The 129,770-nt window shown below is 40.8% G+C and overlaps 3 protein-coding genes and 1 pseudogene across 6 annotated transcripts; 1 reads left to right on the top strand and 3 right to left on the bottom strand.

The window, feature by feature from the left end:
• Window positions 1–16,937: 16,937 nt before the first annotated feature.
• Window positions 16,938–97,855, top strand: LOC311253431 (fibronectin type III domain-containing protein 4-like). Of its 2 annotated transcripts, XM_084347393.1 has the most exons (10): window positions 16,938–16,949; window positions 38,027–38,084; window positions 38,196–38,253; window positions 40,239–40,367; window positions 85,347–85,462; window positions 91,364–91,465; window positions 93,868–93,970; window positions 94,932–95,021; window positions 95,116–95,282; window positions 97,213–97,855. In XM_084347393.1, exons 5-10 carry the CDS (start codon window positions 85,403–85,405, stop codon window positions 97,252–97,254), a joined length of 564 nt encoding a protein of 187 aa, XP_084203519.1. In that variant the 5' UTR covers window positions 16,938–16,949; window positions 38,027–38,084; window positions 38,196–38,253; window positions 40,239–40,367; window positions 85,347–85,402; the 3' UTR covers window positions 97,255–97,855. The 2 variants fall into 2 exon arrangements, with proteins under 2 accessions (XP_084203519.1, XP_084203518.1); XM_084347392.1 differs by lacking the exons at window positions 16,938–16,949; window positions 38,027–38,084; window positions 38,196–38,253; window positions 40,239–40,367 and adding an exon at window positions 71,054–71,853.
• Window positions 18,048–18,833, bottom strand: LOC311253263 (leucine-rich repeat-containing protein 3-like; the record flags this gene model as incomplete). Its single annotated transcript, XM_084347103.1, has 1 exon — window positions 18,048–18,833. One exon carries the CDS (start codon window positions 18,831–18,833, stop codon window positions 18,048–18,050), a length of 786 nt encoding a protein of 261 aa, XP_084203229.1.
• LOC311253429 (poly(rC)-binding protein 3-like) lies at window positions 28,797–41,808 on the bottom strand (annotated as a pseudogene). The gene is made up of 12 exons (XR_014624943.1): window positions 41,734–41,808; window positions 41,582–41,605; window positions 41,451–41,483; window positions 41,237–41,353; window positions 40,584–40,715; window positions 40,233–40,361; window positions 38,532–38,606; window positions 35,691–35,732; window positions 33,519–33,656; window positions 33,013–33,071; window positions 32,323–32,492; window positions 28,797–31,809 (listed from the first exon to the last, which is right to left on the bottom strand). The product of XR_014624943.1 is annotated as a poly(rC)-binding protein 3-like (transcript).
• Window positions 97,856–107,849: 9,994 nt separating the features above from the next.
• On the bottom strand, window positions 107,850–128,669 carry LOC311253525 (glycerol-3-phosphate dehydrogenase, mitochondrial-like). Of its 2 annotated transcripts, XM_084347555.1 has the most exons (18): window positions 128,587–128,669; window positions 124,517–124,626; window positions 123,039–123,047; window positions 121,008–121,179; window positions 120,585–120,709; window positions 120,399–120,496; window positions 119,467–119,630; window positions 117,212–117,376; window positions 116,947–117,091; window positions 116,168–116,361; window positions 115,867–116,001; window positions 115,609–115,784; window positions 114,514–114,645; window positions 114,270–114,428; window positions 113,498–113,610; window positions 113,316–113,394; window positions 113,115–113,213; window positions 107,850–109,865 (listed from the first exon to the last, which is right to left on the bottom strand). In XM_084347555.1, exons 2-18 carry the CDS (start codon window positions 124,616–124,618, stop codon window positions 109,740–109,742), a joined length of 2,193 nt encoding a protein of 730 aa, XP_084203681.1. In that variant the 5' UTR covers window positions 124,619–124,626; window positions 128,587–128,669; the 3' UTR covers window positions 107,850–109,739. The 2 variants fall into 2 exon arrangements, with proteins under 2 accessions (XP_084203681.1, XP_084203682.1); XM_084347556.1 differs by lacking the exon at window positions 123,039–123,047.
• Between the last annotated feature and the right edge of the window lie 1,101 nt (window positions 128,670–129,770).

Genomic DNA, 129,770 nt, shown 5'->3' with positions numbered 1-129,770 from the left:
ACTCATTCATTTTTCTTTATCTGACTCTGCCTCATCACACACACACACACACACACACACACACACACACACTACAAGTGCTTCATATCTTTGAGGATTCACGCTGAACCTCTGTCAGCGTGTTCATCCACCAACCCCTGTGCAACACGATGATAGTGAACGATTCCCTCCTCCTCTCTAAACTCAAACACTGCAGCTTCCTTTCAGGACTGCATCACAAATTGAACGGCCGCTCGCCGCGAATCTCTCGACTTACTCTGTCGCAATGTGCCGTCACTGCTCGTCTTTCCTTTTTTCAGTTCTTAATTGCCTCACTCGCATATTAAAGCAGGCCGAACGTGCTCAGAGAATGAACAACGCTCATTCGCTCGTCTTTTGATGGTGCATCCTTAGTCTGAGGCCTGACTCATTGGCATGCACTCCAAGTGCACTTTCGGAGAACAGACGGTCATCATGAGACATCACGCGCTCCATGAATATCCTCAAAACAGGAGTTTGTATTCATTGCAGGGTTTTTATTGTTCTTCCGCTCAGGTGTCATCTGTTCAACCCATTGTTGCTCTTCCTCAGAGACAATTTTGAAAATGGATGTCCTCAGAAAGCCGTGCCACATCTGTGCACGCATGTTTGACGGGGGAAAAGTTGTTGTTGTCACTGCAATTTATGTGAACAAATCTAAAAAATGTATCTTGTTACCTCAAAGGACAAAACGTAGTCAATGTGGACGAGCCTGTGCTGAATATGAAAGTGGTCGTTAGCCGTTAAATCCAATTAAAGCAGACACATTTTCATGAGATCTTAATTGGATCAGGTGTGCCAGAGCAGAGCTGCTGCAGAAACAGTCTGCTAGCATTGAAGACTTCACCAGGATAAACACCACATTAGCCTAAGTACTTTAATAAACTGGTCCCACAGAGTCACCTTAACCACCAAGTGATGACAGGACTACCAGCTTTGAGCTGAAAAAGACATCTACAAAGGGGTTTAGGTCGGTTTTCAAACTCCTGTTCAGTCATCAATGCCCTCGCTAACAGCTAATTATAACTGGTATTAGTCATATATAGGAATGAAGTAAGTTGTTGGTTATCTGTTTGAGTATGAATTGAGCCTTGGTAGGCAGACGAAATGGAGGCATAATTTCTCCCTGCTCCTCATTTGCCAGAGTCCGACATCATACTGATTTAGGTGACGTCATGAAGGAACCAAACAACCGGACTTCCCAAAAACTGATTGACTGTACTGGTGGGTGTGTGGAGGTAAGTCATATTTGTAATCATTACAACATATTTAGGGTGATCGCCACATGTGTAGCAGGTGAAGTGCCTCTTTCATGGTGTACGTGCTGAAAAAACAAAATGATACATATACCCCAGCTCAATTACATTAATTTACTTGAAATGTATTCCACCTGCTGAGAGGAGAAGATGAAATTAAATTCCTAGAGGATACAGATCTAGGTGTGCAGTCAGCATACCAGCGCCTCAGTTAGAGTAATATCCCCAGCTATACGTACTGTATATATTCAGCATTTTACTGATGAAGCATTTTACTGATAAAAACAGCATCACGACTGTACCTATATTGCACTTAAATATTGTCCTTCCTCATTTAGAAAGTAATACATGTAAGTTATCCCTTAATGAAATTGTACTGAAAGAAAGTATGTGAGTGACAGACAGGTCAACACTTAAGGGCACCTCAGTATAAATATCCTCCTCATTTGCTGTCTCTTCTGCAGGTGTTTGAACCTTGAACAGTGATCCGTGAAGGTGCTGCGTCACGCATCAGCTCTGACCGATAAAGGTAAAGTGTGTGTGTATGTGTGCGAGTGGGTAAGCATTGTAAGAAGTCAGTGTGACAGAGACATATTTGTTTCTTTATAAACTGGGAGCAGGACTGGAACTGAGAGCAGAATCTCAAATGAACAGTAATGTAAACAGAGATTTAGTTTCTGCTTTCACTAATATAGTAGTAAAATCTTAGGTTCGGCATTACACTGGCATTGATGTCATTTACAGAAAGCTTCAACTTGATGTTCATTGTCCCAAATAAGAAATAATGTTTCAGGCTTCTCCACAACTGAACAGATGTTCCCCTGTTTAAAGCATATCTTTTATGTAATAAGTGGACTGATTATGTGCATGTATGCTACTGAATTAACTTTATATGATGTGATAGCTGCTTAAGTACTACTCAACTGCTGCTTTTGAAGGTTTACCCAATTCCAGCCACGAAGGGACTTGAACCCTCAGTCTTCTGATCCGAAGTCAGACGCCTTGTCCATTAGGCCACGTGGTCACCACTTGTCTGGTTTTCTCCTTTTTTTTGCCAAACATCTTAATGGTTGTATCATTATTCTTGTTAAGAACTCATCATCAACCATGAACCTGCGGTCCCGTGTCAACATTGATCTGGCATCAGTGTAGGGGAAGTTGTTGCGCATCTCCTAGCTTCCTCAGCAGCAGAGGTGTCTCCACAGTGTTGACACCGTAAGCCAGCTAAATGGAAACTAATGGCCAGTATGGGGGTCGAACCCATGACCTTGGCGTTATTAGCACCACGCTCTAACCAACTGAGCTAACCGGCCATGCTATGAGCTAAATTGGTCAACATTCTTTGAAAATCCGTCCCCGACAAAAGCAAAGATGAGGGCTCCATTTTGGACTTTGTGTTTGGTGTGACCGCATTGCAGGTTAGCTTCTGTGGACTACAGTCAGTGGCGCAAAAAGTGGGTATGCACTATATGCGGCGCATAGGGGCGCCGCGCTAGAGGGGGCGCCAAAGCGATGGGGGGAAAAAAAATTTGAGTCGGCATTTTATGTATTTAACAGCTGTTTGTGCATGTGTAAATCAATGATATGATCAGTAACAGAGAGGCATGTCATTAGGCGCCCCTCCGCTCCCTCACCTCCCCTCCTCACGCCCCCTCCCACACACAACACACTATAGCCGTTCCAGTGCGCGCCCCCTCGAGCACGCGCTGGAGCGCGTTTTTTTTTTTTTTTTCTCCCCATTTTGAATCGTGTTGTTTACATGACAGACGGGGGGCAGAGATGGAGAGGCAGAAGAGAATGCTCTAGGGGGCACAAAACAGAAAGAGGGAGAAGGATAAAGATTTTGAGGGAATGAAAAAAAGTTTTTCTAAGTGGTTGAAAGACAGTGGGTAAGTTATGTCAGTGTATCAAGAGGAGGCTTGTAAATATTCAGGTTAGCTAAAGCTACTACTAGTAAAACGACAGGTTACTGTTGTCTTGTTGCAACTGTGTACTGATTACAGATCATGTCAAGAAAAATAAAGGAACATGTTTGTAGTGATGCTCCTGTCAATGCTCCTATTTAGTAAAGTGTAATAAAACCTTTACCAAAACTTTATCAGTACACCTGTTCAACATGCATTAACGTGAACATGTAGAGCACGATATTTTAATCTGCTCCGTCTCCGCATTCACAGTCGCAGCACGGGGCAGAGCAGCTAACGTTAAACAAGCTAAAAAGAAAGCTGTCTGTGTGTCATCTAATCGTTAATCCTATAGTTTGTCACAAATCTAATACCTTGCAAACTCTCGTATACCGCTGCTGACTGAGACAAGCAGCCCCTCCCTCTAACGTGCAGGCTCACAGCAGGAGGACAGCAGAGACAGGAGAGGAGGAAGGATCTGATACTGAAACACGTTCTTTATTCTTTCAAAACGTTACTTAGTATTTAGATGCCAGGAATATGATTTCATTTAGTGACAGATAGAGATTTGTTTCTTATGAGATATTATTGAGTTAATTTAAAAACATTTGGAAATGTATGAAAGGTATGAATAATGATGGGAAGGAGGAGGAGGAGGAGGAAGAGGAGGAGGAGGACGAGGAGGAGGAGCAGGCATCTGATTGCAAAAAAAAAATTCAGGCGAGAATAAAAACATTCTACTTCAGTGTGTTCCAACTTAGATTACTCAATGGTAGTAGCACTTACAGTGATTATTTCAGTTTGGGGAAAAACTTCAGAGTGTTACCTTTCAAAAGAGTAAGCTGAAGCTTATCAAAACATACCTTCGTTCGAGTATGAGCAATGATCGCCTGACCCAATTAGCAGTGATCTCAATTGAAAACAGTGTGGCACGGTCTATTTCATTTGATGCCATTCTTGATAAATGGGCGAGTGCAAGGGCACGCCATGTAACAATGTAGTGGTAACACTGAAACATATAAAAACTGTTGTTTAGATGCCATAATGTCATATTTGCAATACAGACCCACTGCTACATGTTATTACATTGTTTTTTGTTGTTGCTGATCACCTGCTGAAATATGAAAAATAAAAGTGTGTGAAACATTGAAGAAAATAGAAAAAAAGGGTGGTGGTGGTGGTGGGGGGGGGGGGGGGGGGGGGGGGCGCCTATAATATGTCTGCATACCCCTCAGAAAGTAGGTAGTTGCGCCCCTGACTACAGTTAGCTTGAATGGCAGACCTCATGCTTTGCATGTGAGAGGAAGTTGAGCTCATTTTTTAAGGTCTCCACAGCTCCTTTGTGTGCAAAACAAAATGTTTGCTACTGTCACTTTTCAAGGTGATACTTCAGCAAGCAGCCTTGGTTGAATCGGGAATCATCTGCCTTGTTGGATGAAGTTGGAACGGAGATTCCAACCACGAAGGGACTCGAACCCTCAATCTTCTGATCCGAAGTCAGACGCCTTGTCCATTAGGCCACGTGGTCACCTGTTGTCTGCTACTCTCCTTCTTTTTTTCGCCCAACATCTTAATGGTTGTCACATAATTCATGTCAAGAACTCATCATCAACCATGAACCTGCGGTCCCGTGTCAACATTGATCTGGCATCAGTGTAGGGGAAGTTGTTGCGCACCTCCTAGCTTCCTCAGCAGCAGAGGTGTCTCCACAGTGTTGACACCGTAAGCCAGCTAAATGGAAACTAATGGCCAGTATGGGGGTCGAACCCATGACCTTGGCGTTATTAGCACCACGCTCTAACCAACTGAGCTAACCGGCCACACTTTGCAGCAACTTGGTCAACATTTTTTGAAAATCCGTCCCCGACAAAAGCAAAGATGAGGGCTCCATTTTGGACTTTGTGTTTGGTGTGACCGCATTGCAGGTTAGCTTCTGTGGAGGGCAGTTAGCTTAAATGGTAGACCTCATGCTTTGCATGTGAGAGGAAGTGGAGCTCATTTTTGAAGGTCTCCACAGCTCCTTTGTGTGCAAAACGAAAAGCTCTATACTGTCACTTTACAAGGTGATACTTTAGCAAGCGGCCTTGGTTGAATTGGGCATCATCTGCCTTGTTGGATGAAGTCGGAATGGAGATTCCAACCACGAAGGGACTCGAACGCTCAATCTTCTGATCCGAAGTCAGACGCCTTGTCCATTAGGCCACGTAGTCACCACTTGTTTGGTATTCTTCTTTTTTTCACCCAACATCTTAATGGTTGTCACATAATTCATGTCAAGAACTCATCATCAACCTGGGGTCACGTGTCAACATTGATCTGGCATCAGTGTAGGGGAAGTAGTTGTGCACCTGCTAGCTTCGTCACCAGCAGAGGTGTCTCCACAGTGTTGACACCGTAAGCCAGCTAAATGGAAACTAATGGCCAGTATGGGGGTCGAACCCATGACCTTGGCGTTATTAGCACCACGCTCTAACCAACTGAGCTAACCGGCCACACTTTGCAGTCACTTGGTCAACATTTTTTGAAAATCCGTCCCCGACAAAAGCAAAGATGAGGGCTCCATTTTGGACTTTGTGTTTGGTGTGACTGCATTGCAGGTTAGCTTCTGTGGAGGGCAGTTAGCTTAAATGGTAGACCTCATGCTTTGCATGTGAGAGGAAGTGGAACTCATTTTTGAAGGTCTCCACAGCTCCTTTGTGTGCAAAACAAAATGTTTGCTACTGTCACTTTTCAAGGTGATACTTCAGCAAGCAGCCTTGGTTGAATCGGGAATCATCTGCCTTCTTGGATGAAGTCGGAACGGAGATTCCAACCACGAAGGGACTCGAACCCTCAATCTTCTGATCCGAAGTCAGACGCCTTGTCCATTAGGCCACGTGGTCACCTGTTGTCTGCTACTCTCCTTCTTTTTTTCGCCCAACATCTTAATGGTTGTCACATAATTCATGTCAAGAACTCATCATCAACCATGAACCTGCGGTCCCGTGTCAACATTGATCTGGCATCAGTGTAGGGGAAGTTGTTGCGCACCTCCTAGCTTCCTCAGCAGCAGAGGTGTCTCCACAGTGTTGACACCGTAAGACAGCTAAATGGAAACTAATGGCCAGTATGGGGGTCGAACCCATGACCTTGGCGTTATTAGCACCACGCTCTAACCAACTGAGCTAACCGGCCACACTTTGCAGCAACTTGGTCAACATTTTTTGAAAATCCGTCCCCGACAAAAGCAAAGATGAGGGCTCCATTTTGGACTTTGTGTTTGGTGTGACTGCATTGCAGGTTAGCTTCTGTGGAGGGCAGTTAGCTTAAATGGTAGACCTCATGCTTTGCATGTGAGAGGAAGTGGAGCTCATTTTTGAAGGTCTCCACAGCTCCTTTGTGTGCAAAACAAAAAGCTCTATACTGTCACTTTACAAGGTGATACTTTAGCAAGCAGCCTTGGTTGAATTGGGCATCATCTGCCTTGTTGGATGAAGTCGGAATTGAGATTCCAACCACGAAAGGACTCGAACCCTCAATCTTCTGATCCGAAGTCAGACGCCTTGTCCATTAGGCCACGTGGTCACCTGTTGTCTGCTACTCTCCTTCTTTTTTTCGCCCAACATCTTAATGGTTGTCACATAATTCATGTCAAGAACTCATCATCAACCATGAACCTGCGGTCCCGTGTCAACATTGATCTGGCATCAGTGTAGGGGAAGTTGTTGCGCACCTCCTAGCTTCCTCAGCAGCAGAGGTGTCTCCACAGTGTTGACACCGTAAGCCAGCTAAATGGAAACTAATGGCCAGTATGGGGGTCGAACCCATGACCTTGGCGTTATTAGCACCACGCTCTAACCAACTGAGCTAACCGGCCACACTTTGCAGCAACTTGGTCAACATTTTTTGAAAATCCGTCCCCGACAAAAGCAAAGATGAGGGCTCCATTTTGGACTTTGTGTTTGGTGTGACTGCATTGCAGGTTAGCTTCTGTGGAGGGCAGTTAGCTTAAATGGTAGACCTCATGCTTTGCATGTGAGAGGAAGTGGAGCTCATTTTTGAAGGTCTCCACAGCTCCTTTGTGTGCAAAACAAAAAGCTCTATACTGTCACTTTACAAGGTGATACTTTAGCAAGCGGCCTTGGTTGAATTGGGCATCATCTGCCTTGTTGGATGAAGTCGGAATGGAGATTCCAACCACGAAGGGACTCGAACCCTCAATCTTCTGATCCGAAGTCAGACGCCTTGTCCATTAGGCCACGTGGTCACCTGTTGTCTGCTACTCTCCTTCTTCTTTTCGCCCAACATCTTAATGGTTGTCACATAATTCATGTCAAGAACTCATCATCAACCATGAACCTGCGGTCCCGTGTCAACATTGATCTGGCATCAGTGTAGGGGAAGTTGTTGCGCACCTCCTAGCTTCCTCAGCAGCAGAGGTGTCTCCACAGTGTTGACACCGTAAGCCAGCTAAATGGAAACTAATGGCCAGTATGGGGGTCGAACCCATGACCTTGGCGTTATTAGCACCACGCTCTAACCAACTGAGCTAACCGGCCATGCTGTGAGCTAATTTGGTCAACATTTTTTGAAAATCCGCCCCGACAAAAGCAAAGATGAGGGCTCCATTTTGGACTTTGTGTTTGGTGTGACCGCATTGCAGGTTAGCTTCTGTGGACTACAGTTAGCTTAAATGGCAGACCTCATGCTTTGCATGTGAGAGGAAGTGGAGCTCATTTTTGAAGGTCTCCACAGCTCCTTTGTGTGCAAAACAAAATGTTCGCTACTGTCACTTTTCAAGGTGATACTTCAGCGAGCAGCCTTGGTTGAATTGGGAATCATCTGCCTTGTTGGATGAAGTCGGAATGGAGATTCCAACCACGAAGGGACTCGAACCCTCAATCTTCTGATCCGAAGTCAGATGCCTTGTCCATTAGGCCACGTGGTCACCTGTTGTCTGCTACTGTCCTTCTTTTTTTCGCCCAACATCTTAATGGTTGTCACATAATTCATGTCAAGAACTCATCAACAACCATGAACCTGCGGTCCCGTGTCAACATTGATCTGGCATCAGTGTAGGGGAAGTTGTTGCGCACCTCCTAGCTTCCTCAGCAGCAGAGGTGTCTCCACAGTGTTGACACCGTAAGCCAGCTAAATGGAAACTAATGGCCAGTATGGGGGTCGAACCCATGACCTTGGCGTTATTAGCACCACGCTCTAACCAACTGAGCTAACCGGCCACACTTTGCAGCAACTTGGTCAACATTTTTTGAAAATCCGTCCCCGACAAAAGCAAAGATGAGGGCTCCATTTTGGACTTTGTGTTTGGTGTGACTGCATTGCAGGTTAGCTTCTGTGGAGGGCAGTTAGCTTAAATGGTAGACCTCATGCTTTGCATGTGAGAGGAAGTGGAGCTCATTTTTGAAGGTCTCCACAGCTCCTTTGTGTGCAAAACAAAAAGCTCTATACTGTCACTTTACAAGGTGATACTTTAGCAAGCGGCCTTGGTTGAATTGGGCATCATCTGCCTTGTTGGATGAAGTCGGAATGGAGATTCCAACCACGAAGGGACTCGAACCCTCAATCTTCTGATCCGAAGTCAGACGCCTTGTCCATTAGGCCACGTGGTCACCTGTTATCTGCTACTCTCCTTCTTTTTTTCGCCCAACATCTTAATGGTTGTCACATAATTCATGTCAAGAACTCATCATCAACCATGAACCTGCGGTCCCGTGTCAACATTGATCTGGCATCAGTGTAGGGGAAGTTGTTGCGCACCTCCTAGCTTCCTCAGCAGCAGAGGTGTCTCCACAGTGTTGACACCGTAAGCCAGCTAAATGGAAACTAATGGCCAGTATGGGGGTCGAACCCATGACCTTGGCGTTATTAGCACCACGCTCTAACCAACTGAGCTAACCGGCCATGCTGTGAGCTAATTTGGTCAACATTTTTTGAAAATCCGTCCCCGACAAAAGCAAAGATGAGGGCTCCATTTTGGACTTTGTGTTTGGTGTGACCGCATTGCAGGTTAGCTTCTGTGGACTACAGTTAGCTTAAATGGCAGACCTCATGCTTTGCATGTGAGAGGAAGTGGAGCTCATTTTTGAAGGTCTCCACAGCTCCTTTGTGTGCAAAACAAAATGTTCGCTACTGTCACTTTTCAAGGTGATACTTCAGCGAGCAGCCTTGGTTGAATTGGGCATCATCTGCCTTCTTGGATGAAGTCGGAACGGAGATTCCAACCACGAAGGGACTCGAACCCTCAATCTTCTGATCCGAAGTCAGACGCCTTGTCCATTAGGCCACGTGGTCACCTGTTGTCTGCTACTCTCCTTCTTTTTTTCGCCCAACATCTTAATGGTTGTCACATAATTCATGTCAAGAACTCATCATCAACCATGAACCTGCGGTCCCGTCTCAACATTGATCTGGCATCAGTGTAGGGGAAGTTGTTGCGCACCTCCTAGCTTCCTCAGCAGCAGAGGTGTCTCCACAGTGTTGACACCGTAAGCCAGCTAAATGGAAACTAATGGCCAGTATGGGGGTCGAACCCATGACCTTGGCGTTATTAGCACCACGCTCTAACCAACTGAGCTAACCGGCCATGCTGTGAGCTAATTTGGTCAACATTTTTTGAAAATCCGTCCCCGACAAAAGCAAAGATGAGGGCTCCATTTTGGACTTTGTGTTTGGTGTGACCGCATTGCAGGTTAGCTTCTGTGGACTACAGTTAGCTTAAATGGCAGACCTCATGCTTTGCATGTGAGAGGAAGTGGAGCTCATTTTTGAAGGTCTCCACAGCTCCTTTGTGTGCAAAACAAAATGTTCGCTACTGTCACTTTTCAAGGTGATACTTCAGCGCGCAGCCTTGGTTGAATTGGGAATCATCTGCCTTGTTGGATGAAGTCGGAATGGAGATTCCAACCACGAAGGGACTCGAACCCTCAATCTTCTGATCCGAAGTCAGACGCCTTGTCCATTAGGCCACGTGGTCACCTGTTGTCTGCTACTGTCCTTCTTTTTTTCGCCCAACATCTTAATGGTTGTCACATAATTCATGTCAAGAACTCATCAACAACCATGAACCTGCGGTCCCGTGTCAACATTGATCTGGCATCAGTATAGGGGAAGTTGTTGCACACCTCCTAGCTTCCTCAGCAGCAGAGGTGTCTCCACAGTGTTGACACCGTAAGCCAGCTAAATGGAAACTAATGGCCAGTATGGGGGTCGAACCCATGACCTTGGCGTTATTAGCACCACGCTCTAACCAACTGAGCTAACCGGCCACACTTTGCAGCAACTTGGTCAACATTTTTTGAAAATCCGTCCCCGACAAAAGCAAAGATGAGGGCGCCATTTTGGACTTTGTGTTTGGTGTGACCGCATTGCAGGTTAGCTTCTGTGGAGGGCAGTTAGCTTAAATGGTAGACCTCATGCTTTGCATGTGAGAGGAAGTGGAGCTCATTTTTGAAGGTCTCCACAGCTCCTTTGTGTGCAAAACGAAAAGCTCTATACTGTCACTTTACAAGGTGATACTTTAGCAAGCGGCCTTGGTTGAATTGGGCATCATCTGCCTTGTTGGATGAAGTCGGAATGGAGATTCCAACCACGAAGGGACTCGAACGCTCAATCTTCTGATCCGAAGTCAGACGCCTTGTCCATTAGGCCACGTAGTCACCACTTGTTTGGTATTCTTCTTTTTTTCACCCAACATCTTAATGGTTGTCACATAATTCATGTCAAGAACTCATCATCAACCTGGGGTCACGTGTCAACATTGATCTGGCATCAGTGTAGGGGAAGTAGTTGTGCACCTGCTAGCTTCGTCACCAGCAGAGGTGTCTCCACAGTGTTGACACCGTAAGCCAGCTAAATGGAAACTAATGGCCAGTATGGGGGTCGAACCCATGACCTTGGCGTTATTAGCACCACGCTCTAACCAACTGAGCTAACCGGCCACACTTTGCAGTCACTTGGTCAACATTTTTTGAAAATCCGTCCCCGACAAAAGCAAAGATCAGGGCTCCATTTTGGACTTTGTGTTTGGTGTGACTGCATTGCAGGTTAGCTTCTGTGGAGGGCAGTTAGCTTAAATGGTAGACCTCATGCTTTGCATGTGAGAGGAAGTGGAGCTCATTTTTGAAGGTCTCCACAGCTCCTTTGTGTGCAAAACAAAATGTTTGCTACTGTCACTTTTCAAGGTGATACTTCAGCAAGCAGCCTTGGTTGAATTGGGAATCATCTGCCTTGTTGGATGAAGTTGGAACGGAGATTCCAACCACGAAGGGACTCGAACCCTCAATCTTCTGATCCGAAGTCAGACGCCTTGTCCATTAGGCCACGTGGTCACCTGTTGTCTGCTACTCTCCTTCTTTTTTTCGCCCAACATCTTAATGGTTGTCACATAATTCATGTCAAGAACTCATCATCAACCATGAACCTGCGGTCCCGTGTCAACATTGATCTGGCATCAGTGTAGGGGAAGTTGTTGCGCACCTCCTAGCTTCCTCAGCAGCAGAGGTGTCTCCACAGTGTTGACACCGTAAGCCAGCTAAATGGAAACTAATGGCCAGTATGGGGGTCGAACCCATGACCTTGGCGTTATTAGCACCACGCTCTAACCAACTGAGCTAACCGGCCACACTTTGCAGCAACTTGGTCAACATTTTTTGAAAATCCGTCCCCGACAAAAGCAAAGATGAGGGCTCCATTTTGGACTTTGTGTTTGGTGTGACTGCATTGCAGGTTAGCTTCTGTGGAGGGCAGTTAGCTTAAATGGTAGACCTCATGCTTTGCATGTGAGAGGAAGTGGAGCTCATTTTTGAAGGTCTCCACAGCTCCTTTGTGTGCAAAACAAAAAGCTCTATACTGTCACTTTTCAAGGTGATACTTTAGCAAGCGGCCTTGGTTGAATTGGGCATCATCTGCCTTGTTGGATGAAGTCGGAATGGAGATTCCAACCACGAAGGGACTCGAACGCTCAATCTTCTGATCCGAAGTCAGACGCCTTGTCCATTAGGCCACGTAGTCACCACTTGTTTGGTATTCTTCTTTTTTTCACCCAACATCTTAATGGTTGTCACATAATTCATGTCAAGAACTCATCATCAACCTGGGGTCACGTGTCAACATTGATCTGGCATCAGTGTAGGGGAAGTAGTTGTGCACCTGCTAGCTTCGTCACCAGCAGAGGTGTCTCCACAGTGTTGACACCGTAAGCCAGCTAAATGGAAACTAATGGCCAGTATGGGGGTCGAACCCATGACCTTGGCGTTATTAGCACCACGCTCTAACCAACTGAGCTAACCGGCCACACTTTGCAGTCACTTGGTCAACATTTTTTGAAAATCCGCCCCGACAAAAGCAAAGATGAGGGCTCCATTTTGGACTTTGTGTTTGGTGTGACCGCATTGCAGGTTAGCTTCTGTGGAGGGCAGTTAGCTTAAATGGTAGACCTCATGCTTTGTGCCAACGTTACAAATTGTTCATGATAATTCTTCCGATTGTGTTTCATGTGACCTCTTTGCAGCTTACAACTCGAAATATCGAAATGGTCTCCAAACATTCCTCTTAAAAATATGTTCTTTAAGTTCTTACCAGTGTGAGTAGGCACAGGCCCTGAGAAACCAAGGCAGAGTAGAATACAGAGTCGAATACACTATTAGCCTTCTTAATGTTGCTCTAATCATGACAGGATTCATGTTTCCCTTCCACTTGTTCTGTCTCCGAGATTAACAAGCCAACACCACAGACACAAGACATGTTTTGGTGATTCATAAAGAGTTTTAGCACATCTGTTGAGGAGCCAAACAGAACCTCTGTCAGCTCAACATTACTTAACATAGGTCCCTGCAACAGAAATGATACGTTTTCAATTTAATTCATCACACTCAAGAATAAATTTACCTTAAAAAGAGGCCTAAACCTGACTGTGACAGGACAGAAACCAAAACTACTGTGCATACACATTTGCTTCTTGACGTTTTCCATTTTCATGAAGGTCACTGTTTATGGGTGATGACAGTGGATGGCCTCCAGGCAATCTGCAAACATTGTAGTAAATCTCCATAAAGAAATCCTGTTCTTCCTTTTAGTTTGACGCTGAAAAATACGTATCATAAATCAATGACACTACACTGGATTCAAGTAAATAAGAATACAACATTAATAAACCACCATATTTTCCAACACTCCGACTTTTCTAATTGCTTTGGGTTTAAAAAGTGAGCCCAATGCAGAATTGCCTTAAATCTGCATTCTCACTAACTTCCAGTAGGGGTTGACTCCACTCTTTGCAGAAATGAGTCAGATTGTACAAAAGTCTATGAGAAAATTATCCTACTTCTCATTTTATTTGTTACCTCAATAGACAGTTGACTAATGAGTTTATGGTCTCAATCGTTAAGTTTCCAGTTTTTCCAACACAGCGTGATGCTCAGTTTGTACTTTAAGGTCTGATTTAGAGTGAAAAAGATGAAATGCCAAAGCCGAGGCTTCAAAACGGTAGTCCTTAAACCAGTGGGTGACATCACAGTGGCAACGTACGCTTACACAGTCTTTAATCTTTAATATACATTAAGAGTTTTGCTCGATCAGCAATACGGGCACCCAATTATTCAACAGCCTGGTGAAATCTAATTTGTGGTCAATTTCTGGAGCAAGTCATTTACAATATGAGAATGTTCCCTCTACGGCTTCTACACCACATTACTAGAGCTATGATTTTGAAGTATGAGTCCAAGACCAACATCAGGGGCAGTGATGACTTAAATGTTGGGAACTTGAAGCAATCACACTTCACAAGGAAGCCGGTGTATTTGCAGTGTAGGTTTGAGGCAGAATAAGTCTAAATTGTGTATCAATATTTACGTGACTATACAGTACCCTCATACAACCCCACTTCAAAACTCTGAACTAACCCTTAAAAGACAGACAAAATCAGCTGCCACTGACTAGAAACTGTCTAGAGGCTTACCTCTTTTTAACTGTCTGAAATCAAGGACTCACTGTGTCAGAAATTACTCAGAAATTTGAGAGGGAGATGGTCTGAAGCACTGCCCAAGTGTAGAAGAAAGCACTTCTCCTGGTGCTTATGTAATGCTAATGAAGTGCCACTCATTACTCTGAACCTAAACTTAGAGAGAGACACACTGACCTCACCTCTATGCGGCTAATTAATAATATTCAATTCATTAGGATGTACGGCGCAGCCCTTGGGACTTGTAAGACAAAGTAATGTGGACAGTAATTAATGTTGTGACCGTCTGACAGGAGAGTTGGGTCGGACTACAAGGTCAGCATTAGACACCAAAATATGTTAAGTGCTAAATTCTGGCAGAAGACAGGCCATAATGTTGTGTCCTCATAGAAAGCTTGTGAACTTTTTAGAAATTGCAAAGAAAATGCTGAGCTTGTTCAGCTCCACATATTTGTGTGAGTAGACATTTTCTGTTTTGAACTTCAGCAAGAACTGCTTCAGGTCCAGGCTCAGTGACCTCCACCTACGTGCAGTGTTTCTGTTCCAACCTGCCAATGAGACTCAACAAAAATTAAATATCTTTCTCAGGAATTGCTTACTCTCATGTTTAATGTAATTAAAATTGGGCCCGGAGGGATAATATGACCTGAGGGATTTCAATATGTTGGATATTAACAGATCAGGATAATGGAAACACTGCCAATGTAACCACTGCCCTTAAACCAGACCTTCAATCCTGGATCTCTCAGTAGTATCAGTTACCTGCTGCTTGTTTGACATTCATAAAAAAAGTTTCTGATGTTTAAACTCTTTGATTTTCTGTTGGGATGAGATTATATAAGGTCACTCCGCACTGCTTTCATTTTATTTGTATCTGTGATCATAATTTTGGTCAATCAGCTAATTGATAACCAAATAATTGTGTACTTGTTAGGTAATTTAATTCATAACAAACATAATATCAAGTATTTCCCCCACGAGCATCTCAAATTTGTACTTAAGTAACTTTACTTAGTTACATTCTGCTTATTAATGATAATCTAGTAAGAGCCCGAGCAAGTTTACTGTTTGCTATCCCACAAACATCAATTATAAAAGTAATATAATTTGAATTTATTTTTATGTTCACTGTCAGAGTCACCGTTAAGATGAACTGGCTGCTCTGCCACTTGAAAAAAGTGTATGTCACTGATAATATAAATGTTAGTGTAGCAGATTCAATTGTGACTTATTGTGTACAGTCCCCCTTTGAAAAGTGTTTGGACATCCCTGATATAGATGGATACTGTAGTGAGAAACAGATCGGACACTGAAACGCCTCCACAAAGGCTCATTAGATTTATAGATTTGAACTGTTGGTGGCATGAAACTATTTCTGGGTTGCAAGACACGTATTAATACTCTGCCTCGCACAGATCTATGCAGCAGAAGATATATGGGCTCCATATTCGGAGCTGTGGGTATTTGTCAGTGTATTCTGGAGAGATAAATAACAGGATCTCATTGTGAGGAGTGGCTTGATAAAGGATGGCGTGAGTGGTTGAAAAGTTGTGGCGTATTTATTGACTATGACAGTGTCCTTAAAAAACACAGAGTTCGATGTATTCAATCTCTTTCTCCAACAAACATACACAGATTCATTATTTCCTGAAGGGGAAGAAGTAACAGGGTTCTGATGAATGTTAAGTTTTATTTGATTGTTCAAACAAGAGAGAAAGAAGTCAATAAAGCACCGTCTTAGGAAAAGAAGTAGTGAGACAGACACGAGGACAGGAGCTCAGCACAACTAGAAAACTGACTTGAACAAACATAAAGGTGCAGCAGTCAAGATTTTAATTAAAATACGACAATTTTATTAAAATTAAATCAATAACAGGGGCTGTCACTGACAAAACCACTTACCGAAGAGACTGCCCAAAAAGAAAAACAATAGCTTTTGCCATTTTAGCAAAGTGTTTGTATGAGTTATGACTTTTGTCAGTCTGGAGCAAACGAGGAAGTAGTGAGACATTGTTATAGATCCACAAAGTCCACAAAGGTAAAGGGTTGATGCGTGGCTCAAGGAGTTATTACCAAAACCATGACCTTTTCACAAACCTAACCAAGTAGTTTTGTTGCTTAACCTTCACTGAGTAGCAGTGATGCCGAACACTAACTAAAATGCGACCTTCTCAAGACGTTAATCACGTGTTAATTATTGTTGGCATTACAACAAAGATCTCTGGACTAGTGACGTTTGTTGTAATGCTTGTTGTAATGGACGCTGGGTCGCTGTGGCATCAGGCTCAGCAGGGTTTTCCAGATGTCCTTCTCCCCTGCAACCTTTTCCAGCTCCTCGGGGGGGATCCCAAGGTGTTCCCAGGCCAGATGAGATATATAAACCCTGTCTCTATGACTGAGCCCAGCCTCCCTACAGGCTTAATAAATCATGGCACACAGAGAGGAAAACATCAGATCTGAGTGATGAAGAGACTGTAACCTTCCTCCAGTTAATACATGAAATAAACATTTCAATCACATTTTCTACACCTTTCTTTTCACCATTTGACTCAAACTCTATCAAATACATCACCTCATTTCACCACCTTTTTCTGCCATCGCTCAATGGCAGCAGACTGGGAAAAAAAAGCGCCACCTGCTGTTTGAAATTTGGTAGAAATTTGCACTTTGTTTGGATGGAAGTGGCTCCATTTGCCCAAATTCATTTCAGGTGTTTGGCACGACAGGAAGTGAGAGGTTTTTGTACTGGGAGTTGACTAAAACGCTGCAGTTTGTTTTCACATGAACCGACCAAGTAGAAGAAGTTCAGCTCCAGTGAGTGCACAATGACAATTGATTGGATAATTGCAACAATACTTTATGAATGTGAATGTCTCCTTTACAATGCCTCATCCTAAAACTGCGTGTCGGAAATTCACAAAACTACTTTCTACTATCTAGAGAAAAAGATTACGCGAGTGCAATTTATATAAACCTCTGAGCTGAGACAGGGTCATCTAATCGAAGCGTTCTGTGACAGGAATTGATTATTTGCACTCTCAAAAGTGACACTTATTACCTTCTGAGGCAAAACAATAGGTGAGGTGACAATTGCTCAAGCGTGAAATGTTTTTCCTGGCGGCTGTTACACCTTAAATGTGAGGTGTGCCAGAGGAGTTCAATGCCAACAAGTCTGCACTACTGGCTTAGATCCTTTGTGGATTATTAAACATACAAACTCTTCACATTAAGAAGCATACACAAGAGAATTTAACAGATGATACATCTAAATATTACTTTAGCTTTTACCTCCCTCTCTCTGCTACCCTCCACAAGTCCCCAGTGAGGCTTTACTTTTCTGAAATACATCATAAAACTTTACGTTCTCACATAAACATCCTTAAAAGTGATATTTTTCTACAAGTCATCCCTCTCTAAAACTGCTGGGATTATTTTTCAGGTAGCTAGTTTTCCCCCGAACTCTGACTGACACTAATGTGGCTCTCCAGTTCGCCTCACTGGGTGGATGAATTCACCGTGAACTCTTAAAACACATCATAAAATGCAAAAGTGTTTGGAGTTTTGGTGAAGTTTCCCCTCGGAGCTTCTTTTATGCATTACACGCAACATTTTAGGGAGAAATAATGATCTGCCACCTTTTGTTATCATGGAAGGAGGGAAATCAAGACTGTTTTAAACCCTCTGGCTTCACATTCGAGGTTATTGTTAGTTTCATTTTGTAGCTTTAAAGAGTCTGGTGCTACTTTTTGCCCCGCACTTGATGGTGATTTTTAAGCCTCTTCCTTCTGTCTTTGTGCCTTCTGCAGTGTCTATCATAGTTTTATCACTTGCTGCAAAGCTTTCAATGTTCTTTATATGCTGTAAACATATTGATTAGTACACTTTCATTTAAATTCATTGGTACAGCTGCAACTAGAACACGCTGCTGGCCGTGTCGTAGTCCTTGCTAATGTGTGAAGAGCTGGGCAGGGACTTGAGGTACTCCATGTGCCTCCTGGCGTCCTCCTGGTTGTGTTTGATGTAGTAAATGATGTACGCAGTCACCATGGAGAACCAGCAGAACATGGCTACAAACATGGCCACATCTGTCGTCTTGTGGTGGAAATTGCAAAAGTTGATTCCTGAGTCCAGGACCTGGATGACCGGTTGTCCCACGTACTCCTCCTGCACGGACGTGTAGCAGCTCACCTCGTTCACCGTCTCGGGGTCGAGCCTCAGCTCCCTCAGCACCTCCTGCAAAGAGCACTCGCAGTGCCAGGGGTTGTGGGAGAGGCGGACACGGGCGTGGAGCTTGGCGAAGGTGTCCTTCGGGAGGCTGCTGAGGTGGTTGTTTGAAAGATCCATTGTCCGCAGGCTCTCGGAAATTCCTTGAAAGGCACCGACATCCATGCTCTCGATGGCATTGTGAGATAAGTCCAGTTCCCTGAGGCGGTGGAGGTCCGTGAAGGCCTCCTGTGGGATGTGTCTGATCCGGTTGGATGACAGCAACAGAACGACAGTGTCCTTCGGCAAGTTCGCTGGGATGCTCTCCAAGTTGCGCGAGGTACACTGCACCACCACACCGTTCCTGTCCGAGCAGTGACAGATCTTAGGGCAAGCATACGCAGCCATAATCACCGACAGAAGCCAGAATGTTCCCACGAATGACAGAGAAAGACAGGAAGGAGGTTTTATGGATGACCTTTGAGAGGCCCCCATTAGCGAGTGCTCAGACTGAAATCAGCCCCGCGTTGTGTTGCGTTGGTGGGGGTATTTTGCTTGAGGTACCTGTAAGACATTAAATACAATCCAGGAAGTCCAGTTTGAGAGAGGTCAGAGGCCGAAACACTGCACGGTGGTTTATGATCCTCAGGGACAAGGGTTTACAACCCTGGGAAGTTATCACAGGACTGTCCGCTTGAGTGCATTTCATTTGCTGACGCAGCGCCCTGCTGGATGACGTTGTATTATGTTCCAGCAAAAGTTGAGCCCAGTTCAACTTTCTTGGCAGATGACCCCGCTATGCTGGCATCACCGCTTCATCGCCGAGCTGGCCTCATTCACATGAACGAAGGGGCTGCTTTCCTTCACCCAGAGCTAAAGTCCTTGTGAACATGGGCACTTTCCAACATTCACTCGGACATTATCGTTTATCATTTACCTGGACGGTTAGGGAAAACAGAGTCCCGATCCAACACAAAAGGAGCAAATGTCCAAAGGTTTGCATACTAGCTAAATGAGATGTCAAAGTGCAGCGCAGCCGAGAAAGAGGAAGGCATATTTTTGACAGGCTGAATCATATCTGTGTGTCCAGGGTGGGAGGGCATGTGCTCATGAAAGAAACCTGCAATTGACAAAAGAGACAGTGATAAGAAGATGGAGGTGAGATAAAGAAAATGTCAAGTCCTTGCAGAGAGTTCACATGTTGGACTTCCTTTGTTTGAGAGTCTTAGGTTGGTTTTGCTTTTCAAAAACACTGTTAAAACTTCTGATGGTGTGAATCGGCAGAACTCTTCAAACTTTGCCATTGTTAATTTTCTGTTAACATCATCTCACAGCACATATTCAGTGAAATTCCTACACTTTTGTCTCTTTTCAGATGCCTTCCTCCTTTGAGAGGAAGCTAGTAAAGTTCAAGATTATCATAATAATAGCATGTTTCTACAGTACGGGTCCCTTCACTCAAAGTGCGTCCCTGTGAGAGAACGACAAGCCATTAAACAAGGTGTGAGCTCATCAACATGCAGCAGATGAACTTTGAAACAATGATTTGTGATTAAATAAAAACTCTGTACTCTGTACTCTATAAGATTTACAGTCGTGCATGTGAGAGCAGTGAAGGTCAGGACGCAAATTAAAGCGACGTCAGGACACAATGCGTTCGGCTGGATGATAATGATACAAAGAACAGCTGATAAGCAGCAAACAGCTTTTTGATCAGATGTTGAATGTCATGTTTTTGATGCCTCCAGGTGTCCTGGAATAAATGTTGATAAGCTAAATGTCTCACTACAACAGAGTAGAAATAATAAAGAAATATTACTAGAGTCGGATAGCCAATCACAATATATCAGAGAGGAGGAGATTTTATTGAAGAAAATGGGGTGTTGCATTAGTAAATCTACTTAATTTGACAATTAGGGAGATAAAACCACCTGGAGCTGAAACAGTCAGTCAATTCATCAATTAGTCTGTCACCAGAAGATTGAAACGCAACAATTTTGATTATGAATTGGTCGTTAAAGTTAATTTTTTAAGCAAAAATGCCTGAATTTAACTGTTTCAAGTCTCCTTTGTGCCTCTAAATATGAATATTTGCTTGTTTTTTAAACCTCGTGATGTTGTTGTGTTCTGGACTGTTAGTCGGACATAAAAATGTCACATTAGGCTCTTGGAAAACCACAATTTGGTCCATAGCCCAGACAATTAATTAACTAATTAATGTAGAAATTAACCAGCAGCTCCATTCTGGATTGAAATATGAATATTTCCTTGTTTTCTTAGTCTTTTTAATTATTGAATATTGTTATATTTTAGACTGTAGGTTGGACATGAAGATGTCACATTAGGCTCTTGGAAAACAAAACTAATCAATCTAGTTGATGATCATCAGCTTGATCATAATGATAGTTGTTGCCAAACTACTCTTAAAATAACTATAGCAAACCAATCTCCATTTGCCAATTTTGTTTATTTCCTTTATTTAATGGGCTACGTGCATGAAGATTCTCGGCTTTCACACCTGATGTATTGACTTGTTTCAAGATAAACTCCACCTTTGCAACAAAAAGAAGTATAAAAAGTGAGTTAGGGTTGTTATTCAGGAGTGCACCTACCTGACAGCTGCTTCACTCGGTCCGGCTCAGATCAGCATGCATTCACAGGGGGGGAGATCCTTTTGTTTGATGAGACATCCCGGAAATAAATAACCACAAATCATCCTTAACAAATAAACGTCCCCGGCAGCAGCAGCAGTGATATCCAGAGAATACAGCCTGTTCAGGAGTCCGGATCCAACTGTTAGATGGCAGTTTACAACGTCCTGTCAGCGCAGGGTTGCAGCAGCTGTGTGTCTGTGTGAGTGTGTGTGTGTTTGTGTGTGTGTGGATATGCGCAGCGGCGCAGCAGTGTGGTCGCGTCTCTCTTTCTTCTTCTCCCTCGATGAAATAAGATCCCTGCTAATGCTGTGAGTCACCAGGGTAACTTTATTAACAGTACACCATTTTCAGAGATAATCATCCAATCATATCAATAAAATGTATCATCTTCCCCTTTATATTATAGCCTAATTATACAGAGGACTTGATTGAAAACACTGTCTTAGCAATTAACTTAGTTGTATATGAATGTCTTTTAGGAAACAGAGCTAAATTACTCAGTAATTTTGATAATCAGTATGAGTTTGAGGTGTAATTTACTTGATTATCTCCATTTTCTGCCACTTTACACGAATTTCAGTGACATCGGCTACTTTGTCGGCTACTCTACTACATTTATTTGCTTGCTAACTTACTAATTAGCCTACTTTGCTGATTAAGATTTTGCAGCCGAATTATAAACTACTGTGATCAGCTTGGAAAATGATTCATTAAACTAACCATATTAAAAATATAACACTTTGACCAGCTACAACAGTAAAATGCTGCCTCCACATTGCAGCACTAGTATCAATAGTCCAATAACATCATATATTGTATTTTAACTGTTTGCCTGCATAATACATACTTTGACTTTTGATTCTTTGAGAAAATGTTGCTGATAATGTAAAATATATCGTTCTAAAGTGGTTTTCGGGAGGCTGATGTTAGCTATTGTTAGCTTGCTTGCTAACCCAGACAAATTGCGAGCTAGCTAATGTAGCAAAATGGAGTCTAAATGTTATCACAAGGAAAATATGCTAGATTCTAACTACAAGGATTTTCAGACAGTTCCACGTGTACCTTTGGAGGAGTAGTTCAACATTTTGTAAGTACTTTTATTCGTTTTATTGCTCAAAGTTAGATAAGTCGGTAAATATGAAGCTACCCCCAACTGTGGATTAGCGTAGTTTAGCATACAGACTGGAAGCAGGGGGAAACAGCTAGCAAGGCTCTGTCCAGAGGTTAAGTTGAAATCCACCTACCAGCACCTCTAAAGCTCACTAATTAGCATGTTTCATATGTCTTGAACAAAAGTATTAAATGACAATTTGCCGTTCAGCAGGAGGGTTATGTGCTATTTCTCGCCAGTATACAGTTGCCATGCAACCAGGGGAGACTTCAGGAAGGCACCGGTCCACATAACCTCCTGTAAAACGGCGTGTTGTTGTTTTTATGCTCCAGTTTTTTTATGGATTAAAAAGACAAGATGTAATGTGTTAATTAGTGAGGTTTAGAGGGGCTGGCAACTGTTTTTCTTACCTTTGGACTGAGCCAAGCTCGCTCTTTCTTTATTTATGCAAAGTGAGAAAACTTTGGGCCTTTATTAACTTTTGATGGACACTTAACTTCATTTCAGGTGTTTGCTAGAATAAATGATTGACTGATTTCTTTGAAAAAAATATTTGATTGGATTGAAAATGATTTTTTTCATTATGGCCTCATTGTGTGTTATACTGTTATCATCTACAGTATCTGTTCATTCCACTGCACCCACTGAGGTATCAAATTTAAATTTCATGCTCACTTGCACCTTTGAATGACATCTAAACCTCTTTTTTTTAATGTATTTTAGGATATCTGCTCTGCCTCCCGTCGCACATTTAATTAAATTTTTATTTTCATCTGCGTCTAAATTAGTTTGATGTACATTCAAGGAAAGTTAACTTTGATGTGTAAGTGCAAAAACACCACACCGATGAGCCCTCAGAGGCATTTAAGGGGAAGAAAAAGCTACAATTTAAAGAGCAGTATGTTAAACTGTATGCTGGTAGTCTTTTGGTACAAGATACTGCATATTAGGGTCCAGCCTCATCACTACAATCACTAAAATGACATAACTGAGGTAGAAAATTGGTGTCTGGAGGGTCTAAGTCCTCTCTAAGCATCCCTAAAAGTCCCTGAACCCCATTTTGGCAACCTACCGCCGCTTTATTCTCCTTGTGCTCCTGCCTGTGACTGATTGTTTGCCCTGCCTGCCTCTCTCTGTCATTCTTCATAAACATTGATTACAATTGTCCTGCCCTGATGGAGGACTTCAATGTGAAGCCCTTCATGCCCACACCGACAAAAAGACCTTTGAAGGCACTCCCAGCTGTATCGCTTTGACCTAAAGACCACCTGAATGCAGCCAGGGCTTTTTCAAAGCATCTGCATGATTAAATGTGCAGAGTTCAGCCCTGTCAATTTTGCTGAAAGGCAGAATCATTGATTGTATGGACTGCTGAAGCATTTCAGCGTGCACGAGTTTGCTTTATGGCGAGCGTATCCAAAATCACAAAGCGGACTCATAAATGACAAAACAGCCTCACGCTAGTGTTTCTCTTGCTCCTGGGTAATCGGGGCGATGGATTTACTTCACATTCGTTGGTGTTTAAACTACGTGAAACTTGCCAAGGCATTTGTTTAACACCCTCAGTCATCTTGTCAGACTCTTGGCAAGATTCCTGCGTGGTAAGCCATCTTAAATGAATTCATGCTCCTCACAATGATATGGACCTGAGCCAATTTAGGGAACCTTTGTCGGGTAAGCGTCACACACTGAGTGATTATGTCATAACATAATTCATATTTAGACATCATGTAATCAATACATTGCACTACAGTAGTATTTCTTTATAACAAAGCTTTAGTTTTGACACCATCCTGTCCCATCTGCGTGTCATACCGGGTTTATTATAAATGACATTGTGAAGTCACGCACTGGAAGCTGCCCTACAGTATATACTGACCTCTCCAAAGCCACGCTCAGTACATGTGATTATGCTTTCCCGCTGCAGAGACTGTCTGACTTTGGATTTTTTGCTCACGAGGTAGGACATGGCATGTTGTACCACTGCGACCCGCCTGTCCAAACTGCTTCCTGTGACTCCTCGGTACCTCAGGACGTGTGCAGCAACTTTTACATTTGCACCTCGTCTCCCTCATTGCTTTGACATCACTCTGTTGCATTATAGAGAAGGTTGTCTGTAAGCAGCTTACAGCAATGCTGAGTGATGGCGTGGACCCACGCCAACTTTAATGCCAAGCCAACGCAGGGGCAGAGAAGGCCTTTACATTTTGGACAGGCCCAGTCAGACAATCCCTTATTGAGCCCTTATTGGAGGTAAATTGACTTGAGAAGAGCTCATTCTGGTGCACAGTGTTTAGATCACTTGTTTTGCTGTTGTCCTCTTTTGTTTATCTGGGTTTCATCCCAAGATTTTGTCGTCCCTTGCCCCAGCGTATGGTTGGATACACTGGTGGACTCGAGGGGCGATCGGCCGACTCTGGTGCCCACACGGAAGAAAAAAAACCACAGTGAAAGATGTGAAGAAAACGTGATAAAGTGCCCTGTAGCATAACAAATTTCTGTGTGCTGTTGCCCCATGGCATACAGCTGGTGCCCCCCCACTTTTTGTTTACGCCCTACCCCTTTAAACATCCTGAGCTCACCACTGGTCGGATATACCACAGCAACAGATAAATAAAAGTAATTGCATCTTTTTCAAGTGCACCAGATTATCTGATCATTGGCTAATGTCGAATGTCGGGTCAGATGTCGTGTCAGATTTACTGTAAGCCTCTGAGGTGATTAAGAAGCTGGTTGTCACATCATTTTATTATACTGGTATTAATAACTGGCTCCGGAGGGAGTTATTTTGGGCAGTCCAGTTCATTTTCTGCACAGAGAATATTAGATGGCTGGCAGCTGGAGCACTTCCAGGGCTTGAATGGAAATTAAACTCTCCTGGTTGAATCATTAGTACAAAGATGAGCAGAGTCAGAGGTCTAAAGACTGTACGTAAAAAAACACAAGCCCAGTATCTCAAGGAAATACAACCGTATTGAGCATCCACAACTTGGAGACCACAATTAATGTCCCGTTACAGACCTGTAATAAATGTTGGCTTTTTTATGAACCATAACCTCAGTCTTCCCCTAAACTTAACCACAGATGCTGTATTAGCACAGTCTTTTAATGTAGTCTGAGGGTTTTTGCAGAATCTTCGATAGGGTCGCCAAAGACGCATTTAATCATTAAGCTCACAGTTCTGTTGCTTGCACCACTAACAACAAGTAAAAATGATGATTAGACTTTGAAGAGACATGATGAACCACTCAGCAGTTTAAACATCTTCACTTTCAGATTCTGGGTCAGTGTTAAATGTCGGGGGTTCGTCTTAAGGAGAGCTACTCAACTGTCGAGTTTGAGTTTGTCAATAGATTTACAGATATCTCTTTTATAATGTTGGCCTGTGGAGAAAAAGCTTTTCTGTTGTTGCAGTTGGACACTGGGGCTGACTGGCTGTGCCATCGCCATTCATGCCATATCTGAAAGGAGTAGTATTTTTAATTTGCAGCAGCTGAGGCTTATGGGGGATACACCTTCAACAGACAAACTCTGAACTGACATGTATTTATTCTTCCTTCGCGAGGCACTCCTTGACATTCTGCTATTTAATAGCATAATGAGAATAAATTTGTTATGACTGTGGCGTGGCAGGACTTGATATTCTCAGCCAGACTCGCAGCTGCAGGTGCAGCTCGTTAAACTCTGATACACGCTGCAAAGCTCTCCACTGGGCCTCTGCCAATGGTTCCCACCTATCAACTTTCCAGGCAGCGTCTTGGCTCTCAGCAGAAAATTCTTAATCTACCCTTGAATCCAGCGCTGAACCCAGGAAGCATTATCTGTTTCGCTAAAACTTTTGGCGTCCATAAAGCATACGTTTCCTGGCATCGTCTTGCGCTCTGTTTTAAGCCGTCCGTGTTCTCCGAAGATAAACTCAGTGGTATTCTGGCAATTACACGTTTTCACAGCTCTGCCACACGCCACATAATAAGACCGGCTTTCTGTCCTCGAGGATCTTCTCAGCCTCCGAACAAATCCAGACACGGAACATTTTATCCCCCAAAAGATCTCCTGAGATTGAGATGAAAAAAAAGTTGTACTTTTCACCTGTTTAATGCTCCTTTAACTCTGCGTTAAAGTCGTATTAGAGGAAGAGAAAGTGCCTCTTTTGATTAATCTGCTGTTTGTCTGTCTTTCATAAGCAATGTTCTTGTAGGTATAAAGTCTAACAGCGCATAAGATGCTGTATCACATGCTTTGAAGGGGAAAATAGGCTCAACATCCACTCTGGCAAAGCAATTTGCAGGTTCAAAGACGGGCCAGCTCATATCAAGATGTTGAAATGTTGAAATGAGTCTTTCACTGCAGAAGGGGGAGAGGGGCGAGGTAAAATGATTTGATAAAAGGCCACAGACAAATGATAGAATTGATTGAGGAATGTCTGGACCCGGTGGTCGTCCTGGCTGACCTTCAACTGTAGCTTTCTCAGAAAATGCATTTACAAGATTTGGGAAATGGGCTCAGGTCGTCTGAGTTAAAGGTTATGAGGTTTTTTTTGTCCATTCGGAGACTTGAAACTTCAAAAACTTGAACTTTTGCAAAGTGAGAAATTTCTTTTATTGGTCACCATCTTGTTAAATTGTTTTAGTGTGCTGTGGCAAAACCCTCAGTATTTATCAAAGTCAGGCTTAAAGAAGAAATACAGTCAGAATGGTGTGTACAACAGTATCAGACAGCCTTTACCAATATGACTCATCCATACATATATACAACTGTACAGTTTATTTCTGTTGCATTTTTTCTTAAAATGATTTGATGAATTATCCAACTGACTGTACTGCAGCTGTGAAATACAAGTGGTGAGAGAGCAACCTATGATAAGAATAGTCATCCTTAGTCATTCTCTAATTAGGACTAATTCAAATTAAATTAGCCTTAAAGGATAAGTACCGTTTTTTACAACCTGGACCTTATTTCCAGCAAAAGATATGGTCATTTACTCACCCAGATAACTTTGGTGTCATTCGGCGTCGTTCGGCGTCGTTCGGACGAAATTAGATCCGGTGTAGCGGCGATATATCCATATAATGGGAGTAACGGGGCATCGACACACAGCCTCTATATAACGCATTATCTGCCACGAAACTAGTTCATTTCACCAATATTTTGTTACGATATGCTAGCGCTATTAGCCTCTGAGTCCGGGCTCGTCTATTGTCAACATCCGGGGTCTGTAGGTTGAGCTACTACCTCTGACCTGGAAGATGTCGTCTCTGAGCTGCGCGCGCACCCGCGACAGCCGAGCTTGTTTACCTGTAGCTGCTACTGCTAGTTTGACCCCGGATGTTGATAACGGACGAGCCCGGACTCAGAGGCTAATAGCGCTAGCATTTCATAACAAAATATTAGTGAAATGAACTAGTTTCGTGGCAGATAATGTGTTATATAGAGGCTGTGTGTCGGTGCCCCGTTACTCGCATTATATGGATATATCGCCGCTACACTGGATCTAATTTCGTCCGAACGACGCCGAATGACACCAAAGTTATCTGGGTGAGTAAATGACCATATATTTTGCCAGAAATAAGGTCCAGGTTGTAAAAAACGGTACTTATCCTTTAATGGTCACAATGATAAGAAATTATAGTTATTCCTAATTTCACTGCGGAATAAGAGGTCCCCAAACCCTTGATTGATCACCAGTGCTCTAAACAATATGCATGTTCCAGCGCTTAATTGTATCACTGGTAATATTTAATTGACTTTTTCTAAAATCTGATTTGAATCTTTGTTACAGCAACAACTATTGCACAGCTATCATTTTAAAAGAAGGATAGATGAGATTCCCATTTAAACCCCATCATCTAATTACCATAATCACTTTGCCATACAATAATTAGCTGTATTCAATAACTATCTAACGTCCCCGGGGGGATTTTTTGCTCGACTTAGACTCTTGTCAGCTCATTGTTCATCAGGTTTAATGTGTGTACAGGGGAAAGTGTAGAGATGATCTGAAGGCAATCATTTTCAGCAAAGAGAGACCCGAGAAAAACAAGTCACAGAAAGAAAAAATGAAACTTTATTTTGTTTTTATACTTACCAACACTTTGAAATTAAAACCTATGTAATTACTCACAACTAATATAGATCTGCACATAGCAAATAAATCAATCAAAAATAGTTACGAAGTTCTATCACTTTTTTTCCCCAAACTGCAATTACACACAAACAAAAGCTGAAAAACAAAAAACAAAATAAAAATAAAACATGTCTAGTCATTCTTTTTTCCTGGTGTTGCTGCCACATTGAAAGTGGATCAAATTCAAAAAAAGCATTTTTCAACAAGCTCTACACAGCTCTCCTGTATCCATGCTAATAAGGAAATAACTGAATAAATAATTGCACATTGCACCCTATTATTGCATTAGTTGCAGTTTGTTTCAAAGTATACTCAGCCATATACACAAAATGTAAATACAGTTTTTCAAACACTGAGTAACACATGAATATTGATGTTATTAAAATCACACTGCCATCACTTACAACTCAAAAGTCCTGCTGCAAATTCATATTGAACAACAAGATCTTTGTCAAATGCTAACTGTGCTAACAAGCATTAGCAATCCGTGTTTTGTTTTTAATTCTTACATATGTGTACTATTTTTTTTAAGCATCGCAATGGTACACATGCACTGACAACAGTTAAAATACCCTTGAGGATGTTCTTTAATGGTGCAGTACTGTTGGGAAAGAAAGCCCTCTTAGGTATCAGCTAACTGTTCTAAAAAAAAAGCAAGTTTGCCAAAAAAAACGCAATTTCAGTTCATTTGACAAACATTCCCATTGAAGTACAAGCTATGACAACTCAAAAAATAAAAAGAAACACAAATTCATAATTTCAATGCTAGCACTACAACTCGAGTTCACATCAAAATGTAAGAATTATTGCAGAATAATCATTGACTATGCATGGTTCAGTATAGTGATACAGCATTTGGTCCATTTACATAATCACATTTATGTCATCAAAGCGCTTAAAGTTAAAGGAAAAGTTTGACGTTTTGGGGAAATGTCAGGCTTATGTGTTTTCTTGCCGAGAGTTGTGGTGCTGGGAATGATGTAGTAGCCAGGTTGACCACAGGTACAAAAGTTGGAAAAGTAGTTCTAGCCAAGGAAGCCATAATTAGCCATTGTTAGTGGTATTTTGACCAAAACACCAAGTCCACAGGTAGATGATGGACAGTACTGCGTGTAAGACTGATTTAATGACACAACAAATAAGACTGAAGTAGGAATAAACAGAACATTCTGCCGGAGCAGCCATTATGGATTATGGGTCAGGGTTGGTAAGGCGTGTCCGGTTGAAATTGCCGACTGGGAACTCATATATTCCGATTTCCCAGTTCAAATGGAACTCACCATTACATGAGTAGATAAATGCCACTGTAATGTCTGCAAAATAAATTTGAAACTACAACCAGAAGACGACTAGCTTAACTTTTTAACATTTAGCAGAAAGACTTTGTGGAAACTGCTGGCTAACATTAAACAAACTAAATAAAACATTTACTTAGCTTCAGGTGCCAGTAAACTGATTTCTTAATCATTTCCACCGTTTCCTGGCTTTATGCGAACTTCAGCTAACCAGCTGCTGGTGGTAGCTTCGAATTTACAGCAAAAACACAAGAGCAGAATCAATCTTCTTGTCTAACTCTCGGCAAGATAGTAAATACTTACTAACTGTATTTCCCAAGATGTCAAACTTTTCCTCTAAGCTCAGCATAGGCTAACAAAAGTCATGGTATGTATGAAAAAGCAGAATGTTGCTGTGGTGGACAGTAGATAACGTGATTCGACAATAACATTCAACAGCTGTTTGTATGTGTCAGAACTTTTATGAGCTCAGCTGAAGCTCGGAAATGAGATGACTCAAGCTGTCCAATAGTATTTAGAGCATCTTTATGAGCAGAATATGTGAGGGATCGTTAAAATACTGAATCATACCAAATATCATCCACACCTCCCTCTCAAATTAAATACAATACAACAAAACTAACTTAGCTTTAGTGTCATGATCAACAAAGAAAAAGTCATATGTGCATCAATACACCATAAATAATTACATGCTGGTTTTACTTAAAACCAGTGAAGCAGGAATTGTCATCCAACCTGTCCTTTTTTTTTAAATAAAAACAATTAAGTTGCTGACAGAGTCGTGACAATAAAAAGACATTCAAACCTAATGCGTCAAATCAACCGTATGACAACAAAAAGAACATGACAAGATGAACAATCTTGAAAAAGAGACTGAGTGGTCACGTCCGCCCAGGCCCCGTGGGTTCCCCCCAATGAACCCCTGAACATTCCTTGGCCCAAAAAATACCATTTGGCTTCGTCCAAACGTTTAGGCCTCTTTGCCGTGAAGAGTCGGCTTCTTTCCCTTGTTTTCGCTCCCTCAAAGTCCCACTTAAAAAAAACCCAAATTTATTTGCTAGCAGCCTAGCATCCAATTCCCGAGACAAGGGAAGGAAGCCGAAAGGTTTGGACGCAACACTTGGCTTTTAAGTCCAACTAATTCCTCCCACATCAGAGGCAGTCCAGAGTAAAGTGTTGAATAGTCTATTGCATGAGCGCCGCGTAGTCGACTAATGTGCTAAGTCACAAAAGTCTTTGTACAAAACAAATACAGTAGAATAATAAGTTAGTAAACAATCATTTAAAATTTTCAGTTAGTGTTTTAGCCACTGATTTTTCACTAATTCCCATTCATGCATCTATATACTAATAATCGGTGTTGATAGAAGGAGGCTATGTCGGAAAGTTTTTCATTTGGGCAGGGAGTAGGACTAGACGTGAATGGCCAAAAATGCTGAAAAAGTTTGCGGAAAAAGAACAGGAGCGCAAAGATATAATAATAACATTTGAAGGAACACGTACACTGAACAGGTATACTCAAATACACAACGATACAACATTGAACACATGCAATATAAGCAATAATGTAAGTATAGGAAATTAACATGAGAAGGGAGGCTCTAGGAGTGATACCATTGGCTTAAAAGGGTCATGTGATGCAGCAAAGAGTCATGGGTAGAGATTGGATTTGTAAGTAGACAAAGATGCAAATTAGGGACAAAAGCAGAACAGTCCAATTTTTTTTACTTTTCAAAATATATTATCAAAATTTGATAATTTGGCTACATCCCACCACACACTCTGCCGATAGCATCACTGAGCAGCTGTTATATGCAAATATCTACGTTCTACAAAAATGTTCAATCTTTTACTAGTACTTTTTTATACTTTAAATGATGTTCTATGACGCAGCACTGACAGAGAGAGAGTGAAAGCAAGATAGAGAGAAAAAGAAGAAAGAAAGATTAACACAAGTTGTTCCTAATAAACATTCAACATGCTTCAACAGTTCTCTAAAAAACCTAATCAACAGAGAATTTCTTTTTTGATTTTTTTAAATATTTAATCTGGCTCTCTGAAATAAAAATGAGCGCCCAACCCTCCCTGACTTATAAACAACTTTTGAACCAGGGCGGGAAGGTGGTCAGGGGTTTTTCGGAGAGCCAGAGCCAGAGTCCGAAGGGCTTCATCAGGGTTGTCTGCGGTAGTCAGTCATTGGAAAGGGCCAAACGGAGGAGCCAGTCAGGGATCTCAGGATGTGGTCATGGAAGATGGGTCATTCCACATGGCCGCCACGTCTCTGAACCTGAAGGAAGATCACAGGAAGGTAAGCAACAATTTGATCACAGGAAGTTAAGCAACAATTCGATCACAGGAAGGTAAGCAACAATTTGATCATAGGAAGGTAAGCAACAATTCGATCATAGGATGGTAAGCAACAATTTGATCATAGGAAGGTAAGCAACAATTCGATTATAGGAAGGTAAGCAACAATTTGATCGTAGGAAGGTAAGCAACAATTTTATCATAGTATGGTAAGCAACAATTTGATCATAGGAAGGTAAGCAACAATTTGTCTTGTTCACATGGCAGAAACCACGTTTAACCCCAAAACATGGGACAAACGTGATTTTTGTAATGTTTAACAAAAATAGTGGGATCAGTCTTCTCTAACTCTCGTAAAGAAAGGACATTTCCCAAAAGGTCGAACTACAAGGATAAAACTTAAAACCTATTTGGGCACTTTGCTCTTTCAAGACAAACATCGATGCCACAGTTCTCAGTAAAAATAAGACTTTAACAGCTGTTGAGTTCTGACCTTGCATTGATGAGGTACTGGGCCAGGCTGATGTTGGCGGGGGTCCCTGTGATGGTGATCTGGCGCTCCGATGACCCTTCCATGGCGTTAGCAATTTTGATCTGCGCCCCAGACATCTGACGGATCTCGTTGATTTTGGTTCCCTGGCGTCCGATTATGCAGCCTATTAGCTGGGAAGAAAATGGGGGCGGGACTTAGGATGGCCAGAACACATTTGTATCTGAGGCTATACTAGACATGGACCTATAATAATGCATGCGAGTACAGGTCAGTCGTCGTCAGCCTTTCAGCTATAACCTAAATACTTCTTGTTTGGTCCAACAAATCTTTTCCATTAAGGACATTCACTTTACAAAGCCAACTGGCTGCTGCAGAGAAGGAGATCTCCATAATACCCTAATACTCTAATCTCCCCGAAAATGGACAAGAAGGAGTACATAAATATGATCACAATGTCACATTCACCTTTATGGATTTTCTGAAAAGTGTTGTAGAGTATTGGCAGTGGCAGTGACACATTAGGAGAAACAAATGAGGGAATCTGCTGAATAAGTATGGCAGTATCTTTGCAATGTTATCTTTAAATAAAAGTAATGGACGCCCCATCAGCTTTTGAATGACAAATCTTCCATTCTGAATTAGAAGGAATCTCTGCCAAGACATTTTGCACATGGTGACAAATGTACTCACATCATTGGGAATGGTGAGTTCATGAGTACTGGCCTGGTTACTGGCATCCAGACCTGCTGCTAAACACAGGAAGCAGACAGAGAGAGAGAGAGAGAGGAGGGAAGGAAGAGGACATAAAATAGAGTTTGGCACATTGAGGGAGCAGAATTGATGAACTGTAGTCCTGGAGTTTTTTCTTTCTCTGTCTATTGACCGCTAGGATTTCTGTGTCAATGGAAAGTCTGGCTCAGCCCTGAGCAGAGCCTTCATACACTGTATAACTGTAACACACTGACAAAAAAAACAACCTGAGGTATCATTTAAAACAGGAAACTAAGGGAAAACCAAAGAACAAAAGAAAACCTCAACATCAACAAGAGCAGACCACCAGCAGGCCATGTCAATGGCAGTGCACCACAGAGACCATTAGGAGGAGAACGACGAGAAGAAGAAAAAGAGAAAGGACAGAGACAGGAAAAAGAAGAGAAAGAGAAAAAAAAGGAGGAAGAGAATGTGTTTGTCTCTACAGGTAAAAACGAGAGAAGGAGCTTTGGTCAAGAGGGTCATCGTGTAGGTGGGTACGTACCGGGGAAGGCAGGGGTGGTCTGTCCGAGGGGGGTAAAGGGGGTTTGCTGCATAGCCAACTGGTGGAGCTTGCTCAACTGCTGAGGGGGGGAGGAGGAGGACAGCAGAGCTATGAGGTCATCGTTAAAAAACACACTCGCACTCGCTCGCGCAGACACTCGCACGCGCACACACACACACACACAGGTCTGTCCGAAATGCTACAAGAGTAGAGAGAGGATCTGAGGACAACAACACAGACAGGTGAAGGACAAAGACCAAGAGAGAGAGAAGAAGAAAAAGCTCATAGAGGACTTGGCCTGAGATATGTGGCTTTTAACGAGCCTTGGGATTTTTATATCTATTGGGCTTTTTTTTTTCTCACCAAAGCATTTCATATTCAGTTTTATCTTTAGCTTGGTTTCAGACCTCTGAGTTGCCAGGCAACATCTCTGATTTTTCAAAGTCCTTGGTTGGAAATACAAACGAGCCTATCGGAGCTTTGTAGGCGGGATAAAGAACGGCGACGTCGTCTTCTTGTGCCAGAGCCTCAAAAACGCAGAGAATGGATGAGGTTGACATAAACGTAGAAGTCGTTTTAAAGTTGGCCTACAGAAATAACTTTTAAATTAAAGAGTATTTCTTTAATCGACATGATGAAGGTTATGTTTTTTCTCAAATGAAAGCTCGGTCAAATAAAAGACAGGTCTCAAATAATGGCCTGGCTGTAGATTTAGGGTTGATTCCAGAAATTCGACAATATAATAACGCTATTTTCAACAATTTGTTATTCTGGATCACTCATCTTTCGTGTTATTGTCCAATTTCAGTCCTCGCAGTTGTATGTGTCTTAATGTCTCTGCCAAACTGTATTTTGTACTAAAATAAAGAGCCAATAGATGGCAGTAGACAGATTTGGAGTACCTTACCAGAACTGTGGAAGTCACTGAATTTTGGACGTGAAAGAAGCTAATAGCAACCTATATTTACATTTCTTGTTAGGTAGAGGCCTCTAGTGGCTGTAGTTATTATTACAGCAGCAAAGATGACGTCAGGGAAAAACATATAAAGATCGAAAAAGACCGCTGTTTGTGTCTAGTGTGATCAACAGAAGTCAACTGTGAGTTATTTTAACTTTCAAACGTAATTAAGTTACATCACGTACATAACGTAAGTAACCTTTTATAAGGTACGCAGTTATTTTAACCCAAACCACAATGTTTTCCTAGTAGTTTTCTTTCCTTAACCTGGGAAGTGCACGATGAAGTACGCCTGAAGTACGATCGAGTACGCCTGTTTCTGGTACACTTCAATAATCACATTGTTTTGGGAACAGCGTTATATGTTGTTTTGGGAGTCACTGGCAGTTCACTTATTTAGTCATTCAGGTGAATGTTGAAGTAAAACCATTCCTCAAAATGAAAAACACAACATCAGCATGATGTTAAATTGAATAATGAAGTGAAAGCAAAATGTCAATGTAGTCGATGGATGGTGACATCCACAGTGACTTTGTTTTTTTTTGTTAGAATTACTGCAATTGCAAACACAGACTTTTTTAATTCAAGAAATGTCTTGTTCATCCTCTGGCTGTTATTTCCCCAACAACATTGTAAATTAAATGCTTTCTGGCAAATGACATTTAAGCTTTGAAAGTCAGATCCCCCGAGAACACACCAATAAAGATGAGTTTTCAAAAACGTTCCCAGCTCAGAAAGTAAAGCTTTCAAAGTAACACAATGTCGACTGCAATCGAGTACCTATCAAGCAAGATCCAGGTCCCAAGTTTATTTTATTGATTTATCATACTGAAGCAAAATGAAACCCCCAGCTTCTCAGAAAAAGAAGGAAATCACCCTAAAACCTTTTATATTTCCAGCCAATTTCTGGTACCATCTTCAGGCCAAGCCCCATGAGGTTTAATGCCAAACAAAGGGCAGGGAGGCAAGAGTCAGAAAAGTTAGAAGATATAGGAATTACATATCAGAAAACAAACTGTATTAATATTAACAATTAATATTAATATGGGTGGAAAGAGAGTGAAGAGCCTGCGACTCAAAGAGAGAAAGTTTGGAAGCAGTGAGACAGAGCGATGGGGAGTGCAGTGCGGACTGCCTCCAGGGGTTAGCACTCACATCTGGATGTGGGATGGCGTACTGTCCTTGAATGGTATAAGCCTGCAAACATGAGAAGAAGAGCTTATTGTTATCACGTCACTGGAGCGTGGCCACAAAATCAAACATGATATAACAAATCAATTTTTGAATTAAAGTAAAGCTGCTCACTCAAGATCTAGCTTAAGAAAAATGACATTTCTATCAACCTAAGCACTCTATAGACTCATACGTTTTATCTTCTCAGCTATATTTGTAGCAATATTACAAGACAGTCATGCACTATAGACTCCCTGTCATGTTCTCCAACTATTCATCAATCAGATCCAGTTGAACTAAATCAATAAGGGACAGCTCAGACAGTGGGGAGGTGAAGGGAAGGGTGTGGAGAAAACCAGAGGAGCGGCCCTGAGAGGAGTAACGTGACTTGACCTATTGGATGTGTGGTTTATACGGGCCACGGAGGTCAGAACTGAGCTAAATCTCATTTCATCTGCCCAGACAGCAGCCGGAGTGGTTCTGTAACCAGAATGAATAACATGTCAAGTCTCCGCATGAGGTCAGGTCAGAAACTGTCAGGTGGAAAACTAATAAAAGAGAGATTTAGGTATTTTGTTGCTTTCATTCGTGACTTAAAATCAACCAGACTCCAAAGGAAATATGTTATTTTCAGTTATTTTGTCAACTTTCAGGTTATTTGATGAGAATGTCACTCTATTCTTTGTAAATGGATAAATTAAATTAATCAGTCAGCTGATCAACATAGAGGTTAATCTAATAATCTAAATTATTGGTTAATAATTTTGTCATTTATCAACCAAAATGCCAAGATTTTGTTGAAGTTTACTGATTTTTCGGTGTCATATCTTTTATTTATTTATTTATTTATTTATTTATTTATTTCGGCATGTTATTAGACAGTCATCATCACACATCATCTTAGTTAAAATCAGGTAGTACACATGGCCGAAAGGGAAAGCGGGAGAAGCAGATGCTTATCTAGTCCCGCCCCCGTTACCCACAGAATACATTATTTCCACAAATTATATTTCTTTTGTATTTTGACGTACATGTTACAGCAGCATGCAGTGAACAGAGCTGCAGTCCAGCTCTAGACAGTACCAATTGATTCTCCTTGTGTCTCGATTAACAGAGTCAGTTGAATTCTTCACAAAAGTGGATATTTGTACTTTTCATTGTCAGCTATTGTTTGGGTACAGTTGGTACTTGTTTAGTCTTCCCTGTAGTCTCAACATAGCGTTTGCTGATTCCTGCCTCTGACCTTTACCAGACTCTCTTCTTGGTTCAGTTTATAACGATCAATAATCATATTTACATACTTTTTTTTGAAAACACTCAGATTTGCAGATTTTTTGAGTTCCTCATCAAGATTATTCCATTGTCTGACACCCATGACCGACATGGTAAAAGACTTTAATGTAGTTCGTACCTTTCTCTTTCTGAAAACAAAGTTCCCTCTTAGATTGTGTCCCTCATGTCTATGTAGGAATAGTGTTTGTAAGTTGTGAGGGAGGCTTTTGTTGGCAGCCTTGTACATCATTTGTACTGTTCGGTAGTTTATTAAATCAGGTAATTTGAGTAATTTTGATTTGATATATAATTGATTGGTGTGTTCCCTGTAGTTGGCAAAATGTAGAATTCTCAAAGCCTTTTTTTGAAGCATTAGCAGGGGATGTGTGTTACCTTTATACGTGTGTCCCCAGACCTCTGCACAGTATTGTAGGTGTGGAGAGACTAGTGCACAGTACAACAGATATAGTGCTTTTTGATTAAGTAGTTTTTGCGCTTTCCAAAGTATGGACACACTCCTGGCAAGTTTGCTTTTTAAGTGTTTAATGTGGGTTTTCCAATTTAACCTGTCATCGATAGTCATATCTGATCATAAACTGAATATTTTTACCTTTTAGACAAATTTAAGTTGTATTTTTCCAATTTTAAAGCTTCTAAAATTAATATGTAAGGGCAAAACTGGATGTTAAAGGTTAAACATAAGCAGGTTGAAGAGCATTTTACCTGCCCTCTGACAATTTGTAGGCTAAAACATTGATTACTTGATAAAATAATCTTCAGATTAGTTGATAATGAAAATAATAATATGAAGCCACACTAAAGTCAAATATGAGAGTCATCTCCAGTCATTCACATCCAGTCCACTAGTTGCCCCTACTGAGTTTTCCTTCCTTTGCAGATCACCTGGATCAGCTGACGGTCTACACACCTGCTTCCCATTAGCCTTCACAGTCTAGCTGCTCTGTTCACCTGCTCTTTCTGTTTTGAACATCTTGCTGGAAAAGTAAATTTACCTCAACTTGACATGATGCTATGTCTGCTTTCAGAGTCTAACAGATGTGTTAGCCCAGCTCTGCTCCTGAAATCAGGGTTGTTTCTGTCCAGGTAGGTTAGTTAGCAGTTTAGTATCAAGAGGTGTGTTTTCTGTAATCACACTTAAGTGTCTTTGATTCATTTCGTAAGTAAAGTCATGTTTTTATTGCTCTGTCTCTTTAGGACTGGCAAAGAGGAACAAACGGACGTTTTCACTGCCTCTGATCTCATCAATTAAAAGGTAAGTTGGCCGATTTCCCAAAAAACTTGGCAGCTATGGTCCGAATTCTCTGCTAACAATGAATTTATCCCAGTTCTGGTTCGGGTGGCTGCAGGTGATGGATGACAGTGAGGGCACAGTAAACAGCAGTGATGGTTTCATGCTCGTCAGGGGTGAGGGGGTGAGTGGGGAAGGGGGGAAAAGTGAGTAAAACCTGGTGCGACACTAACAGGCAGTGGCTGGTGCTGCAGTAAGAGGCTGAGGTTGGCTGTGGACGCCCCCAGTGGGTCTGCTCTTACCTGGCCACCTGAAAAAATGACAGGGGTGGAGGCAGGCTTGGGGCGGTAGGGGATGGTGGCACCTTTCGGTGGGGACTGAGGAGAGCAAAGGAGGAGGAGGAGAGAGTGGGGGGAAAGAAGAAGAAGGGTGAGATGTGGAGAGAGTGTTAGAGCAGAGAGACAGAAACAGGAAGAGAGAAAAGAAAGAAAAAGAAGTTGCATAAAGTGAGACCGAGAGGGACAGTGCCTTAGGGAAGACAACCTGTGACACTCACACAAAAGTGCTCTTCACTGCGTGTTCATGCTGACAGAAAATGTCCAAAATCGTGGTTCAGTGCACAACTAAACTTAGATTTACCTGGAACATCACTTTCAACTGGATAATGATGACTCAACATACTGTGTGTGTTTAAATATCTGTTCAAGTCCAGATTCTAGAGACTTACAGTCATGTCACATATGTCCTAGTATCCATGGCTGGTGCCACCATGAAGGCCCAATGGAGAACTGGCTGTGCAGATAATTAATTATTAACATTAATGCAAGAAAGAGAGAGACAAAGTGTGTAGCCCTTTGACCCAAAGCATTCAGATGTGTGTGTTGAGGATTGAGCTGAAGGACCTACAAGCCAGAACCGCTAGTTTCTGCTAAATTAGTTGGGAAGACAAATGTGTTTGCAGCAATATAACGAAGGGTAGCTCTCCAGATTAGCACAACAAGACATCAAAACACACAGAACAAAAAGATGCATCGGTTATGAAATTATATTAGCAATTGATGGCACAGACATTGATCGTGTTAAATGGCATTTTATACATCAGTTTAAATGTTGTGGCTGTGTTTGTAGGGGTGTAACGGGACTCAAACGTCATGGTTTGGTGTGTAAGATAATATTTGTTTCAACTACATTGAAAAAACAAACGTTCAACAGTGGTTCATCGTCTATAATTCTTACTGAAGTTGCCATGAACTCAAAATCAATTTTTAAATGTTTTTTAAGCAGACTTTAAGCAATTCCTTTAAATGGTAGCCGACTGCCTTAACAAACGATTATCGGTTAATCAAATGAAGTTATGAGAATAAAAACCTAAATAACACAAAATAATGACTTACTCAACAAAAACCAACCCATTTTAGGCTATTAAATGTAAAGATATCGGCTTGTATCAAGTGAACGTATACAAGTTGTCCAATAAACGATGTTTGTACAAAATGTTTATGGACAAAGTATTTTCTAGTTCACTCTCTGTTGTCGTCCGGTTGCTGTGCCCCAACTCCAGACAGATACCTTTACTTGATGCTAAAGCAACCGCTTACTATCAAGACCAAGACTTTGCGGTTTCAGAACCGTTACACCCCTAACGTTCAAAGATATAATCCTTAAGATTTCCATAACATCAAACCCTGTTTTTGCTCGATGCCGTTTTAATTCTTAGCTTCAGATTGACTTCATACACTCGAGGGATTCACAGGAAATGATGCAGCATTTCACCCAGTGAGGGTTTGGACAGAGGGTGAATAAAGGTGCTGCAAGAATGGACAGTGAGAAAAATAATGTGTTTTTTGAACATTAAAGCAGGTTGATATTTCACCAGAACTGAAATCTTAAGGATTATAACTGTAAAACAAACTTCTTTAGCTTCAATTTCAATAACAGAGTATCTTCAGTGTAAACACATTTCCTTCATTTCTTAATTTTCCCCCTCCCTTCCCTTTTTGTACCTCAAGCATCACCACACATATCTGTTTGACACACTGGATGATGGCTTCTGGGGCTCCTGAGATCGTCACTGCTCGCTCGGTGGAGTTGGGGAGCATGTCACCTGCGACCTGGACCTGAGCTCCTGTGGACTGAAGGTAAGAAACACACGTAAAGAAACATAAAAGCAGCAAAATCAAAACTACATAAACCATAATTATGGTATTTAGAAAGCAATAACGGGAACTAATGACATATTCTCGTCGTTCAAATCCTTCCAAAACTTGAGCATTTCCTCTAAGTCTGGTAATATCTTGATTCATAAAGAGATTATCAGTATGGAGGAAGACTTCATACAGTTCATTGTACTCTACCTCTCTCATTTCTTTGATTTTGGAGCCTCCTTTGCCGATGAGGGAGCCACACTGGCTGGCCGGGACGACGAGCCTCAGGGTTACTGGGGGTTTACTGGTGGCCGGACTGTTGCTCATAGAGTTGATTATATCCTGAGGGGAGGGAAGAGCAGGTTTGATCAGATGAAGGCAGGATGTCTCTGGGTTTGGATCAACAACTCAGCAAAATATAACAAAGGTCTTGTCGTTCTTAGACATGTAAATGCAGAAATGTTACATGCATATATATATATTTATCTACCCGAGCACAGGTTTATCTGTAGTGTTGTGGAGACGCTTTGGCTTCGTGGTCTGGCACCCAAATCAAAACACAGTACTGGCCCACTTTCAAAGGGTGCTGCAAGGTTAGATCAGCACATTTCTGTCCTACATAACAGGGCCAAGCCTGCTTTGTATTCAAGTCGCAAACGAGTCAGGACAGACACTAAAGCACAATGGAGGAATGTAACTAAGTACATTTACTGAGGGTACTTGTGTTTCCTTTTCATGCCTCTACATTTAAAAACATATTTTACAAAATATTGCACCTTTGATAACAAAAAAACGGTATCAGTATTGCCCCATACTTCCTCCACTTGTGCATCAGAGTAGTGTTTACATGCTGAGTGTTATACCTCTTCAAACTTGTAGGCGATCATGGCAAAGGCCTTAAAAATAGCATCTGTCGGCCCGGTGATGGTGACTATCCGCTCAGGGCAGTTCCCCTCTGAGATGTTGATTCGGGCACCGCTCTGTTCGGCACAAACAATGAATGCTCGTGAGACAAAAACACATGAGGAGTGTTGGAGATGATTATAGTATTTGCAGAAAGTTTTTTTTTTTACATACATCTTCACGCATCTTCTTCACAGTTTCTCCTTTCTGAAAGCAAAGCAAAGAAAAGTTATTGAGATGCTTTGTATTCCCCACAGGCGTTATGGTGCTTTACATGGTCTGCTTGTTGTGTTTGTGATAAATACCTTTCCTATGATGCTCCCGACCTCCTGCAGAAACACAAACAAACAGTGTTAAGTGTATTTTGTGCCACAGGGGCCCATTTTCTCCTGACAGCTAATTGGAAATAAAAGCAGTGTTACAGAACAGGAAATTGAATTCAGTGTTGTTTTGGTACCTTGCCGTGCATCAGCAGCCTGATGGTGAGGGTCACATTCAGTCCACCTTCTGATTGGACCTTGATGGGCTCCATGTCGGGATTGGATGTGAAGGAAGGGGCGTGGTCACGTGAGAGAGGAGTTCAAGGGCCAACGCGAGTGTGATGGTGGAGTCAGCCAACCGGTCACCTGCCGGACAAAAGAGATTTGGTACATTTCAGTGCTTTATTCAGGTGGTTTAATCTGGATACTCTGCTACCAGGTGACAAAAAGCAGGATGCAACCCTTATACAGTGAAAACAACCTCGTGATCACATCTCTCTGGGTAAAATTGATTAGTTATACTCTGTACGCAGTCAGTCTAATCCCCCAGTCCACTAGATGGCGGTAAAACTTCATGAAACAACACGGCTGAAATAAAAACTACCACTCAAAAACATTCACTTGCGACTTGCGATTTAAGTTGTCCTTTTCCTTATGACAACCACAAACCACAAAACACCAACACTGTTTTCGATTTAGCAAACTACAGAATACGTTCAAATTTGTAGATTTCATACGTATCCTATTAATATTTGTATAGTAAGTGTCACATCACGTTCACATTACATGTATATGAGCTGGTTTTCGTATTCAGAAGTCGAGTGAATGGTGGCAAGAAGGCTGCCAAGCCAGAGACCACTGTTCATGACTGGGTTTCAACATTTGTAAGCGTGAAACCGCTGAATGTCGTGACATTTTCCAGCCATGTTTGTGCCAACAGAGGCAGATAGATTGAAGCCAAAACTTGATCTTTTCAAAGTTTCAAAGGTTCATTGAGTCATTTTGCATCACCAGGGTTGTAGAAAAAAAACTATTTTATAGGAGTAAAGAAGCTGTTCTGTAATCTGGTGGTATGACACTGGGTACTTCTGTATCTTTAGCCAGATTGCAGCAGGTTAAGTAACCAACCAAGTGTTTTTTGTACCAAAACCTAACCAGAATATAAACACAGCATTGTTACAAAATAAAATTGAGCCTAAGAGACATAAAGTTGGAACAACATCAGTTGGGTTGTGTGGCCAGCCAGAAGCAGATGGGTTACCACGAGGGAGAAGTCTGTCATGGGAGTAAAGTAAAAAAAATAAAAATTACAAAATAGAATAATGGTGGTTTGAAGCTGTTTTTCAAAATGTCCTCATGTCTAAAAAGACAGTGTAGGCAGACTATTTGATTATCAGGAAATATTTTAAACCTGATTAGATGTTTATAGTCACGTGTTGATCCATAACTGGTCAAGTTTTATGTGTTTAGGACGCCTGAAGATCTTCATGTTTTACAAAATGACAAATAAAATGAAATAAACAAGGATTCTGGATTATTCTGGATTTCGGGCCTCTGAAAGCTCCAGTTCACTGTAGAGTTTGTGCTCAAAATCAGTTTACATAAAAGAAACGATGAGGCTGCTTATATATCTATATGTTTTATCATTGAGGCCCATGAAAGTCTCCTTAAGAAAAACACTGAACATTACTGGCGCTGTCTTAAAGAGGGAAATTTAATATTCCAGCTTTGTTTCTTATGTTACATATTCCTCAACTAGGAATTTTCGCCGATATCCCGATATTTTGCGACTCATTTTGGACCATTTCCGATGCCAATACTACTACATTTGTATATTTTTTTCCACCTAATTACAGTGCAGAACATAAAGTCTGTCTTGTAATGCCGACTCTTATTGTGAAAGCCCACCAGCAGATGCAGACACACAATGCTTTTCAAAATGTGCACTGGACAAGAAACGGTTCATATGACGTCATTTCATCGGCCTGTTAGTATATCGTAAGAAATGTTAATGTCAGGCTGATGCCGATATTTTGTTTTAAAGCCTTTATTGGTCGACACTGTTGACGTGCTGATAATGTGCGTCCTTATCCTCAACTGCTACCACAGAGCAAACCTGGGTCTGGTAGGATTTCACTACAGTAAATGTGTAGAAAGAACAACAAAAGGGGATTAATTGGTTCCCAGCATCTGGATTTGGCCCCTGGGGGGAAAATCAAAAGAAGATAGAAGCCATTGTGGGTCGTGAAGCTGCTCCAACAATCATGGTCACAAAAAAAGAGCTGTGGTCCACACAGCCTGCTGCTGTACACAACAGTTGGCAATAAAAGCCATTGAAATGTAGGTCAGCATATGTCTCTTCAGTCGGGAGATGAGCCATCGAACGTCGAGCGCCATATTTATTTTTATCGAGCCCATTTCAGCTGGAACGCGTCTAATTCTGGCTGACAAGTGATGTAATGAGTCAAGACTTCAGTTAGGAGAGCGGCCACGAGAGGGCGCCGCAGTCCAGACGGTGGATCGGCACTGCAGTGTGAGGGCTGGGTGGATTGTAATCTGGTGCTCAGAAGGCACATTTAAAACTTTTCTTTTTCTTAATTAAAGAATCACCCAGCTTTAGTTAATGACTCTAAATGAAGTGAAGACCAACAAAACTGAAATAATTATTACAAAATTTGAATAAATTATCTTCTATTAGAAGGGAAATTAATTTAGAGAGTGAGAATGCAGTTTTTTAAGTGGAAACAATGATTGTAGATGATGAAAGTAACATCTGAAATGATGGCAAATGAAGATATTAAGTAAAAGATGAATAGTTTAGGTGATTCACAGCCGGAAATTAATCATCTGGAGTCAGAAAATGTGAATTTAAAGGAATGAAGATGAGATTTTTCCTATTTTTGTCATTTAAATACAAGAAAAATAAAAATATTTATGATTTTTCTCCATTTTCCACAATTTTTGGCATGAAAATCCCCATAAACCTTCACATCTAATACTGCAGCTACAGTCTGAGTTTGATACAAATGATAAATCATTCAAAAGGAAACACCTACAGCGCTACATATGAGTCCAATCTTTTTTTTTTCTGACATTGCAGTCGTCGAAAAGACAATATGTGCAGAGAGCAGCTCCTGCAGCCGCTGACCTTGACTGAGGAGACAGATAAAGTCACAGTCTGCCAATCAGAGGCATTGTTGCTACGTGCAGACGGACTCTTCCTCCCTCGTGTATCGCTAATTAGCTGATGGAGAAAGCAGTTATGGAAAGAAATGAGAAAAGAAAGAAAATCCATGAGATAATTGGAGTGATGGCGCAAAAGGTGGAGACACTCTGGCAGGTTATCAGGCTGACGGATTGTCTCCTGAACTGTTCGACCTCGGTGTCACGGTGTCGAGGCTTCATCGCCGACACAAAGGGAGGAAAATTAAACAACTTGAGTCTCTCGAGCACATGTACACGTTGAGCAGATCGGCGGTCCGCGGTTTACCTGATAAAAGCCCTGCTGCTGGATGACATGACAGGAAAACACTTAAAAACATCCAGGAAATGCTTTTAAAACAAGATGCTAAAATACGAGTCAAGATCGGAAATATTCTCTTTTTTCTTGACATCTGTTTCAACAGATGTGGATATTATATATTTTGTGCTGCAACTGCTGCACAGAAAGAATGAAGTTATGTCTTATGTTACCGAAGTTTTACTCTCATGTTCATTTTACGAGATATACAGGAAAAGCATTCATTCATTGTTTTGTCTTTAAGAAGTGTACAAGGTGACGTCTTCTAGTGTCTCAATCCGTCTGACAAAGAGTCCTAAACCCAAATACATTCAGATGATCTTAATGTAAAACAAAGAAAAGCAGCAAATCGTCACATTGGGGATTGTTATTAGTCTGTCAGTCGATCGACGAATACGACTTGATTGGTCGGTAAAGTAGATGGACCAAAACGTTTAGGGCGGATGCACGTTGACCATATAGAAGCTTACGATAAAAGCTACGTAGCGTTAGCATCAACACAGACTGAAAGCAGATAAGTAGTTTAACCAGTGATTCCATAAAGAAAGTCTAAATCGTCTTATTGTGAGAACATATGCACTCGGTTTAAGGATTTAAGGATTTTAAGGATGCAATATCCAATTTTTTTCATTATTGATGGATTGTTTTTTCTAGAAAACGTAAGTAAAAATTCTGATCTTAGTTTTCCACAGCCCAGAATGACGTCTTTAAATGTTTTCTTTAGCCTTTGACTCAAAGATATTCTGTTTATTACGATAGAAGGTGATGAAAGCCACCAAAAATTCATGTTTAAGAGGCCGAGAACACGAAGATTTGGTATTTTTGTTTAAACAATTCTATGGATCGATAAATATTCTGAGCATTTTTTCATTTAGAGTAACATAACTTTGCTTCTCTATCATGTACAAACTGTTTTTTCGTATTTTAAGCTTTGAATTATTAATATTTCCAGTCTGGCATACAAGAACTTTTACTTTACATGGACATAAAGTGTGTTACAGTTTGATTTCGTACATTTTTCTGCTGTATCAGTGTGTGAAAATAGTTAAACAATATTTTTTCCATTCTTATAGGCACCTTCATACTTTATTAAACGAACAAAACGAGAAGTCAGACTTGAAGTTTAATTTGACTGACTTATTGTTTGAGCTCTAGTTGTTATGTTGTTCGTAGTTTTCCGATTTAGACCCACCGATACGTTAAAAATAACATTTTTCTGCACGAGTCCGACCGTAGGATCATCCAGCGGCTCCAGACCTCCTCTAATCTATGCTGCATGCGGAGCTGCGAGCTGAGGGATGTGTTGGTTGGAGGCCAGGGGAGGTTCGAGAGATAAGGACAGGGATTCTGCTGCCAGCTGTCTCTCCAATCTCCCAGAGGAGACCAGATTACATAAAAAGCCTTAATCCGGGTTTAAGACCCAAGCCAGCGGTGCAGGTCCTCTCCAGGGGCAGAGAAAAAAAACCCCTACAAGATTGACGACGGGATTCGAGCTAACGTTGATGAGAGATTTCACTGAGGAGACCTTTATTTCAAGATTTTGCTTTGAAACATTGACTTCCTGTCTCCACTCTTTCACAATAAAAAAAAAACACCATTCCCTGTGATTCAGACAGAAACTGTAGATTTAGGTCAACAGAATCGAGACTGTTGGACCCCAGAGATGAACGAGGTCAGCGTTAAAAGCTGAACAGTCGTCCTCCCCGACTGTATTTTGCTCATACATCCTGTAGCATAATAGAATTAGGTCAAGGCCCCGTGAATCATTTGCCCCGACGGGCGAAAACCTTCCAGCTATCAGCCACTTCTTTTTTTATTTTAAGGTCTGAATTTCTTCCTCCCAAAAGCTGCGTTTAAAAGCGACCAAACCTCCAACAAAACTCTCACATTTTTACCAGATTTGATGAGTGAGATCCTGCCCCGTGCATGCATCGATTTAGTAATTTCCCTCCCCTGTGTCTTTGTTAATCAGGCAGGAAGTTGGAGGGGGGAAATGAGAAGCACAGCGAGGGGATGGCAGGGAATTTTTCATGACATCTGACGGGGAAAGTGGGTCATGCTCGGTGTTGCAGCGCTGCTAGCCTCCTCCTCTATGGCGGCTATTGAATTAATCACGCTTTACGCTCGGCTGGACAACGCACTGCACAAAATGGCTACCCCCCCTCCTCCTCCTCGCCTCCCATCTCTCCCTGCGTCTGCTCAGCGCTCGCCACAGAAAAGACTTGAGCATCGCTCTTGAAGAACTTGAATCTAAGGTCCCTCTTTTTTTATATCTCTCTTTATGTATCTTAACAATGAGGAGATGCTGCTGTTATGTGGAGCCACTGGGGTGTAAGGGATGCAAAAACACTCAGAAATGGATGAAAAAGCAAAGTTAAGGGGAGATGTTCTGCTTGTGAAAATGCTTTTGTAGGAGAGGAAAGCTCTGAGAGGATATTGATCGTTAATGAAGACTTCAAACCAATAAATCTGGATTACAAGTAGAAGGCAGGGAGACTGATGTAGAGGCTCATCTTCTTCTGCCCTGCACAGCAAAGTGACCATCAGCGTGCTTCAAACCCTTTGACCTGGAGCAGGAAACAACTGCAGTGTGCAACTCAAAATATTCAGAAAAAGCATAGCTTTGAGACACCTTTCCTCCATCATTTGTCAAGTTTTGGCAGTTGGCAAAGTAAAATTTAAGTTTTAATCCCATTTTTGTAGATTTTCTAGTTATTTTTTTGTATTTTAAGAGTTAATTGATGGCCAAAGTAACTCTCTGGTGTCATCTTCTCTCTAATACCTTTGTAGGTGTGTAAATTCACATTTAGGGACATTTTTAAATATGTGTAGTGCTCAAGCTAGGCATAACACCTTTGGTATTCTGGACTGAAACACCAAACATGGGATACTTCTTGCAGAAAATTTCTACTCAATTCATTCAGTTTGAATCCATTTTTACATATTTCAGATGCAGAACACAAATTCAACACCTCATATATAGGTACAAAATGTTGGTTAATTCATTCAAAAGCTGTTGATGTTTATTTTTCAAGAGGGGAAATATGGATCAACCTCTGAATCCAACCTCTAATTGTACTTTTATTGAGTACTGGGAGTTTTGGGACATTTTTAAGTGCATTTAGTGCTCAAAGTTTGGGTATTTTGGACTAAAACAGCAAATATGAGATACTTAAGCCTTTTTTTTTTTTAAATCAACCAAGATTCAGTGAATCCATTAAATATTCATCCAGTAAACTTAGGCCATCATTTCACAGAACTATCCACTTAAACTCTTAAAAAAAGACATTAAAGTCAATTCTTGTGCATTTTCTGCAGCGTTTTTATGTCTAGAGACGTTCAAACAAGACATATACGTTTTGGTATTTTGGACTGAAACTGCAAATATGGGATCCTTAATGTAGATAATGACATTTTTAAAATGAACAAAGATTCAGTGATTACATCAGATTTACTTTAGAGTAAGGTAGCTGATAATAAGACAAAAACTACAAACTTAAAACCGAAGAAACAACTACAAAAAATGTAAAAGATTTATGAGAAGAGCACGGCCTGATATCTGATTTTTTTTTTAAGGGTGTTACTCATTTAAAAATGTTGGTTTTTATATCATTATTTTGCCGAACAAGCAGCACAGAGTCACATTGTCAATAAAACAGCTGACAGACAGAGAGAGAAAGAGAGAGACATCTGAAATCCTGTAAAGAAAATCATTAAATGGACGGCCGGCGCTCTAATCTAGGCCAAAGCTCCTGTCATCTGTTCCATCCTAATCCACATATCTACAGATATGTCATTATGACGTTTTGATATAAAACCCTTCATGACTGTACGAGCTGCGAGGCCGAGGATTCACCAAATGCATCTGCAGCCGAAGAGCAAAACTCTTCATTTATGGCAATATTGAACAATAAATTCTCTTTGTCTTTTGCAAAGTAGAAACTCACTACAGTTTGAATTTTAAGTGCTGGATTCTCTGTTTCTCGTGTGTGATGTTTTGCATTTCTACAAACACTCGAACAGTGATCAGACTTGCCCTTAAAAATAGTCCTAACGAATCCCAAACTAAGTCTATCTGCACCGTTCACATGCTGTTAAAGGAGACGTCGAAGTCTGAGGTCTTTGACCTTTTACAGCTAACTTTAAACGGCTGCATTCTCAATCTTTTAAAATTGTGCTGTAAAATTGAGCCTATTCTTTGAGAGATCAGGTCCCATTTGGCAAAAAAACAAACAAAACAAAAACTGGCTGTTACTCAGTGACTCAGGAAGTTGACAAGGACACGTTTTGGTTAAAAGCAGCACAAGGGAAGGTCACTTACAGGGCAAACTGTGTGCAAATATCAAATAACCGACTTTTAAAGAGATTAAAAAGGTAAAAATGGATGCAGAATCCATTTCTAAATGTTTTTGAGCCTTTTAAATCTCGATCTCGGTATGTTTCGCAATGTTTCCAACCCATGAAAACATCAGATTATTTATTTATTCTCATTGGAGTAAAGCCAAACCATATGGAGCCTCCTGTAAATCCTCATGCAAGTATTAGACAATGATTTGGTGCAGGAACAGAGGACTTCAAAATTGGACTGCAGATGTGTTCAGCCAATCAACTCAACCATAAGTAAAGGTTTATTTGTAATGTAGCCAATATGTCAGACCCACGGCCAGAGAGACCTCCTCACGTACGTGTTTGTGCTCCAATTACGGGCGAACAAAAGGGAAATTAGCGTGCATATAGGGCAGCAGAGGGGGAGCACAGAGGGTGACCTCGTTGATCCATATGTTTTCACGAGATCTGTTCAAAGCATCTCCGTTCCGCATGGACGAACTTCTCACTTTCAGGCCTCTTTCAACTCATGAAATTCAGTTAAGCGACCTCTCCGAGACAAAGTTTGTGACAGGGAATGCAACAGGAAGCAAAAGAATCACAAATAATTGCTCGCCCCTGTCAGGAATAGTAACTGTGGGCAGATCGAGTAGAAGAAATCGAGAGGAGTCCTGAGGATTTCGCCCTGGTATATGAGCAGCTCTTGTCTCGTCTGGCGCAGGCTTTTGTTGTATGTGGTGCGGTGCGGCGGAGCGGTGGAGGGGGGGCGTCTACCCCATCGGCCTTCCTATACGCCACTATGACAGTGCTCTCAAGAGCTGTCAGCCCACATCAGCAGCCCAGCATCCTGATAGCTCAGCCTAAATCACAATCAAAACTCTGGCCACCACATCCTCACCACAACCAGTCAAATCAGAGAACGCAAAGGGCAAAGAAGACCAACTATGACCAAGTAGCTTTAAAAGTACCTCAGAGTACTATGTGTTGGCTTAAAATAGTGCGAGTGTAGGGGGGTGGGGGGTTCCAGTGAGACTTTACAATGCAGGCACACCATGTTGTGCTGCGAATGCGGTGCTAAGAGCTGAGCGTTAAGTCGGCCATTTTAGATTTGCCACAATTTGTAATGTGAGATCACCGCTTGTCACAAAGTCATGGCTTCCATACGCCGAGGATTCGCCGTGCAGTCATGCAGAACAGGTCAAAAGCACGTCCCGTTTTCGTCGGTTTCCCCCTTTTTCGCCTTATTCTTGTCTTTCCTTCCAAATGCCGACTGCTCTATTTTGGTTTCATCACATACCGCCAGACTTTCACTGCCCAACGATGAGCTTTTTAGCCAAACAAAGGAGTTATTCATCGGCGTATTTCAACTCAAACAGCGCTTAGATTTGAGGTAACGACGAATGACATTTCTGGTTTATAAGGCCATTAGCAGCGCTAATATCAGTGTGACGATAATTGGAATAACGATCTTGTATCTATTCCACTTGCGGTATCAATCCTACAGTGAAAAAGATCAGCCCAGCTTCATAGTTAGCAAAGATCAACAGCAGTTCCTTCAGTTATCATTCATTTGTTTCATGTTCTCATTCGGGGGTAATCCTTCAACATTAAAACCGCTCATGCTTGAATCTAAGCCAAGACAATGAACACCCAAACAATGATAATCAAGAGACCCCTGTGAGCAAAATCGACTGACCATGAAATTGACAATTCTCTTGGGAAAACCAAAATATTTCCACTCTGCATGCAGAGAATAACTTCCGAAAATGTTAACTTGATCGACTTCGAATAACCAGATTAGATAACTAGAGTGTCTCAGCTCATTATCAGGATAGTGATCATTTCTCGACTGTGGCTAAGTCGTCAAGTTAATTAATTATTGAATAGTGTTACCCAACTCTGCGTGGACCTGTATTTGATGCAAGTTTTCAACAGTTTCATGCTTTAGGAAGTCCAGAAACCATGTTCATTTTTTTTCTCAAATAAAAAATAGATTATGCATTTGATTACCCGAATTCAGGGAGAAAATGCTAAAGCACATCAAAGAATTCAACAAATTGTTCCATTAAAAAGAGAGTTTACCTTTATGTAGCGCAGGATACCGTAGATGACGACCACTTTCGGCGTTGCAAGATTAAAAATCGCAAAGGGAAAATTATTTTTTTCTTCCTTTCGCTCTGCCCAGAACAAACTCTGCCACCCGATTGGTCCGTGCCACAGGGTCACATGAGCGACCAGAGAAACACGTGACCGTTCTCGAAATTATATGATGAAACGAAGCCGACTGGCATCCTCAGTGAGCACAGTTTTTGTCACTGCGGTGCGATACTCTGTTTGCTGTACTGTTTGGTGTCAAGTGTAAATAGGCCGTATGATGAGGCGTAATCTGGGTGACCATCACCCACCGCCCTGTCAACCGCTTCCCCCATTCACTCGGCTGCAACAAAAGGGGGGCATGCCCAGTGAGGCACGCGGGCATCGTGGGGGCATGTCTGGGGATGAGGTGGTCTGAATCAGAATTGTAGCCCTCAGGGGGCTCAGCTATCCCAGGGGAGGGTTGAGCATCCCTGAAATCCACCAAGCTACCGTCCTTGTTGTTGTTGATCACACAAAAATAACTCGGCTTCTTGAAATGATGTTTAAGCTTCTTGATCAAATTATGACCAAGCTTCTTGATCAAATAATGCTTGTCTTAGATTTAAAACACTCAGGACAGTTGGGGAACTTTTTGGGCTTGATGCAACCAAACACCTCCAAGAAGTAGAGGTCAAACCAAACAAACACACACACTTAAACATGCACACAACCCCAACAGTGCACAAACACACCACCATGACATGCATATCCTCTCCAGCCTCACTGCTTTTTAATCTGCTTCTGTGCTTGTGTGAGTGTGTGTGTCGGTCTGTCAGTGTGTATGTGCAGAATTACAGAGCTTTGGAGGCATCCCATCCAGATTTTCCAATCCAGCACAAATCCAGCCCTCATGTCAGATGGACAGTTGTGTGCAGAGCTTAAGCTGACATTATTAGGGTTTGACGGCAGCAGCAGAACGTTTAAGGGAGCTGCCAGGGGAAAGCAAACAGTGGGGTTGTGCTGTCTGGATTAGGGGCAATGCAGACAATGAGGAATGTGTTTCGCCTCATTGTCAATTGTTTTCATCTTGCACAGATGCTCTCCATACAAAATCCAGTCTTAGTCTTGCATCAAATCAGTAATGAGGCTCTCAGTGATTTTTGTACCTACACAAAATGGTAACCATGCCTTTACCTACCCACCCGACTGTAAAATGGCCCATGGGAGAAACTACAAATAGAGCATTAAATTTGCTCCACATTGAGTCATAAAAGGAAGAGTGTGTAGGGGTAAAATAGAGCACCACGTCAGAGGAAATCTGCTTTATATTCCAACGACACTGTTGGCTCACCTTCAAAAGCCAAAAACCAAGACTGGTGGCACTAGGAAAAAAAAAGTTTATATAACGTTCTTGTATAATTGAGTAAAGTCTAATCCTCGTTACTGCTAAATGCACTATGTCCTTTGAGAAATGACATTTAATCTGCCAAAAGTTGTTTGATGGAGCGGTATTAATGGCTTAAAGGGCCTTAATAAGCCATCTAAATGAAAAACAGAACAAATCGACAGTATTTGTGAGCTTCCATCAGGCGAAAACCTAAAAATAAATCCTGTTTGATAGTAGCGATCTAGCATTCTCACTCTTACATTTTTTAACAAATCACTTCTTGAGGTCAGAGGTCAATCTGCTTACCGGTTAAGATGTGGGGAAGCTCCTTATCAGGAGAAAGGAGGTGCAGTCTGGGAGTTGAGGACCAAGATGGCAGATTACGGGCACACTAAGGGCTGGGGCTGCTCCCAGGGCCCTATAAGTTGACTGACCCCCCGCCCATGGCCTCGAGCAAGGTGATGAACCTGGGCTGATCCACCAAGCACAGACCCCCACCCGTACCAGAGCCTGTCCTCAAAGCCACCCATGTGTCCTATCAGGGTGCCAGGGTCCTAATGGAGGCAGAAGGGCGTGAAGGAGAGAGTGAGGGAGATCACAGTGATAGTCAATCCAGCTGATTGTTGATGGAGTGTGGTGACAAAAGGGGGCAGAGTTGACCCCATTTAGTTGAAAAAAATGTGGAAGTGTGTAAAAATTCCCAAATTTTTATGGAATTTCTGGAATGTCATTAACATTTTAGATGTGTTTTCATAGAACAAGAGTCTCGGAAACTAAAGTCAAGATAGTCAAGTACTATTAGACCATTTTACCAGTTTTACTGTAATTGTAGTTTCATACATTTGTCCTTAACTGACGTGTGAAACCAGAAACTATTTTTTTCAGCCAGAACTTAATGAAAAATTCTAATTGGTTAAGTCATGGAATTGTGTGTGAGAAAGTGATGGGTCATATTGGCTTTGAGCTAATTCTGCCAGACTGCAATCGATGATTTTCCATGTAATCATTGACTGTTGGACAACTGGACCCCAGCCAACAAACGTGATAGTTATCAGTCCAACAACAATTCCTAGAAATAGCTTTTGCTTGGTTTTAGATCCTTTACATTCAGATATTTTGCCTGAATCACTGATAGATCAGCGGTATCATGATTACTGTTTCATCAACATCACTGAAAATGTCAATCAATGCATATAACTATAGTGTTTTGATATTTGATTGTCTCTGCAAGCATAGTTTGGTTCTGTTTAAAAAAAAAATATGTCAAAAGATTAAAAAAATAATGTAATAAAATCTGGTGTACCACAAGGCAATCTTCTTGGCCCACTGCTTTTCTGTGTCTATGACCTTTGGCATTAAACTTCCCTTCTATGCTGATGATAGTTAACATTATATTTCTTTTTAACTCATACCCCTTTTCAGTCAAGGCAAACCAAGTGCTAGTGTTGGTTCAACCTGCAAACCTTTCAAGAATTGGTTTGCTTTTCCACTGAAGAGTCAGATCATTCAGTCACTAATTATGTCTCCGATTTCCCAGCATTGCTAGGAACAACTATGGCGGACTACATCAACCCTTTACAAGTGTTACTCCTGGGTTTGCACCCCTACTCGGACCACTGTTGCTTCAATTCGGGGTTTATAGTGAAAATCTTTAGTTTATTCAACCATGGATAAGTCAGAACTACGTACACTAGCTCTGGTTTTTATAAATGATGGTCATAAGCAGTTTTAATTGGTCCTTGGTCACGATAACCCTGCCCCCAGCCCCTGATGTAAATCCTTTTTGGTTCTAGACCAGTAAAGTATTGGTGTCATCAGTTTTGGAGCCAGTTCTTTGACAGATCAATGACAGTTTAAGATGCTCTGTTGGGCAGATATTAAAGACGCTAGTCAAACAATATACTACATAAAATAAGCACAGTAGTCTGACTACAATCTTGTCAGATCTTGTCTTGTGTTTCTTTTTGTGAAAATGAAAATTGTGGTGCAAAAATGATCATTCCAACTAATCCTGAATCATATCCCAATCATAATATGAATGTTTGTCTTTTTTCTCATTGTAGGTGTTAGTGCAGTGTAGTTTTGTTTTCATTAAAATTTATTGTTTGCTAATGTGGCTGTTTTAGAGCCTTTTGAGGCTGTAAGTAAGATTAAGAACTGTTTAAATGCACTTAACTTGAGCCACAGAAAGCAATAATTCTTACTTTAAGGCTGTCCTCTTCATGAGCTTGGTGCCAGGAACTCTAATACAGACACAACCTTAAGCATTTTGCTCACTCTGCTGTGTCACAACCCACATTTCTGCATACAAAGCAGCAATAACATTTACCATTTGACACAGGCAGTCTGAATGAAAAATGATTGTTTTTGAGTGCATTTCTTTCATTCAATGAAAACAGTAAAGCATTTTGTTGTTTCCTTTCTTTCCATCTTTTACCCTAGTTCTCCAGAAGAAGAATATTTACTGTTTTTTTCATTTTCTTTTGCCCCAATATGTTATGTGAAAAAACCTATAATACTTCACACACAAGGTTGCATTTGAATTCCATATTCAACAGATAAGTGATGCAATAAATGATTAGAAAGAGCAGGCAGAGAAATAAAAACAGGTAACTGATAAGACAAGTTGGTCTCCTGTTGAAAATGTCAGAAAGTGTAATCTTGTATCTTCAGTGAATTTGTTCCTGCAGCCTGGCTGCTCAAATCTGTTGAATTACCTGTAAGGTACTGTCCTACATCCAATTTTTAGCCCGTTGGCCCTCTCAACTAACAACAAAAGTCAATAAAAGCCAAAAGTAGACAGTCTCAGAGAAAGATTAAGGGGTTCAGAAGGAGAATGCAGAAGTCTTGAGAAGAATGTCCTAATAACCTAAACTAAGGTAATAGGCAATATAGTCGAATTGTGAGATTGCCAAAGATTCACACCCGTAGTTCTGAGGATATTTGGTGATAAATCAAAGCATGTAGTAGGAAATTGTTGTACAAGCAGAATGTTAAAGGTAATAAACAAAAAGAAAGGAAGCTGTACTTGGACATAGATACATTTAATCTCAGATGAAAAGCAGCAGTCCTTTTGAACCTTCTTCCTCTTGATTGTCTAACCATCTTCTTTTATGTTAAGACTTTACGCCCGATAGCCATAACTGAAGCACTCTTGTGTCGTGGGAACAATAAACCTCCCGTAAGTGTTCAGCATGCTCTAAAAGCTTTGGCCCGTAACTCTAAAGCTGCTCCACACAAAGCAGCCCCATGTTCCTAATGGAAAATATCGCCTGACCCTATCTGCTCATGTGGTCAATGCAGCCAGTAATGGGTACACATCGCCTCCTGGCAAAAACCAATGATGAATAGACTTGCGTTTGGTGAGGAAGTTTGACAGTGTCTGACTCCTCTGGGCTCAAACACTGTGTTCCTGCTTTGTTAGTGTACAAAAAGAAAGATACTGTACCATGTAGATGCACCATACTATACAAGTATTATTTGCGAGGAAGTTAAGTTTTTGCAGGGTCACGAAAGAAAACACATCACACACGAGGGAGAGCGTATTACACATTGATGAGCAGACGGCACTGAGTCATGGAGGGATGCTGTATTTCCCTTCTTAATCCTACAAGCTGTCATCTGAAGGGAGGTGGATAAAATATTAACCTTGATATTTCTATGGAGATTTTGAAAAGGAACAGAAAATAGGTTTATAAAAGTTGTTGGAGAACATTTTGAAAGTTCAGATATGAGTCTATTTCTATCTTTTGGACTCTATTTGCAGTGATTTGGTCAAGTGTTTTTAACTCCCACCAATGATTCAGTTACCTTTCTTAAAATAAGGAAAGACAAACTAAATATTCTTTGGAGAAAATGCTGTTATATTAAACAGCTTTTGCAAAAAATCAAATGAAAATGGAGGAAAACTAAATTACAGGAAAACCTCAACATTTAAACGAAAAGTCTTCCAATTGATCTATTTTTCAAAGTTGATCACAAATAAAAGAATATAATCATTTTTATTTATTTCAACATTTGAACCTTTGTTGTAAATCCTAATCTTTTCCCATCATCTAAATGTTCTGCCTTCACGGATGAAATATCTAAAATCAGGCTCCATGCTATTAAAATAAACACCAGTCATGTCAGACTTATGCCACCAAAAACAAACCCTTTCCTGGGTTATTTTCTCGATCAATCGATAAATTTTTTGATCTATAAAATGGTGAAAAATGTCCGTTCTTATTGAGTTGTTTCAGCAAAAAAGCTATTGAGACCACTTGTACACTACCAACTCAGTACCAAATAGGAGACACACAGTTAGCAATTAGCTGGTGAACAACATAGTGGAGCAAAAAGACAGATAGTAGACAAAGTAGTTGGTGGAGACCAAAAACGGAGCTAAAAGCGAATGAATATTGGACTTAAACTCATTAAGTGGACACAAACATAATTCCAAACATTTAGTAATGTTGACCCTTAACTGCTGGGTGTTTTAAACAGGTGAATATTTATCAAACCACAAGGTGATAATATCTCAATGTTGTGTTTACGGCTTGTTTCATCTGCCACCAAGTGACCAAAAGCATGTTATTACAGGTTTCATACTCAAATTAAAAAATGTAAGTGAGTGCACGTTGTTTTAGTAGATAGTTAATAGATTATGCTGGATTACAATGCAGTTAAATTGTGAAATTCACAATACCAGCATTTTCTAATAATAACTGCACTTTTTTGCCATTAAAACTGTCGATTTTTCAACCAGCTTTGTATTGCTACAATTTTGGTCGCATATGCAACTACACAAAGGTAAACTTCTTATCATTATGCCTACAGATTGTTCCTCTGCGTTCTATAAGCCTGTGTCGACAAACACAAACAGTTTACCCTGATCTCCTGAGAGAGAGCTGCCGTTGTCGCTGACATTTTCAGTGTGTTTTGTCCCGACGTAGACGCACAGAGGCGTTGAATCTTTCTCAGGGTGTCTGCCTCAATCCCAGGATTACCTTGGTGTTAATACAGGACAGAACATTGGTATTGAGTCACAACAACAAATACTGTACGACGGGAATCTATTTTAATCAACACAATGCATCGACACGTGGGCTCCCCTGGAACAATCCCGATAGGATTTAGACTCATGCCATGCGATGAGATCTGACATATTAAGATGCTGGGCACATACGGCTGTGAAATCAGATGAGGATGATGAGCAGGGCAACCATGTGCTGAACTATAGTGATATGAGCCAGGGGATTATGGGTACGGTAACTGCAGGGCAGGCGGAGCAAGAATACACATCTGGGATTGAGATGATTTCCTACACAGAGGTCTGATGATGATGATAAATCGATGCACAGATGGATGTATATGCAGGAAGGTACATGAACTCATAAGTGAATAGATAGATGAGAAAATGGATGACTGGTGCATTGCAGTGGCAGAGCAAACCATTTTCTTAGCCCATCCAAAGAGCGCAGTGATAGAAATTGGACCTGACCATGCCAGAGGCTGGAGACGAGACACACTCGCACACACATGGAGGAACATCACTGAACCTCAGAAGGACAGTTTCTGACTAGCAAAGTTAGAGGGCCCGCAACACAAACACTCGAGACAACCTCAGGGGCCTCGAGAAGAAGTGGAGTCGCCTGAAACAGCCAGACTGCATTTATTAAATATTTAACAGCTGCATTCAAACAGTAGACAAACAGTTTATCCGACATATATAACGAAATGATGGAAAATGTTTCTAATGTGAAACAACAATTCAAAAAAACATAACTTTTTAGAAAACACATTTCCGTAAACATACATTTCACAAAAAACACTTCAGAAAACAGATATTTTAGAAAACACAGCAACATTTCAGGAAATAGACATTACAGAAAACATTTAATTTTACAAAACAACATATCAGAAAACACAACATTTGGAAGTTGCAAATTTATTTTGGGGGACGTAAACTTAACTTACTACAACAAGACACAAATAAATGGTTAAATCAATGCATGAATACATTTATTAAGATTTGATTCAACTTACTTTATCATAAATGTAAGCCACGGCCCAAGAACTATTTTTTGCACAGATGACTTTATTTTGGCGGTCTCAACAGCAATAATAAACAATCTTGGTTTGTAATGAATAGACAGTTTGAGGACCGTCTTGATCTGTTAAACATGGAGAGAGTGCTGTGACGTGTTGGCTCATATGTACTTATCTCTTCATTGTGCTATCCTATATTCTCTGTTCTAACATTTTTCAGTTGTGTGCAACAATAACTCCCATCCTCTAGTACCGCTCCCACATCTTAGACAAGTATCTCTTGATATCAGAAGGATATGATAAATGAAAATACAATAAAATAATAATAAAACCATTGCCAAGATACTTATAAGAAGCTGGAATCGTCAGGGGTTTTTTTTTTTTTGCAGAGCTCTGAATTTATAATGCCAAAAGAAAAGTGTTAACCCACTGGGTTTTTATAATTGAACGCAATCATTTTTGGCTGCAGTTCCTCATTTTTTTCACGATAACAGATGAAGTGCTGATACATCTCGTCCTCGTTGCTAATGATTCATGGTGTGCTGTTGCTAGGGACCATCTGTCAATCAAAACTGTTTTGAATGTGAGTGTTGGTACCTTTGGATTTTATGTAGATCGCAGCCAACCACTGTACTTAATCATCATACAGGACGCAAAAATACAACAATTTCTCTCTCTCTCTCTCTTTCTTTCATATCCTCTCATCCACACACACACACACACACACACACACACACACACACACACACACACACACACACACACACACACACTGCCCGGCTGCCTCCTAGCTGAAGCTGCCAGTGCGGCAGAACCAGTTGCTTTGACAAAGGACACAAGTTCCCCTGGGTGTCAGTAGGACTGAAGCCTTCATGCCCTGAATATACTGGAAGTGTCTCTGTTTGCATGCAAGTGTGTGTTCAAGTGTCTCTATAGTGTATGCAAAGGGAAGCCGGGTGGTTATCCTACACTTGTGAGGACCATATGAGCTCACAAGCATAGAGAGAGGCTGGTTAAGTGACACATTCAGGGTTGAGGGCAGAGGTGAGGGTGAGCGTATGCAGTGAGTGTGATACATCATGTTTGCACGGATCACATATGTACGTTTTCAGATGGGATTTTAGTGGCATGTTCGGGCAGATTTAAGGATTTTTGATCGAAATCTATAAGAGAAAATCCTGGATTTAGGCATTAAACACAGATTTGAACAGATTTGAGAAAGTGGAGTGTCATACATGTACAGTTTAGTGCAAGATGGACATCCAGAGTCGCTTGAGTGCCTGGTGGCATCATGGGACACATTATGAGACACAAAGCTCACTTCACTTCTCCCTTTGAGATGCAAAACACTGAAGGAGAAGCGAAACAATTACAAATGTCATTTTGCGTTTCTTTGCAGCAGGATTGTGTCTCTTTGTGGTTGACTTATGTTTGTTTGTGGTTAATTCTTGTCTCTTTGTTGCCATGTGCTCCTTTTATGTCTCGTTATAGTCAATTTATGTCTATTTGTAGTTGTTTCGTGTCTCTTTCTGGTTGTTTTTGTGTCTTTTTTGGTTGTTTCATTTTTCTTTTTGGGTGTTTTATGTCTGTTTGTAGTTGTTTTATGTTTCTTTGTAGTTATTTTATGTTTCTTTGTGTTCGTTTTAGCTCTCTGTGTTTGATTTGTGTCTTTGTGGTTGTTTTATGTCTCTGTAGTTTTATGTTTCTTTGTGGTTGTTTCATGTCTCTTTGTGGTTGTTTCATGTCTCTTTGTAGTTGTTGTGTGTTTCTTTGTAGTTGTTGTATGTCTCTTTGTGGTGAACAGAGTCATTTGAGAGAGTTTATGACACTCAAATAATTTTTTACCTTTTTGGCCCAGTGAGCATCATCTGCTCGCTGTACAGCGCTGGTCTTGGAGCCTGATTGGTTTGTCACACAGTGTTGGCAGTACTGTGACATCCTGTTCCCTAAAATCTTTGAAGTTTTTTTTTGGTAGGTGGTATCACTGCCCACAGTAAACTTGAATTTTTTCCCTTTTTAAAGCACTGCCAGCTTTCATACCTGTATCACCATACATCCAACCCCCATCTTTGTTTGGTCAGTATGCAAAGAAGAATAACATAAGAAGAAAATCTGATTAATATATGCATCTACAAAACACACTGAATCCAAGTGATAGCAAAATTGATTGAGACATGTTACATACCTGTAAAATTAAATCAGTACAGGACATACGTAGAAAACTGATTAAAAAGAACAGATTTATAAAAGAAAGTTAAAGTAAACTCTCTCAGACGACACAAAAGAAACCAGCTGAGACGTGTCTGAGAGATCTGAGACGGAGCCAGACGTCCTGTGAATGAGGCTGAGACACTTAGTGCTTGCGTCTGTATGAAATTATAATGGGCTGCTCCATGCATTAATCAGAAGCTGAACATTGAGACAAAAGCCTCATTTGTTATTATCTGCCGACATGAAGTTTTGGACAGATTTTTATCTGATTACCTTCTCTTCCTTTTGTCTGGTGTATCAAACCTTCGCCGCTATTTTTTTCCTTTCATTCGCCCCGATTATGTAAAAGCGTCTGCAGGATGGACGTGGCCACACATTTGCTGCTCACTAAAACTGACATTCCTCGTGGCTGCGGCACCATATGTGGAGCTGCTCACTTAGCCCATGCATGGCTGGCTTTCATCATTAGCAAAGAATTAAAGAATTCTAATTAATGCCTCGTAATTTCATTTCTCTTCGCCCTCGAGTGTAAAGATCCGGCAGTTTTCATGGCTGCATAGACGTGTGAAATACAAGAATTAATGGCAGATATAAGTGGGGAAACAATGAGACAAATCAAGAAAGTCATGCCGGGACAGTCTTTGAATAAAAACATTGTCCATTAAACTGTGCAACCCAGCAGGGAACATTTCTCATTTGTAATTCTTGCCGTCGTTGTCGTTCTGTGTTTGAATTTGCATAAAACATCTCAGAGGGATACTGTAAGGTAGCGTGAACCGCTCAGCTGTGAGGAGCAGGAATGAACCCTGAAGCTCGGTGCTTTAAAACCAGCACACATTTTCATTAATTTGTTTATAAAACTACTGTTTAATGAATGGTGCTATACTGTATTAGTTTGACAGTTCAGGCTTTTGTGTTCATGTTCCTCAGAGGATGAATCCTATGGACTTGGGAGATCCTTTGACTTTTCCTCTTACGTCAACGTGAGGTTGACTTTTGGATGGATTGACATTCATGATCCCCAGAGGATGAATCATCATTACTTTTGTGATCCGCTGACTTTTCTAATCGCCACCAGCAGGTCAAAGTTTTCATGTACAGGTATCCTCTGAAATATCAAGACATCTTTAAGATGGATTTATACAGACATTCATGGTCCCCAGAGGATGAATCCATGTGATTTAGGTGATCCTGTGACTTTTCCTCTCATGTCACCATTTGTGGTTTTGAGAGAATTTATCCCAACAGCTATTAGATGGATTGCCACGAAATTTCTGACATTCATGATCCCCAGAGGATGAACTATGATGACTTTAGTGATTTCCCTCTCTCTTTGGTGATCTTGTGACTACCAGGCGGTCAAAATTTTCATTTATCCTCTAAAACATCTCTATACGATGGATTCATGCAGGATTCATGGTCCCAAGAGGATAATTCTGTCTGACTTGGGTGATCCCTTGACTTTTCCTTTACCTTCACCATGAGAGATATTCATGTCCTCCTCAGGATGAATTGTACTTTGGTGATCCCGTAACCATTCCTCTTGTGCTGTCATCGTGAGAATGCTATCATGCACAGCCTTGCAGAGCCGCTAGCATGGCTGTAGATTCTCAGGGCCTTTCTCAAACCATCAGGTTAACAGTTAACGGACACACTCACAGCTGAATGAAGCAGCAGTGAGCAAACTTTCCTTTCTCTGGCAGAAACAGGAAGTGCCTTTTTGTAACCATGGTTTGGTATCAGCAACTTTTTGAAGCTGCAATTTTTGGTAAATATTGTGTTTTCCAGTCTGATGTTGAAGCTGATTGGTTTTTGAAACAGTCCCTACAAAAAGACAAGACTGAAATGAACATTTCTACCATTTTCTAGACTAGAGAGGGTGTATTTGATCTAAAAAACAATGCAACCTTTACGTTAATATTAAATGTCTATCTCAGTTTGATCAGTTTTATACGGGTAGTTGCAGGGAACTTGTATTGTGCACAGCGTCTTCCATGACGAACAGAAAACAGCTTTGCATGCGCACATTAAATTAGCATCAGTGTAGACTCGCCGCTGGAGGTTTTTTAAAACCCACTTTCGCTCCCTGCTAATTGGTTTGGGATGGCACTTAGCGTGGCAGACCCTCCACACGGACATGCAAACAGAGTGGAAGTGGTCAGGGAGGTGGTGTTGGAAGTGGTCTGAGAAAGGCCCTCAGTCGTGTTCTCGATCCATCTGTATTTTATTTCAGGTTTTTCTAAATGCACTCTTGATGTAGAGACTGTAATGTCCTCCAGTTTCCCCTTTTATGGAATATATCTTGTGGTGTGAGGGGGTGGAGGCTGTTTTAAGAAGCTGCTGATGCACTTGGATGAGTGCCTTTCATGTAAAATGTAGTGGCGTGTTAGTCGGACATAAGAAATACTCAGAATAATCAGTCTCAGCCTTCAAAAACACATATCGGCTGATGAATGGTGCTTTAAGAAATGAAAACATAATAAACAGTAAACGTACCCTCTAAATTCACGCTATATTGTTAATTCTTTCATTTAGTATATTGTGCTGCAGGCTCGTGCTGCTTGTGTGCATTTTGTAATCACTGCATCTCACTGTTTCCTTGTTTGGCTGTTAAATAATTTCACTCCAGCTGCACGCAGTTACCACCACTGAGGCAGAACGATCCCTGAGTGACGATCGCTCTTGTTTTAGAGCTTAATAAGGTTAAACAAAAGCCCAGACGAATCACACTGTACGTCTGCAGGGTGATGTGGTTTGGCCTCGTTTCACTGGGCCTGGACTGGATGTGTGTGTGTGTGTGTGTGTGTGCTCGGCTGGAGGAAGACATGATCTGAAGTTGGTTGACTCATAATCTTGGCATTGCCAACGGACATGTGGCGTACTGTAGGCTGCTAGCTCCCCTTGGTGGAGAGAGTCGGTACACAGGGGTAAACACAAGTCCAGCAGTGCATCAGTTAGAGGCGTTAAAATCAATAAAAAGCGTGATTATTATCAGATCACGTGACGTAAAAGGACAAAGCGCCTCATAAATAATCAAATCCTCCTCCAAGACAATAATATCAGTCCAGAAATGAGATGTTAAAGCTTGGATTTTGAGCGAGACTTGAAATAAACACCAGAAAAAATGAGCGCAGACTCAAATATCAAAGGTCCAAATGTCAGCCTGAAATTAATCAAAGAACTTCCATTCATAATATATTCTGCATTGTGTCTCATTCAAAGCAGCAGCCAACCTTAATCCTTTTCACTCTGCATCTTGACTTCGGGCCTTTTTTCTTTTCTTTTCTTTTTTTTTTTGTCGGAGCATCACAGAGCAGAAACACATTAGCATACTGGAATAAACAAGAGAGAGCGACACTTGATTTTTGCCAACAAGTCCTCCTGGGAGCGCGGAGCGAGTGGAAAGCTCATCAAGCCGAGCAGCAAAGTGGAACTTTAACAACAAAGCAAACTGCAGCTGTGATAAACTTCAGTGATTCTGTGGTAATGATCAGAGTTTTCATGGTGGCAGTGAGACAGCTGGAAAGTTATGTAGACGTTATTGGATATTGCAGTTTATTATTCATTCATTCATGCTGCATTCAAGTACGAATTTGAGGTACTTTACTCGAGTATTTCCATTTTATACAACTTTATACTTCTACTCCACCACAGTTATGAGGCAAATATTGTATTTTCCACATCTGTCCGACAGCTTTTATTACTTTTCAGATCACGTTTTTTCTCCAGGATGTAATGTTAGCAGTCAACGTTTTTCTGCAAACCACGGATACGTCCTGGCCACATTTCACATCAGGCAGTGGAGGGGATGGAGGTGGCATTATCGCAAGCCAACAAGGCTGTCAAACAACCGTTGGAGTCAGTTTTAATGGCGCCAAAACCAGCTGTTTTTTCAGAAGTCCAAATCGGCTGTTTTTCTCGTGATCGTGGCGACCAAAACAGGGATTTTAATCTAGTTTTAACATTTATTCTGGTGATTTGGTTGAATTATCTCCAAATGTTGTGACTCTGATTTTGAATGTTTGTGATAAAATGAAGGTTGAAGAGTTCCTTCATGTGTTCAGACACAAAATTCACCTGCTGCTTAACTTCATGAAACTCTTTAAATCCTGTTAGATTAGCTGGAGAATGTAGTCTGTGGTTCTCACAGGACATTTGATAATCTTCTAGAATATAATGCATCGCTGTAGATTTAACTAACCAACTGTATATAAAGTAGTTAACAAACACTGCTTTCTCTCCCTGCAGTCCCCCTAAAACCACCACAATACAGCTCCATCCAGTCAAAATGAAATCATTACTGGAGGTGAAGTATTGTTCGACTTCCATCCTTTTTAAAATTCCTGTCAATTTGTTGTTTGTTTTTATTTCCATCAAGGACGTTCAGGTCCTGGGAGCACATGGTGATTAGCAGCAGAGCAGTTTTTCATTAAGAAAGGTAGGAGAGGCAAATAAAAGCATTTTGCTTCTGCCTCGTCAGTCACGACTGAATACAAAGACTGTGACTGGCTGACTGACTGTATTTATTGCATTATGTGTGATGACTGAATTAAAATACTACAACAACTCAATCAGCAGAATAAATGACAGCTAAGTACGTCTCTGTTAAACCACAGATGAGTTTGTTTAGGTTGAATTTTCTTTTTCTCTCTTGTCACAACGATTTATGCACAAAAACCACTTGGTAAGTTTTCAGAAAACATCATGGTTTGACTTAAAATATCTGTTTTGGTCGCCACAAAAACGGCTGGAAATATCCACAGGTGGCTGTAAAAATACAGCCACAGTCCCCTTGAATGCAGGACTTTTTCTGGTAATGGAGTACTTTCACGTGTGGTATTATTACTTTTACTTGAAGTGGAAATGTTTCCAAGTTGTTTTTATCGTTTGTGCTGCAAAGACAACTGGTTCGTTTTCCCTCAAAGTATCAAAAACAGTAAAACGGATAAAAAACGTTGGAGATCGATCAGTGTGCCAACATTTAATAAAAGTGAATTTTTGGGGTAAAATAATCAGCGTTTAAAGGCTCAAGATAAACTGTTACCGCTCTCTGGCCTCACACAGCAGAAACATCCTCTTCCTGCTCATGACTCAGCTCTTGCGGGGGGATCCCGAGGCGTTCCCACACCAGATGGGATATTTGGACCCTGCAGCATGTTCTTGATCTTCCCTGCGTTTGTCTTCTCCCAGTTGGTCCAAATAATCGCCACAGGGAGGCGCCCTGAGCAGATGTCTCCACCAGCTCAACTGTTTCAAGTCCACAAAAGAAAATACTGATTTCTATGTCTGCATAATTTATTTATTTCATAGATTTGTGACCCTGTAGACTTTTCAAACTAAGCTGTAAAGCTTCTCAGCTCCTCAGTATTATTGGATTATTTCATATATACTCAGCTACAGTACAGGTCGACCCTGTGTCTTTTCCTGTCAGTCAAAGTGATTTAAAGTGTGGCAGAAAAGCCTCTCTAAAGAAACTTTGATTCATTTTTGAAAGACAGTAAAACTTCTCAACACACACTCAAACTCAAGCTGTGCCCCAATCCAGCGCTACTTATCCCATCAGGTTTTTAGGTGTGTAGCTTGTTACAAAATTAGACTAAAAGATCTCGTCATGCATAATAATCCATCTTGATTTTCTGAGCGTGCTGTTGTTGGTGACACCGAGCAGGAGAAGCTGCTCACAGCTGCAAACAATTAAAACAGATGACGGGCGGCGCTGAGACAGCTGGAGGAAGATTACAGAAAACTACAACAATGAAATATTCAATCTGTAGAAAAAGGATCTATTTTCATTTTGTGTGTAATTTGACATTATGTTCTGGTGTCGCAGTTCGATTTGTTTGCTGATTTCTTGGACAGTAACTGTGAAACCAGCAGCACATGAATATCTGAACTACTCAGATACAGTGGTCACACTTTGGCGACCCCAGGTGGCAGCAGTGTTATATTATTGCTTCATCCCAAGTCTTTACCACATAATAGCTGTATAGATCACTGAATGTAACCCAATATTTAGTTCTGATGTTTATAGTAAACTGTTTTTGCAGTTAATATACAATAAATAAACACTAAACTGCCTAAAACCAACAGGAAAATATACAACTTTGAGTTTTAAATGCAGTTTGTAAAACAAACAAGACGGCAACATAGTTCAGAAAAAATTTAATGAAGATAAAAATGATTATAAGAACAGTTTATATAAGCAGTTGATACATTTAATTCAAACTTCACTGTGTGCATGAACACAAGATGAGATAAAACTTACAAAATACAGAACAAGACAAAAATAGAAAAATTAAATAAACAAAGATTATGAACACCTGAAACATACATATATAAACATGATGGGTTATTGCACCCATTAACACTCATAATCTCCAGCTGTTGCTATCATAATAAAGGCACAAAAGATAACAAAATAATAATAAAACTAATAATAACAATAAATGTAATACCCATGTGGTGTGTGGTGTTATACTAAAAAGTATAGAAATCTATAAATGTATTTGCAAAGTGTGATTGCACAGCATAAATATAAAGGATGCAGTATACAGACTGATATATATTAAATAATATATGATGTACTTTAAATATGTAATGATAGATATACAGTATAAAAGTTAATTACACACTATAAATATGAAGAATGTCTTTATAATCTAATATATTTAGGGGGATTTATTGGTGTGTAGTCATGGCTTCAGCTTTTATTTTGAAATATGCCGTATATTTCAGATGTTTTCAGAAGTTTGAGGGACTTTTTATTCCCCCTCATGAAACCTTTAATGTGTTTTAGAGTTTTGTGAAGGCCTGGGGAGATTCATCCATCACTGGAGACGTTTTTCAGGGTGGAGCGCTCATTTGCAGCTTTTTAAGTATTTACATTTCTAACATGCAACAGACAACATTTCCTGACAAAGTCCATACAGACGTCTGGCTGTCATTTGAGGAGGATGAAGGTTTTATTGTCGCAGTTTCACTAAATAAAACAAGTGTACTTGATCATGAGAATCTTGCTTTTTCTACTTCAGCCCCCTTTGAAGGCCTCTGAGACGTTTGATGCCATTTGATCCCAGAAAATCGAAAGTATAAACTCACGCGGCGTTTGATCCTGAATCAATATGCGACGTCAGAAATGTCAAACTGTGTGACTTTGCAGAGGAATAACTAGTGCGCTGCTTAAAATGGGTAAAATAAATCAGAGGCTCAATCGAAAAGCTTCAACTAAAGATTAATGACGTGTGAAAGCTGTCGCTGCTGCCCCACAGGTTTTTGAACAGGGACTTTTATTAAACAGCAGGTATTTTATTTTGACACCATATCTGGGACAAATGCCAGTTTACACCATAGAAAAGGCTTTTGCAGAAGGTTGGGAGCCCTGTCCTTAGTTTATGGAGTCAATCTTACAAGCAAGGTCAGCATGCTCTATCCTCTATTTTATAGATGCATGAGTGCCACAGCTCATGAGAAAAAATATAACGAGCAGAAAATAATAAGCTCTCTTTTGCTTTATAATGAAAATCTATAACCCTGCCTTGTTATGTCACTCTGGGGAACTATTTTACCTGTTTTATTGCAGCTTTTCTCCAATTACAGTTTTAGGCTTATACTACTTCAGTGGGTCGGTTACAATAATGATTCAGGGATTTATGGTGGTATTGTTGTGCATCAATACAGTGTCTTTCTTCAGCTAAGCTTACCTTGTATGTCTCCTGAGGGTGTTTGTATGGAAGTTTGTAACTGCCAGTGTGATGAAAAGAAATGTAACCCTGTAAGTCATTGTGATGAGAAGCATTCTTGAGATAATGACTTACTCATTATTTAGAGATACGTCATTCTTCAGAGATACTAAGTCATTATTTCGAGATACTAAGTCATTATTTCGAGATACATCATTCTTCAAAGATATTATGTCATTATTTCAAGATACTTTGTCATTATTTTGAGATACCACGTCATTATTTCAAGATACGTCATTCTTCAGAGATACAAAATCATTATTTCGAGATATTTTGTCATTATTTAGAGATACGTTGTCATTTCAAGATATGTCATTCTTCAGAGATACTGAGTCATTATTTCGAGATACCAAGTCATTATTTTGAGATACGTCATTCTTCAAAGATATTATGTCATTATTTCAAGATACTTTGTCATTATTTCGAGATACCACGTCATTATTTCAAGATACGGCATTCTTTAGAGATACTATGTCATTATTTCGAGATACTTTGTCATTATTTTGAGATACTAAGTCATTATTTCAAGATACGTCATTCTTCAGAGATACAAAATCATTATTTCGAGATACTTTGTCATTATTTAGAGATACGTTGTCATTTCAAGATATGTCATTCTTCAGAGATACTGAGTCATTATTTCGAGATACCAAGTCATTATTTTGAGATACGTCATTCTTCAAAGATATTATGTCATTATTTCAAGATACTTTGTCATTATTTCGAGATACCACGTCATTATTTCAAGATACGGCATTCTTTAGAGATACTATGTCATTATTTCGAGATACTTTGTCATTATTTTGAGATACTAAGTCATTATTTCAAGATACGTCATTCTTCAGAGATAGTAAGTCATTATTTTGAGATACATCATTATTTCAAGATACGTCATTCTTCAGAGATACAAAATCATTATTTGGAGATACGTCATTATTTCAAGATACGTCATTATTTCAAGATACTAAATCATTATTTTGAGATACGTCATTATTTCGAGATACTTTGTCATTCTTCTGAGATACTTTGTCATTCTTCAGAGATACTATGTCATTATTTTTTGATGCTTACAATTAGTTACTAAGTAATCATTTTGAGATACTGAGTTCTCATTTAGAAAAACTTAATCAGACTTTGAGGTTACTAAGTCATCGTTTCAAGATTGTCATTATTTAGAGGTGGTAAATCATATTTCAAGATACTTAGTCATTATTTCAGGATACTGAGACAATGTTTTGAGATATTAATTCACAATTTAAAACACAGGAATTCATTATTTAGAGATACAAAACCATCATATTTGGATATTGAGTCATTATTTTAATATACTAAGTCACTATTCTGAGCTACCACGTCCTCATTTAGGGAGACTTTTGAATACATTACTTTGAGATAATATCATTATTTTGAAATATTTAGTCATTCTTTGTGGAAACTTATGAATAATATTGAGATAGTCATTATCTCTAGATAGAGTCCTTATTTCGAGATACTAAGACATTACTTTGAGATATTAAGTCATTATTTTAGAAAACTAAGTCATTATTGTAAGATATTAAGTCATTTTAGATACTAAGTCATTATTTTTCTCATTATAATGACTCACAAGATCTTTTTTCATCACATGGCAGAATTGGGCTTCCATAGTTTTAGGTTGTTTTGTCTCTTTCTTGCTATTTTCAGATTTTTTACAAAACAATCGATGGATTATTATAATTAGCAGATTACTCCAGAATGAAAATAATCATTATTTGTAGTCCTATAAAAATCCATTTCATTTCAACCAACTAGGACCGTAAAATCCTGCTTTTTCCTCAATGAGTCAGAATCAATTAAATATATCATACACAATAATATAACAGTTACAGGGGATATTTAACTGCACTTTAATACTTTAAGTACATTTTCCGGATTAGACTTGCATACCTTTAGTACAATGCAGGACTGATCTGGACGCTTCCTCCACTGAGCTTGTGGAAGGCACAGAAAAATTGAAATTACACATTTTCCAAGGTCAGAAAGAACATCAACTCTCAGTTTATGCTTCGTGGATTTTACAATGATTTTATTGTGTATTATATGATTATTACAGTCCAATCCTGTCAAGGTGAGTCTTGGTAATCAGATCGTATAATCAACAGTTTATTACTGACTGCATGCAGGTGATGAAATGCGCACCCCCACCCTCTCCATCCTTCCTCCTCCTTCCTCCTCCTCCTCCTCCTCCATCCTCTGTGTAGTGACAGCAGGATCTGAACGTCAGTCTCGGTGCTGAGAGAAGCAGCGTGCAGCTCTCCAGTGTTTATGAGTGGCTGGCTGGCTGGAGGAGTTACCACGAAGCTCCTGCAGACAGACATTTTCTCATCCTCCGGGCTTCCCATAATCTGCCAGATTAATCCGGCGGACCACCTTTGCGCTCCGAGCCTCCTCCGTGCGCCTAATCATCACCCCATTGTCTTCTTCTTGTATTTATTTAAATCCTCAATCAACGCCGATTTCTTCTCTTTTTTTCCGCTGACATGACAGCAGACCTGCCTCAGAGCTGTCCGCGCTGCTGAACCTCCACCTGCCAGGCGGATTTAAGCGTCTCCGGCCGGCCATGACGCAAAATTGAGCCCGCAGGAGGACAGGGAGGAACTACCTGTTAGCTTCTCCGGGGCTGCGGGGATTATGCTGCGCGTCCACGAGAAGTGTCCTTCATCCATTCAGCCTCTGTGAGTCCGCAGCTTGCATACCTACTGACCCACTTTGCGCAAGTTGGGGAATAAAAAGCAGCGACGCAGCGCAGAGATGAGGATGGAGATGATGTGGAGGCAGTGGTGACCCTGCAGGGGGGGGGGGGAAACTTCCAGTGAGCCACAGGAGAGTTAAAGAGGACACAAAGGGGAAGAGGGGAAGCTGAAGAGCGGGAGGTGTGTGCGTGTGAGCCCGGAGACAGAGAAGGTTATGACCGCGTCTCCTCACCTGGACCCCGGGCTGCTGCTGCTGCTGCTGGCCTGCTGGCAAACACCGGGGATGGTCGGAGCGAGTGAGTCTCTCTGTTGACTGTTTGTGTCTCAGTGTGTTTGTGTTTCTCATTGTCTGTGATTAATGTCAGAGTGGAGTCCGGAATGACTTTCCAGCTGCAAACAGCTGCTGTGATCAGATAAGGATGAGATCCTGCACGATTCAATGGTGCTTCAGTGGCATCACGTAAAAACATGGCTTTAAAGGCAAATTCAACAAAACAGCTGAAGTTAGAGAATCAAACATGATCACACATTCAAAACTGCATAAGAAAAATGCACAATTTAGCTAATCAATATAGCAGACCAGACTATTATTGATAAAATCTTGTGTTAAATGTTTTTTTCTCTTTTCAAACACCTCTCTCAAAAACGTGAGCGCACATTCAAAACTGCATAAGAAAAATGCAGTGTTTATCTAATCAATATACTAAGCCAGACAATAATCTAAAAAATAAAAACCTGTTCATCAAAGTCCAGAATGACTTTCCAGCTGCAAACAGCTGCCGTGATCAGATAATGATGAAATTCTGCTTGTTTCAGGTGCTTTACTGGCATCATGTACAAAATGTTTCTTGCTAAAAGCGAATTCAAAAAAACAGCTGAAGTTATAGAATCAAACATAACCACACATTCAAAACTACATAAGAAAAATGCACAATTTAGCTAATCACAGAAGTAAACCAGACAATTATTGATAAAAAACTCTTTTCAACCATCTCTCTTAAAAACATGAGCACACATTCAAAACTTCATAAGAAAAATGCAGTGTTTATAATCAAAATGGTAGACCAAACAGTTTTCAATAACAGTCTGTGTTAATGTAATGATATTGCATCAAAGTTAAGTCCACAATGACTTTCAAGGTCCAAGCAGCGGATGTAATTCAGATAATGACACCATGGTGCACGTTTCCAAGGTGCTTGATCGGCATCCAATACCTAAATATTTATTTCTAAAAGCGAATTCAACAAACCAGCTGAATGTTAAAGAATCAAGCATGTTTACACACTCAAAACTACATAAGAAAAATGCAACATTTATCTCATATTGCACCAAAGTGAGGTTCAGATGACTTTCCAGGTGTAAACAGCTGGAAAGATTTTGCACACACGCCAAACTTCATTCAAAAAATGCAACATTTATCTAGTCAGAATAGTAAACGAGATAATTATCAATAATATATCTGTTGTAGTTTTTTTTCTTTGACTTTTCACCCATCGCTCTCAAAAAAGAACAAACATAAGATGATTGATGGGAAGTCGAACGATCATTTGTGAACAGAAATAAGTCAATAAAAAGGCTGTAATGACTTATGATTATAGGACAGAAAGGTCAGGTGATCATTCAGGTGTTTTATGAGGTGATAACATCCTGTAAATCTTACCAAGGTGACCTTTTTCTTCACATAACATGAATGTTTTTCCATGTTTTTTGTTTAACTTATTCTTATTCTAAGACTTTACCCAGATAAGCACAATACACCCTAACCTTTTCCTATATTTTAGACAAAAAAAAGGGAATTGTCTTCATTTTCAGTGTTCACAGTGCTCGTCTTTATCTTCCTGTGTGGACGTTTTGTGTTGTTTTCATTCCCATAAAACATTTTCTCAGTACACATGGAAAAAAACTGCAACAACATACAGTTTTCTGTACAAAAATGGCTAAAATGATTGTTGTTTTCTCTGCTCTCAGTGCAAACATGTCTTTTTATCTTTGTACTTTTTCTCTGCATTGATTCATTTAACCCCGCTGGTGGTCCAGTCAGTACACACCCGCGCTGTGCAGCCAAACATGACTCAATTCTAGAAACCTTTATTTAAAATTCAGGTGGGGATCCCAATATTTCCACAGTGCAAAATATGCCGAGCTGAAATCTTTATGAAACGTTCAAAAACACACTCTCAGGTCTTGGATTGAACATTTTACTCAGTGTAAACATCATGTAGCCTCAATAAAGAGTCAGAATAAGCTGATACGATGCCTTTAACAACCTCAGAGTGACTAGAGGGTCAAATTGGACGTTAAGGGGCTAAAAGCTCATAAAGAGAGGTTCAAGTGCACGGCAGCAGCACAGCTTTACATCAACATGTTGCTCTGTCTGTGGGACTTTAGGTGAGTGGAGGGCTGTACCCTGTTTACGCCTTATATTTCAACTAGACAAACAGCTGTAGTAAAACTGTCAAAACCTTAATTGAATGTCTATCAGGGGATTGGGGATTTCAAAGCAATCTCTCTCTCTTGCTCTCTGGCCTGTTTAATTAGCTGTAGGAGGAATACAGCAGCACTTAAATCATCCGAACCGCCGGTCAGATCCCAGCTCTCGATGTCTCGATACAAAATTCAACCTTTGGCAAAACCAGATCCACGTGCGTCTGCTTGGCTGATCACCAGGCGGCGGCTAATCTGCGTTTCCGAGCCTCCGTATTGATTCGGCCAATGAAGTGCGCTCTTATATTTCTCCACACGGCCTTCACCTTCTCGGGCTCAATGACATAACATCGCATCTTTACCAGGGCTCATTAATTACGCCGCATCCTGCTGCTCTTTGCCTCGGGTTTAAATGAGGATTTTCATTCATGAAAAGCAACCGTGAAGGCCTCTCTTGTTAAGCATTAGCATTAGTTAAAATCACTAGAAAATGCTGCCAAAGGCTGGAGGAACAGATTTAAGTAAACATATCTGACTTTAGAAGATCTTTATTTACTGGGAAACAGTGTTTTCCCAATAAGAATGAGGATTATTCAGCAGAACTGCTGGACAAAACTGAAACAACTCCAAATTTTCAATAATGTATGACCTCTACTTGGACCTCCACCACTGAGGTCCATTTAATAGCTGCTCTGGAGCTTTCAGTTGCCTGGAAGAAACCCAATCACCAGAATAAATCTTGGCAATGTACTGCAAACTATGGATATGTTGAGACTTTATGTAATGTTATGTATGCTCAGTTTTCAGTTTTATATTGTTACAATGCGGTTCTTTATGTCCGGTTAGGTGAGAGGCAAAAAGCACTTTGTTAGGGTCAGGAAAAGATTGTGTTGTGGCTCATAATACCTGATTCTGTCACCACAAACAAGGCTGGAAAATGTCCCGATATCTCATCAAAAATATCCAAACAAACACGGCTGCCATCCCACTTTTGACAGCTCGTATATATGTCATGTGACACATTTTGTAGAAATGTATATATGACACATATCGTTCTTTGCAAAGACGTAAAAAGGCCAGGATTTTTATTCTAGCGACCGGGCTGTCAGGATCTAAAACAGACTCTTGATGCACAAGAAGACCTTTTTCCCCTTTTAAAGAGATTTCCTGGTAGCTTGTCCTTATCCAAATCGACGGTCTGAGGATAGAGAGTGGTGTATGCTGTCCAGATTGTAAATCCCCCTGAGGCACTTCTTAAGATGTGATATTGGGCTATATAAATAAAACTGACTTGACTTGACAAGACAGATTCTCATCAGACTCTGGTTGGACTCTGGGTTGTGTTTTGCCATGTTGCATCTCGTTGCTCCCAGCTGAAAAACCTTGGAACGAAATGAAAAGCTGTTCATTTTAAGACCAAAAAGTCTACATGGGCTTTTGGAAAGGAGCTCAAAGAAAGGAAGTGGAACATTTGCAGCACGTAGGGGGGGATAAAAATGCACCAACTGTGGCCACAGGAGGTCTTTATTTAAAAGGAGCAGGGCAAAGTGCTGCTTTATTCATGCAGGGGAGGCTCTCCTTCTGCTCTGCTTCACATTACTGCTGTGCTCGGTGTTGATTGTCTTTATTTATTCTCTTTGCTCGCTCTGATTTTCTCCGGTAACCTGACGATTTGAATGATCCCTGTGTCTCTGGTTTTTGAGGTTTTTCTACCTGGGCTGTTTCAGTTTTGCAGCATCGCCTCCCTGCTGCTGCTCAGAAATTCAGCAGAACTCACTTTGATGGGTTCTGGTGGGACGTGACTAAACTTGACGGGCCGAAGGGCAAATTGAAATTCTCTGCTAATTGCTGACATTTGGGTCCAGTTCAACAATGTTGTTGCATAATGTGGTCGTTAATCAGAAAGTGATAAGCAGCTTTCAGTTGACTCTCGGAAAGTTACACAAAGATTAAAAACCTTATCTATCATGTCCTGTCTTAACTTTATATCCTCACATAACACAATATATTACCAATATACAGTATTTCTTGTTGGAAAACCATTTAAACGACCCACAGAAACCCAAACGACTGCAAAGAGACTTAAAATAACTACATAATTACATAAAATGGCCACAAAGAGATGCAAATCCACCACAGAGAGAGACAACACAGCTGCAGTGATGATGAAAAATGATTAAAAGAAGATATAATACACAACAAAGAGATGTAAGATTACCACAAAGAGACAAAGAACAACCACGAAAAGACGCAAAACAGCTGCAAAGAGACAGAATGACAAAAGCAAGAGACAAAACAACCACAAGGAGACGCATAACAACTACAGAGTCACAAATTGACCTCAAAAGGCACAAAATGACCCTTAAATGGAGGCCACAAAAAGACACTTAACAACTACAAAGAGACAGAAAGACCAAACTGAGAGACAAAACGACCACAAAGACACACAAAACAACTACAAAGAGACACATGACTTCAAAAATACGCAAAATGACCTCAAAAAGGCACAAAACAACTACGAAGAGACAACAAACAGATGCAAAATGACCTCAAAAAGACACATAATGACCTCAGAAAGAATTAAAATGTCTACACAAGAGACAAAACGACCACAAAGACATGCAAAACAACTAGAAAACTGTTTTGATTGCAGCTCTTTCACGTGTCTTGTGTCCAGGTGGTTATCGTCTCAGTCCGCCCTGATCATACTGTATCTTAATCAACATGCACAGGTTGTTACTGTATCTCGAGCACGTGCACACACACACACACACACACACACACACACACACACACACACACACACACACACACACACACACAAACACACACGCACCAACATCCATCCATCACAGAGAGTGCTGGGGAGCCATTAGCCAGATTAGGCTGTCTGCGTCTATCAGCAAACTGTTACTTTGCTGTGATTTACAGTCAACTGTCCGGGCCAGGTCGTACGTCACAGGCGACTCTACTCCAGGAAAAAGCATGTAAACAACGGCTGTCACGCGGCTTGTTGTTGTTGTTGCGAGGGGCTGCGGAGGAACACAGGGTTGGATTTGACAAGACATGTACATTTGGTGAAAGCTCTTGTTCGTCTCGTGGTAAAACAAATGAGCAGAACATTGTGTGGACAGATCAAACCTCTGTGTGTTTGTGAGAGAGCATCTGTTTTTCTGAACTTCTGAGGCTTAAATAAGGACAGAAGTGTGTGAGAAAGACTCAGTAAACACATCCTGCCTGTCCCTCTTCTCAGAATTAATTTACTTATTTCATGTTTGTGCTACAGCCAGGATTAGGATTAGTGTTTTCACTTCTGCAGCTGTAGCAAGATTAGTTCATTTGTTCCGAGCTCTGGTCCTTTTTTTCAGGAATTTTCCAGATAAGAGTCCTTGACAACTTGAAACAGGATTAAATAAGACAAGTCACAGCAGAGAGAATCACAATATTACACTGATGACGGTAATTTCATTTAGTCTTAGTCAGTTGGACCACCACGTTTGATAGATTTTGACAGAATTTTGTGCAGATATTCAGGTTCCCCAGAGGATGCATCTCACTGACTTCTGTCATCCCCTGATAGTTCATCAAAAAAAGAGCAGGCCAAAGTTTCTACTTATCCTGTGAAATAACTCAACATCTTTTCGATTGGTTTGGCTCAGGCATTCATGGTTTGATTGTTTCGTTGGTTGGTTGTTTTGTTCGTTTGTTGGTTGCTTCGTTGGTTGGATTGTTTTGTTAATTTGTTGGTGGGTTGGTTGTTTTGTTCGTTGGTTGGTTGGTTGGTTGTTTTGTTCGTTTGTTGGTTGCTTCGTTGGTTGGTTGTTTTGTTAATTTGTTGGTTGGTTGGTTGGTTGTTTTGTTAGTTTGTTGGTTGGTTGGTTGTTTTGTTAGTTTGTTGGATGTTTTGTTGGTTGGTTGGTTGGTTGTTTTGTTAGTTTGTTTGTAGGTTGGTTGTTAGGTTGGTTGTTTTGTTGGTTGGTTGGTTGTTTTGCTGGTTGGTTGGTTGGTTGGTTGGTCGGTTGGTTGGTTGGTTGGTTGGTTGGTCGGTTGGTTTTGTTCATTGGTCGGTTGGTTGGTTGATTGGTTGTTTTGTTGGTTGGTTGGTTGCTTTGTTCATTTGTTGGTTGGTTGGTTGTTCCGTTGGTTGGTTGGTTGGTTGTTTTGTTGGTTGGTTGGTTGTTTTGTTGGTTGGTTGGTTGGTTGGTTGTTTTGTTGGTTGGTTGGTTGGTTGTTTTGTTCGTTTGTTGGTTGGTTGGTTGGTTGGTTGTTTTGTTCGTTTGGTTGGTTGGTTGGTTGTTTTGTTCATTTGTTGGTTGGTTGGTTGTTTTGTTCATTTGTTGGTTGGTTGGTTGTTCCGTTGGTTGGTTGGTTGTTTTGTTGGTTGGTTGGTTGGTTGTTTTGTTCGTTTGGTTGGTTGGTTGGTTGTTTTGTTCGTTTGGTTGGTTGGTTGGTTGTTTTGTTCATTTGTTGGTTGGTTGGTTGGTTGGTTGGTTGGTTGGTTGGTTGTTTTGTTCGTTTGGTTGGTTGGTTGTTTTGTTCGTTTGGTTGGTTGGTTGGTTGTTTTGTTCATTTGTTGGTTGGTTGGTTGTTCCGTTTGTTTGGTTGGTTGTTTTGTTGGTTGGTTGGTTGGTTGGTTGTTTTGTTTGTTCAGAGTGCCAGTTAGTTGGTCACTGTTTGATGGAAAAAAAATGAGTCTGGACTTTTAATCATTGGCTAAGAGACATTTACTTTTATTGGGCTATTGTTTTGCTGCAAAAGACAACCAAAATAGGCACATTAAAATATATTTTCGGTGTATTTCAATGACATTAATATAAAATAAATCCTTAATCAGCATGCATAGGTTATTATAATATGATTTATGGAGTAACAAAGCTCTTTTAACAGAGTTTTTCTTTTCTAAAAGGATAAAGGGGAGTGTTAAATCTATGTTTTGTCACATTTTGTCTATATTGATAGTATATAATGGTTATCATTATCCAATGACTTCATATAGAACATTAATGACTTGAAAAGTGGCTAAAGCTTCCTGCAATGTTGAAAAAAAATTACGAATGGGCATAAATGATTAAGTTGGACAAATGAGCCTGAAACATGAAGGACAAACAAGGACATGTAAGGTGTGTGTGTGTGTGTGTGTGTGTGTGTGTTAGTGCTCTTACATGCACCTGAACTGCTATATTTCATCATTTAATCAATATCCACATTCGCCTCCTCCTCATACTCCCTGTTTTCCCTCCACCCTCTCTCCATCTCTTCTTCTACCATCCCTCCAACATTGATCTTCTCCTCCTCCCCCTCCTTCCATCCATCTCACTTTGCCCTTCGTGTGTCTTTCCTCTCACAACCAAAAGATTGAAAAATTCACTCGCCACCTCCTGATATCTGGCCGAGATAATTGCTCACCCTCCATCCCTCATTTTTCTGTCATATTCCTGTCGTCTTTCATCCCGTCGTCCTCTCATCTCCGCTGTTTTCCTCTCTCATCTCCATCTCTTTCCCTTCTGTCTTCCTGACTCTGTCTAAGCCTCCCCTCTCATCTCCTCTCCTGGTGTGTATAATGTAATTGCAGAAGTCTATTCTCCGTGTGTGCGCTCCGTTGCAGCGCTGGCAGATGAAAGCGGTTGGGATTTAGCAGCCGTAACGTGATGGGAGTTCGGGGGGATCTTGGCTGTCATTGGCAGAGACAAGGGAACATGGTTTTGAATGTGTTTTCCTCTGTGGAGTGTGTGTGAGTGTGTGTGTGTAGGTGGAGGATGGGATTTTCTGCCTGTTTTATTATATGTACATATGTTTGTTTTTTTGAATATCCTCAATTCTCTTGAAAGAAAAAGTCCTGTTGCCTTATATTACTACACGGTATTGCCAAAAGTATGTGGACACGCTATGTAGACAATCCTTTAGACAGTGTCGTGTTTGAAAGATCAGATTCCTGTTTCTCATTTCCATAAAGACATTTTCCTGCATAAAGACAGAATGCAAACAATTTTTTGCGTTCTGTTAGTGGGTGTTCAGATCAGAAACAGCCCAGTGTTAAAGAAAAATGAATTAAAACAGATATGTGAAAGGCCCCAACGTCTCTACTTCATAGGAACAAGACATGCAGACTCTTTTTGCAGTCATCTTACATTTGTTTGTAGTTGTTTTGCATCTTTCTGTAGTTCTGCAGGTCTTTTTGTGTTTCATTTTGCACCTTTGTTGTGGTTTTACCTCTTATTTTAGTTTCTCTTTATGATTGTTTTGTCTCTTTGGAGCCTTTTTCTGTTTCTTTGTGGTCATTTTGCGTCTCCTTGTGCTCAGTCCAGTTATCACTGTATAGTACATGTCTCTTTCAGTGTGGCGTTACGCAGGTGAAACCGAGGGGGCTCCTGACCGTTTAGGCCCCCTGGGCTTGTGCCTGTTGGGACCATTCAGTAATCCACCCATGTCACCAGATAAGCAGCAGTGATACAGTGTTCGTTCATTCACTAAAGCCGTGTCTTGCCGCAAGACAACGTATTTAGATGCGGCTGATTTCATGTAAGCTTATGAGGAAATGAGCCTTCTTTTCACTTGATTTCTGACCCCAGTAAACAGTTTCTTAATGAGTTATGGTCTCAGTCTCTAGCTCCAAGTCTTCTTCATCACAGCATGATGCTCAGTTTGTAAGTTAAGGTCCCATTTAGAGTAAAGTAGATGATAAACGGGGAATTAAATGGTGGGTGTGGTTACCGTGTGATTGCTCCACCCTCTGGCCCTTCTGGCTAAATAAAACCCAGATGATGATTGCCATAATGCCCAAACTTGAGGCTTCAAAACATTGGTTGGACATTCACCTCACTTTGTGCAGCATAGGCGAATCCGTTTGTTGCATCTACTCGCATCCTCCATCGATGGTGTTTGCAATTACGCCTTTTAAGTTCCAGTAAGGGCAAAATGTTAATGTTGATTGTTTTTTTTACAGATATGTCTTGATCCATATCTCACCTTTACGCCAGGATCAGGCCCTGAGCTGTCTGTTTAACAGGAAATGCTGAAGCAAAAAGCACTCCACTAGCTGTTTGATGGGAACTTTAACAGACCGTAACATACTTGTGGGAAGTCTTCACTGAAGAGTGGAGCAGCATGTTAAATCCTGTGGTTTTATAATAAGGCATCAGCAATAAAATATGAGTGCGATGTTTGGGTGTCCACATAATTTTGGCCATTTATTGCAGTGTTATCTCATTAAAATTCAGCTATTAACACTGAATTTTGAGTCAGCAGAGTGTTTCTAAAGCCACCGTTTAGCAGAGACGTTTAATAATTATACAGAGAGGAATTTATCACAAACCAGCCGCTGTGGCCAATTTCTACACCCACACTATCAGGAAATAGACCAGAATGCATTGCAGCTGCAGGACATCTCAGCCACAAATGCTGCTTTTTTCTCAACTGGGAAAAAAAAAACTCCCACTTTCTTGCTCTCGCCACGCTTCCATTCAATCCACCTACACATGCTGAGTGCAACAGGTTCATAATCCTTCCCTGTGTGCAGTCACTGGGAATTCTGGGAAATGTAGGAAGGCACTCTCTCACAGATAACAGTGTTCTTTAAATGACTCTGGAGCAGTTTTTTGGCAGGCAGACCAGCGTGTCCTGCAGGGAGCGGAGGAAGGCTGGTCTGTATAATGAGCTGTGGTTAGCTTGTTAGCCTGAGATAGGGCTTGACATTCACGGTCATACTCCACTGAGCCTGACTGGATGCTGACGATTTGAAATCACACTGAATAATTTTTTTTAGTCTGCTGCCGAATGTTTGGAGGGTTTGTGTCAGCACTGCCGCCTCCAGCAGCCTGGAAATGTTTGCAGTTTTCTTTGTTTTTCCAGGAAAAGGGAGGAGATGTTGCCGTCGTTCTTGTTGTTGTCACTGCTCTAATCAAGGTGGCATTGTGTTTTTGAGTACTTCATACACAAACAACATTAGGCTGAGAAACAACACTATGAAGCTGTGACAGTTCTGATGAAATTTAAAAAGAAAAAAAGTGAAAATAAAGATTGTAGAGAAGCCTGAACCTCTGGTTCGATTAAAAAAAGGAAATACTGTTAATTTATTGGCTGAGGAGGTGAGTCAAATATTCTACATTTTGAAAAAGCGAAGTTGGACCTAATGAGGAAAATAATCTATACCTCAAGTTGGTAAAACTTCAGGTATGGGCCTGAAAGCCACAAAGCATAAAGAAATGAAGATGTGCTAACAGAGGGGGTTGTGACCTGTAGTATCCCCAGTAAACACACCAACCTCTTCAGCTGTTGCAGTCCCTCCCGAGTGGCCGGCTACTGCTCCTCCTCCTGACTGGAGGAGTGTCTCTAGGCTACAGAGAGCAGACAGGCCGGATTTCCGAATGGTGGGCAACATGGTGGTAAAACCCGCCTTGCCGAAACAAATGGTTAGTCCTGCGTCCACGTTTCGGTGTGGACAGAGGGGCATCCCTCCCTCAAACCTCCACTCTCCCTAGCCCAAAGACACAGCTGCGAGCCGAAGAGGTTGGTGTGTTTACTGGGGAAAAGTAAAGCTGGAAAACTGCTGTATCACCACCACAGCAACACATACACACCAGCGATGTATTAATGCTCACAATGGCGTAGCCTCTGCGTAGAGCATACAATCAGCAGTAGAGCAGAGAGGTCTAGCTAAAAGTAATGCATAATGCTAAAATGCAATTGAAATGCCCTCTTGGATGCTCCTAGGGTAGATAAAACATGGTGAAGTGCCCTCTAAGGTGCCCTTCCACTGGAGAAAACATGATTAAGTGCCCTCTTATCACAACTTTCTGAGCACTGGTGCCCCACCACATACAACCGGTGCACCTTTTCTAGTTTTTGTTGCCCCTGCCCATCAAACATCCACTGGACTAAAGCAACAAATTTAGCAAAGAATTACAGTTGAAATTATTATAAAAGTACGTGAAAAGTAGAAATAAATCATGTATAATGCAGATGTCTTAAATCACTAGCAGTGGGCTACATGAGGGTTCGTTGAAAAAGGGTGAAAAAAAAAGCCCTTTTTATCAACGTTGTCAGGCAACTGCTGCCATGGGAAACACACGGAGAGGGTTGCAGCTTTGACATTTTCAGTCTCCGCTATTATACCAAAAAAACAGCGCTGTCATCTTCTGAAAAATGATCAGATAAGCACAATAGCTGCAGTGTCATTATTGTTCCTGTTTCCTCACGCAAGACGTGAAGAGAATTTAAATCTCACTTTGACTTTATGATGCTATAATGCAGAACCTCAGCATTTTAATGCCCTGTTTTTAGCCTTGATGCCCTAATTGGCTGCTGTGGAGGCTGCTTCTCCCGTCAGATGGAAGTTTTTTTTAAAAATATATATAAAAACCTCGTGCACAAGTAGAAACACACAAAAACACAAGGACACACACTCTGCAGTGGGCACATATTAATGGCTCTCAGCAGCCAGAGATATTGATGAGAAACGTGGAGGGCTATTCTCGTCCTGCACTAAAAGAAGAAGAAGAAGAAGTTGGGGTGGATGAACTGAAGTCATCAATATGAGCTCCTGACTCGCAGGAAAAACCCAGTTATTGATCCCATCACATGTCATATCATCACCAGGAGGAGAGTCGTGGATGGATGCCAGCTCCTCTTTTCTCCTCATTTCTGTCTTTATGTCTTAATTTTTCTGTATTTTTGTCTCATTTTTGCTTTTTTGTGTCTTTATTTTTCAATCTTTCCGCCCTGCTTTCTCAGATTAATGTCTTCGTGTCTCTTTTTGTGGTTATTTCTTAGTCTTTTCTTTCTTTCTTGCTGTCTTTCTGTCATATTGTCTCCATCTCTTTGTTGTCTTAATGTCGTTGTCTTAATGTCTTTGTCTCTTTCATTCTGTCCCATTTCGTCTTTTAGTCTCGTTTTTAGCGTTTTCTGTTTTTTTCTTGTCTCTGTTTCAGTTTTTTAACGACTTGTCTTTCTTTTGGTCTCATTTTGCCTTTCTTTTACTTTTTTTGTCTTTCAGTCTTGTTTATTTTTTTCAGTTTTTTGTCAATTTCTTTCCTTTTTCTTCTTTTTTTAGTCTTTCTCATTCAATGTTTTCTGTTGTTTGGTTTCAGTTTTGTCTTTTTTGTTGTTCTGACTCGTTCAATTTTTCTTTTTCTTGGTTTCTGTCTTTTTTTCTTCCATCTTTTTTCACTTTTTCTGTTAGTTACGTTTTTCTTTCGGTGTTTGCATCTCTAAGTCGTCTTCATTGCCATTTCATATTTTTTCATATCTGCCTTTTTGTCTTGTCTTTCATTCTCTCGTTTCCTCCGACTGTTATTTCTTCACTTTTCACTTCTCTCTTTCCATCTTGTCTTCCCTCCCACTTCCAGCTGTTGTCCTCACAGAAAAAGAAACACCAATAAAACACCTTCCTCTCTTATTTCCCTCCCTCTCATTTGAGGTCACTGCATTCACTGATGATTGAGTGACGAAGAAAATCTCACACTCTCTCAGCGAACGCCTCAGCTTTCCAATCCATTTCGATCTGCCTCCAGAGAATCGTTAACACGAGCTGTGGAGTGAGTGGGTACAGTATGTGTCTCTTCACATGATCATGCATTTACATCTCGGCCATTAAGCCGACACTTCATCAGTCATCCTCACCAGTGTCCTGCTCAAGGACACTTGGACGGTTGATTGATGATAAAAACACATGTGGACATGAGTGATGTTTATGTTCAGGACGTCCGACTGAGTGCTCTGCATTAAAGTACACAAGCAACAGGTGACGTGAAGAGAGGAATATGTAAAATAAAGAATAACAAAGAAGAAGAAGGTGGTTCAACTTGTTAAAACACTCATTAGCAGAGGCCAGCGGGCTCGTGTGCATTATTCATGTAACCATATTCATCTTTAATGTATTAACTGTGCTGAGGGGGATGAAAGGTAGAAATCTTTTATGATTTTCTTTGGAGATGTTACTCCTTGTTTTGATTTGCCTCGCAGGGTCACAACAATGTTTCTTTATTCTTTAGTCACAGTTTGAAAAGTATCCATCCTTTTATCGGTGCTGTTGGCTTTGTACGCAGAAACACTATGTGGCCAAAAGTAAGTGGACACCCTTGGTCGGGGCTGTAGTTAGGAGCAAATATAATTACGTTTCCACTTGTCCATATACTTTTGGCCATTTCAAATAAATGATCTAGCAGTGGAGAACAGGAGCAGGATGTTTAAGGTGTCCACTTACTTTTGGCCAGATTGTGTATTGTTTTAAACACTCCTCTCCCCAGCTGTTTCCTGTGCTGCAGCAGGACATGAGTCTCTCTAACACCACTTGAAGTGTGTTGCTCCCTGTCCCTGACAAGTAATGGTGTGTGTTTGTGTGTGTTTGTGTTTGTGTGTGTGTTATCAGCTGTGCCAGCAGCCCCGGTGAACGTGTCGGTGACCCAGCTGAGGGCGCATTCGGCCATGGTGACCTGGAACGTCCCTCAGGGAGACACTGTCATTGGATACGCCATCTCACAGCAGGTACAGTGTCATCACTGTGTGTGTGTGTGTGTGTGTGTGTGTGTGTGTGTGTGTGTGTGTGTGTGTGTGTGTGTGTGTGTGTGTGTGTGTGTGTGTGTGTGTGTGTGTGTGTGTGTGTGTGTGTGTATTAACTGTGAGCGCGCCAAATGAGCTCAAAGATCGATTTTTCTTAATTGCTTTAATCCTTAAAAAAGCTTGAGAAATAATTTTTCAGCCTGCTCATTAGGCTCAGTCAATCTGTCTGGCGTCACATTTACCCTGATCTCACCCTTTCCTCCCTGAGCGCACTCGTTTGGTTGAAGGCCAATTAATTTTGCAGAGATACAAATTGAAGGGATTTTAAATTATGAACCGAATGCCCAGATGGATCGTTGCCATGCTCAGGGCAAGAAAACAGCTTTCCCAAAGTTGAATTATGTATTTTTTGTGATCGTCTTTATCTCTTGAGTAGTTATTCTCCCCACTCCTGCGGTCCACGGTGGTTTTTAAAGCGCTGCGTCATTCATGAGGCCAGTTTACAGTCAGCAGTCTGCCCGAAGACACTGACTCACTGAAGGGGTGTCTCCTTTACAAAAACAACTTTGGAGACGTCAGGAGGATCTGCTCGTAAAAGTCTCACTTGTCGAAAGGCTTGTTAATGTCGAGACTGGCTGCTGGTTGACAAAAGGTACTTTCAGAGGAAATAATAAAAAACAATCTCCTGATTACAAAAGTGTCCGGCCAGAACAACACCTGGAAGTATCCAAATAAGAAAAGCAGGCAAATATTGTTAATTAAATTAAATGTACTTTTTGTGAATGGAAGTGGAAACACACACCTGGTGGTTTTTATCTGACGTTAGCCTATCACTTCACTGAAGGGGGAACTGCTGCTATATGTTCCACATGTGTTGAATTAAATTCATTCTAGTCTACTTTTGGCTATTTAACTGTTTCAAACATCAACTTTTAGCCATATATCTGTTAATTTGAGCTAACTAGTTTCAGTTCTACAGTTTCAACCACTTATCCATTGAGGCTACTTTTAGCTAAGTATTTCAAGAACTTAGCCTGTCTGTTAGGCTACTTTTAGCTAACCGCTTCAACCGTTTCTGTAACTTTTAGCTAACTTCTTCCACCATTTCTGTTACTTTTAGGTAACTATTTCACTCATTTCTGTCACTTTTAGCTAACTGTTTGAGCCACATTACTTTTCGCTTACTATTAAACAACTAATCTGTTACTTTACAGCTGCTTTAAGCATTTCTGTTAATTTTAGCCGACTCTTTCAAACATTTACTTTTAGCTAACTGTTAACTAACATTTGTATTTTACTTTAAGCTAACAGTTTCAACCATTTATCTATTGAGGCTACTTTTAGCATAGTTATTCCGCCATTTATCCATCAGTCTGCTGTTAGCTTTAGCCTCCATTTTTTTTGTTACTTTTAGCCAACCATTTTAGCCATTTATCTGTAAATTTGGGCTAACTAGTTTAAAAAATTGACTTTTAGCTTACAGTTTCAACCATTTCTGTTACTTTTAGCTGTTTCAAATCATTTTTGTCACTTTTAGCTAACAGTTTGAGCCATTTTCCATAACTTTTAGCTAACTGTCTCATTAATCCATTAGCCTACATTTAGCTTACTGTTTAAAACATCTATCTCTTTATCCAACAGTCTCAATCTCAATTGCACATAGTGTCGGGGTGTTACTGACTCAACATGTGAAGCCTATAGTATATTTTTATGATCCAAGGCTTCTGTTTTCCAGATTTATTTGCACTAAATGTTTCAGTCCATCTTGGGAATAACAAAACATGTCACAGTCGATTCGGCTCACATTTTGTCCGTCTCACGTCGACCAGGCTGCTAACTCAGCTTGGTTCATTCTAATCAGTTTCCACCACCCACAGTTTGGCAAAAGCAGAATCAGACATTAGCTGAGCTCGGAGTGGGAGTTGTCTCCATTAGTGGAAATTATTTGGCCGGGACTCGTCTCACAGGAGGAACATCCGCGGCGGCGGCGATGCCAAACAACTCGTCTTTTTATTTATTATTTTTTTAAGTCCCCTCACGTCTGACTCAGAATCCATCAACCTCGTGGCATTTTCAAGAAAACAGACGACGGGGATGTAAAACATCTCCTGCCATAACCTCAGAGAGCACTTATGTAACAACCCTACTCAAATATTAAAGGGGAGGTGATGGGGGCAGGTAGGTGCAGCCGGTATCCATACAAGACGTTTCATTTACTGAGCTCCTCTTAGTCATCAGAAGGGAGAAAATGTACAAAAGGGCAAAACAGTCTTGGAGATGCAGTTATATAAAACATACTGGGCTCAACAATTAGCTGCAGGATCCGACGTCAGGCTGCACGAGGAGATTATTTCATATAGACGATGGTTCGGTAACAAGCTGAGCCTTGTGTTTGTGAAGGAGAAGCAGGACGAGTGAATCTGCTCAGACAAAGAGTTGCTTCACTCCATCTGAAGTTGTTCCAAATCCCCGAGCTCAGGCTGCTGAGATTCACGCATTATGCAATCAAACACACTGACAGAGGAAGTAACCCAATTTTGAGATTGTATATCTGCGCTGCACAAACTCCAAATAATCCTTATTGTGATTCATAAATCTCAAACTATCACTGAACACCGATTGATGATTAGCGCGTAGGTGTGGGTGGACGTTGATCAAATAAATCCACGCTGCACCTGCAGATAGAGTCAAAACTGTGGGCGTGTTGTCAGGTGTCTTAACCTGGCACCAAAAGAAAAACCTGAGCCGGTGACACAAACAGAGGTTTGTTTATCTGCTGCGCTCCGCTGATGAAATGCTGCCGACTTCTTCCTTGACCTAAAAATAGCTGCGAAACCCGAACTTTATCTTCACCTGTAAAACTTCAGAAAAAGCCCTTTTTTCTTCGAGGCAACAGCTTGTCCATTAGCGACCGAGCTAAAGGCTAAATCTATCCAACTAAAAGGAAACTGACTGCGAGGCACCTTTTCTTTTCTTTGTAAAGGTCGAGTCAAGGCAGTTTTATTTGTATAACACGAGTAAAATCAATGTGCTTTACTGGAAAAAACATAAAAAGCACTAAACAAATAAATACTTTACATTAATAAAATAACATTTCAGCCACTCATACAAGGGAAAGTTCCAGGAAAACCACTAAAATAATTAAATTGTCTCGTTTCAGTTCACCTTCCAACACAGTCTATGTCTGTGATTGCATCAAATATAATTGGTGTAATTTCCACTGGGGACGAGGAGGACGTCTGTTTCTGTCTCCCCCACTGTTCACTTTGATATAATCACTTTTCTCTTTGTGCCTGTGGCGTCACCCCCGACAGAGAAAGGGCAGATGTTTGTTAAAGAAGCATGTCAGTCGGCAAAAAAGTGAAACGTTGGCTTTAATTGTCACCAGGCACTCACAGCGATTGAACTTTTAAAGGGAAATCGTTGTGTTTTATTCAGTACATGATCAACACGGCCTAAATAATTAGCAGTAACGATATTATCGCGACAACGCTCTGTCAGATTCATCACTCATGCGTGTTTTGTCTCTTTTTTGGATACAAATTATGCACAAAATGTACAAAAGCATCCAAAAACAATTCAGTTAATGACTCTTTCTGTTTTATGGCGGATGGCAACGAGCCTGAAGGTCGATTACCTCCATCGACTATGACAAAGCAAGACCGGAACAAAACAGAAATGATTTATTTATCATATGTGCATTATTAACACAATAATCAATATAATCCCACCATGATTGTCATTAAGTAAACTAATAATACAGACGTAAGTGCCTTTCTGCCTGATTAAGGTTTTTTTGCTGTACAGGAACTTCCTTCCTTCGTCTCTTTCTTAAATCTGGTGGATTTGGAGTTTTTTGCTCCTAAATCAGAAACTGGCCAAATCACAGCTGAGTCAGTGTTATTGATTGAAGCCCCTTTAACCCCCCTCCTGTGGAGATTTTGTACATTATGGTCTTTCAGTGCAATAAAACGTCCTCACTGAGCCGTTGCTTCCAGGGCTGCCAGAGGAGAAGACACCACTTTGACTCTGCTCAGTCTCTGGTGATTCAGACATCTGGAGAGCCTCGAGCGTCCTGCCAGCCGTCTATTTATTGACTCTACCTCGGCTTTTCTGAACTTAACAGCCACATTTACTTTGCGGGGAACTTGTGTCTCATTCTTAACTAGACTTTAACGCCCACCATTGACTGGAGCGCAGACTCTTAGTGGAACAGGCTGTTTTCAAAGATAAATGGTGTTCTTGGCAGTTGTTAACCCATTTTACATTTTCTCCTCTCTTTGAGAACAAAGTTGTCTGAGTGCGACAGTAAGTACGATCACTTGGATGGTTCAGGCGTTTTGACCTATAAACATCATTATGGACTCGACTGAACATCCTCTGTTGAAGGACTTTGATCAATACCAATCAGGATGTCTGAAAACCTGCGAAACTAAAAGACTCCTTTGTTACTGATGTGATTTTTAAAATTGCTTTTTTCGAAATTCTGTCTGGAAGTAGCTCTTAAAGTTGATTTAATCAGTACTTTTAAATAAACAATGGATCAAATCACTACTTCTAAATGAAAGTGGTTGCTCTTAGTGACGAAAACAGAGAATTATATCTGCCCTCAGATCTTCTAAAGCATTACGGCATCTTTCAGTCTGTCATTATCTGGTTTTGAAGCCACAACTTTACTGTTTTCGAATCATTTTGGCTGCTATTTTCTGCTAAAAACCTAAAAAGGACTTGCTAAAGAAAGCTAGATATTGCTCTCAGAAGGTGGTGGAGACCAAAAACAGATCAAAAAGAGAGTGAATATTGGACTTATATTGATCAGATGGACACAAACTCAACTCCAAATAAATGATAACATTCATTTAAGTGTAAGTTAGCAACTGTTTGCTAACAAGTTCACCACATCAACTTAAAAGTGGTGATATGTCAATATTTTGTTTCACAGCTTGTTTCCGCTGCCCCCAAGTGGCCAAAATATTAACGATTGCAAGTTTAAAGAACAGGGCGGTGTTTGCAAATGTGGTTAAAATTATTTAATAAATCAATAAAAATAAGTTAGCAACTAGCTGGTGAACATAGTGGCAGCTAAAAAAGCTTGCTCTCGGGAGATGGTGGAGACCAAAAACAGAGCAAAAAGAGAGTGAATATTGGACTTAACATTCATCAAATGAAGGATAATCATTTTCTAACTGTTTGCTAAATAAATTATGTAGTTAAAAGGCGCAAAGTGAATGTTACAGCTTATTTTCTTTGCCACCAAGCGGCTAAAACTTCAGGTTATTGGAGATTATGTAGATGTTTCCTCATGTGTGATAGTTTTTAATTAATGTGTCTCATTGTTTGACGTTTTGCCTCTTATGGTACGATGTCAGTAAATAGCGAGCTTTCATATTTGTTTATCCACGAACTCATAACGAAATATTTATACATGAACTCTGTCTCAGAAGCTGCTTTCCGACACCAGCAGAGTAGCTGTGCCTGTACATGTGTTCCTCTGTTTCTTCCTAACGTTAATTGCTGGTGTTACCTTGCCTGCAGACCTAATTTCCCCCGGTGGGACAGTAAGTGTATGAGCTGAATTTATATGAGGTGAAGCGGCTCGTTGCAGCAGGGATTTTATTTGCATTCATAATCTCCGTCTTGAAATAGTGAAGTAATGACGAGTCAATTCAACAAATTAATTCCAGTTAGCGAGGATATCTTAACCCTTTAACGGCCTCGAGGAAGTCATTACACCCCTTCTTCTTCCTCCAGGTTTGTGGGAATGATCTGCCAGCACAGAGTAGTCAACAATCACGATGATCAATACCCAAAATTTCATTTAAATGCTAAGTGTGTGCATGAGTGTGCATATTCATGCGTTTATATTGCTTTTTTGTGTGTCTCCAGAGGCAGGACGGCCTGATGCAGCGCTCCATCCGAGAGGTGAACACATCCAGCCGCTGGTGTGTGTTGTGGGACCTGGACGAGGACACACACTACAGCGTCCAGGTGGGATCAACACACATACACACACACATACACACACACACACACACACACACACACTTCACCGCTTAAAAAGCTGCTTCGCTGTGTTTAGTTCAGGGTGATTCGTCGTTATGAGCAAACAGAAGCAAAAATTAGAGTAAATCTGACACTAAATACCAGATATATTGATTATTTGTTGCCATAATGCAGATTTATAAGCTGTAAATGATGAGATGTAAAGTAATTAACGGTTAATTAAGCATAAAAGTTGGTATAAAATAAAATGCACTGATGGATTAAAGACAAAAACACAAAGTTCTTCTTCTTAATGGCTCGTAACTAATTAAGCTATAAAGCACGAGGAAATTATTTATTTAATCACTAAGAAAAAAACATTAGAAAGACCATTTTAACCTTTTATAAACAGCTCTGGGAAATTATCATAATTATAATTAACGCCTGACATAAAGGTAGTGCCACTTAAAGCTGCTGTAGATGATATATTTTTATTTAATTAAGTGTTAAATAGCTCTATTTTCCAACAGTAATCACTGTTATAGAGTGTTTTTTCAGTAACCCATGTCTCTCATGCAGTAAAAGAGAAAAGACATTTTCTGGTATCCCTGCCCACTTTATCATGTGTTGGTCATCCAACATATCAGCCTACTTGGTGTGTGATCAAGCTGATGAATAGCTCTCCAGGTAAAGTGCATGCTTCATTAAGACGGCTGAGGTTCAGATCCTCCCTGTAGCTTATAAAACATGGCACATGTTTCAGAAAAGAAACTTTGGCCTTCGTGAAAACTTTATTTTTAATCCCAAGACGTTCTTTAGGCGTCTGGACTTAAGTTGAAAAGAAGTCTAAAATTACTTTGTAAAAACATAAGTTTTGAACCCTGTAAGGACGTCAGACGAATGTTCGTTCTGACGTCTGTTGGATATGTTTCTGCTCAGTGGGATGAAATCCTCATAAGGAAATGAAACGGTAACTCAACAAAGCACATTGTGGCTTTGTTGATTTCCTTGTCATGGAGGCAGCTCAGTTGTCATTACATAACGAGGTATTTCAGTCACTTGATAACAGGCGGTGGTGTGTTGTGGAAAATCATGCAACGTTTTCGAAATCTCTGGAAAAAGGTGGACATGAGTTGACTTCTTTGTGGGTTTTTTTTGTCAAACTTGAAAAACAGACTCTTCAAATATGGTGCTATCCACAGATGTAAATAATCATCAGCTCCATTGATGATTAATTGCTTTATAGACATGATAATTAACTCCCTCTCAGTGTTTAATTAACGCACCCTGGTCTCACTTTTTTACGGCGCGGCTATTAGTTATAACAGCTCCAGCTTCAATCAAAGGCCGGCCTGCTCCTCTCTGAAGGAGGAGTATCTAATGCGACTCCATTATCATGACTCTATTAAACTTTTTATAATCCATTATGGCTTAATAGACTGATACAGATTGTCCTTCAGCCGGAGGACTCGGTTAAATTTACTCGTCAGCAGACGGCTGTCCTGCAGAAGTGTCATTGAGCAACGCACTGATGCCTCGCCAGCACCAGCAGCTCAGAGACTTTTATCACCTCTGACCTTCGTGTAGAGGAGAGGGAGTTAAAACGTAGGATTTCCCTGTGGAGTTTGGTGAAGTCTCATCATTATCCAGAGTTAGTGGACGGATTAGGGGGTTTTTGCTCAAGGACAGTTTGCAGAGATCAAACTTCCAATTAGGGAAGACTTTTTTGGGGGACAAACTTCGCCTAATTCAAGGACTTATTTGGCGATAATTAACTTTTTTCATTGTACTGCACTTCTGCTGAGAATGACTTGCAACTAACTCAACAGGAAACTTTGTGTTTCAAACTTTAAGGCTCAGTGCGTGGGCGCAGACAGCCGAGTCAGACACCTCTTGTGGATCTAATTGTGCCTCTGTGATGAATCTCTCTCCCTGTGTGATTGTCGAACTGTTATAAAACTCGTCTGTAGCTGCTGGAAAAATCTCAATATTCTAGTTAAATGAGAAACACCATCAAACTTTAAGTACAGTGTCATTCTTTGGATGGATCTGAGCTCTGCTCGGTTGCACAAAATGTCCCAAAGAAAGCCCCCGAATGAGTCTTAAGCTCAAATCTATATTCCCTCTTTCATCCCCGAAGCTTTCAGTCTGCGGTTACACTTAGAGTCCTGTTCGTCCTCCAACGGTCATCCAGGATCGCGGCCAAAAAACCAAAGCACCATTTGCTCGCTAAATATACCCTGGCGAGCCAGTTTCTTGTCATCGTTACATAACGCCATCCCCCGGTAGTGTCAGCTGGGAACAGTGCTAACAGAGCGATGTGTCTGAATGCTTCAGTGTATGAGGAGATCACGTCACGCTTTCACCTCTCCATTCAGAACTCCATTTACCTTTTTCATGTTTTTTAGGTGCAGTCCGTCGGGCCTCACGGTGACAGCCAGCCCAGCCGCGCCGTCCACTTCAGGACCCTGGAGAGGAGCGACCATTATCCAGCCGGAGTCCTCGACCACCGTAAATAAACACACAGACGCAGAAACTTGGCTTTTTATTCAAAACAGATTCAGAAAATATCCACTTAATAACATTCACTGGCACAATGAGTCACAATTTATCACTTAAAATGCACATTTTTAACAAGAACAAGCCGGAAAAGTAAGAATAAAATAATCAAAAGGGGGAAAAATACATATTTATGTGCCAGTTAAACTGCTTCTCTGCTGAGCTTCATCAAAAATACTTCCCCTGTTACTTTCAACTGAAAGAGACAAAACAAACTTTAACAAAGTGAAAACAATTGTTTCACATGTATTTGCTTTCCTGCTGAGAGCCAGAAGTAAGAAGATCAGGTCATATATTAGCAAGCTAATGTTAGCTTAACAGTTAAAGCAACACAATGTAACTACATTTTTAACATTGTTGTGACGTAATGAGTTTTGTTTGTAGTTAGCAGCTACGTTACAAACCTGGGATTTGTGTTTACGACAGTGATGTTCCACTTGGAAACTGTAGGGGGCGCCAAATCACACAAGCTAACAATTTCTACATAACGTTGCTTTAAAAAGTGTGTTTTTCAGCTCTGAAGCTCTTTTTAACACGAGAACCAGAACTGTGGAAACTGGTTCTTTTTAGATTAATGATTGTTATTAATTTAATAACTAATGAGTTAACTGTGAAACATTCTGCAACAATTATGGAAATTAAAACATCCTCAGAGTCTCTGGATGTTCAGACAAAGACGTTTAAAAATTCATAACAAAAAATTAGTTTTCACATTAATTTGAAGTTTCAACGTGAATTTTTGCGAGAAAAGTCATGAAAGTGACAAAGAAAAGTTGTTGAGCTGGCTTGGACTGACCCATCTGTATTTATATTTGTTTGTTTAGCAGCTCGTTGAGCTCCAAAGCGAGATTTCTGACATATTTCTGTCCTTGTTAATAAAGTTTGACCACGCTGGAACTTTATTTCTCCTCAGATGAACCGGCGATGGAGGGTCTGGGCATGACTCCACACTTACAGACAGGAGAGCTGCTCATTATCACCACTGTGCTGCTGCTGTGGGCAGGTCAGCCTCCGTGTGTGTGTGTGTCTGCATGATTGTGTGTGTTAACAAGAAGATGGCTGACTTTGTTTTTTACTCTCTTCTCCTCTCCCTGAAGCCGTCATCGCCCTCTTCTGCCGACAGTACGACATCATCAAAGACAACGACTCCAGCAGCACCAAGGAGAAAGCCAAGAGGCCGCTGGTCCGAGCCACCTCCTACTACAACAACGCTTCGACCGGCAGCTCGCCCATCTACCACAACGGAGCCATCCGCAGCAGCAGGGTGACTAACTTCTCCTCCATCTCCCTCAAACTTTCTTCTTCGTTATAATGCATGCTCATTCCTGGCCTGCCGGGAGTACTTTGCTTCTTCTGAAGAGCCTTTGTAGCTGCATCACACATCTCCTAGCAACCAGAGCTGCTCCATCACGGCTAAATATAAAACAACCAGGCTGGAAACAGAGCTGCACACATGCTTGTTGTTGCTGCTGCTGCTGCTGCTGCCGTGCATGTCTTCAGTGACATGCTCAGTCACATCAGTTAACTCCCAACAAGTTGTGAACGAGCAGCGACTCGTTAAGACACGAAACAGCTCAGAATGAGAGAAAACGAGCTAAAAGCATTCAGATGCATCAGCGGGGGAAAACTTCACAGTCAGCACAGCGCTCATCTTCACAGTCATCACTCATTATCTTAAGATGGTGAATCACCACTTATTAAAATCAATAAGTTGAATGAGGAACCTGCAAAATGAACTCCAGGATTTATTTTATAATCTAAAACACTTGAAGCAAAGACAACACTTCTTTAAAGGAAAGTATCATTTAATGAACAGCTTTCGAGCTTTTAATCAGAGAAAATGTTGCATAAATATTTACAAAGCTTACACAGATTAATCATAAGATTGCTTCTTGAACAGTTTCCAGGATCATCAGGTGGATTTATTTTAATTTCGCTTTTGTATTCGTGCTAAAATCACATCAGTGCAACTAACGAAGGATTATTTCATCATTAATTCATCTACTGATTGCTTTCCTAGATAATAATAGTCTGTAAAATGTAAGAACGTGATGTGAAGAGGTCACTTTTTATTTAATTTGCTTGTTATTATATCAGATGTGAAACAGACGTGTTCGCAGAATAAGAAGCAGAAACCAGATGTTTTCTGTACTTTAACGATAAGTTAATTATCAAAATTGTTCTAATGTGGTCAGCTGCATTCAGAGAAGAGATTGAAACCTTAACGTCCAGTTTTTCTCTTATACTGTTTTTATTTTTAATTAACTTTGAGGTTTCAGTCCTGACTGTCAGACAGTCTTTGTTTTCTTCTGTATCAGCTTGTTCCAGCTCTTCAAAATATGATTTGTATTGATGTTTTGTGCGTCACAGCACCCCGAATCCAGCCAGACATATTTGGTGTCTTTGCAAAGTTTGGCATCTTCTCTTGAATTTAAGATAAAGTTTTGTTAGTTTGAAGACAGTTTGGCCGCACACCATGAGCTTGTAATGACTTAAGCGTACCTGCCAACTTCGAGGCCTCAAAAATAGGGAGGTTCTTGGTGGAGATTCAAGGACTGTGTTTTCATTCTGCTGACATTCAAAGAATAAAACTAACAAAAGAAGTAAAGTGCAGTGTCATTTTCTTTAATTCTCAGAAAACAATGTAGAAGAAGTCTCCGTCGAGTGTGAATGTGTAAATATTTGGCAGAAAAGTCGTGTTTTTCATCGGGTAAACAGTGCGACAATTTTAAAAATGTTTCTCGCAAAATCCAATAAAATCTGGTTGTTTTGGCACCAGCGGCCTCGGGGCAGAGATAAGATCAGAACAACAGCACGACGTGATTAACTAAATGTCTGGTTGCCTCGATAACAATAAGTGCCTCATCGTCCGCCCCACGGGAGGAATAATTTAAGAAATCTGACATTTTTCTATAAAAACTGACTGCAATTAAGCGGGAAAGTCACCCGAGCCTGACCCCGGCCCGGTGGGAGCAGTCAGATTTGTGCAGTAAATGTCACATCGATGGGTTCATAAATCTTTAACGCTCGTCATTCATGTATCGACTGCACATCTTCACGTGGCGCTGCATGTGAGCGTGTCCCACACACCGGCTCCCTGCATGAGTCACGTCCGTATATGTGACCCTCTGTGTTTATGACTCATGTGTTTATGAACACAGCAGCTCCCTGCTCACTGTTTCCCTCTCCTCCAGCTCCACAGAGCCTCCTCCTCCATCAGCATCATTAGAGTCTGAGTTCGAGGCTCGGCGGGAACTTAAAGCTCGGGACGGGGCGGAGACGGTGAGCGACGTTTGCCTGAGGAGCTTCAGTGGATTACCGTGACAAATGGAGAATTTATAGACCTGGTGGAAAGTCTAATTTATTGTAAAATATGGGCAGAGAGAGGAGCACTCCATGCAAATTGAATTCAAATGAAACTGAGGAGTCACACTGTGGATGACTACTGCTCTCTAGTGGCAGAAGACGGGAGCTGCAACATGCTGGTGGACTCGTGTGGCGCAGCTTTCCAGATCTGTGAATGAGCTGATCCGAACATGGAGGAGTTCAGCCAATAAGGACTCATGTTGAACTACTTCCTGTTGTTTTGTTTTGTTTTACCTTCTCCTCTCTGAGGCTGTGATCAGACACGGTGTCAACATCCGTCCTGCGTGATCAAATCACGAGTGGACACACCAGGCGGCATTAACACGCGTCTCGATGCAAACAGTGTTGTTTTTTACACAAAGACATAAATATCTTCATGTTTAACATTTGCCGAATTTACAAGAAGCCTCAAATAATTTAGAAATTGTCATAGAGGGCATTTCACAATGTTTATAAAGTCTCTCCTAACTCAACAACAAATTGAAAGATTTTTAGAGGGAGTCTGGGGACGTTCTCCACAGGTGGACAAAAAGTAGCCTATATTGGTTACAGTTTAAAGTTTTACACTAATTTCATAAATCACTTGAACAATGTGTTCAAACAGCTGCTAAATGCATGTTGGGTGCATTCACACCTGTACTTGTATCCAGTTATAAGCTGCTTTTTGTTGCCCATGAAGAAAGTCCCAAGATTCCCTTTAAAAATCACTCAATTTTGTAAATTGTTAAGCTAGAAGAAACTTTATAAACTTTGTGAAACACTGTTGATGACAAACATGAAATCATTCATGCCTTCTTGTAAATTCGGCATCAAATGCGACACATTCAGTTGTTTCTTTCCTTGTGAGAAGAGTCTGTTTGTTGCAGCATTGCTGTACCAGCCTGTCTGCTTGAGTCTGAAGTGCGTCTCACCTTGAACTCACTGTTTCAACTGATTTCATCATGCGTTGATGGTAAACATGTGAGATTTTACAGATGCAGTAAACAGTAACCAATATGGCGTACTTCTTGGTTGACAGTAGAGAAAGCCCCCAGACTCCCTTTAAAAAACACTCCATTTTGTGAGCAGTTGAGTAGGAGATACTTTATAAATGTTGTTAAACACTGTTGATGACAAATTCTTAATTATTTAGGGCTTCTTGTGAATTCGGCAAAGGTTATACACGAAGATATTTATTCCTTTGTGTAAAAAACATTGTGTCCGTTCGCCCCAGTGATGTTTATTTGCATTGAGACGCATGTTAATGCCAGGTGTGAACTGATGGACTTGGAGCTGTCCACTTGTGGGTCCAGGTCTGAACGGGACCTGAATCTCTGATGAGACTAATTGTGAATATTTGCCAGCATGCCGAGTCACGTCCGCCTCGAACTAACGAATCATTTCATCAGGTTGATATTTGTTACCGGGCAGAATCATGACGCTAACACATGAATGACATCTGTGTGCGTTTCTTTACATTCTTACTATTTCTTGCAGTTTATATGTTTAACTTTCACGTCGTTATCATTAATTAGATGTATTTTACTAACATCAAGTGTATTATATGTAATTAAAATATGTATATAAGTCAAATTGAAAATATAATTAAATTAAGTGTAATTCAAACACATAATTGAATGTATAACTGTGTGACATTTACACTGTAAATTTTCATTATCGGTTTAATTAAACTCATAATTTGACCATGTGGTCAGACATGTTTAGTCACTTCATATTGTTATCAAACATCTTAAAACAATGACTAATTACTAAAACATCCAGTTAATTGTTTAACTAATTAAATTAAATTCTATTAAACAAATTTACTCAATTTAACTAATCTAATATTTTTAGGTTGTCTTTAGGTGAATTTTGTTTTCTGACGCTGCTGATATTCAAGCAACTAATGAAGAAATTTAATCAAAGTACTAATCTTGTAGGCTCGAACTCGTGCTGGAATGTAAAAAGTACTTTTACTTGAATATTAACATTTTATTCAACTTTATAGTTCCACTCCATCACGTCTCAGAGGCACATATTGTCCGCTTCACTGCACTAATTTGTCTGACAGCTTTACTTTTCAGATGAAATTTTTTTTTAATCTCTTCTGTCCAAGTGGAAAAAAATGATCTACAAGTGTGTTTATGGCTATGGGTTAGGACTTTTTGAATTGTTTCTTTATGTGTTGGGAAACTTCTCCTCCTTCTTCAGCTAAATAAACACTTTAAAACCCCTCCTGGCTTGAAAATGCATCGTCACAGTCAAGACTACAGTCCACGGATGATGGTTAGAGCCAATGAAGAAAATATTTTGGGTTCTGACTTTTGCTTTTCACAATTCTGTCTTTTTTCCTCAATTTCTGACTTAAATCTCAGAATTTAAGTTAAAAAAAGTCAAAGTTCAAAGTTTCCCAGAGCTCAAAGTGACGCCTTCAAACTTCTTTTGTCCAACCAACAGTCCAAAAACCCAAAGACTCTTCATTAACTGTCATAAATGACGAAGAAAAGCAGCAAATCCTCACGTTAAAGACGCTGGAACCAACAAATGTTTGACATCTTTACTTGAAAGATCAACATCTCAGCAGCTGACTGATAGAAACGACGGTCAAACCTTTAAAAACCCGAGTTGTAAAACGTTCTGATGAACTGGAAGGAAGTGAATCTTCAATAAGAATCTCAGCCAGCGTCTTTCTTCCTCCGCTGCCCACACAGACGGAGATCCTAAAACTGCATCGATCAATACTTCCTGAATGAGGCGTCACGTCCGCCCCCTCACATCTGTCCTGCTGTGTCTCCTGTCAGAGCTCAGAGCTCATCCTCCTGCTTCTTCAGATAATAAATGAACGGGATGTGAGAGAGATGTTGTCCTCGAGATGAGCAGTCTGCTCACACACACAATGTGATTTATGGTGTTTTAGCACTGACAGCTCTTTCTTCGATGTAAAGTAGACTTTTTCCATTAAAAATATAGAATTTTGCATCATTTTTGCACCATTGTTACATCTGTGTACAAAGAACTGGAAACACTCGAGCAGATGAATAAAGAAAATGCAAATCTGGGACTGCTGTGGTGGCTGTATTACAGTAGTGAAGTGATAAACTGTGTGCAGCAGTGCATTAGGAGGATTAACTGATAACCTGGAGATCAATGTGTGTGTGTGTGTGTGTGTGTGTGTGGATGTAAATCTTGACTGGGTGTGAGTCGATATCTGCACACACACACACACATGAAAACAACCTTTTCATTTCTGAAACAGGAGATTTATTTTACACAGACTGGTTGTGCAGAGATGAACAGATTTATAACGTGTTATGATTTAAGATACGTGGTTTGGACAACAGATGGCGCCTCAGCTCTGTCGGTGCAGCTTGTGACTGCTGGTGTGTGTGATAATATCATCAGACGAAGGTCCAGCACAATATCCTCCTTTGTTTGTACAAAATTAGCACACTTACAAATAATCACATGATTGTGGTGAGTAGAAAATTAGGAAAACACGTTGGTGGGATTCAGAGGGACGGATTGTGATTTGGGGGATTTCACATATCTTGAAGGAATAGTTTTACATTTTGGAAAATACACTTTGCTGAGACTTTACCCCACCACACACACTCATTAATGAATAAGTGTTAATGTTAATTAATGTCAAACCTGTTTTCATTATTCTTTGTCTTACTTATATTTGTCGGGCGCACCTGCTCTACATTTTGGAGCTAAGGTTCCCATAATGTGGAGGCTAAACAGGAAGTTGTCATGTCAGTAAATTACCTTAAGTTGTTTTATTTTCATACATTTCAAAAAGTTGGCACTGATTAAAGTATGCCGAATTATGTATGAGCAGTCACAGTGTGCAGTACACCCACGTAAGTAGAGACAACTATCACAGAAATACTTTGATATTAAAAAAGACTTAAAAATGAGAAGATTCTCAGGCAAGTCTGGCAGTAATAAGGAGCGTCTTTTATCTTCGGTGTCTAAGACTTTTTAGACATTTATTCATGATGGTCATCAAAGATAATGATATTCTCTGGAAGTGTAAGTCACAGTGAATATAAAAATGTGTGTCTCGTGTCAGATTTTACTGAGGAAGTACCAGTTTTTAAAGCTGATCCCAGATAATCTGCTGCAGGCTTTAACTAGCTTGCAACGTTACAGATGTACGGAAGCCCTGAGGGGCAAGTGAGGACAAGTTGTTCCTTGAATTTTGCTGTTCAATCTGAAAAATCCCTTGAAATTCTTTACATTTTTTGAGGATTTTCTGTTTTTAATTTAATGAAATGATCCAGGGAAGCATGCTTGCATCAGCACATGAATAATATTTATTCAGTTCAGTGCAGCTCCATATTTTCCCACTTCATCATCACCCGGTCCACAATGAAGGAGCTGTTGTTTCCCTGCAGGTGGAGGTGATCAGCAGGAAAACGTGAGCACAAAGCCTTTATAATGCGGCCTGTCGCTGGAGTGGGTAACATATTCATATTTCATAAATGAATTCATATGTTTCAGCTTCATTTGAATAAAGCCAAATGTCAGCGTTCACCCCACAGTGAACATGAGCTGCAGCTTCAGGGCTCCCGGGGTCAAAGGTCACAGGAAGGACTTCCAGATCAGACACTGCGGGCGCTCTTCGACCTTCAGAGCTGAGAGTGAAATATGTTTCTGCTGTATTCGTCTTTGTTTTTGTCTTTCTTCCGTCTTTCAGGCAGGAAGACAAAAGGCAGGAAAGGAAGGAATCCTCAGCGAGCGAGGTGATGTAAAGGGCAGGTCACCCTCGCCGTCACGCTGAAATATCACAGCTCGCCCGGGGCGCGTCATCGTCTCTGATGCTCCGAGGGAGTTTGTGACAAGTCGGGGGTAATATTGAGGGAAAAGAGGGGGAGCAGCTGCCAACGAGGAGCCGCCAGGGAACAAGATCGATGAAGAGCTTTTGACTGAATCATCGACTGTGGGTAAATCCTCTGCTTTAATGTTGTGCTGCCGTTACAGTCTCCTTTGGAAGGAGTGTTCAGAGGATCTCATTCTGAGTTAATGAGTTTTTAATCCCACGTATATAACGGCACCCTTGGCCGTGACATTTAAAGAAGTCATTAAGTGGTGATGCAGGGGGGCAATTCGAGTCTCCTGTACAGAGAAACCACAGTTTGGTGCACTTTTACTCAAAGTGCTGCGCAGTAATACGACATTTGAGACAAGGTTAAAGAAGCCCCAGCACCTCGAGTCACACCTGAAGTCTTCTAATTCACAAAGAGCCTCAAATATCAGACTCTGGATATTGTTGATCAGATAGCTCAGGATGTTAGATGTCTGCTTGGATGTATCAAAGATGTCGGAGTCTTGCTCAAATGTAAAAATAAAGGTGAAAAGTTAAAAGAAAACAAGAAGTAGCTCTGGTCATGTCTGAAGCCTGATCAGAAGTTCTAACTTAACTTCTTTGTTGTATAGCTCAAACTGTTGAGGCAATGGCTGGAGTTTTATTGGATGTGGGTTCAATCCTCGCTTGTGTCTTTGAATTTTGAAGTCGAAAGAAAAAGTCCAACACCAAGAAGAGTCAAAAGCTTCAAGAAACATTTGGAGGAGTCCTTGATCGAGTAGCTCAGGATGTTAGCGCTCTAGTTGTAGACTTTTAGGGTGTGTGTTCGATCCTCACTCAAACTTTTGAGATTGAAGTCTGTTTTCCAAAAGGTCAAATATTTAAGAATTACACTGGAATTAAGTCAGATCAAATAGCTCAGTGTGTTAGCAGGTTGATCAGAAATTCTGAGGATGCTGGTTCAATCCTTATCAGGCTAAATAGATTTTGAAGGTCAGGTTACTGAAGGAAACAGTGAAAACCTCTGAGACACCGAAGAGACCACGTGAACAAGTAGCTTAGCTTGTAAGAGTATTGCTTAGAGTTTCAGAGATTGTGGGTTTGATCCTTATGAGGTCGAAGGACTTTTGAAGTCCAACACCTAGAGTCAAAAAAAGAGAGAAGAAGTGAAGAGGACTTTGTTTGAGTCCCGCCCCTTCTTCGAAAATTTTCAGACTTTCTCCAAAATTTTCCGGAAATTGTGCAATTTTTTTTGAAATTATTCTGAATTTTTGGAAATGCTCAAAACATTTCTGAATTTTTGGAAATTCTTCTTTTTCCTTTGGTTTCAATTCACAAAAAAAACAAAAAAAAAAGTCTGAACTTAAAAAAAAATATATATCTATTTTTTTGCCCCGCGGTTTCTTTGGAAATTGTTTAGAAAAAATATTCTGGGAATAAAAAAAATCTTCATGTTCCCCCCATTTCAGAACAATGATGGAAATAAAATCAGATAATCAAAGATTGTACAGCATAAAATATAGTAAACATAGGTAACAATAATATGAAGGAAAACACCAATAAGAGGAAAACAGATGATGTAATCAAGAAGAGTACTTGCACAGATAAAAAGCTTTTAATATGAAATCACAAAACACATTTTTCTCTTCAAAGAGTCGGAGCTGATGACTCTCAGATCTCCCAACAGATTTCTCTCATTGAAGTGAATGAGTCAATTTGCAGATCCCAGTGTGAAAGGAGGCTTTGTTGATGGGCAGAAACACAACATGTCTCGATGTGAGCAGCTCTTCATGAAAACTGTGCTTCATTTTCACTGCGTAGGAGGAATCAGAGCGACTGCCGTCACCAAACACACTGTAACTGCTGTCTGTGTCCATCTCATTCAGATGTTTGGTCTCGTTTGGCGCCAGTTGGACACATTTTTGAGACAAACGGCCTCTGTTTTACAGAGAAATGATGTTAATGTTCCTCTTCTCCCTCTTCTGGTTTGGGTTGATTGGCAGGTGTCCATTGAAGCGCAGCTGAAAGAGCTTCCTGTCCTCACAAAGCCAGTGAGAGACGCAGGTAAATGTCAGCACACCTTTTACAATGGTTTTTGTTCGATCGGAGGAGGTTCAAGAGTGGCCCAGAAAGGGTTGAGCTATTATTTCAGACCATTTTATTTCTCTTTCCCTTAACTTTCACAGGGCTCTTCAGTCATCTCAGAGTATGCGACAGAATCAATTTTGGACTTCCTGTTTCAATAACAACCTCTTTATTTAATGATTTTCACCTCCAATTAGTCTTAAAAACACAAATATCGCCAAATAATGAAGACTAAAATCAGTCCTGCCCTCTCCTGTATCAATATTTGAACTTTTACGTGCCTGCAGGAGGTCGATGTGATTAATTTCTCAGTTAATTATCATTTTATTTACCATAATTATGAGCTGAATAACTGAGGGGTTTGTCGAATTGATGTGTGGCCCCAGCCCAGAAACACTCGAGCTCACAGGCTCATGAAGAGAAAATCGGAGCTACATTTGTTCAGTGGAGAACTTTAAAGAACATTTGTTTTTTTCAGGAGATTTAATTTTTCTTGTTTTTCCTTTTAACAGACCCCATAGTCCCAAACAGTTGCAATGTCCCTGATACGCGTCTTTTTCTGGCTCAAATCTTAACATTTTAGTTGTAGTTTAGTTGAATTTGTGGGTTTCCTGTTTCTCGGTAGCTTCCAGGCTTCAAAACGGCATTGCGTACGCGGAAAAATGCACCGGAAGTTAAACAGAAATTCAAATTTTCAAGAGACCAATAAAACATTTCTTGTGGATGCTCACATGTTCAGAGTTCAGAGTCCTCCAGGCTCCAAAACAAAGACAAATGCGATGCATTCGGATCAGAATTCCCTTTGGATTAAGGAGAAGAACTGGAGGAAGACAGCGGTCAACCCCTCCCCTCTTCATCATCCTCACACTTTTCAATTAGTGTGCAGGCAGACACCTCAGCTCGCGTCTTAATCCTCTGGAGAGAGGAAAAAAAGAGCATCAGCGGTCATATGCCGACCAGATTTGTCCCATTATTCATTACAATTAATTGCTCCCCTGTTCTGTCGGCCTTTTCCCAGGAAGACGTCGCAGTGCGGACGACTCTGTAATATGAGCGAGGACTTAAAGCTGTCATTCAAATCTCAGCGTGACCTTTAGGAGGAAAAAAGGCTGTTTTTCACCCAGTTTGGAGGCAGACGGTGGAGGAAGTTTAATGTGTGTGCGCTTCTGTCTTTGTGAGAACCGATCTGAGCGAGTGCAACCGGAGCCGACACACTGACAGGTAACACTAAACATGAAACTGAATCCTTCTGAACTCCACCTGCAGCTTTCTATGTAGATACACTGTTAGTACATGAATCTACAGTAGCTGTTGTTTCCACTCTGAACAACAGAGGTCAGCAGAGAGGCCGACACAGTGTCAGATTATTAAAGACGAGGTGAGGACTTCTTTTGTCTCATTTCTGCATTAAAATATCATAAAAATACCCTGAGAAATGTGAAGAGCTCCATTTGCTGATGATCTGTTGATGTGATACAGTTAGCTTAGCTTAGCATAAGGACTTGAAACAGCTGTGTTCGGAGGCAACAAAACTGACCTACAAGCACCTCTAAAGCTCAGACATTGTAACAGTGACAGAGAATGGAGACCTGTTTCCCTTTTGTCCAGTCTTTATGCTAATGTCATGCTAAGTTATGCTAGATGTATCTCCATTTTTAACGTAGGCCTACAGACATGAGAGTAGGAGTGAGAATCAGGAAGAAAAGGAAAAAAGTAAAGGAAAAAAAGGGAAAATAAGAAAAATTAGAGATAAAAGAAAAAAGTAGAGAAAAATCTAAAGAAAAATAGAAAAAGAAAAAACAAGAAAAACAAAAGAAAAAACAAAACCTAAAATTTTAATTATTTCCATATTTTTTAAAACTTATTTATGGAAAAACTTCTTTAACTATATTGCTGTAGATGATGGTTGGTTTACAATGAGGACAACATAGATAATGTTAATTAATCATTAGGAGTGAAAATAAATGCTTTTCACTTCTTCCCAAAGCCCAAAGTGACGTCGTTTTGTTTAACTGTCCAAAATTCAAAGATTCAATTCACACAGACACAAAACAAATCTTCACAGAAGCTGCAACGAGCAAAAGTCTGAAAATGATGCCTGAAAGATGACATGACTTGATTAACTCTTTTATAATTGACAGATTTTAGCAGTGAGGCCGTAACACAAGATGATTGTTGAAGTGATTTGAAGAGTAAACATCAAATTAAAAATAAAAACAGACTCTTCATGTGAACTCGTCCTCGTCTCTTCTGTCCTGTTCTCAGGCCGTCACACGACGTCTCTCCGCTGATGTGACGCCACGTATGAATGACACGAGAAGAAACACACAAACCAAACAAAGCTCTGAGAGCAACCAGATACATTTAATTAGATAATGACTTTGTGTTTCTCTTACAGCAGCAGCGATCTGATTCTCTTTGAGCCGGGATGAAGCTGAAATTTCATCCACGCAACACAATCAAACATCGGGATGTGGATTTAAGTCGCGCTTGCCCACGAGCGATCGCTGTTAATCTGAAGGGTCGTCAGCGTCGAGGGAGTGTAGCCGAACCTCCTGTGACCACACGCTGACACACACACCTCAGTAACAGGTACGGTGCTGGGAGGAAACCTGTGGAAGGCCACGCTTTCAATATTTTGTTTTAATGCTGTTAACAAGAAATCACAAGTTAATGATTTTGTTACTGTAATTTAGCTTTTAATTTGTTGGAGATTACTTTAATGTTCTCGGGAGGTTACTGTATTTTTTTTTTAGGTTACTGTAATTATGAGGGGGGTGGACGTTACTTAATGTGTTTTTGCAGCCTTCTCCAGAACAAGAATTTCCTTCAGGTTTAATAAAGTTCTGTCTCATCGTATCTCAAGATGAAACATTAAGAAAATAATTGGAAGCATGGCCGCTCTCAGCGTCCGTACAAATGTTACGTCAGATTCCTGTTTTGACCACTACCCTTTCAAAATAAGTGTCCTTTTGTTTTTTTCTACACCTACCCTTTCATAATAAGTGTACCTTTTGGACACATACACCAACAAAACAAGTGTCCTTTTTGACCACTACCCTTTCAAAATAAGTGTCCTTTTTGACCACTACCCTTTCAAAATAAGTGTCCTTTTGGACCACTACCCTTTCAAAATAAGTGTCCCTTTTGACCACTACCATTTCAAAATAAGTGTCCTTTTGGACCACTACCCTTTCAAAATAAGTGTCCTTTTTGACCACTACCATTTCAAAATAAGTGTCATTTTGGACCACTACCCTTTCAAAATAAGTGTCCTTTTTGACCACAACCCTTTCAAAATAAGTGTCCTTTTGGACCACTACCCTTTCAAAATAAGTGTCCTTTTGGACCACTACCCTTTCAAAATAAGTGTCCTTTTGGAACATACATCAACAAAATAAGTGTCCTTTTTGACCACTACCCTTTCAAAATAAAAGTCCCCTTTGACCACTACCCTTTCAAAATAAAAGTAATTTTTGACTTACAATTACCAAACTAAAATGATCACTTGAAACTCAGTTTTTGGTTGTTAATCCCTTCAACATGGCGGCTTTCAACAGACCCCTGTTGTAAAAAAAAAAAGACATACAATCCATTTTAAATATTCATCTTTATATAACAACTGTTATTTAAATATCTTTACATTCTTAACATAATTTCCTGTTTTGTTTAACATGGAGTGTGGCGTTATGAAAATGTCTTAGGCACATCGAGGCACATATCATACATTCATGCCTTCCTTTTCACTCGATATCCGAAGATCAAACATGCGTAAATGTCTCATTTCTGTCACATAAACAATGAAGCTAACAGCATGCAGGATTAAATACGATCATTTTGTGCGTTAATACAGCTTTTAAATCAGATCTGTCGACCACAAGCACAGAAACAAAAGAAATATCTCCACTTCAAACACACGTTAAGAAAAATAAAGATTTTGCTTTACATTATTAAGAGATAGTTAACATTTAGCATGCGCTCCACCTAATAATCTACTCAAACGTCATAGTCCCTCATAATCATCTTTCTAAATCTATAATCTCTGTTTCTGACTGTAAACAGCTGCAGTGACACGAGACGAAAGGAATAAATAATTGAACATAAAGCAGTGATTTAAAAGCAGCTTCCTCAGTAACGCTAAAGCTGGAGACCTCATCATGTAAACGTCAGTAGTGGCAGGTAGTGCAAGAGATGGAAAACACAGTGGACAGTAGGAAGATTTCTCCTGGACTTTACCAGAAAACAACAACGTCAGAAACATCTGTGTTTTAAGAACCGTTAAAAATCACCTGACTAGTGCTTGTAACATGCAAAGATCAGAAACTACATATGTAAATGCCCGGTAAGGCTTTAATTTAGGGTCCATAAATATTATTTTTCATTTCAGAGGAAGTTTCCTGGAAAGAATTGGTGATTTGTTACTAATTAAAGGTAAAATAACAAAGTTTCTTATTAATTTACTGCTGGAAACTTTATTTTTTATTTAAATTAAGTTGTTTTCTTGCTGAGAGAAGAAAATCCACATGACTTTCATGTCTATATGGCAGCTGGTTAGCTTAGCTTAGCATAAAGATTGGAAACAGTTAGCCTGTCTCTGTCCAAAGGCAACAAAATCAGCTTCCCAGCACCTCTATAGCTCGCTTAATTAACACGTTATAGATGTTTCAATTTCAAGTATAAAACATTGTTATAGTGTGGTTTACAACGTTTAAGCTTTGCACTTTGATTATTTATTATTATATATAACAGTTAAAACACAGAACTACTTTAAAATGTATTAAACATTGTCCTCTGAGCGACAAACAGTCAAAAGTCTTCACGTACACTTGCTTTTCAGTGCTTTTTTGAGGAAAATTGAGCAAAAAGTGAAGTGAATTTGGAAAAAATGCTCTAAACTATTAAGATAAATCATTACGGGGACAAAACTGCCACTATTTTCACTACATTTTGTATCAAATCACATCGTTCTTTCAAGGAAACTATAAATAATGGACCCGTAAAATAAAGCCGAACGCTCAGTTGCCATTTTTAAAAAGCTGCATCACATTGAGGACAATCTTTCCCCAACAATCAGTTTAAAAAAGGAGTGTTTGACGAGGATGAATGTGATGATTAAAATATCAAAGAGTTTTGTTAAAAGACAGTATATAAAACAGATACATTGTGCGCTGTAATATCAGAGGCACCTGATGTCGAGAAGCAATCACTCCACTGAGACAAAGACAGACAAACAGACTTCATGAGACAACAAACCTCAGCCTCCGTCATCAGATCCCATTTCACCCAAAAAACACTCAGGAGTGACGCTGGTCTGCACTTGATTTGGCCAAATTCATCCCGCCGCATCCTTGATTGCATTATTGTCATTCAAATAGCGCCATTTGCATTTGAGACCCTTTTGTTTTTTTTGTCATCACCACCTTTAAAAAAAAAAAAAACGACCAGAAGGTTCTTCTCGGCATCCCTGAAAGATCCTCGGGCTCAGACGCCGCCTCCGCTCCGGTCCACCGTCACCGGCCCTCTGTTATCCAGAGTTTCCTCCGCCGACTTCATCAGGATGGCCAGGCGGCTGTCAGACACTTGGCCCTTCTTCACGGCGCTCATCAGCTGCACGGGAAAACAGAACGGTGTGTGAGACAACAAGGCCGAGGTTGTAGGGCGATGAAAATACCCACAATTCGTCCGAGCACCTTCACATCCCAGAACTTTAAGAGGCAGAGCGTGCGTAATGTATGTGTTAAAGCTGAACGAGGAGGGCTTATTTATCTTGTCGTGTTATGTTTATACATTTCTTTAGGATGTGGAAAGTATTATTCTATATTTTTCTTATTCAAGACCAAAACCAACAATATACATCACTATATATGTTCTGTACATGTACGTATAGTAGAGCCTGACCAATATATCAGTTGTCCGATATCGGCTTTTCACAGATTTCAGCCTCAGTATGTCGCCCGATATGAAAACTCTGTAGAAAAAGATGCTTCAGATTCAATTTACAATTACTGACTTCCCCGTGAAGTTTAATGTTTCAGTGTCAATTTATACATAAAGTTTATTGTTTAACTGTAAAACAGTGCGTCCCTTATATTTCTTTGCAAATGTTGGACATTTGAAGGAACACTGCAAAGTAATGTGTTTAAAATCGTCCGATATATCAATATATTTGACTGTTTGCATGTTTATTAATTTAACTTTTGTCCTGTACTGCGCTCTGCACGCTGTAACTGTTTAATTTATTATTTTTTCATTTCTGTATATAATTAAATGACTCCAGTGTTATTGTGCTGGAAACAAACTAGTTGCTACAACGTCTAAAGGTAAATGTTGTGTATATTTACACCATGTATGTATTATTACAATTATGGGTGAAATTATCCTTTGCAAGCAATCCTTTATTATAATTATCTTTACTTTATCGTTCTATCAACTGCATCACAGTGTTTGTTTACAGTAACTTCCGGGTAGAAAACCTCTGCATCATCGCATTTTTACTTTGTAGAGAATATAATGTATAATAACAGAGTTAATAAATAGGAAGTTCATAGTTAATATAAACTTTAGTTAATAGTTATTTCACTGTTAACATTCTTTATAGACTATTTATAAAGCATTTACAAAATGCTGCAAACATTAGTTACAACTTTACAATAAAAAAAGCTTAATATATGATTTATAAAGCAGTAAAATAACTATTGACTAAAGTTAAATCAACTTTAAATTAACCGTTTAGTAATGACAGTTAATATAAAGTGTAAGCGTCATTAAAAGTGTTGGTTTTGGTCTTTTCCTCAGGTTTTGTCGACAATAAGACAAAAATAAATATTATAGCCGCTTTTATCCTTCAAGTTCACAATATATGAAGTTTCCTCGTGCAGCTTTTACACTTGTTGGATGTTTTAGTGAGTTTAATCCCTCCAGCCATCGTCGTCTTTCTTCACCACATGAGCTTTTTGTTATTTTGTGAGAGGAGGCCCGATCCTTACAGGGCTTGTTTCCCCATCAGCGCCGCACTGTACACTACCTGTTTGTTGTCCCTAAGTGGTCCACGTGCAGGTCGGACAAACACAAGCAGAAACACACATTCAGCATCAATACACACAACATGAAGCAAAACACTTGACTCTGTCCTGTATTACTGACACAGATTCAGTCCTGTGTTTCGTCCGCAGAGCAGTGGAGGAGTCGACACACTAATGAAGACTAAATCATCGACTGCCATCAAGCTGCTGCGTAACGACTCCTTTCTGGACTCCGGTGGGATCAGGGACACACTTCAGGCCTCATTAAACAGAGTCTCCGTCCTAATTAACTCCGTCTGAGACTTCACACCTTCTGTCAGCAGCAGCGGACGTTCACTGTTCTCACGTCTCAGGTGGACGGAGGTCTTTTTTTAACGATAACGTGTGTCGCAGCTTTAGTGACCGTTACTGTGGTTCTTCTTATTTCAAATTCAAGAGAAAACAATCAAATTTAAGAGCTTAAAGATTTAATATCTTTGTACTGTCGATTAGTAAACCATTTAATTCTATCTTCATTTATGCTCTAAACACTCCCGATCTGGGTTGCTTTAACGCTTTTACTGTACCTATTTCCTGAGATTAAATCATATTTAGACGTGCATCACTTTGCACCTCGCTAGATCTGTTTCTGATCACTGTTTACGTGCCAACTACTCTAATTTCCTGGCAGTTTTGTGTAGGAAAATCCTTTAAATGCCTCTTTTAATCTTCAGTAACTATCTTCATTGTACTTTTTTCTATATTCTGCACCAGCTCAGGGAGATGCTTCGCTGTGAAAAAATATCTGCAATATAAAAACAGTCAAAATTCAAAATATAGGATGAAATATGTGTATAAAATTATACTTTTAAGCCAAGTTTTGTAACAATTTCTGAACCGTGACAAGACAGGCGACTTGAAACAAGAATATGGCCACACAAGAAAAAATTCTGAAGGTAAAAAACGAGAAGAAATAATCGTGTAATGGTTCGTTGTTCCCCTGAGCGTCTATTATCTGCTTCATGTCATCAGTGCTGTTCGTTCTGCAGACTCTGACAGAGGTGTGAGCCATTAACGCTTCCTCTCATCATTTCTGCCAAAAAAAAGAACATTTTTCCAATGCAAATCAAGATGTTTCAGGCTTTTATAAAAATCGAATTATCATCTTTAAGAAAAAACATGAATTTCTATTGGAAAAAAGTTGCAATCAGCATATTTTCCATTTGTTTTAGAGGTTTTAGAGACTTAATTATTGATAAAACGCTGACTTGATGAGGAGAATTCAACAAAGAATTAATTAGCCGGTAACAAACGCAAGATTTTTCTCTTGATTTTAGGAAAATAAGGTTTTAACACTTAATAATTGGCTGCAAAAAGAGAGTTTTCTTCATATTGTTTCCGCTCTTGCAAGGATTTATTAATTAAATGTGTTCAGTGGAGCCCAAGAGGAGTCGCTGGATATTTGATTTTAGTTAACTGTGTTTAATTCTTCCTCAGAGGTGCATTTTGTCAGCTTATATGAAAGAGCATCAACCTTTTCTTTTAAGTTCACAGCCACAATTCAGATTTTCTAAACATTTCTGCATTTCTAAAAGTTCAGTTCTCTCTTATTGCATTTTAGAGGTAAGCTTTAAAAGAAAATGTTAAAAAAAAGAGTGGAAAAGTGGAAAATATTGTTCAAAAATAATAATAAAATACTGTTTTTACTTGGACTGCAGCCGACCAGGCGCCACAGCTCAACACATAAACCTGTGTGACGTCAGCGCTGCAGTAAAAGTGAAATATCTGCAGGAATAATCAGTTATTATTGGATGTTTTCATGTTGCTCACTGATCTCTGTCCGCGTGTTACGTACCTGCAAGAACTCATCAATTTCCACTTGTCCGTTCTTGTTGAGGTCCACCTCGTTAAGGATTTCATGGAGAGAGTTTTCATCAATCTGGACGTTGATGCTCTGCGGAGACAAAAACAGGAGAACAGGTCGATAACGTGTAATGAAGACAAGTGTGTGAAGATGAAAGACAAGACGGAAAAAATAAAGAGACGGACGACTCACGTCCAAAACTTGCTGCACGTCCACGGTGGTGATGAATCCTTTGCTCTCTTTGTCAAACTTGTGGAAACGCTTCTTGTACCTGTTGCACAGATAAAAGAGAGTTTACCTACAGAAACATCTTCTCAGATAACAAAAGATTGTCTGTTACTCCGTTTCATAGGGAAAGGAGGTGTAACGGTTACCTGACTACTTCCTGGTAGTCCAGGTTGATCTCAGACGTCTTGGTCAGCTGCTCAGAGCGAGACCTGTAGCCCATCTCGTGGTACAAAAACTTCCTGGCTCCTTCCAGCTCCGCCTGAATCAAACGTGGACAGAAGGAATCAAGAGTGATTTCACAGTAATCTTTATCTTTCAGCCCGAAAACATGTCTTGAATGCAAGTTTACAGCCATTATATTCTGTGACAACTATTATATTTTATATTCTCGTAGTTTTCATGCTGTCGAATGAAGAAAGAGAGCTGAAATGAAACATCTGTATGATGCTCGGCCATTTTTTCATCAGACCAAAACAAGAACATTCATTAATAAAAGGCAGATGTTTTTGTGAACACGTTGTTCACCTGAGCCGAGTTAAGACTCCGGTGTTGCCGCTTGACAATAACGGCTCAAAATAGTGAGAGTTCAGTTTCACCTCTTTCATACACAAACAGAAGCTTCTGCTCTGAAGGGATAAAGGGTGTGGACCTTTCCATTGTGCACTTATTGAAAAAGAAACTGCAGGGAATTCAAAAAAACCCCACAAAGGATTAAAGCAGGATGCAAAACAGGGCAGGTTTACTGGGGCAGGGAGGAGAGTTACACAAACACGTGGAATAAAAGTGTAAAAATGTGTAAAAACATAACTTTTTTGACAGATTTTCTTCAGGAAAAAATGTAGGTAATGCTTATTTAAAGTGTTAAACTAGCTACAGGGAGGAAGTTAATTAATTATAAGATAAACTGTTCAGTCGTACCGTCCTCCTCTCCTGACTCCAGTCCAGCTCTTTGCCCATGATTTGCACGATGCGTGGCAGCGCTTCGTCGGCCGCCTGCACGTTCAAGAAGCCCAGGCGAGTTCGCCGGGCGATGACATCGATGGCTGTGCAGGCGTACTCCTTGATCGCGTACAAAACCTGAGAAAAGAAGACTCACGTGAGGCTAAATCTGGAGCGTTTAAACTTTGAGAGTCTTGACTGTTCGCAGGAACTCCGGCTGTACCTCGGCCTCGATGTAAGGGAACTCCCCCACCAGACGTTTCCCAACGATCGGCCATCTCTGCCCGGTGACCTGAGCCATCTTGGCAACGTCGAACGCCTTTCCTCCGTACGTTGAAGCCAGGTGCTGAGCGACCTGTGAACAGAGGCAAATATATTAAATTAAACTGAAAACCAGCTTTAAAATATACTTAGAATAGTAATACACATGTTCAAAGTATAAAACCACAGGGTTCACAGTCTACATCGTAGCGGTGGCGGCTGCTCGTCACACGATCGATCTCTTAAACGATCAGCGTTAGCGCCGCTTTGTCGTTGAGGTGTCACATGTTTACAGAAGACAAGAGGCCTGTTTGCTATTCAGATCATTGGCTCTCCGATCATGCGAAAGGGCAAACGCTGTCCAAATATCAACAGTGACCTTTGAGGAATATTCCAGTGAACAGCAGAACGCCTCTAATGAGGAGTAAGTAGACCGGAGACGCTCGGCGAACGACTACTTTTTCTTCATGAAACAATGTTCTATCGGATTTAATGGAAACGCGCAGGCTAATTATTGGAAAGATGGCGTGTAGCTGATGTAAATCAATGTGCCCTTACTTGATGCCGTTGATAAATCGCGCCGCGTACAGTGCATTTCAGCGCGCGTCCGGTCTTTGTGTAGCAGAAATGTCAGCATTGTTACAGCAGCGGCTTTAATGTCAGCGCCACTGACGGAGACGCTGAATGTGTCTGTGTGAGGAGGATTTCACAGCTTTGTTAGGAGATGAATGTGAGTCTGCTCCTGTGTACAGTACAGAGCTAAAGGTCTGAGTCTGCCGCGTCTAGACATGCAGGAGAGGCATTTTGGAGGAGAAGCATCTCTGAGGCTCACACGCTGTATCGTTAACAGAAATGTAAAAATGATCGGACAAAGAAGTTTCTACGTTGAGCTGAGTTGGTGAAAGCATTTTTTAGATATTTTGAGGTTTTTTGGTTGTTTTTAAATCTTGTTTTTTATTGTTTCTTTCACAAAAATGTACACAGACCCAAAAAAAAACACAATGTTTTCCACCCCTTCCTGTTTCTAACTCATCACTAGTGAACGAGTGTGTTTTACCTCCTTCTCCAGGCCGTAGTCCTGCACCAGGCGGATGTAGAGCGTCGGCGTCCAGCCTTTCGCTCCCTCCAGCATCAGGCCGACAGTCTTGCATGTCTCTGCTGAGATGCCGTGGGCTTTGACGGCTGCGTCCAGAGTCTCCTCGGCCATGGACCTGTAGGTGGTCCACTTCCCACCTGAACACACAAAATAAACACTTTAATGTGGTTAACACGCTGCTTTTTAAACTCAGAGGCTGAATCCTGGAGGCTAACTGACCGGCGATGGTGACCAGTCCGCTGTCGCTGATGCTGACGATGTGGTTCCTGCAGATGGACTGAGTGTCTTTGGAGTTGGGGTCGGTCACCAGGGGTCGGATGCCGCTCCACGCTGCCAACACGTCTCCTCGGCGCACTGAAGACGACACAAACACAAGATTCAAGACTCAGACAAGGATGGCATTGATAAGACTTTAAGGTGACTAGATCTTGATTTTGAATGAGGTTTTCTGATGTTTATACACATTTAAACGTCATCCATCAATAGTAACTTATAAATACGTGACCACGGTCTCCCGTACCTTCTACGTCAGGGCTGAGGTAGTTGCGGACTTCGCTCAGGATGAAGTTGATGTCGTCCTCCCCCGGGATTGGGTGTGCCGTCACATTAGTGGGCGTGTCGGTCGTCCCTGCGATGGTCATCTTCTCCCAGGGCAGGAAGAAGATGACACGACCGTCGCTTGTCGCCGGATCGAGCAGACCCATGTTGTCAGGACTGAAATACAAGTAATCGTTTTATTATTACCTCTAATGTCTGACTGTCTTTATTGTCTCAGTGTGAGGACGAGTGGGAGGTGTTTTAGAGAAGTAAAAAGAAAAGAAAGCACAAAGAAACGAAGCGAAAGACAAATTGAGGAGCTGGAGAGGAAGCACAAATGGAAAAATCAGAGATATGTGGGAGGAAGAGGAGGTGGCGAGGGGGCAGATAGCGGCGGGAGGAAGAGAATTAGGTGGTTGGCATTTCTGCCGCTGTTCAAAGGGCTCGCGCTCCCTCGGGTTTCACTCAATAAGCTTTCGCTGAACTTTAAAAACCCCCGACTTCAACAGAACCGCTGTTTTGCTGCGCTGTATCTTAACCAGAGGAGATTGTACCGTGCGTGACGGTATAGGTCAGGTAACAGTTTAGCCAGCTTAGAATTTACACATTAGAATGAGACAACGCTGTTAATGCATTTTGAAACACGGGAAACTTTGAGAGAAGTCAAACATCGCTTATACAAACATGAACGGCCAATTTAAAGTCAGCGTGTGAGTGTGTGTGTGTGTGTGTGTGTGTGTGTGTGTGTGTGTGTGTGAGCACCTGTAGTAACCGGGGATGACGATGTGGACGCCGGCGCTCGGTTGGCAGATGTTTTGCGTCTCCTGGTTGTCCATCTTCCTCAGCGAGTCTGTGAACGGGCCCGTGGCGTTGATCACAATCTTGGCCTTCACGTCAAACTCCTTTCCTGTGAGAGACGAAGATGATGACGATGATGAGAGTTTGATCAAAGCAGCGACGATTAATCACAAACAACAACAACTAATCGTTTAACTCAAGAAAATCACGACATTTGGAGTTGTCTCACCTGTGATGACGTCCCTGCAGCGAGCTCCACACACCCTGTCCTTGCCGGTCTCCGTGTCTTTTGTCTTCAGCAGGTGGACGACCTCGGTGTAGTTGGCGACGGCGGCGCCGTAGCGGGCGGCAGTGATGCCGATGGCCAGGTTCATACGGGCGTCGTTGTGCTGCCCTGAAGGAGAAAGAGAAGAAGAACTGTTCAGTTATATGAGCTTCGTTTCTTCAGCAATTTCTAGGTTAGACAGAAACAAACTCAAACAAATCTGGACGGACAGTCTATCAGGTTTGATATTGGATTAGGGTTGATTGAATTAAAGGGGGCCGTTGGGCCTTGGCGGAGGTATACGCTCTACTGAATGCCTCTCTCGTTGTTGGATTTGTTTGAGAGACTGAGAGAAGGTCCTGGTGCAGTTTTGGAGAAAATGCAAGAAGAGTCAATGTTTTATTATGAAGATATTTTCCATTAAGGTGTAACTGAAGCCGCATGCAATCTGATAAACTGCCTCCAGTGATGACACTCAGTTGCATTGTGGGTAATGTAGGAGGAAGAAAGAAGAATATGCTGAATAAAAAACATTATATCTCTGGTTCTACTGTATTAATTCTGATCATTTGTTTTTAAACATGTCCAACAGTCCCAAAACCTGCTGCCTACATTACCCACAATGCAACTGAGCCACTGAGTGACATCCCTGGATGCAATTTATCAGATTACATGCAGCTTCTTCTAGAGCCACAAAAGGCTTAATACTATTTTTGTCACGTATGCAGAAGTACTCCTGAAGACACTTTAATCTTACCCTTAAATTATCTGTTTTGTCTATGGACTTCTGTGTATAACAAAGCATTTCTGACAGACGTGTTGTTCCTACATTAAACTACTCTGGTGTCATTGAGTAGCATTCAGGCCTTATAACAAACACCAACACCAACAACACCAGCCGGGCCGTCACATTTGCTGCGTGTGTTGTCGGTGGCAGCAGCAGTAACCACGACAGCGGGAGAAAAAGCTGCTGCTCAGCCGGTCCGACCGTCGACGACGCTCCTCTGCGCTCCACACCGCCGGGAGAGAAGGTCAGATTTCGAAATGTCACCGGCGTGATTGTTCCAGACGGCATAATTGGAGAAAAAGATGCCCCACCCCTCCACCATCCCGGCCCTGCCTCCCCCCCAACCTTCCTCCCCCTCTGAGCAGATGACGGTGAGGGAGGGGGTGGAAATCAAACATATGCTGCTTTGCACCAAGGAATAGGTCTCCTTCCGCTTCTCCAGCCTGCTATAAATCCAGTTATAACTGAAGATTAGACGAGTACAACGCCTCCAAAACAGGCTGCTGAGTGGATACATTTTATTTAATTAAAACAACTGATAAACAACATTTGTACGACTAATTTTGGGATTTCATTTTTCAAGTTAAATCCTTTAAAAAGATGTTATATAGGACAGTAAAATATGCAGATGTATCTGATATCTTGACTTAGAAATAAAAAGCATCTTTAAGCAGCATCAGCTCTAAAATAAACAGCAGCCATTGTCACAGACATGACGAGCTGACGCTCAGTGAAGCCTACAGTAACAGACACATCACCCGCAGACACAAATTTGTTATTTTCGGCGGCGGAGAGGAAAAGGACGCCCGCGGCACCAGCGCTCCTCACACTCAGCTGGACACTCAGCATATGTTTGGTTCTCCTCCGTACTCATCCAGGGAACACGCAACCTTTACCGCCACGGGGCAGAGAGGGCATCCTACCAGCCTGTCAACACGTTTTGTTAGGGACCAGTGGAGATGTGAAGGCCACGGGGCAAGATTTACTTCTGAGGCCTCATCTGGGCGCCTTAATCATGCAGCTTCTGCACAATTTATACAAGATTACAATGTATTCACAACTAGAATTCACTTGAGAAATTAAGAGATTTTTTCCAATTTTGCATTGTTTTACAGGCAAAGTGCTCATTGATCTCTCAAAAACAAGCTGCCAGACTCATGACGGGCTGCTGAGAAAATGTGAAATCTTTAAGAAACCGGCTGCAGATTCAGTGTAAAGGAACACAAAGTCAAACAGTGGTTAAAGGGCAGGAGCGACCAGCCTGACTCAGCTGCCTTCATCATGTTTACAGAAAATAACGAGGTGAGTAATGAATCAACAAACGAAGCGTGCCTTTAAGATGACTGTCCACACACGCCAGCGTCCGTGTGAAAACATTTAAAGCAAAGCAGAAGAAAAAAAAAACCTCTGCAGGCAAAAAACTTTGACTCACCGTCGTAGTAGACGATGGCTCCCACCAGCTTGTCCTTCTTCAGCATGGGGAACAGCTCCAAGGCCTTCGACTTACTGAGGACGTAGCTGCTCTTCAGGCACTGGATCCCGGCCACCACGTCGTACATCTTGATCCCGGCCCAGTAGTAAGGCAACTGCCACCATCTTAGAAATGAACACAGCGATTAAAGTTAGGTTGAAGGTCCAAACTCATCATTTTGACCCATTAACTACAATTTTTGGGTCAATTTCAGGTTGTCAACAAACATTACAAGCTGGGGTTCATTTTCTGCTCAGATTAAAATGAGTAAAACACTTCAGTTACCTGAAGTTTGAAGATTAAAAGAACAGTGCCACAATAAAATGTTGGCATTTCTGCAAACAACAGGTACTTTACACAGTTTGAGAACAATCTCTACAGTTTCAACTGACAAAACCAGGTTTTTTTAGCAAGATGTCGGGACATATTTCAGCTATTTCCAGCCATCTCTGTAGCAACAAAACTGGGTATTTTACCAAGATGTCAGGACATTTTCTGTCCTTCTTTGTGGCAACAAAACTGTGTATTTTTAATGAGACGAAGGCAATTTCGCTGCCGTGTTTGTAGCTACAAAACCAGACATTTTTAATGAGGTGTCAGGACATATTTCAGCCGTCTTTGTGACAAGAAAATCGGATATCTTTAACAAGATGTCGGGAAGTTTTACAGTATAAATTCTGGCAATAAAACAGGTATTTTTAATGAGACATCAGGACATTTTCAAGCTGTTTTTGTGGCAACAAAATCCGATATTTAAAGCCAAAACATGATCTTTAACTAACCCTAACCAAGGGCTTTTTGTGCCGTAAGCACAGCGTCAACATGTCTGTGGTCTACAGAAACAGACAATGGACAAAGACTTAACTCTTATAATATGACTCTGTGACACTCACTTGTAAACAGGAAGCATGATGGGTAGCGGTGCGGATAGGTGAGGTGCAATCTCCAGGAGGTTGGCTCGCTCATGGAGGGCCTCTTTCACCATCATGTACTGTTCAGGTGGAGAGAACGAGATAAGATGAGGATGAAGAAGAGCAACAGATTAGAATAAAATAAAAACAGGAGGACGAGGAGGAAACCTGTTCGTAGTCCAGCTGCATGATGGCCTTCTGGAGATAACGGACTCCACCGTGGATCAGCTTTGTACTCCGGCTGCTCGTCCCTGAGGAGAAATCGCTTCTCTCCACGAGGGCAGTCTTTAGGTCTGAGGGACAAAATGACAGAGGATGACTCAGTACTGGACTGAAAATGAATCTTTTCTTTTTTTTATAATTGATTAATGTTATGTTCATCCTCTCAAACATGGACATTTCCTGCTGTCCTCTGTTTTATCTCATATTAAACTGAATATTTCTGGATTTTGTAAGACATAATCTTGGCACCATTATGAACTGTTATCAGCAGGCGTTTCCCTCCTTCACTCATGACTCACTGAGCTCACTTACAGAGCCCTGAAACCTGTTACCTCCCGTGAGAGGAGCTGTAAGTGAGAGTGATCTTACTGCGTGTGACAGCGTCTAAGGCACATCCTACACCCGTGGCTCCTCCTCCGACCACCAGCACGTCGAACTCCTCGGTGTTCTGCAGCGCCGCGAGCTGCGCCTGCCGGGAGGGAAGCTCGTCCGCGAAGGGCGCCTTCAGCTCGGCTTCTGCCGCCACGTGAGCCAACCGAGCCTGATGTGACACAAACACAAACACTGTTGACGCCTCGTAAAGACTCGTTTGTGCTCCCTCGTCGTGCAAAACTAACGTCTGTATGTTAATGTTTCTATTTAAGATCTATGTTAACAGAAGATGCAGCAACACTTCCCGTCAGGTGCGTTCTGAAACATTATAAGCGCACTGCAGACACATCCCCAGTGTAATGTGTTCATGCATTATTCCTGCATTACAATCACCTCATACAATCACATGTGACATAATGCATAATGACTCGCAATCACTTTAATACATTATGGATTTCAGGTGAATGTGTGATGAGGTTAGCTTATCGTTTACATTATTGTATTGTGCATTAATTACTTTATTATTTAAAAAGTTTAATCTAGCCCGAACAATGCTGATTTTTCAAAGTGGATTGATTTGAAGTTTAAAAATATATATTTTTAAAAGAGATATGTTGCTGATATTCGTTATTTTACATTTTTGCTTTAGATTTGATTTGGATTTCGACGTTGAGATTCATTATCTACATTTATCTGACGCCTTTAAAGACTTGTTGTACATTAAACTATCCGTAATATATAAAGTAGTTCATACTCGCTAAAACATGACAAGGCTGCTTACACATTGATGCATTTAGGGCTGCAATCAACGATTATTTTCATCGCCAATTAATCTGTTGATTATTTTCTCGACTCACAGATAAATTATTTGGTCTATGAAATGTCAGAAAATGGTGAAAAGTGTTGTCAGTTTTTGTCAAAACCAGAAAATATTCACATTTAGGAATCTGGAATCAGAGAATTTTGACTTTTTTTTTCTTACTAAGTTACTCAAACAGATTAATTGATTATCAAAGTAGGTTAATATTGATTGGTAGTTGAAGCTGCACCAGTAATAACCTGCAAAATAAGCTATTTTGATACTTTAAGTATATTTTTTTGATACTTTTACATAGTAAAGAGTGAATGCAGGACTTCTATTCATGATAGAGTAAGTTTTATTTACACTAATGCAACTTTTATTTACTAGTAAACAATCTGCCACAGCCAGGTGTTGTTGTAAAGCATTGTTGACAAGCTCTTCTTCCTAGTAAAGTGAGATAAAGATGTGCTTATGATGTCTCATTTTCACCTTCAGTTTCTAAGTGTTGCTAAAAAAAAAAACAAAGCAAAAAACAAACAAAAAAAATCAACATATTCTTGAAGTGATTAGCAAGCAAAGGTTTGCTGAGGGTGACTGTCTGCTGCTGCAACATGCTGCTCAGCGCCGCAAAAAAACCCACAAAACAACCTCACATTCAGCCACTGAACATCACTTACATCCACTGTTTGATTAGCAAAATAATTAATTTACAGAGATAAAATAAAAAAAAGCCCAGCTCACCCTCTGATGTGAGGATGAGGGATTTCACTTCTAATGAAATATTTATTCATTTTTTTTTTCTTTTTTCTATTTAGCAGGCTGAAGCTAAATGATTGCATCAAGCGGCTTTGAAGCAGACGTGGCATTTGACTTGCAAATGGAAGAAGCGGGCGTTTGTAATTTAGCTCTGCGACCGCAAACAAGACGATGATATAATCATTGTCTATTTTTGATGATGCACACCAGACAAACACCGCCGCAGAATTAAGAGCCACAGCGTTGCCCCCCGTAATCAAGTTAAGTCAGTCAATGGCGCCGCGAGGCCCATGCTAATAGCCAATCGGCCGCTGTCTTGAAAAACTTCTCCAAGCCATATGCCCTTGCTAAAGGAGACAAGACGGACATTCATCTCATCAGCATTGCAATTACTGGGATTAGAGAGGCATGCATGATTACAAACTATTGTGAAAATAATTATATTTCATCAGGGGCGACTTCTTGCTTACCAATCCGTGCTTGGTTGGGAAGACGACGGTGGGGCGAGAGAAGACATTATCGCGCCGGGACACAAAACAAAGTTCACATTAGGGTTGTACAGTCACATGAAGTCTGGTATGTAGATGTGAGGCACTGCCGAAAATAGGCCCGAGTCAGGTCAGAGGTCAGGGGAAACACAGCTGCTGCGGCCGTCGTCTCAAATGGAGTCGGACCTTCAAGGAGTGTTTCAAGGCCGGCAGAGCTGCCAGAGCCACCAGTCAGGAGGTGAGACGTTACCTGACCTCAGGTACCAGTTTAACTCGGCCTATTGTTCTCAGCTTCTTCATTCCTCACATTTATCATGCAGTCTATCTACAGTGTCAAGCAGCTAAACATCATGTCGAGTCAAGAACAAGAATGAGACAATGTGGCCTGCAGATAAACACACACATTACAATATATCAAACAACTAAATGCATCTAACACAAGTTTTCCCTTTGATTATGAGGCTTAGATGCACAATAAGCTAAATTCCAGATGTAATGAGTAGTATTTTGGGTTATGCTCTCTAACTTTTCCAACTTTTCGTACACCAGTGTTGTAACAATAATGGTCCAAAAGTGTGTGAAAATGCACATTTTTCTCTTGAAGTTGGACATTTCAACTTCTGCAGTGTTTCAGCTCCAGAGCTTTTCCGCTTGATCTGTACACAAAGTTTAAACCAACAATTTGCTGTTTTATTGGGGCCGTTTTACTACTCGACTAGGATCTGTGACTTCCTGGCGTCTATGTTGGCTGCCTGGCAACTAGTTCCAGTCTTTGTGCTAAGCTAAGTTAGCCTGCTGCAGGTGTAGCGTCATATTTAGCAAAAAAACATGAGAGTGGGAGCAATCTCCTCATCTTACTCTCAGCAAGAAAGGGAGAAACTTATTCCCAAGATGTATAACTTTGTCTGAGAGCAAACACTTGACTTTATGACTTTATTTTGAAGGGCCAAACAGTAAAACAGTCACAACTCCTCTCAGAAAACGCTGTCAGTTTCACCACAGTGTAAAAAACCTGCTGGTAAAAAAGAAATCTGTTAGTTTTATCCTCATTTTAAAGCAGTTCAGGATCCAGTGCCGGCGTTCCTGTGAGTGAACTGATGCCTCCTGCACGGCAGCAGGAAATCACCAGATAAACAAAATAAAACACACCTTGGAGACCTCAACAGCACATTCCAACATCTAGACAAGACATGTCCCGAGAGGTAGTCCCTCCCTGCTTACTGTGCTGTTTTCAAGCAACAATAGGTGGATTTTATTATGAAAACCCACTCTTTTTACACCTAAAACATAAAGTTTACCCCTGAATTTTGCCTGCCAGACTGGAGGCAGCTCACAAAGCAGGCCGGCGAACAAAATATTGACATTTCAGTCAAATGCTGCAAAACAGGAATTATTGAAAGCTACAAGAAGCAACAAGAAGCAAAAAGCAAACATTTGGTGGAGCGTCACAAAATCCTTACCTGCGTCTTCCTGTACTCGATCAGCTGCGACAGGCCGAACACCGCGGCCACCGCCCCGCCGCCTATGATCGCCGTCCGTTTCAGAGCCTTCCTGAACGCCATCGTCGGCCCTGCGGAGAAAGTGAAGCGCGGTGAGGAGACACTGCGGGGTTATAAGACTCTGACATGACAGGTGATCATGTGAAGGAGGCATGCGAGCCAGACAGAGGGAGTTAAGTACAGGAGAGGGGGGATGGGAGGATCCAAAAAGCTGCAAGTCAGGCTGAGAGGAGGAAAGTTCATGTGGAGAGGAATGAGGACAAACTTTCATTTTGTACAGAGATGCTTTAATTTGTATTAATCTGTTAAATAAAACATCAGAATAAAGTGAAAACTCAAACGTGATGTCTTCAAATGTCTGTTTTGTCCGACCAGCGTTCCAAAAAACAGGTTCAGAATTGAATAAAAGCAAATATTTGGCATATTTGCCTGAAAAACAACTTTTTTCTGACCTTCAGGCGGTTATCGCTCATTACATCATCTTGGTCTTTCCTGTTTTCTGTCATCATGAAGTGTTTCCATCTTTAAAGACGCAACTGGTAACTTGTGTTGGGAGTTTGTGATTATTCTGACATTTAAACACGACATCAGACTCATTGATTTGTTGGGAAAAGAAAACTAATTGACAGATTCATCAATATTGAAACTAAATGTTAGCCGCACCTTTTGCAAAATCGTTATGTTTGTTCAACTCTGCAGCACATTACACTTTGACTTTCACTGGTCTTTGAGATGCATGTAAATAACTGGTTACATAAAATTACTTTCATAAAGTCTTGGACAAGAAACTGAAGACAATCATCCTGCAGTGTTCAGGGATTGTTTCATACAAAACAAGGCAGTATAATCTTGGATTTCAAGAAATATATCAAAAAATGTCCTCGTTCCAGTCATGTTTAGTCTCAGTTATGTGTCTTTATTTTGTTTGTTTGACAGCCGGACCTCTTGCAGCCCAAATTATGTTCTCTTAAAATGCAGCCTGGTCCCTCAGTGTTACTTTTTAACTTAATGGCCTCAAATTCGCAGACGAGCAGCTGCTTTGCCAAATAAAGTGCATTCCTAACACGTCATCCGCTCAGTAAACAGCAGCCTCACGTAGTTTATTCCTCTGGTTGAAGCTGAGGATGTTGTGCATTGGATCATATATTTCTCTGAAAAAAGGTAACTTTTCTCCTCTGTTATGATTGGATAACCTTCTGTTTACTCTCTGAGAGAAATATGGGATTACACCTGTCTGTCAGTGGAAAACACAGAGGATAATATGATAATAAATGGCTGTAACTTGCTTTGGAAAGGTCAGATGTAGACGAAAATTCATATGGAAGTCTAAAACAACCAATTACATCTTTTTAAAAACAACAAACATCCGTCTGAGTTCAAAGTAAAGAAAAAAAACACCAAATTTCAACTTGCATTTTCCTTAAATTTTCGTAAATTCATCAATTTTATTCAAAACAAATTTAAAATTTTAACTTTAAATGAGCCGGACTGAAACTTCAGGTTCTCCTGAATCAAATGATGTACGACACTTCATGACTGCTAGAAATAAAGAACGCTCATTACAAGGACTGCAACATAAAGCATTGTACTTTGGTTTCTGAATATTTTTGGCCACATAGTACAATTCTACTTATTTGAAATTAGGGCTTCAACCAACCAATTAACTGCCTATTTACATGTAGCTTTTTTATCCATTAGTCTGCCAAATAATTACTGTCTCGATTACGGTTTGGTCTATAAAATGTCAGAAAACTGTGAGAAATTGTCTGATCAACACTCCAAAACTTAAAATAATTTAAAAAAAAGGGGAATCTAAACATTTGAGAAGGTAAAATAAGGATTTTCTGGCATTTTTGCTTCAAAAAATGACATAAATTATTGAATTTATCACATATTTTGCTGATAATTCGTCAACTAATTGTTTTAGAAGTTCCCAAGTTGGGGCATTATAACAAAACTTAAGCAAATAACTCATCTTAATATCGTTGATATGACTGAAAACAGCGGATGGTGTCTTACACATGGCCAGATCATGTTTAAAACCAACATGACAATTAACTATTTGCAGCTTATTATGAAGCAACTGTTCGGATACTGTTTCCAACATTGTCATAACGACCCTGAGCTCCAGAACGAGCAGAACACGACACCATCAGGGTCGAGGGGCCTCGCAGCTCCCCAGAAAAGTGTTCGGTACTTTGAATGGAGGTTTCCAGGGAGCGGCATACGCTGGAGCAGATTCTAATGCATTTTAATAAAACACTGCCGCAGATGGCACAAATGTCAACAACCAGTTCGGTTGTAATAAATGACCTATCATGATATCCTGTCGGCAAGTATGAGCACCAAAAATCCGCCTCGGACCAAATTATAAATTATAACATGTCATTTTATACACATAGAAAAAGTCTGACTTAAAGCGTAGCTTGGTTAAAGCAAGTTCGTCTCTTTATTACCGGTTATAAAGTTATAAAGAGTGTGACAGCTTTTCCACAGAACTGTAATCTATCATTACACAACTGCATATGTTAGATACTTAAGCTGTGAGCTACAGTATGTAATATAATTATAGCCCTCAGTGAGTATAATTGTGACAGAGGGTTTAACGCCCCAAGATAGGTTTAAAGTTCAACTGAGGTCTGTTCGACACCAACAGAAATGATCAAGATATTGGTTAATAATATGAAATATATACGTTCTGTTAGGGCTTAATATCAAACCCACTGATTTTCAAACTTACACAGAAATGTTGCCAGTTTTAGACAATAGTTCAAGTACCTGAATTTCAGTCTACTTTTTTCAGTTCCTTAAGTCTTACAAGTAATATCAAGATTATTGTCTTTAAAAAGATCCTTTTTTTCATTTAACAAAAGTAGAAGTTCTGTCGTCTGACTGATAATGAATTTCTGAGGCCGATACTGATATCTGACAGATTTGATAACAGTCCATAGTTATAACACAGGACATAAACAACCTTGAGACGGATTACATTTCTTCTGTAACTGCGACCAAGATCCATACTAGCGTCCGACTGATACATCAGTTGGCTGATAATCTCGGCGATATTGGCCTATCACATATATATATCGGTATAAACGTATAAGTTGTCCAATATGTCCCAAAATATATAAACTTTTGAGATTATAATGCAGAAAAGGATACTTAAGGTTTAGCAAACAATGTGTGTATATTACTGAACACTACAAAAGGCCAAATATGACAATAATTAGCCCCGAGGAAGCTTCCTGACATGGAGCCTCGCTGATGGATGCAGTTTATCCAGCTGAACCACCAAACCGTCAAAACCTCAATTATGTGGGTGACATAACCAGCAACATTTCACTATCCCTCCTCATGATGGTGCTTACATCAGCCTGCACACTCATTATGAGTCAGCAGAGGCGAGGGGGCTTCCTGCCTGAAACACAGGCTGGGTTTTCATCAGACACATGGCGAACTCCATTGACATTTTTGCTATTTTAAGGCCTGTGTATTTCCAGAGAAAAATCGGGAATCCCGCTTGTAGTGCTGACAAAAACCCCTTGCTTTCAACAGCAGGTGGTAGTATACTGATGTATGAGGACAGGTATTTACTATGTTGTTCCACACCTGGCTTCAAAAGAGGAAGTCAACGTTATCTTCACTCATCTTACTGTGGATTAAAATGTCAGCCTGGTTTGGTCTTTGAGGAAAACCAGAAATAAGCTTCGTCTTAACGGTCACGAATAAGCCCTTCATGTTACATTAAAGGCGGCTCGCACACCTAACAGGAAGAGGTTGACTTCGGAGGACGTTTTTAGATATTCACACGGTTTTAAATGACGCAAATACACACATGAACAGGGCATGTCCTTCGCTACAACAGCTGAGGTGAAGGGGTTACTCCTTCCCTGGCAGAGTCACTAGCAAAGCTCGCAGATGTTGCCCCTCGTTTTTGGCTCTGTGCCAGTCAAACACGGGGTTAACCACACGTTAGGCGGATTAAAAATGTCCGGAAAACACTCGTTGACACAACAGATATTCCCACTTACAGGCTTTCTTGTTTTGAGGCTGGGTACGAGTCGCTCGGGGCGATGCAGGGAAGCGACTGAGGACATCGGTTGTTATCCGAACCGCAGCCTGTGTTTGACAGCTACAACCAGGAAACGGAGCGGGCGCGAGCGACAGGGCGGAGAGCCAATCGGAGCGCAGAACGCTGCTAAGCTCGTCCAATGGCGTTCGAGAGGGGGCGGTGACACGTTGGTGACGTAAAGAGGAGGGGACGATTGCACAACACCGGTCTTCCCTCCATCATACTTCTCTTTCTCCTCCTCCTCCTCCTCCAACCTTCTCCTCCCTCCTCCCTCCTTCTCCTTCTCCTTCTCCACCATCCTCCTCCTCGTCCAACCTTCTCCTCCATCCTACTCCTCTTTCTCCTCGTCCCTCCTTCTCCTTCTCCTTCTCCACCATCCTCCTCCTCCTCCTCCAACCCTCTCCTCCATCCTACTCCTCTTTCTCCTCCTCCTCCCTCCTTCTCCTCCTCTTTCTCCTCCATCCTATTCCTCTTTCTCCTCCTCCCTCCTTCTGCTTCCTTTCCTCCTCCCTCCTTCTCCTCCAACCTTCTCTTCCTTCTCCTTCATCCTCATCCTCCTCTTTCCTCCTCCTCATCCTCGAACCTTCTCCTCCTCCTCCTCCTCTTCCTCCTTCATCCCTCTCCTTCTCCTCCTCCAACCTTGTCCTCCTTCCCCTCCTCCTCCTCCATCCTCATCTTCCTCTTTCCTCCTCCTCCAACCTTCTCCTGCTTCTCGTCCACCTCCTCCTCCTCCAACCTTCTCCTCCTTTCTCCTCTTTCTCCTCCTGCTCCTCCTCCTGCTCTTCCATCCTCCTCCTCCTCCTCCTCCTCCAACCTTCTCCTCCTTTCTCCTCTTTCTCCTCCTACTCCTCCATCCTCTTCCTTCTCCTCCTTCTCCTCCTCCCCCCCAACCTTATCCTTGTCTTCCTCCTCCTTGAAGAAAATTAACTACAATTATCAACTCTCCTTGTAGTCCTCCTAGCTGCACGGCTAACTGAGCTAACAGGCTAACAGTAGCCACAGTCATTGCTGACACTGTTAGCAGCAGTTAGCAGTTCCTCTGGTGATATGCTGCCCCGATTTGTTTGGAGTTCAAGGTGACCAATTTTTACAAGTCGCACCTTTAAAAAAAATCTAAAATTAACTACAATTATCAACTAAACT

The sequence above is a fragment of the Pagrus pagrus genome (assembly GCF_965226575.1).
Source record: "Pagrus pagrus genome assembly, chromosome: 24".
In the NCBI taxonomy this organism is placed as follows: domain Eukaryota; kingdom Metazoa; phylum Chordata; class Actinopteri; order Spariformes; family Sparidae; genus Pagrus; species Pagrus pagrus.
Note: the sequence above shows the minus strand (reverse complement) of the source record. Positions and strands in the feature narration are given on the sequence as shown.

Bases quoted from the DNA above. Each gene is read 5' to 3' on its own strand.
- LOC311253431 (XM_084347392.1), top strand. From the start codon at position 71,772: ATGACCGCGTCTCCTCACCTGGACCCCGGGCTGCTGCTGCTGCTGCTG. The intron at 91,466-93,867 runs GTGGGATCAACA...CATGTTTTTTAG, and splicing joins ACACACACTACAGCGTCCAG to GTGCAGTCCGTCGGGCCTCA. The intron at 95,283-97,212 runs GTGACTAACTTC...CCTCTCCTCCAG, and splicing joins GAGCCATCCGCAGCAGCAGG to CTCCACAGAGCCTCCTCCTC.
- LOC311253525 (XM_084347555.1), bottom strand. From the start codon at position 124,618: ATGGCGTTCAGGAAGGCTCTGAAACGGACGGCGATCATAGGCGGCGGG. The intron at 120,710-121,007 runs GTAAGATCACTC...TTTGTCCCTCAG, and splicing joins CTTAGACGCTGTCACACGCA to ACCTAAAGACTGCCCTCGTG. The intron at 116,362-116,946 runs GTGCTCACACAC...CTTGTATTTCAG, and splicing joins GTCATCCCCGGTTACTACAG to TCCTGACAACATGGGTCTGC.